We start from the raw sequence: 118,160 nt of genomic DNA, 5'->3' as shown, positions 1-118,160 counted from the left end.
GACACCCATACACTGATGTCCTACAGATCCATAGACAGATGGGACCATTACGGTCGAAGCCCCTGGCTTTGTTTGGCCTGAGCCGGTGATGAAATATTGATGGAAAAATAGAAATATTTTGTCTGCTGCTCAGTGTTGCCCATCTAAAAGGGTTAATGAGTGTGAAGACTTCCCTGGATCCTGTTACAACAAAATGTAGCTCAACTGCTCACCAGCATTGACTCCACCAGAATCTGCAGGCTCCTTTGGGCTAACAAGAATCGATAAACTTTTCAGTGCCGGATTAAGTTACCCGGTTATAAGTGCTCTCACAGCTGAATTTGTAGGTACGTCAAGTAGTAGGTTGCTAACTTCCTAGCATTTTCTGGAAATTATTGGAAACACCCAACATAAAGTTTGACATGTTGGAAATTATGCTTATTTGCTTTCATGCTGAGGCTTAAAAGAGAAGATTGATACCAGTTTTAATGTCTGTGTGGTACATATAAAGTTTTGTACCACTAGCCTGTTAGCTTAGCTTAACATAAATATAGAAAAAATACTGAATTGACTAGCCTGCTCGGTCCAAACATAACAAAATCAACCAACCCTAAAGCTCATGATTAAACAAGAAACTTTTAAAACAAGATTTAATATTATATTTAGCGAGTTGTCGATGTTTTGATTAGCTTATTTTGTTACTTTTGCAACAGCCATGCTGGCTGCTCCCCCTTTAATTTCCAGTTAAGCTAGGGTAGTTAGCTCCCGGCCCTAACTTTTTGCTGAAATGGAGGCGGTATACGTGTTATATTTCAAAAACTGTTACCAACAATAACAGCAAAAGTGCCTTTTTAACAACAATATGTAACACCAGTTCTGAAGCACTGAGCATATGTGGTAAGCTGTGTTGATTTCTACATAACACTACATGGTATTTGTAAGCAGCACCCTGAAAGATTTAGTATTAGTCATACTTAGTATTAAATCAAAGCATCTACTAGCTATTATCAAACAAAGATGAGTCCAGCTATGCTAGTGGGATTAACTCTACCAAGGCACTTAGGAGCTTTGTGCTAAATGCTAATGACATCATGCTAAATGCTCAAAAGGAGAAAAGTATAATGTTTAGAATTGTCACCATTTTAGTTTCATGTTTTAGCACGCTAACATTTGCGAGGCAGCCCTTAACACAAAGTACAGCAAAGGTTGATGGGAATGCTTTTAGCTCTGCAGGAATATTTTCCTAAACTAAAGTTTTGGAAGGATTCAAAATATGACCGCATGATGGAAATCCATGAAAATTGAATGGATTAGTCCTCTGGGGGCCGTGACTATAAGCACAAAACTTCATGGCTCTTCACCCAGGAGTTTGAGATGTTTCACTCTGGACCAAAATGGTGAAACGACCAACTTTCAGACTGAACTATGCCCTCAGCATACAAACCATCTTCCCCATCAAACCCTCCCCCACTTCCCAGACCCCCTGGGGCCGCTGCAGTAATGCAGCATGCTGATCTCAAATCAATAGATTTATCTCCTTCATTTGAAAGGGACTGCGCTCGTGCCTCTCCCCTTCCCCTCTCCTCCCGGGGGTCTACTGGTGGGGTTTGTTTGCTGGCACACACTCTTTGTGTTCTTCGATCTGTTGGCGTGCGAGGTGGTGAGTGGACGAGAGGCCTATCAGGTTCAAGGTGGCCGTCCTGGTGGCTCTGTCTGCTCCACTCTCACAGAATCCCTTGGACCATCTAAATGTTTAATGGCGCTGGTTATTTGGTTGATAAGGGGTGTGTTATGATGGATGATAATGCAGTGAAGGTTATTTCCTGAATTACACCACAGAGTATGCAGGCTGTTTGGGTGGGGTGTTTAACCAGTCTTATTAGGGAGCCTGTTCGGATGTCTCCAAAAGAGATCAAATCTAAAGGATTTTCTTTTTTGGGATCAAATTTTTATTGCTAATAATCAATCTGGCCTCTTCCCTAACCACAAAATGTCCCAAAAAGAGAGAGAAAAAAACTTGAAACTTGAAGGTTTCAATTGCACGGCTGCTGTAACAGTTTCTTTAGCAGCAGTTAAACCAGCAAAATCTTTCTATTTGCTACTGTTGTTTGGTTGATATTGAGAAGGAATAGAATCATTCAATTGAAAAATATGGGGCAAAAAGTTGCGTCAATATTAAATAAATGAGATAAAGTCGTGGATTTGTCTCTAAAACTGTGCAAAACCAGGACGAAAAATGCTAATCAAGCCTTTAAAAGCTCAAGGATTTTATGTTTCTGTAGCTATTTTAAAGCTCCTGTGAGGAACTTTTGGTTTGTGTTGATTTTGGCGCCCCCTGTGGACAAAGCCGTACCTCTTATCTCTTTGCTGATTTTGTTCTGTACATGTTTAAGTGGTGTTTTTTTAATATAAAAATCTCATCCTGCTTTCCTTAACAGTCATATGTATCACTCACGAAAGGTTAGCGAGCAGTTCATCGCGTGGTCTGACACCTACCCCTCCGCCAGCAGTTTCAGGCATTTAAAATAACTGTACAGAAATAATCGATCTTGTCGCTGATGGTCTGGTTTGCTTTTGTAGGTCATAAAGAGTAATCAGAATTAATTTCAGTCTGTTTCATAACCGGTGAAAAATTCCTCACAGGAGCTTTAAATCATTTTCGTACACATCCCTTTAATGTACCACACTGATTTAAGCTTTACATCCTCAACGCCACAACATATCAGTAAGTAAAGCTCGCCAAGTGTCTGTTAGACAGCACTACAAGATCTGTACTCCTTTTCTTGTGTGAAATAAAGAAGACATGTTTTTCTTCCAGGCACCAGTGGATGTTTTTTTTTGCCAGCTTAAAGCCGATCCAGCCGTACACTTTGGTTGAGCATTACTTGCCGCTTTGCACCTCAGTGAGTATGAGCGACACAGCAGTAGGTGAGGGTTTTATCTTGAAAGTAGATTCAACACCAGCAGAGTACATCAAAGATAGATTCCACTTTGAAAATGCCTCGGACCCCCATAAGCGCTGGGTTTAAAGTGCTGAAAAGAGTCACAACACTGCTTTTGCTTTGGATGAATAAAAAAAAAAACATTCTGTCCATCTCTGAGCCTCTGCCTGCTGATGTGCTTTTATTCCTGTCAGGCCTGGTGTTTGGATTTGAACAGCAACTGCTCGGTGGCTCGTCGTGCGGTCACAGCAGAAGAATTACCTGCAAAACACTCTTTGTGCACAGAGCTCACAAACAAGACCATTTAGCTATTATTTCCTCTCAGGCGCAGATACACACAGAAAAGTGAACGTTTATCAAGACAAATGGGCGACTGTGGGAGAGGAGGAAAATAGGACAGGTGGAGATAGAGGGCCAGGAGAGAGGGATGGAGGAGGAGGGGGTTGTTGGAGCCGGGGAGGGGTCATGGTGTCCCAGTGGAGAGAAATAGTGGAAAACATCCGTAATTTTCACCGCGGGATCCCGTGTAATTGAGTCATTTAAAATACAGATACAGAGCTGAATCAAAGCAAAGTGGCTTGTGGAGGAGGAGGGGGAGGTAAAAGTAAAATGGAGGAGAGGTAAAAACAAGGAGGTAAAAGTGTGTGTCTCACATTATTGCACAAAGCTGGTCTGTTTATCCTTTTCATCTGTCAATCTTCTCCTTTGAGACAGGATGTTACCTGTCTGAGATTTTTGTTTGTTTGTTTGTCCTTTATGTTACTCTGTCACCCCACATGACACCTCTTCTTCTCTTATTTTATTTTTTCCCTGCACGCACTTTTTTTTTTCTCTCACTTATTATATTTATTATATCAGTCTGGATTTTTTAACACTCGTGATAGATCTCTTATACAGTAATTCGCCTTTAACTGTACACTTTATTTATGTTTTAGGTAGATATATATATTTATTTTATTCCAGCAACTCAAACTGACTACATGTTTTAAAAAGAAATAAACTAACTTAACAAAACATAATTTATCTGCAGGGACAACAAAATATTGGAAAATAGTGCGGAAAATTTTACACGGTAAGAGAAAAAAAAAAGCTTGTTACAAGCTCAATTTGTGTGTTTGTGACAGAGAGAAGGAAGGTAAAACTGAGCAAGAAAGTGTCAATCCTTGTAATAACTTTGCACATCCATCAGTTCATCCATTTACTGTACTGCTTAAGTTTAGCGTTAACTTAATAACTTTATTTATTTACTTTATTTAGCACAGATTTACAGGTGCTTAAGTGCGAACTCATCCAATTACACATCAAAGTCTGTTACAATTCTTAAGGAGTTATTCTGTTGTTTAAATAAGTTGTAAAAAGCCATTTGTGGGTTCAGTGGGAGCTGCAGGATGCCCAATATATTGCTTCAGGTGATGTCACTTGAGTCATTGGCAATTGGAGCTAAACTTAGTTTGAAAATTAAGTTTGAGAGGAGTGGAGTTTTCAGACCTCTGTAGCCCTCCGCTGATCTCTGCGTGAGGCTAGCAGCTCGGCGCTATGTTAGCCGCTACTAGCATAACACAACCGAATCTTGACTGAACTGTTAGCTCTCAAGATGTGGGTGAAGAAGTCATTTCTTTATTCCTGAGCCATTCAAAAAGTTGTGACCACATATTTAAAAACAAATATACAAACAAAGACAATCTAGGCTAGCAGCTCAACGCTATGTTAGACGCTACTAGCATAAAGTAGCCATATGTCAGACTCAACTGTTAGCACTAAAGATGTTGGTAATAGAATCAAAAGGTTTTTACAGGGTAGAAAAATGTGTGGGGCAAAAGATATTTCTGTATTTGCTGCATCATTTAATTTACTTAATGTCCATTGTCAGTCCAGAGTGAATCATAAAATATGCTAATATTGTGAGACTCACGCATGAATTCAGAAATAAATCAGGAAATAAAGAAGTGAAACAAAAAAATCTAACCAAAACTGATAAACAGCATAGTTTAAATTTGACGTACTAATGTCTAAGACCTTTTTTATTCCCTCTGCATGAACAATGTGTTCCTGCATGAAAGCTGTGCGTGGAAACCTCAGAGGTCTCTGGATGAAACATTATACGTTTCTTGTGTCGTGCCTTTAGAAATTTAGCAGAACCGTCGCAATTATAAAGCAATTACAGTTTCAAATGGCCGCTTCTTTCTTTGGAGATTGAGGAGGAGAAAGGAGGAGGTAAAAGCTCGCTAGTGAAAAATACATAAGTGTGTCAATATTGGTGTTCCTTTTTTCCCAAATAATCTGCATGTATTCCACTTACCTGACCACAAAACTTCACACTGTCACTTTGTTGTAATAAAAGGAAAAATGGGTCAATTACTCAGCGCACATTGATGATTTCTCGGCCTTTTGCGACAGTGAACCCTGGGAACAGGAGTCCATTATCTGCAAAACAATAACAGGGAGGAAGCTGTGTTTGTGTGTGACACTTGATCAGCCGGCTATGGTAACCTCAGCTCCACACGCACACACACACTTGGTCTAACTCTATTGGCACTGCTTGATTGGCAGGACGCCACAGACCCACACCTGCTCTAACTTCCTTTGCTGTTTGACCAGATGTGTGATGAATTCATAATAACTATCTACACGTCTGTGCTCTTGAATGCGTCGTCTGGCTTTCTATGATGACCACCTGACTTACCCTTTGATACTAGAGCTCTAAAATCACTTCCCATGCAGCCACCTTGAATACATTGCAGCCACATGGTAGCAATATGTCAGGATCATACTTCAGTCATGCTAAATTGGAGGTCTTCATTTTAAAGGTGGTGTTCTGGGAACAGCCTTCAGCTTACATTTAATTTCGCTGCTTCTTTTTTGGAGGTGCGAACATGCCCGGGGGCGGACGCGGAAGGGAAATTGATATCTGCACGGATGTGTGTAAGGCGCAGCACCCCAATCTGTGAGTCTCAAATTCGAGGTCAATCATCCCTTTTGTAGCAGCTGCATGTTGCATTTAGGTAACCAAAGAGGGGAACAGATATTTATGAGTTAAGAAGCAGCACATATGTTATCAAATTTATTTTTAATTTTCAGGCTGGTTCACTTCATTTTATGCTGAGATCCCAAAGATTTTTGCCTTTAATATTACAAGGAATTAGGCCTGCTTGACATCATAAAATATTCATCAAACATCAAGAAAACAAACCCTAAAATGACTGGAAACTGTTTGTAACTCTGCTATAGGACCACACATCCATTATAGGTCCATGCAGTTCGACTTTTTGCTCATTGAGGTTTGGATACAATTTATGGAGCAGGAACTGTTTTGCATAAAATTTGCAGCAATTTGACTTTCTTCTGTCTGGCTGCTGGCATTTTCCAGATGTGCAACAATAGATGTTTCCACATGTGCAGCAAAAAGAGGAAGACCAATATTCCTCAGTGTTCATTTTGTTGTGTCAGAAGGGATTTTTTTTTATTCTGGCAAGACAGATTGCAATTGAAGGACTATAAATAGCATAGATTGTGTGGACCATCAGTCAATTCTGAAATAAATAAGTCTGAAGACTTAATCATGACCAGAACACATTATGACATCATAAACAAGGTGGAACAGTTCAGTCCACATGGCACCCTCTCTGCCGTAGACTACAAGAGCAAGGCTAGCTGGTCTGTATACAACCTCCTTACAGGAATGCAGATTTTAATGCTGGGGTCAGTATATGTATCACATCCTTTTAAAAAAGTTGGTGTGTAATTACAAGTTTGCAGATGTTGACATTTATTTTCTTTTATGCATTAAAAGTATTTCAGCAACTATATTTACATGCCACTGCGCCACGGCCCCCAGATAAGGGGAAGAAAATTTAATATTTTAATGCATGGAAAGTTTAGAAAAATATAGTGAAGCCCTTATTATATCAGAATCAGAATAAACCTTATTCACATATACAAAGTTACTGTTTGGGACCTAAGTCTATGTGCCCTTAGTTGTCACTAATTCAGCTGATGTGTTAGTTTGTCCTGTCTAACATTATACAGTTCTTCAACTTCTATTATGTGATAATTTGCTGCTTTTATTTGTTTTTTAAACATTGCAAATTTAATAGCCCTGGGTTTTGGACACTAAGACAAACAAAATGAAACATTTAAATCTATTACAGATGTTCTAGAAAACTCTGACAAGCATTTTTTTTTTTTTTACAATATTATTAATTGGTTGGAAAAAACAACAACAATTACACTGATTTTTGTTGTTTTGTTGCGATTGTAATGCATTATAGCCTTTTAATGTATCACCTCGGGCTTTGGCATTGTTGTATGAATTAATTGTTTGATATATAATTATATATGTAGGCCTATTAATTGTATTGTATTATACTATATCATTGCAGAGATTGATTTTATTTAACAGTTAAATATATTTAAATCAGACAGGATCATTTCCATAATTTTATATTTCTTCTGTTGTTTCTTACATGTTACAAAAATGTCCTCTTCTGACGTGGTAAAGGTGTCCTCTTGCTACATGCTATTTGTGGTCTTCTATCAACTCGCGAGATCATGTGGCTCGCGGAGCTTTGGCTTGGCACGTGTGCTGTTCCTTTTTTTTTTTTTTAAGAGTGGCTCTCAGCTGCCGAGGCGGATGATGATGATGGCGGAGCTGGTTCAGGGACAGGCCTCGGTGGCTCAGCCCGGAACGAAAGATGACTTCGCAGACACGATACGCCGGGTCCGACAGGTAAAATGCTCTTCAGCGAACACGAGTGTAGTGCTTTCGGACCACAAACAGCGTGTTTGAATGCGGAGCAGGGCTGGACTTTTGGTCGGGGCACCCCAGACCCCCCTACTACAAACACTCCTCATGTACCCAGCAAGCTAGCAGGCTAACGATAAGTAGCAGAGAGAGCTGAGAGGAGAGATTAGAGTTTACACTGGATGAAGAGGCGTTCACGTACACTGTTTTAACTGTCAAAACGACGAGGATAGTCGTGTCCAACGCAGAACGCGAAGGCCTCTGATAATGTCGAAGTTTGTGCAACTTTAGTAAGTTAAGCCGACACTCTGCAACCTGTTGTCAAGTCACAGAAGTTGCAGTTAGCTTAGCTAGCTAACTTACTATCACACATTTGGTACCTCGCAGCTCGACTCACAACGTGACTGAAGCTTATATTAAGTTTAGACCCGAAGCCTGGATAGCCTCGGTGTGTGACACGCTGTCAGAAAGTTAGCATGCTAGTTTTGAAGTTAGCTTAACTGCTCATTGCCCCAGTTAAAGAGACTAACTGAGACCTCAACAAGCAACCACATGCAACACTAGCGTTGAAACCTCCTTCCCCCGTCCTTAGCTTCATACTAAGCTTGGATATTTAACCTGTGGCGTATTTTGCTCGCGATAATACATGCGAGTAAGCTTGTAGAGCTGGTGCTAGCTAGCTAGCATGTATGGTACTATGTGTCCCAACAGGCAGCGTTGGAGTAAGGCCATGCCATGTAATGTAACGTCATCTGGTCAAACAAGCCCCCCTCCACTCCTCCTGTTGAGCACACTTGGATTTTTCCATTACTGCCCGGAAAATACCGGATAAATTATCACCTAAGAAAAACAACCTGCATCTACCTGCTCCCATGTTTAGAGCCTTTTTGCTTAGTTTAGATAGACTATAGTTTTAGATGGTCAGTGTAGTAAGGTTACCATTGAATTGGTCAAATGTAGAGCTGTCTTATTGCTGTGATAGATTAGTACACCAGTAACTGCCCTGAATAGTGTGTAAATTGGACTTTAGTCATACCAGTTGAGCTTTCCCCTATGTTGTTTATAGCCTTAGTATGAACTAATAGTGTGTCCCTGCATGTTTTGATACCTTAATTGGTATGAGATACAATCATATATTTGCATATACAGATACAAAGTTTAATACTAATTTTCAGTTAATTTGAAAACATAGGTACCCTTAGTCTAATTTGAATACTAACAGATAAAACATGGCATGTCAAGTACCATAAAACACCTCCATAAAACCCCTCCTTCCTCTACTTTCCTATATGTAAGGTCACACCTAGCCCACAACGTTCACTCTTAAACTGTTCACCGTAAGAGGTTTCACATTTTCCCTTCAGAACACAATATTTATTTAATCTTTATTTGTATAGGGACAAGTATAAAGCAAGCAAACTGATGCCACACACTGCAGCATTTATAGCCTTGACTAACTTGCAATGCCCGTCCCTAGATATCTAACAAGGGATTTGATAGTGGGTTATTAATTGTAAAAGGCAATATACAGTGATGTTATTGTGAAAGACAAACATCAGAATATATCACATATTAACTCTTATGAAACCCATTTTTGTATGCCACGTTGTGTGTGTGGCTGATGTGAAATCGTGTATTTGCGTGTTCCAGTGTGTAAACACGTGCCCCAGTGTGCTTCATAGAAAAGGGAAGTCGTATTGTTTTTTGCCGCGCTATCATATGACATATGTGACATTAGGCAGAGAGATAGGAAGTGGACGACTTGTTCTAATTCTTCTTTAGGCTGGGGGTGTGGGGGTGTGTGTGTGTGGTGTTAGTTCCCACAGTTGCAGTTATAGCGGTCACCTGCTTCTCCTCACTCAGAGAGCAGCAAGTGAAAAGGACTGACATTTAAATCTTTAAGCTGTGCATGAGCTTAAAATTACCTTTCAATTTTCTTCATATTAACGCCTGCTTTTTGTTTTTTTATTAAACAATTATCAGAGAAAACAAAGGTGTTAAAACTCTTACGCCTTAATCAACAGATGTTGACTTCTGCAGTAGGTTTCCCATTTAATAATTACTGTGCTCTGCCTCCTTTTGGCCTGTGTTGCAATTAGCGTCACTAAATACACACATCTTGATCCTAGAAATAACCACATTAACCCTATGTTAACGGATAAAAACAAACAATTCTTGTAGAATATGAACCTCACTGAGTTAAAGACGTGAATAGTTTCGATCATTGATGAAACAGTCTTGCCACAGAGCCCATTGAACAACGTGTTCTTGGACCTAAATATAAACTATGTTCTCATGTGATCACATGTCACATAGTTTCATTCTTATTTTTAAAATCAGACATTTAAGCACATTTTATAGACGTACCTTATTAAGCCTGACTGAGCCTGACTCGCTCTAGTAGTTTGCGTTCATGAAGTGAGTCCAGTACAGTCCATAGTTGTGTTTACCCAGAGGCCTCAGTGGACACCCAGGGGTTTCTTCTGTAGGATACACATTTTGTAGCCGAGACTTTGCCACAAAATCCAACAGGCAGCGTGATTGTGAACTACTGCAGGACATCTTTCGCAGCCAATTTATTTATATGCAAGCACATTCATCTGTAATCATATGTGGTGTGCTCATGTTAATCGGAAACTTAAAGTACATTCAGGTTTTTATACCTCTCTCAAGTGCTTTGATCCGTTTTAATTGGCATTTATATTCATACTTGGTGAAGTTTATGATGCATAACGCAAATATAACAACAAACACAATATGTCAAAACTGAATGTCTGTAGTGAAACAAAACTCAAAAAACCACTAATTTCACCCAAAGTTGAAGCATTCTCCTGAGTTTAGCCTTCAACTAAAACTCTTTTCAGACTGCTTTAAATGCGTAGCTGTAGTGCTGTCATGGAAAACAGCAACCCCACACCTGCTTCCTTCTCTGCCTGCTTATTTCCATCTCACCCCTCTCACTTCCACCAGTGGGCCTTGAAGTAGATAATCATACCCGAAGGTGATGGAAGACTCTAATTGCCGTCACTATTTTTCATATTGTGAAAAAATTCCAGTCAGGCACAGATGTCAATTTAGTGTAATTTTCTGAAATTCTATACTTTTGTGAGGAAGGAGAGGTGGCAGATTAACGGGGAGTGAAATACAGTTAGTGAAGACTTACTATCGATTGCTGCAGAACTCTAGCGTTAGGTCATAGGAGATTACAAAGCTGTAAAGCAAAAGAGTGCGATCTTTATGAAGGTGTATGTAGGGGCTGGAAACTTGACATCATTAAAGGGGAGATGAAGGGAAACGTCTTACTGGGTTGGCCAGTGATCGTTTCTAGGGCCCGTCATGTCTTGATTTTGCTCTGCAGAAGCAAACTCACTAATTAAATGTCAATACGTTTTTGTTACAGGGACTTTAAACTGTTAAATGGTCAAGTACCAAAAAATGGCTACAAATTTGTAAAACTTATTGATCTGAATTTTTTTTTTATTTGAATTACATTTTTGCCTCCTTTTAGACTTGAACAGCTGCTTCTGTGACAACATTTAAAGAGGGGTTATTATGCTGGTTTACATTTGAAGACATATATATATATAATGTTACAATGTTGAATGTCCATATTAAACGTGGATGAAGTTTCAAATCTGTAGGTAAAAGTATGTTGGAGTAATCCCCAGGCTTCTCGGCTCAGTCTGCAGGCTGCTGTGAATGCCAGGTTCCACACAGTTTTTTTTCTACACGCTGCACTTTGTGACATCACAAAGTGCAGCCTCATTAGGCTTCGGCGAGCTGGCCAATCAGAAGAAAGTGGGCTTATAGGGGTGTGGTATCTAGGAACAGAGCTGTAGGAGTTGTTTCAGGCAGAGGCTTTATGAGGGCCTGCACAGAGCACCAGTGTGAAAAAATTTTGAAACTGTAAATTATGCTAAGCTACTCCACAGGTATCAGAGTGAAATATGAAGCTTGGAATTAGCATAAACCACCCCGTTAATATTTGAGTCAGTTTGTAGAAAAAACATGTTTGTATTTTTCAAAGCGAGGCACTTAATGTAACCTTACACAGTATTGTATTGATCCTTGGGTCCGTATATATTGCATCATTGAACATCCCCCCACAAAAAAAAGAGAAAATCTACAGTGACACAAAAACATGACGTACAATAATACAATATAGTATAATATAAAACTGACAAACTACAGCTTTTTAAATTTAACAAGCACCACTTTGATATCGACCGACCACATCAGGACAATTAAAATGGTGTTAAGATCACTGTGACATTTTGAAACTGTGATGGAAAATGTATGATTTGGCCCTACGATATCTTTTATTTTTTGTCTACCTCCATGTGTCCTCTTGCTTCTCCAAACAGGATCGTCAGCCTGTATTTTAAGCTTGAAAAAGGAGCTGGATGTGTGTTCAGCTGGTAGTAGTTTTAGGTTGCTCTTACACCTGCCCGTAACTCCGAGGCAGCTCATCTACCGGCGGTCTGTTGAAGAATTGCCATGTGCCGTTAAAATCTGTCATTTGTCAGTGTAGCATAAAAAGAATTGGTGAGCTCAGCTGGCACATGATGGATGTTTCAAGGAAAGCACCAGCGTCAGTTGTCTAAACATGCTGTATCGCAATATTGCACAAAGTGCAGTTTTCTGCTGTCAAAAAGATAACACCCCCAGCAACAGATGTCCACGTCAAGGCCCAACTGCACGGGGAACTTGAAGCTTTTAGGAAAGCAAGAAGAAAAGTGTCTCGTACTTATCATGACGGGTTGTTTTTCAAAAGATATCTGTGCTCAAAGAGATTATTCCACATATCCACCTTCCACCTTTTATTCAATCTGTCTTAATGTTACGTGTCTCTAGATGGCAGCCAAGATGGGAGGAGACCCGATGCCCAACATGAACAGTTCCTCTCCGGTTCTTGACCCCTCCCTCTACGGCTTTGGAGGCCAAAAACGTTCATTAGACAACGGAGGTAAGCCTTCAACACACGCAATACTCTACATACCATTTCTGCACGACTGTTTTGATATATACTAATATACATTCACAACCGCTCTGTCTGAGGCTGAGGGCTGGTTTGCCACAGTTTTCGCAGTATGTTTATAGACTTTAGTGGGCATGAGTACTTGAGTGCTATTTTTGGACGTCATAATTCATTTTTGTTCAGGACTTAGTGATGCAACTTCTCTATGAACATCAGAAGAGATCCATAATGAAACTGCATCGTTGGCATCCATTTTTATTTATTTATTTTATGAGGGAAAAAAAGGTTGCACCACAACAATTATTTGCACTCGCACAAATGCTCCCAAATATATTTTAACGTCGCACAGGTTAAATTTCGGGCAACCAAAAATGGTCGCAATTTCCAGCCCTGGTGAGGCTGTACGGGCCATTTGCAGCACAAGTGGGAGCTACGCAAAGGCACAAAAAAAATGAAACTTTTTCACTGGGGAAACCAAAATAGCAATATAGTTGTTGCACAAGTGTGTCTGCTTCACCTGCTCAAGCTGGTGGAGCTGCAGGAGTTTAAAAGTACGAACATCAGCGTTTACTTATACAAGTCTGAAGAAACCGGGTTGTTTGTGGAAGGGTCACGGGGTCAAACTTTGTGGCTGTAGCAGACATGTAATTTTTGGTGGCCATAATCGGGTTAACACAGCTGAAAGACGACATGTGCACGGCCAAATCTTCTCTGGTAATACTCGAGCTCTACAACTTATTTTCCACAGATCGAGTTAGTAGAAATAAAAAGGCTACACTGGGTCACAGGGCGCAGATACCAAGGTGGTCCCATAGAATCTGAGCGTCCTGCACCGAATCATTCAGGAGAAATCACATGTACCATTACACCATTGTGCACATGCTCCTCAGTGTGCATGTGCACCCTCTTGGGCAGGCCTGAGATCAACCAAAACAGGGATTTCATTCATAAAACATTGCTCCATAGGGCTGCTATTAACAACAAGTTGACAATGTAGCTTTTTAAGCCTAAATGACCTGAAAAAATGTTGGTGTCAGCAGCTCTATTTCTCCACTATTGTAACATAAAGCAGCTTTATTAGTCAATGCAAATGTCACCATTTATAATTCTGTCGTCTGTGCACCACATGTGGAGCCATGTAGGCCAACCACTGTACTCTGAAGTGAGAGCCGGGGTGTTTTATTTCCATGTTTGCTCAGAGTATTAAATATCCGACACTGCAGTGTAGTGAAAAGTGTCACTCGATCTCGGCGTTTCCTGCACACATAACAAAGATTTGATCCATTTCATATCCATGAAGTGGAAACAGGAGTCATTTATCCCGTCCTCCTCTTATCTTGTCACAGTTGTTTGTATGATAGCTCAGCCCTGAATGCATGGATAGATAAATTGTATGCAATTCTGGATTAGGTTTGTTTGACGCGCTGTTATTGTTTGCAACAATTTGTCCTCAGATTTCCTCAGTCAAGGTTGTCCCACAGTATGGAGGGACAGAACGGGACCGGTATCTGTAGCTAACCGCTCTGAATGATCAGATATATACAAACAGACTTGAGGCATGCACATTTTATCCTGCAGCCTTGTCCTTGGATGAATTCGGTACACCTCCTGTTTTATATTCATAGCTGTTCCTTTCTCAGGCGTTAACCCCGGTGCATTTCCAGAAGAAGTGAAATCAGTGCAAACGACCATAAAATTGATTGAAGCTGCTAGATATCAACTCAGGTGTTCACGTCCATGGCAGCACATCCTCCGCTGACCCTGCAGGACCCTTTGCTCGGTGCTACCTGTCAAAATTCAATTCATGACCAGCAGCCACTGACCCGGCTGCTGCCTCTCGGCTCTGATTGAAACACTCACTCAAAACGCTCACAGGCCTGATTACCATGCCGGTGAAAGTCCCCCGCTGAGGGTCAGACACGAGCGGCGGAGGATTGGCAGGACCACATCCATCTGCTCCCGTCCCCTCCAGCTCTGACTCAGTCTTTCTCTTTTTGCTGCTTCGTCAGCTCTCACTTTAGATTTGAATTATTATTTATTTTTTAACCATGATGTCAGATTATCTCTCGCATGTTAATTGGGTTTCTCTCACTTCTCTCAGTAGGGAACCACCTCGGTGCAATGGTACATCAAAGGTGAGCAGAGCTTCGTCACACTTCTGATTTTATTCATTTTAATGTACTTCACTCTTTACTTTGTCTTTACTTTGTGCTTTTGAGATCGCTTTATTTTTTTAATTCGACCATAAAAGTTACTTTCAAAGATTCTCCATGTGATTAATGAGGCATCACATTTCTAGATGGGCATCAATTCTTTGCTAGATGCTGTTAGAGACTGCGGTTCTTAGTCCATTACACAATTATTTGTTCTATTAAATATCAGAAAAAATATTGACAATATTTTTTCCGGCTAAGATAACAAAGATACTCATGATTTTAAATGATTAAAAAAGGAAACAATACAGTTTTATTTCAGAAGCTTGAACCAGCAAATGTCGGCACTTTGCTTAAAAAATTCTTAAAAAAATACATCTATTATAAGAATTTCTGAAAAGCAACAATTTTAAGTACCTGTCAAATGTTTTAGTATTTTTTTCTTAAGCAAAAATGTTCTGGTTCCAGTTACTCAGATGTGAACGTTTGCAGGTTTTCTTTTATCTTTTACCATTCAAACCAAATATCTTTTGAGATTTAAAGTTATAATCTCAAAGGCACCTGTGGCAATAACCGGTAATTATAGGAGCACACTTCCCATAAATCCAGACAGTGTCACATGTGTGACGTCCACGGTTGGCTCTGGTTTCTTGTCGACAGTCGCTTTCCTTTTCAGACAGTTTGCCTTCATCTGAGCGCCAAATTTGAAGTTGAATCTGTAGTCATTGATCTTTTGTTTGTTTACAAGTGTTGTAAAGTAAACAGTAATCTACTATGGCTGAACAGAGACCGTAAAAGCAGCCGCTTAGCTCCGCCTACCCTCTCTGGCAGACCAACCACTGCTGGATGATGGAAAACGCGTCACTAACTGGGCGCTGCTTATTTGTTCCGACACCCAGTCTGTAATAATACTATATACTGCAAACGCAAAGACTTGCATCAGTGGGCCATAGGCTCAGTCACCATTGTGTTACCTCATTCGGCGATAGATAGTGACTTAACAGACATTAATTTACATTAAAATCTTGGAGATCATTACGTTAAATCATATTTTAAGCAAAATGTACTGGTTCCACTTTCTCAGATGTGAATATTTGCTTGTTTTCTTTTCTCTTTTATGACTCAAACTAAACATCATCGAGATTTAAAACGTTGAACAGACAAAAGAAGCGATCTGAAAATGAAATTTTAAAGAACAAAACTATTAATGAAATAATGACTATAATCGATAGCTGCCGTTAAAATCATTCTAACTCTATATTTGCATGTGCACAAGTTGGTTTAAAGAAAGGATGGTCCAGTTTTAAATGTGATTTTCTTGCCTTTGTGCAGAGTTATTGATCATGTGCTAATCTCTCCCAGGGCTCTTGCGACAGAAGACTTCAAAGTGCCTGATAAGATGGTGGGATTCAGTAAGTAGCGCTTTAGTTCATTATAGTCCGTATTAATGTTTGACATGTAATCATCAGTATTGATGTTCTACTCAGTTTTTGGGTCACTGCCCGAGGCTGCTGTCTAAAATCAAAGGGGCTTAAAACTGTCCCTTTCTCTGCCCCTCCTCCTCTGCAGTCATTGGAAAGGGAGGCGAGCAGATCTCAAGAATTCAGCTGGAATCAGGTTGTAAGATCCAGATCGCTTCAGGTAAGTTTGGAGTTTCTGACTTTCCCCTTTCAAAAGTAATATCAATTACATTTTAAGAAATGATTTGACCTACCAAATATCAGGTACAGGACAAGTAAAAGTACTAGCAACACCTACTTTAAGTCCCTGATATAGCAATAACAATGAATTAGGGATGCCAGATATTATCGGCACGTTATCGGTATCGACCCATATTGGCTTAAAAATGGCCAACACGCCGATATAATTAACCGATAAAATAATGGGCTGCTGCATACTTGATTAAATGCCCGACCTCGGTGCAATGTCCCCGGCGCGAAGAAGACCTGCGCGGCGCAGCGTGATGATGTCACGTGTGTCTACCTGCAGCATGAGAGAGTTAGAAGCCAAAATGTCCGTGGTGTGGAAGTTTTTCAAAGTGTCCGAAATAGAAAGCAAAAGTGCTATTTGCAATGACTGCTCAGCTTCGGTGATGCGAGGAGGAGCCAAGGCAAAGTCTTTCAACACTACAAACTTGATTCACCATCTCAAGACCCGTCACCCCGACCGTTGTAACAAATGTGATAAGAGTATCACCATTATACTGTACGCTAATTCCAATACAGAAGAGAGTTGATGATCTCTGCAATTAGGTGTGCGGGAAAAAAATATCGGTATCGGTAATCGGCTACATGAGTTGTAAAATATCAGCATGTCAGATATCGGCAAAAAATCCAATATCGTGCATCCTTACAATGAATATATTTGACTCTATGAAAACTGATTTTAGTTTTATCTCTTCCCACGTACTGCTTATCAGAAAGGATGTCTGGATCAAAAGTGCACTTTTTATGTCAAAGAAAGAACTTCTTTAGATATAAAACGAGACATTCCACCTTTTCGTCCTCCTGACTTTCACAGAAATACATGTACAATAAGGTCAAATGTTATACAACATTACTGCAGTTAATACAACTTTATGGAAAAGTACAGATTTTTGCACCTGGAACTCGGGCTGGGCAATTTTTTTGTCATTTTGACAAGGCTTTACGTTCTAAGGCGGAGAGCAGACTGCAGTGTTTGATAGAGATTAGCTAAAGAATTGAAGACAAGGAGAATTGTATTTTACTGCACAGAGAGCGGTCATCGCTTCAACGTGCCGCTTCAGAAAACACCGGTGGCAGCAAAGTGACGCCTGCACAGTAAGCACGAAAGTTTTCCCAATACGCCACACAGACGTTTATGGGCTTAATGAATGAACAAATCAATGAACTACCTTTTTTTTATAGCCTAAACTTCCCTGTTACAGCAGAGAATTACAAATATTACAAAATTACAAAAGATGCATTATAAATAGTAGGCAGTACTGTAGCTGTACTGTTTTTGCTGAAGCCTGTTGCTCTTACAGTGCAGAGTGCAGAGGGATCATCTGTCAACGTTGGGTCAGAATCATTAGGGGATCATTATTATCACAGGATCTTCTTTATTTCTCTTGCAGATTACCATCTAATGCTGGGCGATATGGAAAAAATGCTATATCACAATGTAGGAGTTTTCATATTTTGATAACGATGTATATCACGATATAGATAGTTCTCTGGTAATTTAACATAAGTCTATCGGAAATAACCACATGGTAAAGCCTATTTTTGGATAATCCTGTGTGAATTAAATACTTGACAAATTAAAGTATTTTCTCATTTTATTGAGTCGTGCGGGCTTTCCACTAACATATTGAGCCAAAGGGAAAAAGTAGCCAGAATATTAGAGTGTTTTCTTATTTTTTCGAGAACTTTAGTGCAAACTTAAATAATAAAATGCAGCCCTAGCCTTCGATATGGAAATGTAATGCATTAATCTCTGACGGCAATATTAGCATCTCTTTCTGTAGAGAATGTCAAAAGCATAGAAAGTAACACTTCCGGTGTGATTTTTCAAAGTAAAAGCTCGATCTACCTTTCTGTCTCCACTCGTTTGTTCAGTCCTTTTATTTTGAAGCGTTTCCAGGGCACCTCCTTTGTCTTATTTTTTTAAACTTTATTATTTACATTTCACAGGGCTACTCATTACGGTTCCTGTTTCTTTGAAATAAAACGTAGTCATAAGTGTCACGTAGCTCATAACTTACATTGTTAGTAAAAAAAAAAAGAATTAAATAACAACTCCATTGCGATCGCTCTCTCTCCCACCCTAGCTCTCTCTCTCTCTCTCTCCCTCTCGGCTCATACAGTTGTTTTCGCTGTGTGTTAATTAAGGTCCCATTTCTAATGTAAATCAGACCAACCCCCGAAACCTGTAAAACAAAGACCCGAAACTAGCCTGGACATGGCAACAGCCAGGTGAAGTGAAGGGAGTGATAAATGTAAATATTTTATTTATTTACGGTTGAGCAGATGCCTCTTCATTATTTCCTGTATATAATAAATCTTAATGAGTTTAATAAAGCCAACATATTCGAATTGTTAATGACCTTTAAGGTAAAACCCGTGTAGAAAGACGGGGCTGATCAGCCCAGCTGAAGCCACAGCAGCCAGTCGACATGTACCCAGCCGTCACGCTCAGTTGCAGCCGCTGGTTTTGCGACATCACGATGGAGACGAAATAGAAAAAAACGCATACGATAGACTTTTTCATATTGTTTTGACGATATACATCGTCATATCGCCCAGGACAGAGTGGGCTAAAACATACAGGCCTAATTCGCCTAATTCTGGCTACTTTTTCCCTTTGGCTCAATATGTTAGTGGAAAGCCCTGCATGACTTAATAAAATAAGAAAATACTTTTTATTTGACAAAGTATTGAATTCACACAGGATTATCCAAAAATAGGCTTTACCATGTGGTTATTTCATATAGACTACAATTACCAGGAAAAAGCTATATTGTGATATTTTTAGTTATCGAAAATCCTATAGGGTGATCTAGGACTTTGGCCACATCGCCCAGCCTGTCCCCATCTTTCCCCTCATTTCCTAAACTCATTGCAAAAAATATATCCAACACTTTTTTGGTAACATTACGACTCCTTAAATCAGTTTATACATCCCACCATTCTTGTGTATGTGAGAGTAGTATCTTTATTTGTTGTGCTTCCTTTGTTGCAGACAGTGGAGGCATGTTGGACAGGCCCTGCACGCTGACCGGGAGCCCGGAGAACATTGAGTAAGTGTCACCTCTCAACTTTGACAGATTTACTGAAACCGCACAGACCATTTGGAAAGTGTGCCCCATTGTTGCGACACAGAGGGCGCGAACTCGGATCTCCTTTCACATCTCCTCTTAATCAGTCACTGAATCACCTGAAAACCCTCTTTCACATTGGACAGAGAAAAATGCGACACAAACGCTTCGCTGTGGAGTCTGTAACTGTGGTGACGGATGTGTTTGTTGTTCCTCGCTCCGCCCCCTGCAGGCAGGCCAAGAGGCTGCTGAGTGAGATCGTGGAGCAGTGTCGGTACGGCCCCGGCTTCCACAGCGACATGGACGGCAACAGCTCGATCCAACAGATCCTCATCCCCGCCAACAAAGTCGGCCTGGTCATCGGCAAAGGAGGAGAGACCATCAAACAACTGCAGGTCTGCTGGTAGACCACACTGCATGTATACATACAGGAGAAGTGTTTGTAGAGAGTTGGACACGGATGTTAAGATCTGTTATTTAACACGAGTTTCACGCATTAAACACAGAACTATCCAGGGTCACATAGCTTGGAGTCATTAGTCAACGCATGTACAACCTGATGCACCTTCCTCCAGTGCCTTCAATCTGCTTTTAAAAAGATTTAAAGAAATCCGCTCTTAGACCCAAATCCTCCTGCAGCAGATTCCTAGTGGCAGGAGCAGCGTACCTAAACCCTCTTTTCCCCCCATTTCAAGACGCACATTGGGGACTGATAGCAAATATATACGTCTTGTGAATGGGTCACAAGTTAAGCTCTGGTCCTCAGTGTCTGTTATACTCCAATAGTCCTTAAGCCTCATGCACACTTTTGTGTCCAATTTCTAATAAGCAAATGCAGCAGAATAAGAATTTCGTGCTTAAATAATGTTAGCCACGAAACAATGAGACTACTCCCCGATAACCTGGTTCACAATTGGATCCGGTTAGAAAATAAGTAAGAGCATGATTCTTTTATCACTGAAAAAATCATGCTGTACTTAACAGATTATTCTTTTTGTCGTCCTGGTCCACAGCAAGAATAAAGGAGGCCCACACAGAAGAGGTGCTGCTAAGTTTAGCCCTTATATTAATTTTCTTTTAGCTTCTTTTTCACCTTAGTGAACACAGTATTCATTAGTGCTGTCAAAAATGCTGTTCGATTATTCCTTCTAGAAAAACACATTGGTTTTTGCGTAATATGTTTGTAAGAGGACGTACCAATACAACGAGAGACAAACTTGCCTGCAAAGATTTATTTATGTAAACATAAACATGACTTTTTATAAGATCAACATCGGCTTCCTACATTGCTAAACAAATAAAATAATTAGCTTACGGTAGAGTGGACATTCAGCGTTCTAAGCGAGTTGTGCTCTGACAGGTATGTTTATTTAATCATAAACATGTCTTTTTAAGATCTCCACAAACCCACACCGATCTGTTATGCTGGGGGTGACGATCTCTCTCTCCTCTGTCGGGTGTAGATTTGAATTCTTCGCCATCATTACCGCACAACACACGGTTGTTGTTTTAGCTCGTTTCAGCTACACTATTTGTAAATAATTAACTTTAAAGTGACGTGGTGTGTTTAATGATGCTCCGTAACCAAGAGAGTGCGCGCGAGGACACAGTGGACACATGAGAGCTCTCAAGACAGCCGCGGTAGAGATGAACCGAATATCTGTTTTTTACTACATATTTAGTATGTTCGTTGACAGCTCTTATGTCCATCTTTCCTTTGCTCTGCTGCCTGAAGCTCACTGCTGCCGCTCGCACAGCGCAAGAGTGTTTGTCTTTTGATCAACATAGTATTATAGAGTATTACGCATAATAACAAACAGACCTGAACCCCCTTTTATGACTTGCAATTTTTATTTTTCATTATGCAAAACAATCGATGTACAAATACACATTATATACTATACTGCGCCCTACCCACACCATGTAACCCCAAGAACAGGAGGGGTAAATAATACATCAACAATGTGACTTTTTAGAAACATAAAGAAAAATAACTCAAATAACAAATACATTATAAGTACAGGTGAAGCAACATATCCGCCTAAAAGTACCTGTGATTCAGTTGCTTCCACCATACTCTACTCTGGAGTATTTATCAAAGCATGTACCTTGTACCTTTTATGACGTTCTTTCCTATGCAGCAACCTTTCCCAACTCGGTCACCCGATCCTGAAAAGCCTGTGTTCCAGGTGTTTTCCGGTTCCTGAGAATATTTTGCTGCCCTGTCATTATCGCTGTCTGGGTTCCGTTTCTCCACACATCGATGGAGTACCGACGGAACGCCACCATCTCACAAACATAAAGTTTAAGGCAGAATGCAAAATGAGAACCTGTAACCTCTATAACATAGGTGTGAATCCTCTGGGGCATAACCACAGAGTCCCGAACCCTCTTATATAGCATAGGATCCCGACCAGTAAGGGTCCTGGAACCAGTGTCGAGGCATTGACTCTCGTATTAACTAGATAGACCGATACGTTTTTTTCAGGGCCGATACCGATACCGATTATTAGCAGTCAAGGAGGCCGATATTTGGAGCCGATGTTCATTTGCAGTAAAAGTGAAAATATTGGCGTCAAAATTTTGAATAATACAAACTCCAACACTTAACTTTGTTTAAATGCCTTTAAGCAAATGTTTATTAAACAAACAAACAAAAAGCGCAGAGAGTTCCCAGGGTCAGCAGCATCTCTTATAAAGTTAACTGAAAATTTAAATAAATAAATAACTTCCTGAAGTTTTCTAAAGTAAATAAAACAAAGTAAAATAAAATTTGCAAAGAAATGAACTTTTTCTCCTCTCCGCCGTGTGTGAGCACTCTGCACTCTTATCGGCCGTCGGATAAAAAAAAAATGGCCGATGCCGATATGCGTCAAAATGCCAAATATCGGCGCCTGATAATCGGCCCGGCTGATAATCGGTCGATCCCTAGTATTAACTGAGTATTATTTCACAAACAACATAAACTTTTAACATAGTATGCTTCATCGTCTCCTCTCCTGTAGTGAGTAATTACATAAGAAGTGTGTTGTATATTTCACCTATAATTATGAGCATCAGGGGCGCTGGTTTAGCTCAGCTGGTAGAGCAGGCACGGCGTGTACAGGGGCTACAGCCCTCGATGCACTGATCGCAGGCTTGACTCCCGGCCTGCCGAGAAAAGCCACAAAAATAATTTGAAAAATAATCTCTCAAATTTTGCTTTGAATATTCCTTTGATGATTAAGGATTTCTTTCTGTATCAAATAGAAGTGTTCATTTTCAATGATGCTGGATTTATTGTAGAATTTTCTTTCTGCTCAAGCTGCATTTCCAAAGACCTTTTTAAATAATATCAGGCTCCTTTATAAATAAGTGTTCACCTCCTGGTACAGTTTTGTCAACATCCCATCAGAAAATAAAACCTGCTCTTTGAGTCGTGGCACAATTTCTCCCCTTCAGAGTGGACCGTGTTTTCGGCCCCAGGTAACTCTCTGATGTGTGTTTTTGCTCCCGTGTGATTGTACCCCTGCAGGAGAGAACAGGAGTGCAGATGATAATGATTCAGGATGACCCCATGCCCACCGGAGCAGACAAGCCCCTGAGAATCACTGGGGATCCCCACAAAGTGCAGGTCGGTCTCTGAAGAGCTCAGTGTGTGACTCCATCTTTCCAGTTTACACTCAATTTTACACATTTTACGCCTTTAGTCTTCTACTCTTTTGTCAATATGTTTTCATAAAGAGCCTGGTGTGTTTTTTGACCTTGTTTATAGCAAGCCCGCGAACTCGTGGTGAAGCTCATCCGAGACAAAGACCAGGGAGACTTCAGGGTCGGCAGGGCAGAGTTTGGCTCCAAAATGGGGGGAAGCAGTTTGGATGTGAGAGCTTTTGGATGCTAAGATAATTAATTCAATTTAAATAAGATTATTTTTTTAAATGTATTTGTTTTAATTCTTTGCTTCGTAATCCTCGTCCAGGTGGTTGTGCCCAGATTTGCCGTCGGCATCATCATCGGCAGGAACGGAGAGATGATCAAGAAGATCCAGAACGATGCAGGAGTCAGGATCCAGTTCAAACAAGGTGAGAAGAAAGAAAGAGACCTGAGATTAACAGATGACTAAATCTGGTTTCATAACCACAAACTAAAGAAAACAAGAGCTACTGTAGGGAATAAAACAAGCAGCTCAATATGGCCTGTTTACATACGATAAATTCATCTTGTGTTGCTACGGTGATGTATGGGCACCTGATGGTTTAAGTGTAGCGTGAGGATCCAAAAGTTTTTCCTACTGATTCACCACACACTGTCTAATCACAAAGGTAAATATGTATGCATTTTTAGAGCAGCTAACACTTTGTATTTTTTGTGTCTGTCGTCCAGATGACGGAGTCAGTCCCGACAGAGTTGCTCAGGTGATGGGCCAGCCCGACCACTGCCACCACGCGGTCCACCTCATCAACGAACTGGTGCAAACTGCTCAGGTGCGTGCTCCCGCTTTGTCCCGTCTGATGACCTCTGTTAGAGAAAACAAAGCGGAATAAATGTTGCAATGACAAATAATCTTTCTTGCTTTTATTTAACTGTTTTTATACTGATGGTATATCTTTTATCTGGTTATTACTTAGGGCTACTCTTTATGTATCATGTTTTACAAGTCTGTTTTGTGCTGTCTATTGTGTGCGTGTAAAAGGAGACAGATTCACTCACTGCAAACCAAATCTACCTACAGATACAGATACAGATACAGATACAGTTACCCAGGGGTCTCCAACCCTGCTCCTGGAGAGCTACCTTCCTGCATGTTTTAGGTTTCTCCGTACTCTAACACACCTGATTCGAATGATCTGCTTGTTATCAACCAACTGAGACGCTTCAGTTGGTTGAAAGGTAAAACATGCAGGAAGGTAGCTCTCCAGGGGCAGGGATGGAGACCCCTGCAGTAACCTAACCTAATAGCCTGCAAAGTAATAGTAACACTATAGAGAAGATGTTGCAGCCCAACATAGCAATTACTTTGAGAAATAAAACTGAATGTGCACAAATTTCTTAACATGTAAATATCTCTAAATGAGAAATTGGGAGCAATTCAGAACGTAAATACCACTTCCGGCTAAATTAAAAGATGTTAAAACCTCTTGTGTTTTATGTAAACATGTAATTAGATGTTTTCTTTCCTCCTGGTTTCCTTGCTGTAGGAGCGAGATGGTTTCGGAGGTATGATGGGACGTCGGGGGCGAAGTGACTGCAACATGGGAGGACCTGGAGGCCTGCAGGAGGTGACGTACGCAGTACCTGCTGACAAGTGTGGACTGGTGATTGGCAAAGGTAAGGATCAGGCTTTGAGTTTTTAATTGACCAGTAGAACTTGTTTAGTCGTGTTTTGTGTGTGTAACTAAGAAGTGTCTGTTTAAAAGTTGCAGGGTAATGTGTGTGCGTCTGGATAAATCAGCTTTTTTGCCCTTAAATTGTCCCCAAGTTTTAGTCCCCTTGTTTCCTTAAAAGATCAACAGAGATCATCAATATGAGCAGTTTTATTAAGAGTATATCGCACTCAGCAGATTGCCTTTTCCCCCTTTAATAACTGAATGCCGTGTGGTTTGCTGCCTCTGCGTGAAACTTATGAGAAGAGGGGGTGAGTGACCACCCTCCTATTCTCCCTCCGGGGCTCATGTATACAGCACAAGTGGCATTCATTGGCTTCACTAAGGGCTTAATGACGGGGATAATGCGTGTAATGTGACATTAATTGTTAAAGGTGCATAATAACAGCCCTCAATCATGTGGAAGGCTGCCTGGCATCTAATGAGGGTCTTTCAGCCCAATAGAGTGCAGCGAGGGAATGAATAGGAGGAATTAGCTTATTGGCTATTCATGCCCACTCTATTGCCAGCTATTTAAAAGTCATTGACCATTGCATTGGAAGGAGCCGTGAGTGTGTGTGTGTGTAGTGTGTGTGCATGCATGTGGCCTTGGTGTGTGTGTGTGTGTGTGCGTGCAGCGGTGGGCGGGGTCGGAGGGGGCCTCTTTACCTAAGATAAAAACATGGCAATAGAAATGTCAAGTGGCTTTTGTGCATGTAGTGGGCCGAGGGAAACAAATAAACCTGGGCGTAGCGTCCCCCTCTCTCCGCATTAGCATATGAAGTGGGCCAATATGGTGGAGATGGCGGTGGGTCTGGGTGCTGTCAGCCGTCCCTTAAAGGGTGCGGTGATTAATATCTTTACGATGCCATATGCAGCCCATTGCCCCTCTGTTTTGACCCCCTACACACACACTCACACACACACACACACACACACACACACACACTACTTGATGAATCAAGCCACCCACAAACCTGCTCTCTGCAAGAGCCGATATAAGCATCTCACAACTTTACTCACTATATTTTTAACCTATAAAGTTCAAACTTAAAGGTCAACTTAGAAGGTTTTTAGAGCTTTCAGTCGCTTGTAGTTTGCACTGTTGAAAGTTTAAAATGTGTGTTTGAAAGATCTGGAAAGTTCTAGTAAGAGATTCTTGAGTTAGGATTTCTTTGTCAAAGTGCTTCTCAGGTTAAGACTGAACTTTCCCTGTTTCATGATGATTCAAATGACTTAAAATGGCCTTAAATCTAACTAACGTATGCTTAACTTTGATAAAAATGTGTTTTTTTTAATATGTAGATTAGTGCTTTTATGCAAATGGAAACAAAGTAAAACTTAAGGAAGAGGCAAATTGTGAAGTGCTTAGATTCAGTCGCTTTATACGTTATGCTTTTTAAGTAGGGATGTGTGATATTAAATATTTCACACCCTGTATGCTGATATTTTAATTTAGTCTCTTTGTCGATGTTCATGCCGCTATATGTCTACGGTTTTGTCACCTAACTGCAGAGACCACCAAGTCTCTCCTCCAGTCCTCTCCTGCCTGCTCCCATTGTGATGACTCACAGGCTGATGCAGTTTTAAAATAGCCTCCTTTATAAAATGAACACAAAATAAAACCTCTTTAACTTAGTTTACAACATAATTTTTATGTAACATATGGAAGGCGCATAGGGTTGGGTTTAACCCACCCAGTGTAGTGGATGAATCATCTGAATAGTGATGGGCAGATGTGAGCATGATGACAGCATCTTATCGGCCATCATTTCAGTGCATCAGAAATCCTCATTTTGATTGCCGATAAAGGCTTTAAATCTTTTTTCAAATAGTAATTTAGTGCCAATAATAATAAGCAGTACAGCAGAGTAGCTATGCAACATATTGTCTTTTTTAGAATATATCACCTTTTTTTTTTTTTGTATAAAATGTCTCGACAATTTCTCAATCCCAACGTAAAATCATGTCTTTTTTCTTCTGTCCAAGAAGCCAAACATCCCAAAATATTCAGTTTAAAATCTTGAATGTAGAAATGAATCTCATTTCATCTCTTGAGCAAACTTATAAGAATTATCACAATGAAAATAAATCAAACACAAACAGCTTCAGTCAATTTTCCTTCCAGTCTGTTAGCGAGAGTAACTCTTAGATTGGAGCAGAATAAAAGAGAACCAAAATTGTCTTTGAGGGCAAATTTATTTAGATTAATTCACATAATTAAAACACTGTTTCAACATAATATTTCTATAAATCTGCTGTCAGTGTTTCACATTCTGTTGGTGCTCTTTCCCCCTGAGGCCTGAGAGTTTGTCCCCACCAGCAGCTAACCAGTCCCCCGGCTTCGCCTTGAATGCCGGCACCAGTTGCACTTTTGTGTCCCCTCCTTTTCTCCAGCTCACTAAACCAGTCTCATTAATAAGGCCCGTATTATCTGTCCTCACTACAGCCCAGTCCATGAAATGAATGGTCAGGGTCTTCATTGCTCTCTGCTGTCTGACTAGAAGAGCTCATAATGGCTTCATTAAGGCAGAAGTTTCATTTGGTTGACAATGGGTTAATGGCCCATGTGCAGTCTGTTGGCAGCGAGGAATAGGCCGCGGGAGGGGAGAGGTTTTTGATGAGCGTTTTCATTCGGGGGTCAGCCAGGGTCATCCGAGTGTCAGCCACAAGTGAACAAATGTGTAATTGATGTTGGGACAGCCCCGGTGTCCCCCCGGGAAGCACCCTCAGCCTTTTTCGTTCAGATGGGCATTGTGGAGGGAGGAGGGGGGGGATAGCGGCTATGTGCCCCCCCCTCCTCCCTGGTTCACTCCCTCCTCTCATCACAGAGGACAACACAGAGTCAAGAATGAAAAGGGTAAAAGAGACAAACGATATCCCAGAAGGAGGATACGCTTCAATTTTGGCCCCTTTCTCCTGCCAGCTATGTTTCATTTCTCCCCGCTGGTGTAATTGCTCTCCCCACACGTCGGGAAGCTGGCATCTGATGCCGGGGAGGGGGGGAGGTGTGCAGGAGATGTCTCCTTTTGTTTCCTGATTTGCATGGATGTTAGAACAGAATGGCAGATAAGTGGTGAGACACATGCCAGAGTCTTCGTAAGGTAGCACGATCACACCACTTCAGTCAGGAACAATCGTCCCCGTCTCTCCAGCAGGCTCTGTGTGATTACAGGCGAGGTGAAGGGCCAAGAAACTGTCTGTTAATTACATTTAATAACAGACTTCGGCTGACGTCAGGCGTCCGTGTTGCTTAGTTATCAGGTGTTTTAGTTTTGAGATATCAGAGTAGCTTTTGATCAGCATTTGTCTCATCTTTATGGCACTCATGGGGATGCGATCTTTAGGACAGAAGCTATTTGGTAAAGTTAGCTTTATAAAGAAACCCCTGCTTTCTATCTTACTTGCACCCCAGGTCGGCACGTTAGTTTTAAAAGGTGAACGCATAGTTTGAAGCGGCCTCACAGAAAGGTTTTAAAGGGGTTTTAAAATGCAGTTAACTGACATGCATCTCGCCTGCAAAGATCAGCCTGGGACTGTATTATTTACACCTTAAACTATTGACGCTGATCCATTAAAGCTGATTAATCTGTTTGAAGCTCAACAGAAAAAGAGGTTGCAATTATTTTGATGACTGTCTAATTATCGAGGCCATTTTCAACAAACATTTCCTGCAGATTTTAACCAAATATCTTTTATGAAAGCAGGTCAACAAAAACAATAAATTTGAGGTCATTAGCTCGGGCTGCAGGATTGCTCTTTATTTGCTCGATTTAAAAGTTTCATCCTAAAATTGTCTGAATAATAATCAGCTTAATCGTAACAGAAGTTGCCGACTCGCAGCCTGAGTTAAATGTTCCCTGTCGCTGTTTTTCCAGGTGGAGAAACCATCAAGAACATCAAAGAGCAGTCTCGTGCCCACGTGGAGCTCCAGAGAAACCCGCCGCCCAACACCGACCCCAACGTGCGCATCTTCTCCATCCGAGGCACCCCTCAGCAGTTGGAAAAGGCCCGCCAGCTGATCGATGAGAGAATTGGGGTAGGTGGTCTGGCCGCAGCCCTCCCTTACACTCTATTGTCTGGCCTGATATTCATGAGCGCACATGTCAATGCGGGGAGCTGCTGGGGTGCGGCTGGTTGCTGTGGTCCTGGTGGCCGGCAGGATGTCACCAGAGGTTAAACATGAAGAATCCATCAAATGGACTTAATGGAGTGCATCAGCGGCCGGCCCTGACCTTCGACCTTGCCTGTTGGCTCGCTTTAAACACAAGTGTGGTCTCTCACTCGCCTCCTCTTCTCTTTCTCCGCTCTAGGGCCCGGGGATGGGGGGCAACAGCAGCTTTGGTATGAATCCCTACAACCAAGGACCAACCACTCCTCCTCAGCAGTAAGGCTCAACTTCTCTCTGACTCTCTGATGACTCCATGTCATCAAACCTGAGCTGATAAAGTGCAACAAACATGAATATTACATTATGAAGGTTTTCACGTTGAATTGTGTTCATTTTACATAAGTGGGCCTCAGACGTTCATGACTGGAGGAGGTGGTGGAGGAGGAGGAGGAGGAGGAGGAGGAGGAGGATGGGGTACGACCTTTCAGATATGGCAGCCTCAAGGCCAACAGGACCACAGTGAGTAAAACATATACGTTTATTTAACAACTTGGGTTGAGTATCTTTGAATGGGTCATATCCTTTAAATCTTAACGACCTAGTCTAGAAGGTTTGTCTTCATCACAGGCAGTTTATTTTCAGGGTTTAAGCTACCTGAATAATCCCCAGCTAGATAATTCACTCAGGTTCTGACACAATGAGAGGATGGTGTTCTCTGTAATCAATAGAAGCAATAATATTTGAAATTGGCGCCATAGCTGTGGAGAAACTCGTACAAACAGCTCGTGGTTTTACCCATTCTACATTCCTACAACACCCAGCGTGCATTGCGCCCCTCCCTCTGAAAGGAACGGCCCAGCGGGAGACGCTGCAGACATTTTCGCTGTAGGTAATGGCTCAGAGCGGTACAGAATCCGAAATACGATGAGAATATACCGGTGGATCTTCTGCAGTCTACATTTCAAACCTGACAATTTTGAACGAGACATCGGAGGCGGGCGTCATAGATTGAGGAAGTGTAGTTTAGCGAGCTCCCTGGCCTCCGCCAGATGTCGCGTTTTGAAAATCAGTGAACTGGCCCTTTAACTTTCCTCCTCTGAATTCATTGTCGCCCCATAAATGTGTCCCTGAACGCACAGCCAGGCGAGTTCATGCAGAACTCTTCTGCAGGCTGGGGTGAGTTGGTTGCGCCTCCCTCCCTGTGGCTAACCGCCTCCTTCCTGCTCGGACAGATTTAAAATTTGCTGTCGATGGGAATCATTATAAAGCAGATTTGCAGATGAGAGCAGAAGGTGAAAAGGGGAACAGGAAAGCCCACTCTCAGTAACTCTGGTGGTGTGTTATCTGTGTCTGGTTTCAGGTCACAATGGATCCCAGACGAGCCAGATGGACTGGGAGCAGTATTATAAAAAGCTAGGCAAGTGTCACTCAGAGAGAAAGAGATCATCTCAGCGCCCGCTTTAGTTTACGTTCAAGATCCAAGTCTCAAACGTGCTCTTTAAAACTGTCATAGAGACAAAAGCTGTAACTTCTTCTGATAGGAGCTGTGTAAACGGTCATGTGTCTGTTTGTTCACAGGTCAGCAAAACCAAGCCCAGAGCACTGCTCCTGAATACAACAAAGCTTGGGGTGAGTTCATGTCAAAGTATTTAATTTTTTAGAACGACAAACACACAGCAGGATGAATTAGAGCTGTCATACATGTCTCATCTTTCTTCCACACTTTGTCTTCTCAGGTCAGTCAGCTGGTCCTGGATCTCAGCAGACCTCTAATCCGGACTACAGCGCCTGGGTGGCTGACTTCTACAGACAGCCGATGGCCTACTTCAACCAGGGCGCACAGCAGACACAAGCCCCGGGCCTTCAGGTGAGAGCCGCAGTACAGAGCTGACACGAGGGGGCTGCGTGTGTTTGTTTCTTATTGTCAACAAACCACTTTAAAAAACAAACAAAATAAAACATTCTTACTTCAGCAGCCTGGCTGACAGCCCCGAGCCCACTGCAACTACTTCCTCATTTTTAAAGCTAAAACTGCAGCCGCTCTGTCGGTCAGTGCCTGAAGTGTGAGGATTTGTTGCTTTTCTTTGTCTTTAATCAGTTTTCATTGGTTTTTAAATTGTGTCATGATACATTGTAGTAGACTTTCTAAAGACAAAACCACAATAGGAAATAGTCAAAAATGAATGAAAACAATGGTTAGTTTCAGTTCATTGGACGATTTTCACCCGTTTTGGTCCATTAAAATATCATCTAAATCAGCTGGTCTGGCCTCAGTAACAGTCTTGCGAAATGACCAAGTGGCAGCGCATCAGAGGAACATATTCCCTCTACAAGTCATTACATTAACCGCCTTTTGTCAACAGAAATAGTGCAACATAAATGCAACTACATCAGGGCTCATCAAGTCTCAAGAATGTAACTGTAGCTGAGATTATTAATGAATACCTGCAGTGTGAATAAACTACACTACTACTGCACGCACGCCATGTCCTTCAAAATAAAAGCGCAGCACAGGCTTTTTGCCACAACTTTCTTTTTTTCACGCACAAATCTGCGCCCCAGTGAAAACAGCTGCGCGACCCACCAGTTGAAAACCACGGATCTAAACCAGTCTTGTCATGTCACCCGAAACGTATTCCTAAGCGTATCTAAATATGACTAAAATCTGGATTTATACCAGTAATGTAAACGGCATTTTCGGTTTTGATTTTGTTAATTAAGATAAGCTAAATAAACAGGAATATTAATTTAATAAACCATAGTATAATGGTAAAAAGGTTGTCCTCGCTGCTGCTGCTGCCAAATGTTGCACAGTGCTGCTCATGGTGGTTTCATGTTGGGTCTCTCTAAATAATATTGTAAAGTGTCTTCAGATAACTTTGGTTATGATTTGGAGCTTTACAAATAAAATTTGATCGATTTGAAAAACAAGGTTATTTTGTGCGTGTTAACACAGTCATTGATGATTTAATGGATCTCTACTGCACGGTATCTATGGGTTGGTTTTGTTAAAATTAAATCAGGGTTCCCACGCATCCTTGAAAACCTGGAAAATCTGGAAATTTAGAGACTAGTTTTCCAGTCCTGGAAACACCTGGAAGTTGATTAAAATGACCAAATATCCTGGAAATAAATTTACGTTATCCTGGAATATTTCAATTTAATTTAGCCCCACGCTCAGCACAAGTTAGCCGCTTCAACTCCAGTCAGAGATACCCAGAGCTGTCGCATTCAAAATCGAGTCCTGCGAGTGATGTAAGATCGCCGCCTTTAGACGCTTTCTAACCAACTGAAAGACGATAGAAAAGTAAGACACTTGAATTTTATAATCTTTTGTTTTTTCAATCCATTGCTATGACCTTTCAGGTGTAACTTGGATAGATGTAGGCTTAATGAACGACTTCGCTCCATCATTGCGCCTCCGTGCGTTGTACACAGAAGACAGAACATGACAGGTGTAGGGATAGACCGATTATTGGCTGGGCCGATTATCGGCGCCAATATTGACGCATATTGACACATATCGGCATCAGCCTTTTTTTTTTTTTTTTTTTTTTATAAATCTGACGGCCGATAAGAGTTCATTTCTTTGCAAATTTTATTTAACTTTGTTTTATTTACTTTATAAAACTTCAGGAAGTTATTTATTCATTTATTTAAATTTTCAGTTAACTTTGTAAGAGATGCTGCTGACCCTGGGAACTCCCTGCGCCTTTTGTTTGTTTGTTTAATAAACATATGCTTAAAGGCATTTAAACAAAGTTAAGTGTTGGAGTTTGTATTATTCAAAGTTTTGACGCCAATATTTTCACTTTTACTGCAAATGAATATCAGCTCCAAATATCGGTTATCGGCCTCCTTGACTACTAATAATCAATATCGGCCCTGAAAAAACCATATCAGTCTATCTCTAGACAGGTGTAATAATCCCGCCTTGAACTGGCAGTGTAAAAGGGGCTTGAGACACTTCATTGTGAACCCTGCATCATCAAAATAAGGAGGAATAAAACTGGGGTTAAATGTGTCAGTACTAGGCCTACCGGTAAATGATATATTTGAGAGCAAGTGCTGCCCCGAAAACTCCTGGAAAATGATTTCTTAAAAAGAGTGGGAACCCTGGTTGAATTCAAAGAAACAACTTAACGTCATGTGATTTTAAAATGTGAGGCGCCCCTGTGACCTGCTGTGTTTTGTGTAAATGTAAAGTGATTAACAGACTGTTTTTTTCTTTCTCTACAGGATCATTAGAGAAGCCGCCTGGTGAAAGACTTGAATCACTGAGAGGATGAAGACAACCCTTTTTTAACAGAGGGGGAGTTCTAGATTTGCAACGCCTTGAAGACTTTTTTTCTTAGTGAGAAACACTAGCTGTAGAATGACTTATATGATAAAGTAATATTTCTAAAATCAGGAACATTTATTTGTTACTAAATGCTTGTGTACACTGTTATTTTGGATAGACAGTATCTGGGATCCCTTTTTGGACTTGAGAGAGCTGTTTCGTTTTTGCTATATTTTCCTGTCTCTGACTCCGATTGTACCGCCAAAATGAACCCAAAAGTTGTAACATTTCAAACGGCAATATGATCTATTTTTTCTAGTTTTGTTGAGATGAAACCATGGTTATGTGCTTAGCAGTCTTGAATACCCCTTTTGTCACATTGTCATGAGATGTTTAAAAAGAGTGTGTTAAAATGTTTTCCTTTTACATAATTCAGTGAAATGAAACTGTGATGTTTTGTTACAGGAAATGTATTTTTGTTACAAAGCTTAAAAACTTAAGGATTAATGTCCGCCAGTGGCAATAGTTCTAATTTAATTCCTGTTGTGCATTGTATGCTGTTTTTCATTGTCATTTTATTGTACTCTGGTTTAAAAACAAGAAGGTGCAATATCTTATTTCACTTTTTGAAACAAAGATGGGTTCTCTAATATTTTGACAGACTTTTAACTTGTAGTTTTAAGATGTTTTGTTTTTTTTCAAATGGAAATGTCACGGATAATTTATTACAATTATCTGATATGATAGGATTTAGGGGGATGTTGCAAATAGCTTTTTTGCCTTTGCTACCTTGTAAAACTATGTATATATGCTCATATATTTGACTGTTAATTTAAAATATATATGTTTCATATATATATACTTATATAAAAATTATTGTTTTCCTGTCATCAGTGTTGCAGGAAACTTGTCCCTCTTTTTTCTGTTCTGTTTTCATACTGAAAATGTTCAAAGATTGTGAATGTGTGATTTTTGGAAATTTGATGTTGCATCTTGTTATGAAGAAAAATACGAAGTGGTAGATTTTTGTGTATGTTCTGCACCTGAGTTATTCAAGACTGCTAAGCCTCTGTAGTTCTACCTGTGTAATAATAAATGTAGTATTTTTATGTTTTAAGTATTATGATCAAAAACTGTCTTATTTGGTACCTCCCAGTTCGCCAGCGGCCCGCTCAGTCCTGCCCGTGGACTCGGCGGGCCGCTGGACTCAGTCCAATGCTAATAACTTTTTAATTTTTTATTTCTTCGTGTGTTCTAATATAAATGGTATAAATGATGCATCATTATGGAAAAATGATTATGGTATTAACGTCATTTCTTAATGAAAAGGGATATAATTTGAAAATGTCTAATTATGGTGTTTGTTTTTTTCCTTACGTGTACAGTTAACCATGTATTAAAAACATCCAGACTACCTTATGGTGTACTTGTTTAGCTGATTCTCTGTTGGATGTCTTCTCCTGTGACAGCTCTGTTGTGTAAATACTAATAGGTAGAGTACACGTGTAGGCCGACTGTATGTTTCCATGTTTTATAAGCAGAAAATCTCTATTTTCTATAGTCTGCTGCCAGTTCTCAAATCCAAATAAATTGTCCGCAAGCCTCTCTTGTGGTTGAGTAATAATATCGCAACAAGTTCTTAATGTTAACTGATTCCACTGCTGCACTTACAGATGATGCAAATCTTTGTCCTTAATATTTAAAACAAATGGCTCATTATTGTTCCTGCATTTCACATATAAGACAATGTAAGGGTGTAAAAATATCCTCCTTTAATTATGGGCAACGTTTGAATTTGTTATTTGCAATATTCTAACCATGTTGTAATTTGTCCCCTGCTATGTGCAGTAAAATGCACTTAAAAAATTTCCCTAAATAACATTCTTATTTCTGACGCCTGACTTTTGAGCTCAATAATTGATGTGTTTATATCCCAGACTTCTACATGTGTTTGCTGTCAGAACATCTGTTTCTTTACAGCCTTTTAACAGTGTTGAAACACTCTCAGGTGTCACCGTCAAAAGGTAAAGTTGCCTCTTTCTTTTCTCCAAAAAACAAGTGTTTTATGTGTTAATTGCAGCAGCATTTGTTTGGCTTCTCAGAATCTTAACATATAAAAATGTCTGCTGCCATCTAACCTCTCCCTCCCTGCTTATGTCGACTGTCCAGCAGCATCCCTCAGGCTCCTCTCCGCTGAGATCTTCCCCTCCACCCCCTTCCTCCACAGCCGCTCCAGCTTTGTCACTGCACATCTTTGCTCTCAGCAGGGGGGAGACTCCTGCCACACCGGCCCCTGCATTGATGCGCTGCAGCTGTTTCCAAATCCAGCCCTTGATTTTGATCCTCTTCCTTTTTTTTAAGGCCCACGTCCCCGTGGACGGTCCTGACCCGGTGGTCCCTTTGTGGCCCGACTAATAATTTAGTTGTTGCAGGATTGTTGGCAGAGTGAGGATGAGAGGTACGACTTAAAGGTGACTCTCAGACACCTTTTTCTCCTTCAGGGTTATTTTATGCTGCAACTTTCAAACCTTAAACCTTATTCACAGGCAGGACAAAGTGTGTGAGACAGTGCACCTTACAATACAATCACAATGCATGCCGTCTGAAATAACCAAACATATGAAACAAACAAGGAAAATAATCCACTGCAGGCTAAAAACACCCTTTTTTATTTGTCAAACTCTTTTAAATTGGTTAAAATCTTTCTTGTCAGCTGTAGTGGCTTAGAAATACATGTGATCAGCTTATATTACACGAGTCACTATTATAGATGAAACTGCAGTAAAAAGGATGTAGATAAAATCAGCTTCAACATGACACAACACATGCTTTAAAGCACCACCAACAAGAAAAGGATATAAAAAACGATGGAAGGAGCCATCAGCACGACGAGTGCTTTTCCTTTGGCACTATTTTCTTACTGAGTACTTCCTCCAGCGCTGAGGCCCGCTGACTGAGTTACTCCTCTGTACAGCAATGAATGTGTCTCTCACTGATCTGCTGTGACTGTCGTTCATTACTAAATGTACTTGCGTAAAAGCAAAGTAAGAAAGTGAAACATCTCGTTATCAGTGAGGAAATGAGAAAGAAGCTTTATTATAAGGTAAAAGTTACATTCAAAACCTCACTAAAAAAATGTACGACTCTTATCTGCAAATTTTCCTTGAAGTATTAAAAGGAAAAGTCTCAATGCTGCAGTGATACGGTCCCTGACTGTCTTACTCTGTATCTATAAGCATCTTGCATAGCATTGCTGTCCTGTGAGAATCCTGGCCTTTTTTCTTTCTCCTAAAAAGGACCGTTTTACGTTTTTCAAGCCACAAAGAAAAACTTTTTCATCTGCAAAAATCTGAATCCAGACCAGATCAGTGGTTTTCACTGGACATGGATTTGAGGTCAATTTAATATCCTGAAAAGTCGCTTCATGAGTCAAATATTGAGGAGTAAATGTATAAAGTTGTTCTACACATGACAGTACAAGAACCTATGAGCTGGAGTACTTAATCCCTGCAGCCCAGCGCTCATGAATCAGAAGGCCCCATTTCAGAATCCTGTTCTAAATTATATCATTCAGTTTAAAGTTGCAGTGGGGTCAAAGTGGGGCAAATTAGCTTTTACTGTTTAAGTTGATCAATCTTCTATTAATAATTTCAACTGGCAAAGTAACTAAATCTGTCACACTGATGCACAGTGGAAGCTTAGAGCAGCACAGAGTGAGTAAAACACAACACCCCTTACACACCCAACCCTAACGCTGCTGTACATTTAACACAGGATGGATTTCTAACTGAACACTAATTTTTTACACCTCCCCCTATTATTATTTTTTTTAGATAAAAGCAAAGACACACACTTCTAAGCAGGTGTCCTCCTCCTCCTCCTCCTGTCCCGGCTCTGTCTAGGAGAGAGAGGAGGAGGAAGGGGAGTGCACCTCTCTCACCTTTGCAGCACGTGAGCTGATCCTCATCCTCCTCCTCACCGAGGCTTCTACCTTAATCTGGTTTTAATGACCCTGCGGAGGATCCCTGGAGACCCCGTGCTTCCTCACAGCTGCTGGGGACGGGAGCACTTTGTGCACGTGCGTGTGTGTGAGAGAGAGAGAGTGTGTGTTTCCCTGCAGCAGGCCTGAAATCATTTGGGAATTGTGTTTTAATAGTATTTTATTGTTTTATTGTTCATTTTTAAGGACTTTTACGCATCAAAATACTCGAGAAAAATACAGCTTTTCCTACGAAGTTTAAAACTCGCCGTTTTCTTGATATTTCGCACTAAAGTTTAAATGTTCCCTTGTGTTATTTTATCCGGTCTATTCTCCCTCAGGCTATCGGTTTCTCTCCTGCTAAGCGTAAACTCCGCTATTTATCCCCAAACAAACGCTTTTCTTTGATAGCTTTCCCAGCAGCCCTTTGAAATAAAACAATTACCGCACTCTTTGTGCAATAATTGTCAATCATCCACATGAAATTGATAAGCTTTAAATGGACAGAATAATAGCTTAAATGGTTTTACAATGGCACAGCTAAGCGGGATGATTTGCCATTGGTGACATGCCCGCGGCTTTACCAGCTCCGCATAAAGCCACAGGTTAATGCATAAATAAGCAAATCAAATCCATGCGTTACCCCAATTCAATTCATTTAATTCCTCTTTAATAAAGAAGCGGCCCCACCCCCCGGTCCCCCCCTGCCATTTACCTCGGATTTGTGCGATGAATGCTATAAATGTAAATCAATCTAGATGAGAAAGAATCCCTCTGAAAGAGCAGCGAAATTTCATCTGGGAAAAGGAGACAAATGTAGGAGGGGCGCGCTCATAAAAAGCAGCTGTTTCACAGTAATCTTTTTTCGTGCCCTGTCACTCACCTTGCCTTTTCACTATCTCTGGAAAAAAAAACCCTCCGCCATTGTATTTAGTTGCCATATCTTCTTTTTTCCCATTACATAGTCCATATTCGTCCAGAGAGAAGAAGAGAAAGCACAACTTGCCCATTTTTTTTTTTTCGGACAATCCCCTTGTAGTTGTTGCGCTGAAAAGACGAGTGCATGGATGTCAAATTGCCCTCAAAACACCATGAAAGATTGATTTGCAGCACTTTTCAGGGCCCTGACATTACTTGGAGGGGAGCTGAATAGGAAACCTGTGAGCCGGGGATGGAATAAAGATGTCCTCTCTGCTGGAAAAGAAGGAAAAACTGCCCATTTAGCCGCAGTCCATCAAGCCCGAAAAATAGGCGAAGAGAGGAAAAAACACTATAGAGAAGGAAAAAAAGAAGGAGAGGAGGAGGGGGGGGGGGGCGTATATACTCATCTAAACGTTGTCACAATACCGAGGAGGGGGCTCCGAACATCCATGAATATTAAACCGCTTATACCTCAACAAGGGCTTGAAAAAGTGAAAACCACGTCAAAGCAGCTTTGCATTTTTTGCATGCGAACAATGCTGTAAGAAAAAAAAGCTTGTTTTTTTTTTCATTCTTGTTATTCCCGCGCTAACTCCGCACAAAAACACACGTTACAATTATTACCAGCGCATGAATACCAAATGCATGAGAAAAAAATGGGCGAGCGACTCCCAGACTCAATGACCCACTTCTCCAGAAAGTTCGACTAAAAAAATGTTTGTTTATGACGTGTTATTTATTTCTTTTAAAATTAAATCCTCTTCAAAATGCTGCTTTTGCGCTAGGATCTATTTCCTGCAACTTTTACAGGTTTTTAAGCACTTTAAACTTTACATTTCCGCACGTTCTTGACCCTTAAAAATGCTAGCTAGCGCTCAAGTCGCGCTTTTAGCTTTGCATAAAAATGTTGCATGAATTTAAAGTGCATATAATTACTTTCATAAAGTTTTAGCTACTCTTCTTCTTCTTCTTCTCTCGGCTGGTGTTGCGGTGGTGCAGCAGCAGCAGGCAGGTCCACACGGTGAGGGGTGTGTCATTAATAAGTAATTAGACAGGGGTCACAGCAGCCACTTATATAAAGAGACCCTCACAGGCAGGCAGGGCGCAGAGTTTGGTGCAGCAGCGCAGACTGAGGAGCAGCTCCCCTCTTCTTCTTCTACTCCTTATATTCTTGCAGCTGCGCCGCTGTGTGTTTTTTTAAATCATTATTATCATTTCAGCGTTTTTCTCGTCTTGCAAACATGGGCTCCGTGCTCCCCGCAGACGCTCTGGCGCTCAAGTCTGGATTTAAGTGTCCGAGCCGCGCGCTGTCGGACGTGATCACCTCGGACATCCTGCACAGCTTCCTGTACGGCAGGTGGAGGAACGTGCTGGGAGAACACCTGGCGGAGGAGCGGCACAGCGGCAGCCCCAAGACCGCCTTCACCGCGGAGGTGCTGGCTCAGTCGTTCGTCGGAGGTAGGCATGAAGATGTGCTTTATTACGGGACTATTTTATTTTATTTGAGCGCTTAACTTTTAAACAGAATGTTGCGCATGTTTTTAAGCATTTTATTGCTGAATTTGAGCCACATTTTAGTGATTTTTACGCGTAATTTTTGCGCAAAAAACGTTTAAATTAAATACTTTTTTATGCAGAATTAAATTGCATGCAACCTTCAAATATGTATCACTTAAATACAAATTTAAATTTGTCCACTAACAGCTGGATTTGAGCATTTTGTCCCAGTTAATATCACGACATCAAATTTCCAAAACATCCCACATCCTTCCCCAAAAACTCAGAAAACTTTTACCCTCTTTCTCAAACATTTGTTGTCACTAACGTGTCCATTTTTCTGCATATTCCCCTCATTTTTCTGCTTTAATTTCGTCCCATTTAACGCATTAACCCTTTCAGAGCGCTGGGACCTCGCGTTTAGAGGCTTGTTAGGCGTGTAACTGCCGCTGATTGAAAGACGCAGGGCATTAAATTCATTTGGTTAACTTTGTGCTTGACCTGGGAAAGTTTCCACTTAAACCTCGCGGCAGAGAAAGGTTCCCTTTCTTTGAGATGTCCCGGGTTTTTATCCCGCATTCATCAATCTCCGGACAGTCTCTTTTCCTCTCTTGGCAGCTATGGGGCTCCGCAGCTTTTCTCTTTCTCTCTCCTTAAAAGATTTGCTGTTCCTCGCATAATGCGCCGTGAAGGCTAAATCTAATGCTATTCATTGCATGTCAACCATCTAATCGCCTTTCCATTTTTTTGTCGCAGAAATTCCTGAGCCTTTTAAACAAGTCCTCGTCTCATTCAGCGCAAATTTATTGCTACAAAGTTCTTAAAAGGATAATGAATTTGGAATTAGCCGTTTCTTTTCCAGTAAACTTTAATGAATATCACATCTGAAGCATGACAAATTGCTGGACCCTGGGCAATAGAGGACCATTTAACCCCTATTCGGCCGGCCTTTTTACGCAGACTCATAGAAAAAAAAATCTTTGATTTTGACATTAAAGAAGCGCAAGATTTTTTTTCTTCTTTTTCCCCCTCTCTGGTGCGGATGAAAATGCTTTCCGAGGGGGTTTCTCTGCGCAACAAAAACCTTCAATTCAAGCAGATAATCGAATTAAACGGAGGATAAAGTGTAGCTTAATATTTCGTGACTGAAATAAGATCCAGTCCATTTGCTGCTTGCAGGACTTCCCCGGCTCAACAACTCTTAGACAACCAGCTTTAAAACAGTTCTTTTTGCGCTTTTACTGCTGCGCAATTTAAGAAATCTTTTTAAATAATTGATGCACAGTCTCAAACTTTGCATGCTCACGTGTCTTCTCTCTCTGTCTGCAGAGGTGCAGAAGCTCTCCAGCCTCGTGCTGCCCTCAGAGGTGATCATCGCGCAGAGCTCCATCCCTGGAGAAGGCCTGGGCATCTTCTCCAAGACTTGGATCAAAGCTGGGACCGAGATGGGCCCTTTCACGGGGAGGGTCCTGTCCCCCGAGCACGTGGACCTGCTCAAGAACAACAACCTCATGTGGGAGGTGAGCTCAGCGTCTAGATTTCATTCATTCAGCCTGTAAAAGATTCAGGATGAGCCAAATCCCATGTTATATATAGCCTAATATATTTCCTCGTTCTGCGCGCTCAGGTGTTCAATGAAGACGGAACTGTGCGGTACTTCATCGACGCCAGCCAGGAGGATCAGCGCAGCTGGATGACCTACATCAAGTGCGCGCGGAACGAGCAGGAGCAGAACCTGGAGGTGGTGCAGATCGGCAGCAGCATCTTCTACAAGGCGGTGGAGGTGAGAAAATACACTGTGGAATAACACTGTGGGCCTGAATGCACGGGCCGGGCCTTCATGGGATTTTACTGACGACCACCAAGAATGTAAATGTCCTTTAGAAGAGCGCCGCCTGCTGGCCAAAAGAAGAGTTGAATAAGTTGTTTCCTCTAATTCGGCTGAGTTGACTGACAGGTTGCAAGCAAGTTGTAATCACATATTGATTAGCTGACCTTTGACCTTTTTTTTCCCCTCCCTCAGACAATCCCACCGGACCAGGAGCTTCTTGTCTGGTATGGAAACACCCACAACACATTCCTGGGAATCCCTGGAGTTCCGGGAGTAGATGAGGAGCAGCAGAAGAAGAGCAGGAGTGGTGAGTACAGATCAATATCAGAGCTGTTGCTGTCTGAAGAACATGTAGGTTTATATTTAAACTTCTGAACTCCTCTTTAACTCCGCTTTGCTTCCTCTCCCAGATGACTCCCACTCCTGCGAGGGCCCTTCCTCCTGCTCTCCCTCCTCCTCTTCCTCCTCCTCCTCCATCACCACCACAGCCGGCCGCATGCGCTGCGTCATCTGCCACCGCGGCTTCAACTCCCGCAGCAACCTGCGCTCGCACATGCGCATTCACACTCTGGACAAGCCGTTCGTCTGCCGCTTCTGCAACCGCCGCTTCAGCCAGTCGTCCACGCTTCGGAACCACGTGCGCCTGCACACAGGAGAGCGACCCTACAAGTGTCACGTGTGTCAGAGCGCCTACTCGCAGCTCGCGGGCCTAAGGGCGCATCAGAAGAGCGCGCGGCACAAACCGGTTACGCACGGCTCCGACGTGCAATCACAAGTGTCACCACCTCCTCCTCCACCACCTCAGATGACCATGACCCACCAGCACCAGATGCCCCTCGTGCACCACATCCCCACGATGGTGCTATGATGACGTAAACACGGAGGGACAGTCACGCAGAACAACGTTGCACTTTAGATTACAGCTGTGATAGTAAAGCATCTCACAAAGACATTTAAATATGTTGCCTTATTTGTATTTCCTGTTTCTTTGGCAGTCACGTGATCCAAATTCCAGCAGAGGGACGTTTGAATGTGCAGAAACATGACGAAAAACAAACTGTAATTTGATAGCAATGTATGCTTTAACACTACAGACAAGAGCCCTTTTCTACCTGGTTACACGTTGCGTCACGTCCTCGCCAGCTCAGGTGCAAAGTTCTTTCACAAAAGGGAGCAGAAACTAAACGGGACACGTCGAGTCAGCTGCGTCATTCCACACTGTAAACTGAGATTGTCACTTTAACCTTGCACAGACTGTAAACTCTACTAATGTGTAATTGTAAAATTGTATTGTATGCTACTGTACATGTGAATGTAAATACATTTGTGCTTTCTTCTATTCTAAATAAATATGATATGATATTACATAATGAGGCTGATCATTGTGTCGCCCATCAGAGCACCCTTTGCTGCTTTACAGGCGACCAGCTGGTGTGTCAAACCTGTCACTGACAGAGGAGAGTAACATGTTTAATGTGCTGCCCAGTGCTGCCTCTGGTCGCTCTGGTTTCCGGTCACACTCTGAAGGCAGCAGGTGCTCTGCAGAGGCTGGTGGAGGTCTGTGTTGGCATCTAACTAAGTTCATTTACTGGTGTACTATACTTTAGTAGATAATTAAGGTACTTGTTCTTAAAGTGGGTATTGTTTTTTTTTCATGCCACCTTATCCATTACAAGTCAGAGGGAAGTATTGTAGCCTACTTTTACATCCCCATAGCTTGAGTCACTTTCAAAGTCTTAATTTAACAAAAACATAAAGAGCTCATATATATATATGTATACATATATAAATATGTTTGCTTATAGATTAACCTTAAAGTTTATACAAATACAGCTCTGATATGTACGGAAGCCCTTAGCGGACCTGCATCCATACATTTTATGTAACCCGTTTTCCCATGATAAGTTATTTCTGGTCGTTTTCTCGAGATCTCGACTTATTTATCTCGTTAACAAAGCTTGTTTCCCCATTATAACGCATTCATTTGGCCCGTTATCTCGAGACAACAAAGCTTGTTTTCTCGTGATAACGGGATGATTTTTTTTCAGAGATCTAGAAAACAAAACAACACTCTGGTCACTGTGATATTACAGACCAGGACATGCCATGCTGACACTGCCCACACGGATGAGGTAAGATCAGCCTGTTTCTATGTTTGTTTCGTGCTTTTACAACTCTGGCGATAAGAGTTATGATCATGTGACGTTATGGTGGTGCCGCGTCGTTATCTCGTGATAACGGGATAAATAAGTTGAGATCTCGAGAAAACGACCAGAAATAACTCGTTATCACGGGAAAACGGAGTAAATATAGTGTATGGATGCATGTCCGCTAAGGGCTTCCGTAGAATCACTTATCGTCAAGTCAATTTAGAATAGTTAAGGTAGGCTAGGCAAGTTTATCCATAAAGCACCATTCATATATAGAGCAATTCAAAGTGCTTTACACAGTTAAAAACAGAGGCATTAAATAAACATGACATTAAGCAAAAATAAGACATTAAAATACAAAATATCTTCACATCAGGTAACAATACAACAGTATATGCTGAAGCTTCAGGTGAGGGTTTTGCTTCATTTCAATTTTTAGATTTGTTTGTATCACTATCAGCGTTATTGTGTGTTATGATATAAAAATGAACTGCTAGACGGGACAAGATACATTTGCACCTTTGATGACAACAAATTCTTATTTTATTTCATTATATTGCATCTTAATTTAAATCATTTTGATGTACGTAAAAGTAGCTATTAATAACGAATAAATAACGTAACGTAAAAGCATTGTATTATTAAACTAAATGTATGTATTATTATGTATTATTGAGATACCTATTTTTGCTGTTATGGATAAGAAACAGTTAAGCAGTTCTCAGAAGTTATAATTAATGGTGTTTTGCAGTTATCTATTCTTCCACACGGTGGCGCCACACACTCAGGAAAAGAGAGCCTCGTGAGAGGGACGAAGGCCTCTCCTGGACAAACACTGATAAATTACACAGACAATGACATTTACAAAGCATTTATTAAATTTAATGCATTATTAGGGTATGCTGACCTTATTGCATCTCTATCATATCAACTATTGGAGCATACAGTCGTTTTTAAGCCTCTTCTGAGCTGCTGCTGCACTTGTCAGCTGTCAGACATCATCCTACTTCCTAATGAGGAGTTTTCGGACAAGTCGTCATTATAACAAGCGCAGAGCAGACGCAGATGCCTGTACATAAACCTCAGAGACTCCTCTGCGCAGTCTGCTGGGAGGGATTATGTTGGAATTTGACTTTTGGACGTTTCATCACTGGAGACCGTCCACACGTTCTTCCCTGCACAGTGAGGAAAAGAAGACGGTTAAGACATCAGAGCTATACGTAGATATGGCTGCAATACTGTCACGAAAAGAGGCACCTTTACTCTGGTACAGTCATCCTGTCCTGTCCTTCTTTGAGCAGCAGCCACAGCAGGAAGCTATCCACTCAGCGCAGTTGCGCAGAGCTAAAGACAGACAGACAGATCTGTGACTGACTGTAGTATCTGCCACAGGTTGTTTTCCACTGAGGTGTTGTGACAGGTAACCTGATCGCACCCCTATCAGGTTTAACACGCTCAATTTTGCACTCACTCTTCTCTAGGCTACTATCTTCATGTCTTTAGCCTGTGCCTGATTAAAATGTTTGAAATTAAGCAGTCTATAGGGAAAACTACTTTATTATACACACGTGTTGAGCAAAATGTTCATAGTGTTTCATACACTATGAACATTTTGCTCATAAAACCTGTTTGCAACAAAATTGTCTGCTTAAAAACTGGCTGTTAAATTTTTCACACAAGGTTTAAACACTTACCAGAGAAGAGAAGTCACAGCATTGTTGCACGTCCTTAGTCCAGCTGCTCACCTGTTCCCAGCTGGTCAGTGTCAGGGTGTGTTGTGCCCTGACGCTGTAAGGTAATGAATGACACAGCGTTTCCCGGTCACTGACTGATGCCACCTTCAGCTCACTGGGATGTCAGTGAACTGAAGGACACCACACAATTACAGGAAGTAAAGTGTTGCCCTTATGCGTGTCTTTCATTATTTATGAGAGAGATGACACAGCAGTGGGGTCATTTTCTCATATGCTTCTATACAATTTGACTCTCAGCTGCCCCCTCCTGGCCAGTGGAAAGAATACATGTTTTAGGATCTCTACATCCAATAGTGTGTATGCTTCTCTTTACATCAGCTTCACTTTCCAGAGTCACAGGCTACATTTACATCATAAATATATGTATATACATAGTATATAAATAGTGTAGTTAGGTTTAACAAACAGTCTGAACTTAGCCGCATTATTCAACAAATAGGCCTCTGCAAAACTACTTTTTAATTATCCTCTTCCTGTCGTCATTGTGGTTAATAAGCCATATCAATTCATGAATCTTCTCCTCAGCTATAAGATATTAAACAGATTAAATTCTGTTTTATATGGATGTAGTTTAAATAATGTTTAATGGCTTCTCTCAGCGTCACAATTTAAATGTGGGCTAATATGACTGTGACTATTATTCTTGGATATAAAAGATACAAAATAATATAGAGTAACCTCTCCTTAAATAAAAGAAAAGTAAACGTTAAAGGCCACAAAATTACATATTAGAGGCTTACGTTATATTACACTTAACAATTTTTGATCGCCATCACCATGAAATGATTTACAAATAATTAATAACAAAGATTATCTTACACCAGCTGTAAGAGTTAATATGGGGTATATTGATATATACAGACATTGGTATCGCTGGATCGATGATGCAGCTATCTTTCAGTAGAGTCTGTCGATTCACCGCTGCTGGAGGATTGTTGTCATTCTTTTGGTGGCTAGCCGTCAGAGCTAGCTAGCCGCTTGATTTTCTCTACAACATACTTTGATCCAGCAGGTGGGTCACAGTTTTTGTCAACAACTTTACACTGCACCCCTGATTACGTCTCACAACGAAAGCACTTGTGTATGAAAGTGACCGGCGGCTATGCGAGAGAAATGTCGTTAAATGTAACGCTGGTTAAAGTTGAAAACAAATGTCAGCTAACAGCTAGCTGGCTGGGTAACAAGTTAGCTAGCTTAACGTTAGCTTGATAGACATATCTTGCTAGCAGCAAAGCTGTAAACCAACCACTTTTCTAATTTTGCTTAGCAAACATAGCGTTACACAAACCCCTGCTAGTTATTAATTCTTGAGCTGGTTCATGTTTCTCAGGTCAGTGGGAATGCTATAGATAGCCTGCTTTAAGTGTAAACAAGGTAACTTGTTGTGAGTTTTACGCACAGGGACAAAAATGTCCATGTTAGGTCATCTTCACACGACGGGTTCTTGTGGAAAAAGCTGCCCTCATTCACTCAGTTAGATTATAGTACTGCTTGATTTTTATTAAGATTAGTTCTGATGAAATTCCTCATTTGATACGGTGCTGTAAGCTTGTTACTGGGGATATGCCACGCTAACAGGTCTCTGCTCCTGCAGCGACGATGCCTGAGTGAATATATCATGCATCCCTCTGAAGCAAAGCCCTTTTCTGTGACGACTCTATAAAAAACTGTAGAGTTCAGTGTCCATAATGTGGTACTGTGCACTGACGTGTCAAACATGATGATGGTATCTTTAATTTAGTGCTCTGACAGCAGGAGACCTGAACGCAGCACCGTGCTAGCTGTGCACAGTAACGCACACCAGTGTGAGGCTCTCAGCTGTCAGGCTGAAATTAGTCCCAGTTAAGGTGGGGCCTCACGTTATTTATGGTTGAACAGGACAAGATAAAATACAGATGTTAAATATATTAGTCAATTACAGTGTGAGTATAAAAACACTAAACATCCCAGTTGTTATGTTTGAGAGCATTTGCTCATTTACTTTGTCATTTATGTGAGTGCAGATTTCACTATTATTTTGTAGTTTGAGTTGAACATCTGGACTAAAAGAAAATATTTCAAACATACCCAAGGTAAATAATATAAAAACACTCCTTAATGTAAACTTAAATGAATTTATTTCAAGCTACATTTCCAAAAAAGTAAGCTTAGTGTGAAGTTATCAAATTAACGGATTTAATTTCCTGAGTCAGATTTCAATTCCGGTCTTGCAGTCTGTGTTTCCAACTTTGTATTTCCCAGAGCTGAAATAATGAATCGACCAACAAAGTAATGACTTTTAACACAATCTCTAAATTGTGTGTGAGTTTTGGACATTTGATCTTTCACAATCTTATTATATTTTACAGCCCAAACAATGAAAATGTCTGTACGTGATGTTTCAAACTGTGGTGAAAATGTCTTTATCCATTACTAAATGGTGGCATGTCATTTGGCTTGTTGCTGAAAAGTTAACCCACAGAACTGCAATTAATATCTTAGTACAGATCCCCAGATTTTTTAAAAGTATCACATACACCAAGCGACCGAAAAAGAACAAGATGCAACCAGATTAATGTAATAACTCAAAGCTACGTAAGGCTAAACAAAGAATGAAAACTGTATGTTGAAGTTGAACATCACACCTGTCCGTGTGGTACACAGGATGTTAGTATGGAGTGTGTCGCAGTTCTGCCGGACAGCCTGGTGTTGGAGATCTTCCTGCGACTGCCCCATGATGCCGTGCTGAGAGCTGGTCTGACCTGCCGACAGTGGCTGGCTGTGTCCAGAGATGAGTTCCTCTGGAGGGAGCTGTTTTACAGCTACTACCGCATTCCACGCTCTGTACCCCGACACCCAGGTAGATGATTGTATGTGTAAAAATGGATATTAATGTTGTGTGTGGATGTTAGTTTAATAACCTCTGATCTGCCTTTGTACAGCGGCGGTGTCGTGGTACAGAGAGTTCAGACGTCTGTTCGACTGCATCCCCTGTGTGGAGGTTCAGACGCTGAGAGAGCACAGTGACCAAGTCCTCCACCTGGCTTTCTCTCACAGGGGTCACCGGTTCTCCTCCTGCTCTAAGGACTGCACTGTGAAGGTAGGGAAGGGCTGGATCTTATTTTCTATTCTCTTTACCAGCTGGGATAATTATTGTGTTCGGCTTTTAGTTACCTCTCATACTGTAGGGCTTTTCTTTTCTCCCTTTGACTTGTAGTCCTGCATTACAATATCAAACAGCTAGTGGTCCAGGCCTCTTTTTAGTGCATTATATTTCCTGATCCCCTTAATGTACGACCAACACTGGCTGTCATCTCCCTTATCGTACGCTCACTTTTTCCCAACCCCGTACTCTCCCTTCTTGCGTGCAGCTTTGGGACACTGAAAGGCAAGATGGCAACATCTCGCTGGTGCACAGCTCCAGCATGCGCCAGTTTAACTGGGGCTACACCCAGTTCTCCCAGTTCAACGCCGACGACACCCTGCTGCTCGTGTCCGGAGTGTACCTGGGCCCACACCACTCCTCTTCTGGAGAAATCGCTGTCATCAGTCTGGGTAAGAACCAGAAACATCCTGCGCAACGGTTGTGTGTCATCATCTCCTGTTTGTGTTTATTTGATCTTTTGTGGGAGTTTTTTTTCACAAGTAAAGGTGTTGTCATTTTGTGGTCAGACCATAGAAATAACGGTAATAGAGGTGTTTCAACGAGCTCAACATAAACGTTATAACCTTTCTGAAGAGAGTATGGGAAGCAGTTGTGTCCCACCAAATTTAGAAATGTTAAAGCCTAATTTCTGTCAATGAATTTTTTTGCTTTAAAATTATGTATCTGAATGTTTGCCTCTGAATTCTACTCTAACTAATTCAGCTAAATTTCCATAATACATTCTCAAATTCAGATCACAAAATACGAGTTAAATCAAGTTACGCTCCGTTTGTCATGTGATGAAGATTTGTCACTCCCTTGTACACAAACAAGGAAATAAACACCCCGATTACTTCGCTGCTTTATCTCACTAATCAATCGGTGTCTTTTCAGACATTGTAAGAAACGCAGTTTGCTTGGACAATAATTTTTGTGTTGACAACATTAAACGACAATAGTTTACCCTGCACTCGCCGTATTGCAGATGGCTACAAACGTGTCGTCTCTGCTTGTGTTTTCTTAAAATAACTGGGACATCTAATCGATAAACGCCTCACAATAATTAAAACTCAATACATCTCAAACATGAGTCAACTGCAGTGTAAAAGAAAAACATCAGCTGGTCAGATGGAGTTTGAAGCTACAAGCTGACAAGCTACATAACCAGCTGCGTGACAAGTTACGTAACCAGCTGCGTGACAAGCTACGTAACCAGCTGCGTGACAAGCTACGTAACCAGCTGCGTGACAAGCTAGGTGACCAGCTATGCGACCAGCTAGGTGATAAGCTAGGTGACCAGCTATGCGACCAGCTAGGTGATAAGCTACGCGACCAGCTACGCGACCAGCTACGCGCCCAGCTTGGTGATAAGCTAGGTGACCAGCTATGCGACCAGCTGGGTGACCAGCTAGGTGACCAGCTAGGTGATAAGCTAGGTGACCAGCTATGCGACCAGCTAGGTGATAAGCTAGGTGACCAGCTGCGTGACAAGCTACGTAACCAGCTGCGTGACAAGCTAGGTGACCAGCTATGCGACCAGCTAGGTGATAAGCTAGGTGACCAGCTATGCGACCAGCTAGGTAATAAGCTAGGTGACCAGCTATGCGACCAGCTAGGTGATAAGCTAGGTGACCAGCTACGCGACCAGCTAGGTGATAAGCTAGGTGATAAGCTAGGTGACCAGCTAGGTGACCAGCTAGGTGACCAGCTACGCGACCAGCTACGCGCCCAGCTAGGTGATAAGCTAGGTGACCAGCTACGCGACCAGCTAGGTGATAAGCTAGGTGATAAGCTAGGTGATAAGCTAGGTGACCAGCTAGGTGATAAGCTAGGTGACCAGCTATGCGACCAGCTAGGTGATAAGCTAGGTGACCAGCTGCGTGACAAGCTACGTAACCAGCTGCGTGACAAGCTAGGTGACCAGCTATGCGACCAGCTAGGTGATAAGCTAGGTGACCAGCTATGCGACCAGCTAGGTAATAAGCTAGGTGACCAGCTATGCGACCAGCTAGGTGATAAGCTAGGTGACCAGCTACGCGACCAGCTAGATGACCAGCTAGATGACCAGCTAGGTGACCAGCTAGGTGACCAGCTACGCGCCCAGCTAGGTGATAAGCTAGGTGACCAGCTATGCGACCAGCTAGGTGATAAGCTAGGTGACCAGCTACGCGACCAGCTAGATGACCAGCTAGATGACCAGCTAGGTGACCAGCTAGGTGACCAGCTACGCGCCCAGCTAGGTGATAAGCTAGGTGACCAGCTACGCGATCAGCTACATGATAATGTGACCAGGTCATGTATGACTTTTTATAACTTTCATAACAGTGTGCTCATATCAAGTCGGACCCCACCACTGAAACTTTGAAGATTGGAACTTTACATTTTCTAAATCTGGTGAGGCAGATTTGCTTCCATAAGAGATGTTTAATTTCATGACTCTTGTATTATTGCTTAGTATACCTAATTATCTGACTGTATTGCACATGATTCACAAGTAAAAACTGCTGTAGACTGCCCAAAAACAGTCATTTAAAATATAATAAAGGGTTGATACGCCTTTCTCTCCTACTAACTTTAAATCTGTAAGTTATGAAAATATAAAATAAGAGCTTTTAACTGTGCCTTTACACCTTACAGAAAATTACACACTGTTGTCACGTGTGCGTAACAAGCCGTACGATGTGTTTGGCTGCTGGCTGAATGAGACCCACTTGATCTCTGGGAACCTGCACTGGATCGGAAACATGACGTCCTGCTCTGTGCTCTGGCTTAACAAAGCCTTCCAGGTGAGACGCTACAGACACGTCAGTCAACATCTTTGAAATACTAAAAGAATGAACACATAAAAGCACTACAAAGATTTGGGTCCGTATCTTTTCTCCGACAGGATGTTGAGTCAGAGAACGTCAACGTCGTCAAACGCCTTTTCAAAATCCAGAACATAAACGCCAGCACCATCCGCACGGTGATGGTGGCCCACTGCCGCCGCCACGACAACCCCGACCTGCTGCTGGACTACGAGGCTCAGTCTCAGGCTCGCAGGCAGAAAGGGCAGCAGCAGCAGAACCACCAGCCCCTCCTCTTCGACCTGGGAACCTCCGGCAGCGAGGAAGAAGACGAGGAAGATGATGACGAGGAGCGCCAGAAAGAAGCGAGGGGTCGCGGCCTCTCCACCACCCGCATTACTCAGCCTACCATCTCTGGCTTGGAGCACGTCATACAGGTGAGCGAGGTGTCAGACTGAGGCATTTTGAGCCATTATTTAAAGCAATATTGTTCTTAATTCTGCCTGATTTTTTCTTTTATGTTAGAGCTGCAAAAGCGTAGGCTCCAGGGAGCTGGAGATCGAGACCCAGGTGGCTCAGATGATGGGCAGAGCGTACACAAAGGCGCCAGCCTCCAACCTGATAGAGCCGTCTGAGCCCGGGGAGGGAGAGGACAAAACGTACTTACTCTTCACCACCGGCAGCCTTACTTACTCCCCTCACCAGATAGGTGAGAGTGCTTTCACGGTGCAGCATCCACATACTTAGAAGGAATACGCACAATGCTGATTAAATGTCTCTTTTTCAGGTATTAAGCGGATCAAACCCGACCAGATGACCACGTCTGGTCCTGTACTCGGGGAGGAGCGGAGTTCGGATGAGTTTTTCGATTCCCTGGACCATGTCATTGATATTCACGGGCACATCATTGGAATGGGCCTTTCTCCAGACCACAGGTGAGTGAAGTATTTATCGATTCAGTTTGCTGGAATCGACGGTACGTACACTCTCCAGCAGCTCTTTAATAGGAAACGATCTTCATCCGGAGAAGCGTTTTAGCACCATTTGAAATCTGTTACACACCTGTAGTCTTTGAGTTGTTGTATCGCTCCAGGACGGGTCTCTAAGAAGCAGAAACAAACAAGTGACACGTAAGAAATGAACCGTGACATTTTGCATTCAGTTGATTTTAATCAGAAGGCTTAGGTGCTTTACCTGGTTTACATATCTGTTTGCTTGGAGAGTCCCTTGTATTAATGGTTGTGACTGATCCTGAAACCACCAAAACCATTATACAGATGATCTGGTTGTATTGGCACGTCTAGAAAAAAAATTAATGTGAATTAGTCACTTCTTCGGCAGAATTTTGACACTAATTGAACAATATTTTCCATGTTTTTCAGTTTGACGATTTGTACACTCTTCTACACTTTCATCTTAAAACACCTTTTAAAAGGAAAAACAATCTCCGCCCACGCGTTTCAGTACCATTTAAAAACTAACCTCAGTCCATGCTTACATGCCCGGAAACACATACATCTTATATGGTGATAAGATATAATAAGATAATCCTTTATTGATCCCCAGAGGAGAAATTCAGGTGTCGCAGCACAAAGACAAATAGCAATTAGTAAACACAATATAGAAATAAGAATAGATATGATCAATAAATAAATGAATAAGAGGTATATACAACAAGTTATAATGTAGTATACAGTAAAATTCATAAACACTCAGTGTGTGTGCTGGTGTAAATGTGTACACTCAAAACAGGCGCTTGTTCTTGCACCGAAACAGTGGCTCTCCATGTAGGGCTAATAACGCTGCTCAATACCAGAACCGCTCCATATTTTCCTCCTGTGCACGTGGGCAGCAGTAGTACCGATATAAAATGCTGAATTTAATTGCATCTAACAGCTGCTGGCACAGACAACAAGGTCAACAGCACCTACTAGTAAAGGCTAGTAAAGGCTAAAGGGTCACATGATAAAGGCATGACGACTCAGGGAAGGACGCATCCAAAAGTCTCAGTTTCTACCCGTTCACACTCGAACACAACCTGGAAGTTTTCTTCCTAAACCGTGTCAGCGACTTTTCCAAAAGTCTCCAGAGAAGTGTGGATGGCTCGGTGTAAACGTTGCAAAATCTATTGGTTGTAAGAAGAACGTAGCGGTGTGGATGTAGCCTAAGCTTGAAGGTGTTGTCTACTTATTTAGTGTACTTCTGGTGAGAAGCTGTTTTTCATGGTTTTGAGCCTTCATTTCTAAGTAAAGCAGGTCTTATTGCTGAAATGTGCATTGATGGACTCTCACCTCCAGCACCTTTGAGCCGTTGTGGCTGAGCGCAGAGGATCCAAAATGTTTTCCTTGAAGAGTTGAGGCTGTTATTGCTGCTTATTACACAGCTGTGTTAAATTTGACAATGTTACAATTTCATTTAGCAGACGCTTTTGTCCAAAGCGACGTACATCTGAGAGTCTGAGACAACACAAGCAACGATCAAGACAGGAGGGAACGAAGTCAGTAAGTGCCAAAGAACAGCTTCAAGTGTGATCGGACACTGGTGCTGACAGGCAGTGTATAGGGCGTTTTTATTTATAATAATAATAATCATCATCAGCAACATCAACAAGATCAGTATAGTCATCATCATCATCATGAACATCCTAGTCAGCATAAACTACATCCTCGATGTCATCATCATCAGTAGCATCAATATAATTAAGGTCAGAGGTGTTCATAAAGAGCTGGGTCTTTAGCTTCTTCTTAAAGTTGAAAGGGACCGAATGGAGTTTGGTAGCTCGTTCCACCACCGGGGGGCTACAGAGGAGAAGAGTCTAGTTAGAGACTTAGGGCCCTGTTGTGATGGGAGTGCCAGGCAGCTTTCATTGGCAGAGCGTAGTGGGCGGGACGGAATGAATGTGCATGCAGGAAGGCCTGCCAGTAGGGAGTTGCAGTAATCAATGCGTAATATCACGAGAGCCTGTACCAGCAGTTGTGTTGCATGCTCTGACAGGTAGGGTCTGATCTACCTGATGTTGTACAGAGCAAATCGACATGACTGAGCAATCGAGGCCACATGAACCTTAAAGGTTAGCTTGTTGTCAAGATTAGACTTAGTGTCCAAGCTGGATATTGACCTGTGGTTGCATGGAGTGACTGGCTGGGATGACAAGGAGCTGTTGGTTAGGTTGAGCTGAAGGTGGCGTTCTTTCAACCATTTAGGGATATCGGAAAGGCATGACGAGATACTTGCCGAGACTGAAGTGTCGTCTGGTTGGAATGACAGGATAAATACTTGATTCTGATTGGTTAGTTACGGCACACGAGGTCTGTTATTTCTCCATAACAGACCGTTGTTAAGAAAGACAGTCCGTTGGCAGCGATGCGGCTCTAATCACACAATCAGGAGGACTAACTGTAATCATATCAGTCCGCCAAAAGAAGTCCCGTGAATTTGATGTTGGTCTGTTTAGGGTCCTCACCTGTCGGGGATCTATTCCGCGATAACAACCTGCTTACTATACATTATCCCTTACATATCAATGCCTATGGGCGTGGACAAATAGTCACCTTTCACATATGGATCTGATGTTTAAATGTTCACCTATTTTGGTCATGTGATGCTTGATTCTCACTCTATATGCGAAGCCTAAACATGCAGCACAACTGCGTCTGTGTTCCCTCCTCTCATTGATCAGGTACCTTTACGTGAACAGCCGGGCGTGGCCAGCCGGGTGCGTGATCTCCGACCCCATGGCCCCTCCTCCCATCGCCGAGGAAATAGACCTGCATGTGATCGACCTGAAGAGCTTGAGGGAGGAGAGGAGGAGTCTGCGCGCCCACCGAGCCTTCACGCCCAACGACGAGTGCTTCTTTATCTTCCTTGACGTCAGCAGGGACTTTGTTGCCAGGTGGGTTGAAACCGAAGATAAGATGCGCTTTCACACACGCCCTTACATTCGTTTTCCTGCGTTTCGGCAACAAGCGGTCCTGTAAGAAAAGAGAAATGATACAGCACTGGTGGAAAAGGAACATCTCAGTTTCCATACGGGCTCATCACAAAGCCTCTGTGACGCCTTTTATTTTTAGTGACAGAGTTCCACCTGATACCTGTTTCAGAATAGGGGTTAACCACAAAGAGGAGCTTGTGTGTGGGTGAAACTCACCCACCACAGATACGTGTATTTACCTTGTGGGTGGTTGTGATTACAGCGAGGATTTCAAAAGCTTTTGAGTGAGACAGAAGAAAAACACACCTCATGAATCAGAAGGGTTCATTATTTATGACGTAGGAATCCAAAGAATCTGTAGCCCTTTGTAATGACAAACCCTGTACTGTGCTATTACGAAATGAAAAGGTACTCTACTGAGCACATGATTCCAGCTCTTTATGCTCTACTTCCAATGTAAGGGAACACGTCAGTGTGTTTTCATGTACATATAAACAATTAACAATCACCTCTGCTCCGTGAATGGTCATGTGGCCACAGCGTTAAACAGCGCCGGGGCGAGGTTCCGCTAATAACGGCGACACTGAAAAGCAGAGTCGCGTTAATGCGTGTCTGACTCAGTCATCCCGCTGACATTATATACGAGGGCTGTAAGTGTCGCACACACACACAAGGAAAGCGTCAGGTCTCTCTACGGAAGAGATGCACTCTGTGATATCAGACGGACTTGTACGACATGTATGAAAACCGAAACGTTTGTGTTTATCACGGTGTTGTTGGTGTTGCAAAAGCTTGTAGGGATGGACGGTGTAAAACCGGTATACCGCCCATCCCTACAAGCTAGTATTTGTTTTATCATTATGACTCGTGATTATGACTAGCTCAAATGTACGCAGAAAAAGGACTCTAAATGTGATATTTAAATACTTTTTCAATAGAACAGGAAGTCCCTCGAGGGCTAAATCTCTAAAATGCTCTTTTTAAATCAACTTTGTATCTGAAACTTTTAAAAATTCACTTTTTCCAGCTACAAATATAAAGATTTGCTTCATTCTATGTCTTCTTTTTGTATTTTTTTGGCCATTTTATGGCTTTCATTGAGATACATAGGACAGTGGATAGTGTGGGAGATCGACAAGGAGAGAGTGTGGAGGGTGGGAGTCGAACCCGGGGCTGCTGAGTACTGTAGGTTTTATTTATGGGATGCGTGATTTACCACTGAGCTAAACCAGCGCCCCTTCTATGTCTTATATGATAGTAAATGTCATTTCAGACTGTTGGTCAGATTAAAAAAGAAATTTTGAAGTCGCAACTTGGGCTTCTGGGAACTTGAGTTTTGAATTTATAAGCGTTTCACACATATTACAATATATATATATATAAGTTTTTACTATTAATTGAGTAAAGAATCTGCAGACGTATCTCTTATTAAAATAATAATTTGTTGGAGCTTTGGATAAACGGATGACTTCATCTGGTCTTATTGTACAAATTGAAGCCAGAATAGCCCCCTGTGATAGGTGCTGCCATCCTGCGATGGTGACGTCATTTGGAGCCAGAGCTGCGCAGTAGAGATCAGCAGGTGGAGCCGCCATAGCCACTTCAGCTAACCAGAACACACTTAAGTTACCGAAAAAACAGCAAAGATCCCGCAGGCCGGCGTATTTAACTGCAGAACAGCTTCTTGTGTTGATCTGAAGCAGACGTTCACAGATATGAAACTTCAATGACTGTACTGATTGTGTTAGTTACGTGTCCTCTCGCCGTTCCTCCTCTACTCTGCTTATCAGGAACTGATCGGCTGCAGGAGCCGGATTTGTCAACAGAGCTGTCAATCATCCTTTTTACAGCATCAAATAACTAATTAAAACCAAACTTGTCAGAAAAATTAACACTTGGACGTAAAATCAGGATAAGAACTAACTATAATGAGTTTTTATAACATAGTTTGACTCATGTCCCATCTGTTAACATGGAGGAGGCGGGCTTTATGAGCTATACTGCAGCCAGTCAGCGGGGGGCGCTCCAAATGTTTTGGCTTCACATTTAGGGAGCTGTCATGATGGGCGTCTCTTTATGCAGTCCATGGTATTAACACTGATAGAAATGCTTTGACAGTTATTGCGAATGCTTCACTGACTCTCTTCTCCTCCTCCCTGTAGTGGAGCGGAGGACAAGCACGGCTACATCTGGGACCGACACTACAACATCTGCCTGGCACGTCTGGCACACGAGGACGTGGTGAACTCGGTGGCGTTCAGCCCCGCTGACCAGGAGCTGCTGCTGTCCGCCAGCGACGACTCCACCATTAAGGTGTGGCGTTCGCCGCGCATGGTCCGCCTGGCGCAGACCTCGGCCCGGCCGCCGAGGCCCCGCAGCCTCCTGTCGTCCTGGCTGAGCCGAAGCAAGAACTCGACGTCTGCCGGCAGTGTGAACGGAAAACCATGAGTCAGGTTAGGAAAGGAAAAACCATGAGTCAGTGGGAGGGAGCGGGGAGGGGGAAAGTTTGATCTCTTTCCTCGGTGGTGTGAATATATGTATACACTCCATGTATATGTACAGTGTGGGTGGTTTTGCTTGGGCTCACGTTGTTGTGGCACACAGCAGTGCTCGATGTCTTCAGCTGACAGGAGACGGGGTGTGATGTGACTCAGGGTTTGACACAAGAGGGCTCCAGAGCACCAGCACATGGACTGAACGTAGCACAGACTCTGCTGTGCTGTCCACAGGAATGATGTGAATTTTTACCACGGGTAGAGATAGAGTAGAGCTGACACCTAAACGCACAAGACAGACGTCCAAACACGTTCCCCTGAGAGATGATTCATGTCTGTTTTTTCCTGTAACGTCGCGTCTGAACAGGTGGGACACAGGGCGCCTGAACCTGAGCTGTAAATGTGTGTAAATGTTCCGCAGAGATGTCGTGCTCATCACAGGCAAAGTGCTGTAACTGAGGATTATTACAGAAATGTCTTTTCCTATTTATGGATATATCCAGTTGATGTCTTGAGTGTAAACACCTCATGAACCCTGAGAATTAAAAACAAAACAAAAGGGAAGACGGCATTAAGCTGCATGTTCTGCAGCCTGCCTTGCTTTTTAAAGGCGTCCCATCCCCTTTGTTTACGTGCCCCAGAAAGATCGACCACCTAGAATTACTGAGTCATTTTATCTAGAAGAGATGTTGAACAGTTAGCGTGAAGCATGACTGTTGTTTGTGTAGCTGATTGTTATTTGGACCTATATAACATAGACTTTTTATTTAAACGCATTAAGTGATTAGTAGCAAAAATAAGCTGCACCCTTTCATTTTGACGGGATCAGATTTTTTCCTCACCATTATATGTCACAGAAGGCCCACTTTAACTATAAAGACATATTATTTTAAAGGCCAGTTATCCAATTGGTGCTGTCGGGGAAAAAAAGAAGAATCACCACCTCGTCATCCTCTTAGACGGAAGGCCTTAGCGGACATGTATCCGTGCATTTGATTTACTCTGTTTCCCGTAATAAGGATTTATTCCTGGTCGTTTTCTCAAGATGTCGACTTGTTTATCAGGAGGTAACAACGCTGCACCACTACAACGTCAGATGATCATAATCCCCAGACAAACAGAGACAGGCTTAACTCACCTCATCAGTGTGGGCAATGGCAGCATGGAAAATGATCCCATTATCAGAAGAAAACCAGCTTTGTTATCTCGAGATAACGAGATAAATTAATCCGTCATAAATAGTAAAAAAAAAAGTTGAGATCTCGAGAACTGAAATTATCTCGTTATCACAGGAGTAAATCAAATGTATGGATGCATGTCCGCTAAGGGCTTCCGTACTGTTTCCCTATATTAGTTATTTTCTATTACATTACTGTTGAACATGTTACATTATATTATGTACTTAATGTGCCCTTCAGGATCAGTGTGACGGGGTTAAAAAGGCCACAATTGTTAAATTCACCAATTTAAAGATGAAAGGATTTCATTCATGAATTGCCGATGTTATTAGTTGTAATTCTGTTGAATTAACAGCTTGTACACCACTTAAAGCAGTATGTATTTAGAGCAAGAACTATAAAGAAAAACATCAGTTTTACAGCCACACAAATAACACAAAATACTTTAATTAAGACTCAATAAATATGTGTCCGACAAATTAAAAGTACTCTCGGCTGAAATTTGATTAATTAGAAATATCAACCAACAATGCAAAATAGTTTAAAACACTCGTACACATCAATATGAAGTCATAAATAAAAAGCGATCAATGAGATCGACAGAAAGAAGTGGAGAAACCTTAAAACTCCTGATCACCAAATCTGTCTTTGTTTTCTTCTTTGGGTCCTTTCAGTCGTTGGGGGATTAGCCCCTTTACTTCCCATCATACCTGTTGTCATCTTCAGTGTGAAAACAAACAAACAACAAAACCAAAACAAAAAGTGACACGTCAGAAATGAATGACACTTCGTAATCAGTTTAACCAGGACAAGTTGAAGGTACTTTACATGCTTTACATAGTTATCTGTGTCTCATTGGAGATTCCCTGCCGAACAATTACCTATAAATGATTTGGTTGTATTTGCATGTCCGTTTGTAAGACAGACCAGTGAGGATGGGTCACTTCTTTCCACAGACTGAACAACATGTTCCCTGTTTTTTCCAAATGTGTGATAGGTCATGAACTCTCTCCTCGGTTCCTGTTATCTGTTATTTTTACTGTAGCTCCGTCTTTTTAATCATGTTTCCTATCCTCTAATATTTTCGTACACCCCTGAAATAAAAAAAAGCATGTCCTGAAAGGCCAGAAGTCTACAAAAGTGTCAGATTTGTACTTATTTTCTACTGTTTCAAAGGTTTTGGTTTGAGAGCTCGACACTGAGAGGAGCTCGAAGCTTAGAGGAGCTCTCTCGTTGGTATGAAACGCTCACACAGGGTTACTTTTGGCCTCTTACAGCGAGTGAATTTAATAGTAATGCTGTTGTAGATATCAGTTATGTTCTAATATGTTCATTACAGCTCAGCCTCACACTTTGGTTGCAGCCACGCTAACATCTCTGTGAGGCTGCTCTGCGACACAGCTGCTCTTTGAGCTACATCAGCATGCTAACATGCTCAAAAATACAATGCTAACATACTGATGTTTAGCAGGTACACGTTTGATATTCAACAACCTAATTTAATAATCGAATATGCCAGCCTTTGCTTAAAAGAACAGCTGATTGATGATGGGAATATCATTACTGTTGTTCCAAAGGGTCTGGTCTTACAGCAAAGTAGGGCTGTAACTATATTTTGCTTAATCGAATGGTATATTAAATACCTGAAATCTGTGAAAAATGTTCTCTTGAAGATGTCTTCAAATCTCATATTTTGTCTGACAAACACTCCTCAATCTTGGATCCTATCCCAGCTGTCATTGGGCAAGAGGCGGGGTTACACCCTGGACTGACAGCCAGTCAATCACAGGGCTGACACACAGAGACAGACAACCTTTCACACTCACATTCACACCAATGAGTCACCAATGAACCTAACGAGCATGTCTTTGGACTGTGAGGGGAAGCCGGAGTACCCGGAGGGAACCCACGCATGCACAGAGAGAACATGCAAACTCCACACAGAAAGGCCCACTTCATCCCAACCGGGGTTCGGACCAGGAACCTTCTAAGCTATAAGGCAACAGTGCTAACCACTTACCACCTCAGTCCAAACATATTCAGTTGAATGTCACACAAAAAGAGATCCGCAGAATATTCTTTAGAAATAAGAAGCTGGAATCAGGAAATGTTGGCAAACCCAACAACAATTCTAAACCAAAGGATTTGGCAAATTTAAAATTTAATCTGGTGCTGAATGGATTGTCAGAGGAAGTCTGCTGAATTCATCCTCTGGGGTCCGTACAGAGTTGAATCACAGTCAACCCAAATTTGTTGAGCTATTTTGGACAGAACCAGAGTGGCTGATCAGCAGCCATATTACCATCCATAGAGCCATTAACTCAAGGTCCATTTAGCATCTATTTCCAGAGTTGTCATCAGTATTTCCTGGTCTTCCTCAGCGACAGACCATCTTAGAACCTACTGAATCTCCCACTATATTCACTGTGTACCTCCCTCAATCATGTAATGTTTAATCAAAGTACAAATATGAAGCTGAGGAGCACCACAAGAGTTTCTCAAAGCTTTCAAAGCAACAGTAAGGTGTCCATGAGGACATCTTTCAATGGGTTTATTCGGAACAAGATTATCATCAGACTTTACTCATGCTAACGTTTACCTTTGAGCTCCAACATACAGCTAAGGTCATTGTGCGATTTTGTACCAATGGCATAAAGACATACATTTTCATTTCTGCCTCGCAGCAGGGAGATGGGTGCAGTTAATAGTTAAGATGTCTTTGAATGAATCGTATGTAAAGAAGGCGTCAAACGAAAACACTGTCACTCCGTCGCAGCATTTTTATAATGAGTCATTATCTGGTTTCATGAAGGTTTTTAGTTTCACGTCCTCCGGTTCTATGTAGTGTGAGACTTTCACATTTCTCCTGTTTGTGAAGCACTTCAAATTGTTTCAAAAGACTACCGTGTAAAGGTATGCTAGCACAATAGCATGGCAACATGTGGCCAAACCAGATTCACCAGGTGACTTTCTAAGTTGATCATATAAGCATGCTAACATTAGCTTATTAGCGCCAACATACAGCTGAGGTTGTTGGGAATGTCATTACTTTCCAGGTTATTGGTCCAAATCACAATGTTGGAAAAAAGTTTGACCTTGATGATGATAAAAAGTTGTTTGAATTCATCCTGAGGGGGACCCCGCCTCTTACCCAATGACACCTGGGATAGGGTTCAGCCCCCCCCCCCCCCCCCCGCGCGACCCCTATGCGGTATGACGTATGACAGATGACGGATGGATGGATCCTGAGGGGGACATGAAAGGCTGTTCGGTTTATAAGGAAATCCATCGTCCTATTGTCAGCTTCATCTTGGTGCTAGAGGAAGTCAGATCGTCATCAAAGTCGTTAGGATTCATCCTAAGGGGACCATAAACGTTCGATCCAAATTTTGTCCCAATTCATCAAGTAGATGTTGCTATATTTTTCGGGTAAGTGTAATCTCTATTTACAGATTCTACATAGAAATGTATAATCTGTAGGCAGGGACGTGCAAGTGTTTGAACTACGCTTGTAGTCCGAGTAATATTGACCAATCATGTATCAGCACGCTGCAGAGTATGCAGGAGAAACAGTTCGTGAGGAGAGCAAAAGCAGGCAGAACTTAACACGCTGTAATGACATCCCGGCTCCCATCAGTGTCATCTGACGACGATTTAGCTTCTTATTAATCCCTATAAACAGACATCTGCACGCTAACAGCTAACAATCTGCTCTACATCTAAAATTTAACTTGAGATGAATTCCCTTGACGCTGTGTCACAAAAGCCGTTCAGCGCTCAGATTTCCCGACTTCCTTGAATGCATCAGATCGATCCGACCTCCGTTCAACAAACGAGCATTTTAAAAGTTTTCTTCTCCTCTTTTTCTTCCTACAAATCTGCATCATGATGTTGAAATTTCGGCAAAGGTGAGACCCGTTAAAGTAAATCACGAGAAAAAAGGTTTTCTCTCTCTGTAACAATGCAGCACGTGGAAAAGGAAGTCTTGACAGGAAGTCGATTATCTCTTACCGCCCTGCACGTTAACCAGTGTCCCCAGAGGCTATAACGTCTCAGACTTTAGCAGATGGGATCCGAGATTGGGGTAAGTGAAATGTTTGACTAAATTACTTCAGTCTGGATTGACCTGGCGAACAAACAGACAGATAATCCGTCTGTAAACTCACGCGTTGGATTATAACCAAAAACTAATTAGCTAAAGTTAGCATGCTAACATGTTAAACATTATGGATTTTAAAGTAATAATCTCGAAGATTTTGATGTAAATAAATGTCTGTTAAGTCACTATCTTTCACTGAATGAGGTAACACAATGGTGATTGAGCCTACGGCCCGCTGACGAAAGCCTTTGCATTTGCAGTATGTAGTGTTTTTACGGACTGGGTGTCTGTGACGACTTTCACAGAAAATATCACAAGCGGCGCCCAGTTAGTGACGCGTTTTCCATCTGGTTGGTCTGCCAGAGAGGGTAGGCGGAGCTAAGCGGCTGCTTTTCCGCTCTCTGCAAGTGTTGTGAGTAAACAGTAATCTACTATGGCTGAACAAACAAAGAAAAGATCGATGACTACAGATACAACTTCAAAAATAAGTGAAAATCCAAAGAAAAAGAAACAAATTCGACGCTCAGATGAAGGCAAACAGTCTAAAAAGGAAAGCAACCGTCAGCGAGGAAAATCAAGAGTTCACACAGGCAACACTGTCTGGATATCTGGGAAGTGTGTACCATTTATCACCATTAGGTGCCGCCAAAGAGAACAAATCAGATATCTTTGAGATGCTTGAACATAAGCTCAATTAATCATCATGCAGAGTTCTGTGTGGGAGAATGTTTTCCTAATGTGTGCAAACTTTTAATATATTTTCCGGCAATCGACAGGAGGATTTAGGATTGACAGCAGTAGCACTTCCTGCTCTTACTTGTTATAATGAGAACTTGACACCATCTAGTGCATGTGAAAGTGACATGTTTAGACACGTTCTGCACATGTGCAACCAAATGCATGTTCTTTTTGATGACACGTGGGTTTGGTGTGGGGTTGTGTTTTCCTGCCATTCGCAGGTGTGGGTGATGTTGCAAGCAGGTGATGATCTGTTCAGACACAGCCGAGGTGACAGAGTGGAAAGCACTGTGCACGTAGATGCTGATACAAAGGCGTACGGTGGCCCACAGGGGAAAGTTGTCACATTTAAATGTGACATCATGAGCTAAATATCAGCAGCTTTTCTGGGGTATTTTTGACCTCAGCTATTTTGATCCTGACCTGATAACGTATCAATGTGTAGTGTAGATAATATGTCATATAATAGTTGTTTTATATTTACAGTAAAGATCATCTAAGTGCAGTTTTTGCTGCTGGCTATCTGTAGATGAAAGGCCTTGTTAAATGTTTCAGGATATTTTTCCTCTAGCAGGCCTGAAGCAAATACTTTATTCTATGTATTAATGTATTCTATTATTAATGTCAGAATAAGTGCTGCACGGTGGTGCAGTGGTTAGCGCTGTCGCCTCACAGATAGAAGGTTCCTGGTTTGAATCCCGGTTTGGACAAAGTGGGCCTTTCTGTGTGGAGTTTGCATGTGTCGGTTCCCTCCGAGTTCTCCGGCTTCATCCCACAGTCCAAAGACATGCTCGTTAGGTTCAGTGGTGACTCTGCCCGTAGGTGTGAATGTGAGTGAGAAAGGTTGTCTGTCTCTGTGTGTCAGCCCTGTGATTGACTGGCGATCAGTCCAGGGTGTACCCCGCCTCTCGCCCAGTGACAGCTGGGATAGGCTCCAGCCTTCTGCGACCCTGAACAGGATAAGCAGTATAGATAATGGATGGAATTGTCAGCATCAATAACAAAAATATCTTGTTTTTTGATTGTCTGTTCTCTTTCACATAAGACAAAATGAAGCTGCAAATTCTCACAACTAAGAAGCCTAGACTCGGAAATGTGTTATATTTAAACTTAAACGTTAAATCAAAAATCAAGTATCCGTTAAAGATACAATCTCGAAGATTTTCATGTAAATAAATGTCTGTTAAGTCACTATCTATCGCTGAATGAGGTAACACAATGGTGATTGAGCCTATGGCCCACTGATGAAAGCCTTTGCATTTGCAGTATATAGTATTATTGTAGACTGGGAGTCAGAGGTGAAATAAGCACAAGCTGCGCCCAGTAAGTGTTGCGTTTCCCATCACCCAGCAGTGGTTGGTCTGCCAGAGAGGGTAGGCGGAGCTAAGCGGCTGCTTTTCTTGTCTCTGCAAGTGTTGAGAGTAAACAGTAATCTACTATGGCTGAACAAACAAAGAAAAGATCGATGACTACAGATACAACTTCTCATATCCTTTGCATTGGTATGCACTACCAGTCAAACGTTTGCACACATTTTCTCATACAAGTGAATGGGAAAGTGTGTCCAAACTTTTGACTGGTAGTGTATTTATACCTTTATAATGTTCATATTGTGTGCTGCTAAATGGCTAATGCTAGCTTCCACTCGCTGAATAAAAACCTTTTAGACAAAAGCAAGAATGGATGTACAATTCGTAAAGTATGCTGCAATCCTTTATTATGATGACAAAGAAATGCACAAAATTGACCCTTGTTTTGATTTAAAGTAAAGAAATTAATTTTTGTTAAACATAGTAAAAATGAAACTCTTAATAAGACATATTGAAATAGGTACAGGTAGGTCGATAGAATTAAAGTTAATATAAGGAAGGAGGTTTTCTAGTAAACAGAGTTACACACCTAACATTAAGTTAAAAGCTTATTTTTTCACAGTGTGACCGTGCTAATATTTACCATAAAGTAAAACTACAGTTGTACACAGCATTTGCAGTCTATGTAAGACAGTTTTTTCTGCTCTGTTCAATATTTCTTTGGTTTCTGGGGGTTTTTTTGGTCTTTTTTAAGAGGGAGGGGAAACATGGGGAGTAGAGAGTGGAGGCTGACATGAACCAAATGGATCGGCAGACCGAGAGTCGAGCCTGCTCTACCGACTGAGCTAAACCAGCGCCCCTAAATGCGTGTCTTTACATAGATTTATAACATAAACACGTGAAGCTATGATGTAAAACAAGAAGAGGAAACTTCCACTTCTGTGAGGGGGCCAAACATTTTTGTTGGAAGGCGGGATCTGAGGACGATTTCAGGCTAACGCTGGTTTGTCCTGTTTGGATGTTAATAACCATAAAACAAAATAATCCAGAGTATTATTAGTAGTCGTAACTATAATATGTTTATATATGTAATATAAACAAGGTATTTCATACATATACTTGTTATACTTTATAATATTGCGTTTAAATGCAGAGAGAGTCACATGAGGAGGATGTCAGACCTCTTTTATCATAAGAGCGATGTTTAACTAAGCAGCTACTACATGTTATTAAAGCTCTTTTTAACGCCTGTTGGCAGCTGTATAAGTGAGTATATGTGATCTAGGTGCGTCCTTAAGTATTTCATATACAAGACACTAACAAAATAACAGAACTGGTTAAACCTATATAAAGCACTTGTATTAATTTATCCACTAAATATGGATGCCCGTAACCATGTTGTTATTTTTGACACCTTGTGTATCTGTCCTGATGTGACTCTCCCAGTAACATCCTTAATGTCTAGTGTAGATATCTTATAATGACTTATATTATCATGTATATTATTATTATCTATTATTAGGTATTCGCTGATGACTGATTACTGTTTTCCTTTCAACATGTTTTGGTGTAGCTTCCACAGTACACACACTATAACCCGGTGAGGTCCACGATGGCTTTGATGAATATTGTATCATCCCTCAGGTAGGCGCTCTTTCCCGCTAGCTTGGCCAGCGGGCAGAAGAGCGGGCAGCCGCTGGCGATGTTCATCTCGCTGATCGGCCGCTGGAAGGAGGTGGAGGTGACGTCGGGGCGGAAAGCGTCGATTATGTGCTCCCTGTTGTTCTGGTCCAAGAGCATGAGAGTCACCTGGAGGAGGAGGAGAGGAGTTTAATTGTGTGCTACAAGACATCAGGGACAACAGCAGTCATCTCCATGGCTGGGCCTGTCTGCTTTTAAACTGCAGTGTACCAAGGACAGGCTGAACAACACGTTTTCAGATTGGCAGGTATGTGATGTCACAAACCGAAGGAGCCAATCCCGTTAATGGACGGCGTGACGCTATGCATATCATTATGTGTCACCTATGGCAACCACTTTGGCGATGTGGGAGCCAGCTGTAACTGTCATTGTAATTTTTCCAAACTCACTACTGACTACTAATGATAACTTTACTACTACTAATTACTACGTTTCAAGCTAGCTCAGTTTCAACAAGCTGCTACTAAAGGATGGTCAGAGACGTGTCTTGTTTTAGTGGCGGAGGTTGGGTGGGCGGGGCCTATGCAGATTCAGGAGTTTTTAATGAGGGAGAAGGAGGAGATGCCTTAGGAGGATTTACAAAGTAATTAAACATATCAGACACAATTTATTATTTCACGCAGAGCATTTTATACGTCTTGAAACATGACCTGAGCTGGTCTTTAAAAGTCGTCTCACCTTCTGGCTGAACGGCCATTTGAGCAGCGCGTCGCACTTTCCCCTCATGACCACAAAGAACAGAGAGAGGTGAGTCCCTCGGCCCGTCCCGTCCCCGTTCAGATACAGTCTCAGGCACATTTTGTATCCGTATTTGCTGGAGTAAAACGCTGCAGGAGAGAAAGAGAAGAATCCAGAATGTAATCGGAGACTGAAAATAAGTTGTCATGTGAAACACACTCCCTTTGGGTCAACAAGGGCGTAGAGAGGAGGAATTCCCCTTGACGGCATGCCAAGAGTTAAGATCATGCAAAACCCGTGACCATGGCTCACTCTAACTCAGAAATAACTTACATCTCCTCTGGAGCCAAGGGGGACGCCCAAGACAGCTGCCCGGATTTATATAATATCTAATTCTTTTATCTAATTCTACTTTTCTCTCAAGTTTTATTTTGACCCAATTTAATTAATTGAAATTCTTTGGGTTTTGTTGGATATTCTTTTTCTTAACCTTCTCACTGTATAAGAACCACGTGTACAGAAGACATTCAAAAATGCATGATGGGTAATGACTATATCCTCCATCTCACCTGGAGAGAACATCGCAGGCGCCCGTCCGGCCACAGCGTCCTGCCTGCGGCGCGAGAAGTCTGTGATTTTCCACACAAATATCCCGTCGTAGGTGCAGAGCTGGAGATCTCGCACCATCTGCTCCCTCTCAGACAGCTGCAGGTCTCTCATCTGCACCGTCCGCTCTAACTGATTCACTCTATTCGAGAGGTTTTCGATTTTTTCTTGATCTAAACGATGTTGATGAGAGAAGGCCTCTAATGTCACCAAACTGCGCTCCACTTCCCGGTTCAGGACGCACACTATGTTTTCTAAAGCGTTGACCTGTGGGAACACAGAAACAAATACATTCAGATCCTCATTCAGAAACAGAAATAGCAAAACAAAAACGTCCGATCAGTTAAGACTAACCTTTTTGTCCAAGCCCACAGGCTGCACGGAGGCTGCGGCTCCGACGCCCATAGTGACTCCCTCCTCAGGAGACCGGTACAGGCCCAGACCAGAGTCCTCCTGCCACTCCCCGGCGCCGGCGTCGGCCCGCGTCCGAGCCATGGTCAGCACCATGGGCAGCAGCAGACGCAAGTGCTCCATGGTGCTGCTGTTCTCATGGTCGCTGAGCTTCCCGTTCTCTATCTGAGAGACACAACAGAGCTGATTATAAGGGTGAGAGTGAAAACGGGGTGATAAAGACGTATGCATCCTTTGTCTATTATATGAAAATACTTAAATAAGATCCTAAAAATGAACTTAAACTTACAAATGAGAAAATAAAAGATATCTGTGATACGTTATAAATGCCAACTGTCTCAAGTGACGTGTAATAACTGAGTCTAAAGTTACAAAACCATGTCTGCAACGGACCCGTGTGGGTGCAGTTTCCAACACGCCTAACTACATGAACAAAAACAACCTCGTTGGATTCAAACAACCCGTTTTCAAAAGGAAGCCCCGCCCACTTAATACCAGCCATAAATCTGTCATGACAACAAACAGCAGGGTAATTATGTGTTGATCTACAGCCAGAGAGGTCATGAGTCTGATCGAGAGAACACTCAGTGTCTTTACATGTGTCTATCAATGATTTGGAACAGATGTATTCTGAATGGGAGATTTTACAGGTAGAAATAAATGTGTCGGTGCCCTCTGGTGATGCAACTGTGTTAGCCTAAATAGACTGATAATAATGGCCATGCAGATGTGTTGGTCGGCCCCTTCTGAGAAGCAGAAGTCATTTTAACACAGATTTTTAATAGCTCTAAATTTGACCTAACCACTCACATGTTTTTACACTAAATATGAGGCTTATATCAGAGGGCATATAGGTTAGCTTAGCATAAAGACTGGAAGCAGAGGGAAACTGCTAGCCTAGTTAGTCTGATACAAATATACATATTATGTAATGGATTTTTGGCAATGGTGAAAAAAATTGTAATGACCAGCTCTTTACTTAGGCCCCGTGTCCACACGGTGCGTTTTTCTGAGCGCCAGTGGACAGAGCGTATGCGGTGAGAGAAAAAGTGCAGCACCCAGCGTCTTTTTTCTGAGCGCTCTTGTGCGGCCGCTCTGAGCGCTTCCAGTTGAAAATCTCTATACTTTTCAGAAAGGAGCTGGTGTCGTTACCACCGCTTTTTTCAGACAACCAGTCAAGTGGGGTGCCACTCGTTACCCTGGTTACCACCAAACATGGATGCATGCATTTCTGTACAAACAGTATCACAATAGAGACCGAAAAGCCCACTTGTGGGAGCAGATCGGCCGCAACACTAAATGTTGCTGGTAAGTGTCGTGCTTTTATCGTGCTACGCATCATATGCTTGTTGTTAGCTGTGTAGTAAGTTAAACTTATTGTTGTCATAGAAACAAAACCGCATGCAGCTTTCTTTCTCTCACGGCACAAGCGCTTCACCCCGGCGCTCCCCAGCGCCCTGACAGCGCTTGTCTGCCATAAAAGGGCCCCATGTGGACATCTTTATCTGTCTTTATCTGTACATATATGAGGGCATTATCAATCCTGTAACAGAACTCTTGACAATGTTTTACTTGACCCACTTCAATAAACAAATCCACAATGAAAGCTTTATATACGATAAGTTGTATTGTACATACCAAAAATTTACAGCCCACTTCATTGAATGGACAGGCACTCTTTGACTTGGCGCAGGACTTGCTGTGGTCATTGAACTGAAGACAAAACAGAAAGTTCAGATCGTTATTGGATCAACTCCCAACCGTCCATAAACTCAAACAGAAAAGTGAAAGCGTGCAGGATCTCTAGTCAGAAAGAAACTTAGTAGTCATAAACAGAATTCCTGGTCGATACACCCATTAACCAAACCGTCAAACCTCAGACAATCCTGTTGTGAAATGAACATGCGCTTGCTTAATGAATGACTCATCTGTCCTTTCTATGTCTATACATGAGGATCAGCACAAACCTTCTCTCGTGGGATCTTCTTCTTTCCACAGTCTTTGCATTGAAGGGGAAACTTCACACAGATCTCATCATGGGCCTGAAAGTACACCATGAAAAGTGAAGGTTATATTATCATGGATTGTTTTATGAAATCCAGATACTGCTTTTCACTATCTCAGCTCCGTCTCTCACCTTGATGTCTTTAAAGTGGAAGGTCATTTTGCAGTATTTGCAGTTGAGCGTCCTGGCCTCACACTCCCTCTCATTGTGTCTGTCCTTCTCCGTACGAAGGATCAAGGCTTGGCAGGCCTCGCACGGTATCCGCTCAAATTCACAGCGACCTTCATGCTGCGCCTAAAAATGGAGGACAAATCTTGTATTTATTTGTTTTGTTTTAAGATTACTTTTTGGCTTTCTTAGATAGGACAGCTGAAAAGAGACAGGAAACATGGGGAGTAGAGAGTGGGAGACGACATACAATGCGATCAGGACTGCAGCCTGCTCCACCAACTGAGCTAAACCAGCGCCCCCACAGATCTTTTATGAACAGTCTTACTTCCTGCCTCTCCTACATGTGTAGGTGTTTAGTGTGTGCTTTTCAAAGGAATATCAAAAAAAGATGGCCTTTGCTGTGGTTTTGACATTCTAGATCATTGAAAAGTGTCTTAGAAAAGCACCCGACCTTTTGTCAGGTGTATATGGCACACCCATGTTTACCATCATATAATAAACCACTCTGCACAAATTCAATGGAAGTTTGAAGCAGACACACCTGAATATTTAAAGCAGGTGTGGCTGGTGGTGACAGTTGAAATGTGGAAATACAGGCTGTTCGTTTTTACACAACCGTTCATCATTGAGAAAGCGATTGTGTAATTATGGATTAAGTTTTTTCCCCTGAAGGACTTACAATCAAATTATTTGTACTTAACAACTGTTGGAACCATAGAGTGCATAAAAAGATGGACGACATGACAGCTCTCTGAAAGTGAAGGCAAAACATCTCTATCGCCCCCTGCTGACTGGCTGCAGTATAGGTCATAAAGCCCGCCTCCTCCATGTTAACAGGTGGGACATGAGTCAAACTATAAAATCAAAATACACGTCAAATAAATGTTTCTCAAACATGGTTTCTGTCATTAGAGTTAGCTCTTATCATGCTGATTTATGTCCAAGTGTTTATTTTTCTGACAAGTTTAGTTTTAATTAGTTATAAAATGCCTCCGCAGCCGATCTGTTCCGGATTAGCAGAGTTGAGCAGGAACAGTGAGAGGAAATGTAACTAAATCAACAGTCAATGAAGTTTCCATATCTGTGAATGTTAACCACAGACCAACACAAGAAGCTGTTCTGCTTTTCTGCTGAGTCTTTGCTGTTTCTTCGGTAATTTAATTGTGTGTTTTGGTTAGCGGAAGTGGCTACGGCCGCTTCACCTGTCGATCTCTACTGCGCGGTCTCTGGCTCCAAATGATGTCACCATCGCAAGATGGCAGCTCCCATCAAGGGGCTATTCTGGCATTAATTCCAACAGTGAGAGCAGATGGAGACGCATCGTCCATCTGTATGTCATTGGTTGGAACACAAACAATGTACTAAAAGAATTTTTAAAAAAACATTTGACCGAAGAAAAATTTAAAAAAAGAAGAGAATCTGGTCAAAAACGAAAATCAAAAAGTCAAGCTAATATGAGGAACTGTGTAAAATACACAGGCACAGAAATAAAATAGTGGAAGTAAAAAAATTAATTACTTGAGAAAAGGTAGTTTTATATTTAAAGCTGTTAAGTGTTAAATAAAGTTACTGAAAAACCCCAAATAAGGATCATTTTTTGAAAAATGCCGGGAACTGAGTTCAGTAAGGGGCGGAGCCACTGACCAGGAAGCTGGTCTCTCCCACGAGGACTATCAACACTACACTGAAGCCACAGAGCCAGAGGTAGGTTACTGTTTTTTCGCTTTCCCTGCTCAATTTTCTGATACTCTACTGTGCCGAATCTCAAACGAAAAAAAAACAATCAGCATGTGAATCATCTTTTACCAGTAAACCAGGTTATACACCCGCCACATCCTGTTCAGCCTGTTTTTCCCAGCTTTGTTGGCGCTAGCTTAGCGGCTAGCTTAGCGGCTAGCTAATAAAGAATTCATTCAGCCCAGAGGTGACAGAGACCGAAGCTGGTTAGTGCTCACACAAGCATGTGGGTGTGTCAAACAGCAAAGTAATCATAAACTGCGAGCCGCAATAACACCAGAGCGGACTGTTCCGTGTCGTAGTCGAGTATGTGTTTCTACCAAGAAGTAAAGAACCACGCTTCTCGTTTTCCGAACACCTCTTTGAGATTTCGCTGAAACTCGTCTACTTCTGTGTAATCAGAATGGTTTAACCACGACATGCATCCTCATCCTTTGCACTTCACGTTGGGCTGACTCTTTATAACACAAATTAACCCGCCCCACACGCAAATATTCGAAGCCCAAACAAAACAAGTGTAGACTCATCCAAACACAAGAACACAAACATGCTTTTAAGCTTCGTGTGGGGGCATTTACACGCTCATCAAACTACAGTCTGTGTGAAGGCAAGGATGAGGGTTCATTGTCTAAACAGCCTGTGTAAATTATTCTCCTGTAATGGTCAGCACACACTCAAGCAGTCAAGCCGATCTGCAGTCAAATGGCGTTTTTATATGTGGTACTTTCCCGCTTGTGTTTAGTTGGTATCGTGGGGACTTTCCAGGCAGTGTTAAGTTTCACTTCCTGTTTCCCGGCTCTTCATGCTACTCTGCATGCTACCCTGCACGCAGTGCGATCGCTGCCATTATGTGGGCGATGCCTTGAGAGCACAGAGACATGTGGCTGAGAATGCAGAGTATGTAATGTATAACTCTGAGGAATTAGAAACATAAATAAGTTCTGGCAGTAGGGGTTTGGGTGGGGAATACTTGACTCTTGCCCAAGAAAGACGAACAGAAAGCAGAAGAAAGACAGAAAGGTGACAAAGCAAAAGCAGAACTAAATACTTTACCTCATACTCTTTTATGGAGCCGGTCCAGGTGCAGCCCTGGTTCAAACACCTGGCAGGCAGACTGGCTATCTCTCTACCTGCGGCATTGTCTGGAAACGCCTGGTGGGCCGACAAAGAACAGACTTCAGTGAACTCATTTGCTTATAATAGCAGCAGCAGACATTACAAGAGTAGTCGTCAGAGTCTGCGGTGAAGAAAAAATTCCGTCACACAGAGGTCACACTTGTTTCATCGAGACCGAGTGGGAGTTAGGAGAGAGATCACAAGATAATGTCTCACAGCACTGCAATGCCTGCTTCATAACTCACCTCACTACTGTTAAGAATGGACACAGGCTCCTCGTATATTTCCTCTTGGCGGCAAGCCTCGCATGGTTTTGGCCCAGAACTGATAAACAAAACAGGATTGTGACTTTTAAATGGGAAAAAAAACAGCTGGTATTTCCTGCTGACTACTTCAGACAACAGTGCCAGTTCATGAATCATTGTTGAATACAAGAGGAAGCTTGTGTGGAAAAAGCAGAAAAAGATTGAGGACAATCAATAAGAAGAAAAAAACTACATGGGGAAATTCCAACATAAAGGCAGCTTTGGTTTTGTAAACAGGCCATGTGAATCCCCTTATAAAGCATGTGCAGGAAAGGAAAAGGCACAGTTCATATTTTCAAAGGGAAGTTGTTAAACACCACAGATTCATTTGTCTGTGTATGTGTGAATGTGGACACAAAACATCGTACGTAATAAAGCTTTAGTTTCACTTGGCTCGTAAGGAATAATGTCCAACAAGACGTCCATTATCAGGAATTTATAGATTATATGGAGTCCAGAACCGTCCATTAGTTCCTGATAATGGACACCTCGAAAGGCATTATTCTGCGTATATAATATTTACTTGTTGTAATACGTCTATAGCGTTTTGTTTTCATGCGCTTCTTTAAAGGGTGGATCATCTAAAAAATCTTCGGGTCTGCAGTCTACATTTCAAACCTGACGATTTTGAACGAGACACCGGAGGCGGGCGTCCTGGAATGAGGAAGTGTAGTTTAGCGAGCTCTCTAGCCTCCACCAGATGACGTGTTTTACGTAGTCCGGGGGAGGTTTTCCAGGGCTCATTGGAGAAGCGGATAGCGTCCTCCAAAGGCACAGAGCGAAATTGCATTTTTTTCTACCATAATGGCATTAGCTCCGCATAACAGCATGATAGGACTGAGGTTGAAAATCAGCGAACTGGCCCTTTCAGGTGAAAGGAGCTTGTGTGTTACATGCGCCATCTTATGGTGTACAGAGGTTCTGAAGGGTTGCACTCAAGTGTTGTAAATAACAAAGCTTGATCTCTCTTCACTTCACGGTTTCTCTTTCTTTAACTGCATCCCAGTCATAGGTCAAAAGAAATGTCGCGAGAAAAGCTGCTCATTGTTGCCACTGCCTGTTAGCCTGTAAACAAGCTGCATTAATTGTAAACCTTGACTACGTCCATGCTGCTATAATAACTCATGATAGGTGCTGGTATGTAGAAGGCGGATCAATTTAAAGCGCTTAACAGACAATTTCAGAACCACTTCAAAGGTGTCGAATTATCAGGAAATAATGAACACCCTGCAGCCAATCACAAACGAGTATACCATGGTATAAAAAGGTTTAAATGCCTGTGTTGTCACCTTATTATCAGCGATACTATCTAAGTATAATTAAACATAAGGTGATAAATACGTGTGATAAATACGTGGGATAAAAAACAAGCAGGAAGAGGAAGAAGAAAAGGAAAAGGAAAGGATGGACACCTTTAGAATGAGTCAGCAGGGTGACATCCTTGTGATTCACTGACTCCAGTTGCCAGTCATGGGAGGGATGACTTTGCATAGAGTGAATGATCTCGGGAGAAATCCCCAAAGGCGAGCAGGGACAAGAACACAGGATGTGCTGAACTGAAGCATTAGGGTGCAGGGTGGGGGGAGGGGTTTGCATTTCACACGGTTGTAGGTGGTCTGAGGACCTCCAGTGTACCTGGTGAGCTGCCTGAAGCAGTGTACACAGAAGCGGTGGCCGCACTGAGCCTGGACAGGCTTCCTCAGGACCTGGAGACACTGCTGACATTTGTATTTATTCTCCATGGGCACCGACAGCACACTGAGGGGGATCCCTGGTAAAGAGTTGGAGCAGTCCATCGAGATTCGAGCCATTCTTCTCCATCAATCTGCTGCTATAACCTGTGAATGAAAACCACACAGATCAGCTGTTAATGGCCACACAAGACTTGTGAAAGTACAGAAAGCACGTTTGCTGTCCCTGACTATGCAGAGTTCAGCATATTTAAGTGTCAGCAGTTCACTGGCTCTACAGGAAGCAACATGAGCAGCGTTTTAGCCATAAAGCGAATAATTGTGTGTGAAAATATAGGACTGACTCATTGTGAAACTTTACCTCTACCTTTGGGCTGCTGTAGCCTACACCTGCTTTACAAGTTCAAGGAAATGATGGGGCCATGTGCAAATAACTTTGAATACATTTCAATTAGAGGGCCACAATGGAGCCTGTGTGCAACTAAAAACAAGGTCACAAGACTTCTACAGAAAATGTGCCTGACCCACAGAGCCCTTCTGAGATGCGTGCAAACTCTTGTATTCAGCATCTTAAATCAAGGAAAAGAAGATGCTAATCTTGCAGAGAGACAAACTGGTGACAGGTGCATCTGATAAGTTGCACGAGAATGTAAACATGTAAGCACTATCTGTCACTGCAGAGGAAAACGTTTAGATCGTCTATCTTTTGTTCGTCTGACACTTTCCTGTTGGTTAAAAAGTCAAAAATCAGCACTCTTACCACTGACAAGTATAGATACAAATGGATAAAAAACCATGCTAACTATGACAAATGCAACAGAGCACCATGGCCGCCGTTTGCTGTGGTTCAGGAGACGATCGCAAAAAACAAGAAGCCGCTGGTTCAGCAGGGCGCCGTGTGTGCAAAGGACAGAGACTTCCACTCAGGACACAGTGGTAGCAATCTATGAGTCATGACAGGCTAATAGTATAAAGGTACATTTGCACCCACTTTTGTGTTTTTTACTACTGAAAAGGTAGCTTTTGCTAAAGAGCCACTACACAATGCTAAAAATCGTGCTGGTGCTGCCACCTGGTGGTTACTGTATGCTCTGCTCTGCCCACAATACATGAAGTACAACACAATGGCTCAAATGTGGCTGTAACCACAGTATCATTTTGTGGTATTTGTGCTTCACATGAGCAAACTTTAATAATTTGAATATTCTTTCTTTTGGTGCCCTCTAGTGGCAGAATGACAGAATGAAGGCGGCGAGGAGTCGCTGATGTTCTTTACATGTTGGGAGCGTGGTTTGCACAGATCATATGAGGCCCCAGGAGTCTGCAGGTATTGTTTTTGATCAAATACAGAGAACCTTGGTATTGGTAAGTCTTTAATGGTAGTTTTAAGGGTTACACACAGTTTTTCGAGCGCTACTACACGCTGAAGGGAACGCGAGTTTAGTTTAAGTGAATGTGTATGGACATTTCTATGGAAAGTGTTGGAATCTTGCCATTCACGGAGAAATACATTTCACCACACGCACAGGAGAGTTACAACGGTGAGTGCGTCAATTACTAACTTAGCCTGTCTATGTAGCCCCTCTGTGGCTTAATGTGGCTTAATGAGTTGTATGTCTCCGCCAACCAGTCTAGATGCAGTTTTCGTAAAAAGTACGTCCTCACAAATAGAAGCCCTCGAATCGCTTCATCTCTCCTATTTGCGGACATCTTTGCTACCCTTGTCTTGTAAATGATTCTTCCTCTTCAACCGTGAGTGTTTCTAATCATCCTGTTACGTGTATTGTTGCTATTCTGGTTTTGCAGCGGTCGCAGTCAGAATGCAGTCAGAATGTTTCAGACTATTACTTGCTGCCGTCACATGTCGGCTCATAGGCGGCAGTCTAGTCTGGGTGAAAATTCTGCGTTCACACATTCAGCCCGCTCGGAGTGCAGTGCATGTGTGAAAGTGGCTTGTGAACTTTGCGCTGTTAACAGTCCCGTCTCTTTCGCACTTCTGCAACACATTGCTCACTTCTCACAAAAACCTAACTCTGTCTCTGTTTCTCTGCAGAGCTTGTGATTCTCAGAAGACCGTCATCGGGACACCAGGACCAACAGCGGACCAAAGAGCTGGGAAAAGTATCCACTAATCGATCGTGGAAGGTGTCGCTCTCTCGGATGGTTTAAAAAGAATACATAAGCTAAATTCAGTCATTCTGAATTTCGATTTAATTCTCGTAATATTATGACTTTATTCTCGAAATCTTAGATAATACTCCGTCGCACTAAACTTAACTAAATATTGCGTATACAAGAGATGGACTGACAAAGAGAAGAACACCCCGGATAATAAAGCATCCGAGCATAGCTATCTCAAGCACGAGGGCATAAAACGTTGGCCGACCTCTATGGTTAGAATACCACTAAAACTTTCCCAACTGGTGCAAAGGTTTACTGTGTTGCACTAAGAGCCACAAAGATTAGTTAACATTTAGCAATGCAAAAATTGCTAACAAAAGCAGAACTTGTCCACCAGCTGTAAATACAATATCATCTAAACTACTGGCCAGTGTTTGTCCAAATCAGCAAGTTGGGTAACTGCTGCATTAACCGCAGTACCCAGCATGTGGTAGAACTACTTCCACCCTTACCTAGAACTATCTGCTGTCTATGAATGTGTGATCTTAGGCATCAGCAGGCAACAGGATGTCTTACTGAAAAATCCCTAATGGAAGATGATTAGGGAGTGCTTTTCCCATTAACCAGCAGATGTCATCATGTATCGACTTTCTGTAAATACTCCTTTAACAAATATGTTCACAGCTGTTTGATGACTGCAACCCTGCCACAGCTGCAGGAAACGACTATACTGCTATTCTTGTGCATGCAAGCGAGGCTGTCAACTCACTCGCATGCACACGTGTCAAGACTTTTCAGCTTTGCGTGTCATTACATGAATATATAATCTTTGAGATCTTACTTCTCGTCTGTTATAGGCTGAAGCGTGATAATAAGTAGTTATCTGGATGAACTTTGAAAAGCACAAAAGCCAAATAGCAGAGCAATTCTGTCTGCGCCTGTTTACTTGCTGAGTCAAAGCTAACATTAAGAGAACACGTCAACCTTTTATCTCCAGACTACCTGCTTACCCATGTTATTTTTTCAACCCACATGGTATTGTTTGGTTTCAAAACACACTACTTATCCTGCGCCAATCTACTGAGGAAATGTCATGGGTTTTTTACAGCACTAAAGCTCTGAAAACATGAACCGACTCATGCAGGTTTACTCATTGTGCCATAAAGGACTTTTTGCTGACATGTCTAAAAAGAAGGCAACATCTGAATCATCTTTAACTACACTTTTAATTGACGTAAGCTCTTTCTCTGATAGCAGGAGGGGCTTATAATTGGCTTAACAAAATTTAAAGCTCCTGTGAGGAACTTGCAGTTTGTGTTGACTTTGGCGCCCCCTGTGGACAAAGCCGTACCTCGCGTCTCTTTGCTGATTTTGTCCGGCACATGCTTAAGTGGTGAATGAATTTTGACAAAAAAAAATCTCACCCTGCTTTCTTTAACAGTCATATGTATCGCTCACTTCAAACTTTTGCCCTGAAAAATGTAAACAAAGGCAGCGTGCAGTTGATCGCTTCGTCTGACCCCCCGCCAGCAGTTTCAGGCATTAAAAGTAACTACAGAATGAATCAATCTTGTAGATGATAGTCTGGTTTTCTTTCGCAGGTCATATAGAGCAATCGGAATTAATTTCAGTCTGATTCATAAGCAGCGAAAAACTCCTCACAGGAGGTAAACTAAAGGTTAATTGTGTCCCACATAATTATGTCAGTAAGAAGGCAGAAACACACAAAGCAGAGCATCTTAACTACATCTTAATTTCAATAGTAGCTTTCACAGAATTAGCTATAATAGAACTCTCTAACAGCTATAGCGCTAATACAACCTCTAATGCTTATCATGGGACAAGTGAACATATGACCAGCAGTGTATTACAGGTCAATTGTAACAATAGTAAACATTCAGGCTACAAATATAATCCTACAATAAAAGTAACATTATTATCTTTTTCAATTTTTATTTAACTTAATGAAAATCTAAATATAAGATCAATTTAGTTTAATCCTAACTTTAATTATCATATTAAAAAGCATTTAACTTTGTTTTAATGTCGTTTTATAGCAAACTCTCTTCGAACTAGACCAAACAAAGTTAAGGCATCATTTTTTTGTACGATATATAAATATTCATCACATTGTCTACATTTTAAATTTAAACTAATCTAATCTAATCTCAAACTTCCTGCCTATCACAAAGGAGAGTAAGTGAAACAGCCATACTGGTTATCGTACTTCTTTTTTCTAGAGTTGTGACAAATAATTACTCAGTATTTCTTGTAACACCCAGAATTTCTTCATGTCAAGAACCCCGTTTAAGGCGGGAAAGTTTCATATTTCATATTCATAAATGTGACAAAGTCATTCATAATGTAATTCTCAGAAGCTCTATCTGAGACGTCTGCCCACATAATGACGTTGATGAGTAATTACTGATCACTGTTGACACATACTACACTGAGCTATTTCACAATGACTTGGGTTATGTCCAAATACATCCACAAGAAACAATGACTAAAAAAGCAAAACTAGTACTAACAAGCTAGTCCCCTACCCTCCCAGGGAACAATGAGCCGGAACAAGCAAGGCTGTTGTTTAGCTAGTATCTATAGAAACCTAAGAGGGTTGAGTTTAAAAACACAGTAAAAACAATCATTAAACCAGGCAATATCCTGTGGTGTTTGTCTTTGTCATTCACCACAATCCACCATCCTGAAAAAACACTATTCAAACAGAGCTGGATCTTTGATCACTGGGGCTGAAAATGTTAGAAACGAGACCTTAAGTAACATTAAGTCAGCATTACACTACATGCAAACATAAATCAACACAATTAAAGTACAACCAAACTATGCCTTCAGTCTCCACAGCCAGAACAGTGAACCATAACTATCTGTCCATGTCTGCTTTTTAAAGCAAGCAGCAGCCAGTCTTTGGTCATAAATACACTCTCTGCTCTTCCTGCTGTCTGCATGCTCGCCATTTTCCTGCTCAGTAATAGTCTGTTAGACTAGTCAGACTCCAAACGCAGTCTGAACTGTCTTGTTTCTAGACTCTGAATCCGTCTCACTGTGCTCGTACTAACGTAACTGAAATCTTTACTCACCAAGCTTGCAAAACTGCCAGTTGAACTTGTACTCAGGATACTGCACCTAACCCGAGTATTCATAGTTACTCCCACTACACGTCAGCAGATAACTTAACCAGGGGGGGGTGACCAATTTAATCATTGTGAGTATAGTCACCTTACAATTAACATCATGTTCCGGCTGCTTACTGGTGTGTTTATGCTAAAGATTAATTCTGAATTTGCCATGTTTACTTCTTTTTTGTTTCAAAACACAAATCATTGATGTACCATTGACGCACTTAAACTGCACTTCTTATTGTTTTATATTAGTAGTTAGCTAACACAACTTTAGGTAGCTAGTTAAAGCAGTTAGGCAGCGTTTGACTAACCTTTTAATATCAAATTAAGTATCAAGTTAGCGACATAATACGGTTAAAAACAGCTCAGCAAACTGACCTTGCAGTCTTTAAAGTTTCTCTGTCGATAAAACAAAATTGAAACAGTAGTCCGCTATCGTACGGGAAGGGCAGTTCAACCTTTAGCTGTGTTTACTATTTTGTTGGTGTAGGCGCTTAAAAACATCGTAACGACAGTCCGGTTTCCCCTTATCTACATTCTGCAGTGCACTCAGTCAAACTGACCAAACCCCGCCCCCCCTTACCAGGCTGCCCCGGAGTGAAATCCTCGTGAATGGTATACGCATGCGTACTAGCGTCCACAATGTGGCTGAACGTAGGCGCACATCTCCAAAGGTTGTATCAACTACAATGCGGTTTGATCTCCAAAGGTATGAGTTAAAGTGTGCGTTCAACGTAATTTGAAGACGCGAGAAGCTAACGCCACGTTTTACATAATTGTAGCTATGCGTGGTTAGCTGTTTAAATGTAGACATTTTTGGCTGGTGAAGCCAGCATAACCTCCTAGAAAAGGCACCAACAGTACGCACTCCATAGAAACGTAGCTAGCTTAGTGAGCTAGCAGCATGGTGATTATCAACGATAAGCTACTCTTATATTCACGTCATTCCACGACTAGCAATGGAAAAATATATATTGATTTAATCAAGAAAATGGACCTGGAAGGGTATGTGGATGTAGCGTGCACAACGTTGCGTATGTCTTTTAAAAAGTCACTCTAAATACAAGTGACATGACATTTGGTACGTTATAAAACATATCACCGGTTACTGCTTTAATTCACGTAATTACCAGAACAATTTGTGTTGTAATCATGCATGAGGAACCACAGATTTTGTAAAAGGTGTACATTTTACCCCATTTATGTCTCTGCAGTGTGTATCCGCCAGCTTCACAGTAGTAGCATCAAGTTTACAGACAGCTGTTATGATGGGTTGTACCCTGGACATATCCACACGACACCTATGCAGAAAGCCCTACTGGCTGTTGGGTCAGGTGTTGCTGCCCTCCAGAATCCCTACAGACATGGTGAGACTCCAACACATCGGCATGGGGCTTCATTCTGTTTGTGCAGTGTTTATTGGGGAAAAAACCTTCCCATGGGTTGTCTTGTGAGGATTCATACCAAATAACTGCAACACCCTGGTTTGACTCCTGCTTGGGAACTTTTTCGCGCTACATACAAACAAACAAATTAACCCATTACTCTTCAATTCCTGCCTTTATCTCCACCAGCCAAAATAGGCAAAATGCCCAAAATTACAGTCCGGTTATAGTTAGATCTAGATCAGAGAGCTATCTCCATATTTGGTTATATATAACCGAGCACTCTGGATGTTGGTCCAGCAGAAATCTACCAGTGATCCAATAATAACAAATTCTTCTTTAAAATAAATCATTCTTGTTTCTGAGGACAATCTTTCACAAATAACAATGATGAAACCAACCACTGTGATGTAATAAAAAACAGTTGAATTCATGACAGCTTTCATTTATTCTATCGCTTCTAGAAGGAAAAAAAAGGTCTTATCACAATGTTCACTTTTTTCCTAAGCTTTCAGCCTCACTAGCAGATAGACTTTAGTCATAAAGGTCACAAAGTGTTACTAATGTGATGAGAATGTTTGGTCGAAGTGTTATTTCCAAGGTCAGGTATGAAACTTGAAGGTTGAAAAGTGATTGTGGCTCTGGTGATTGCTTGTTTTGCCTTTATGTCTCAAAAACAAAACTTGAGATTTGGTCGTCTTATTGCTGTTTCAGCTGCTATTGATGATCTATATGAGTTGTGTAACACAAACATTTTATCATAGAGTTTTTTTTTTTTTATCCCTTATTCAAATAAGAAGCCTGGGACATTCTTGTCATGTTGCTACTTTACACCTTCATCTCCTCCTACAACAAGTATGTATGATTAAGCCTGAGTCATTCAGTTTGTCACTCATGCATAAGCAAGTCTTTATCTTTGTCATTTCAGGTCATGGGAACTTGAAAGAACATTTCATTTTTACATTAAAATGATACAAACAAGGACTCAAGTGAACTGTGAAGGGACTGTGAAGTTTCTTTCTCATGTACTAGTCAAGTAGACTTACTCATTCTCAGGCTTCTACACTGTTGAGAAATTAAACAGAATTCAGAACAAAGCCCAGACAGTTTCAGGGGTAGAGACACCTGCTGCAGGTTTTTCCAGCTACCAAGAACTCTAAGAATGTAGTATCAATCTTTGTTCATGTGAGCCTTCTTAAAAGATAAACACTAACTGTGACGTTGGCTTTTAGTTACAAACTAGGCTTTAAACTCAAACTGAGATAACTCTGATGACGTCACCAGACTTGACATTTTCAGACAGATGCTTTCTCAGCTTCACAAAAGACATTGAATGTTGTATGTACAGGTTTATGATTTTCTGTGATACTTAATTAAACCTCCATTTTTGAAAATATAACATTTGATCAAAAGATAAACAAAAGACATTTAACGGCTGTTTGCACCGGCTGCCTCATGTTCTCAGGTGTGATGAATAAAGTAAGTGTTAAAGTGCCTGAATTCCAGGACAAAACTGCGCTAATTTGATAAGACATCAAATGTGTATGATCTATGTAGCAAATTTGATCATTTTAAAGCAATTGTATTAGACTGCAGTTTTAGCAGGTTGTGCATTTGATATTGTTACATTTCATGAAACTCTCCCTCAAGATATGGTCGCTGTACTCGGGGAGACGACCGGACACATAGCGTTGATAAATCTCAGGGACAGGATGAGAAGCGATCCTGAAGGATACGCTGTCCTTACGTAAGTGTCTTAATTCTTTTCGAGCTTCAAATAACGCTTTGTCTTCGGTTTTTAAAAACTATGAATTAATTAAGTCTTACTGGTTATTGCAGAGAAAGGCCCAGGATCAGGCTGTCGACACTGGATCTAAACAAGATGGCTTCTCTGCCTGACGGCTCTTTCGGGAGAGAATATGTCCGTTTCCTGGAGGACAATGTCAGTGTCTTCAGATAAATTTGATACGTGTTTTACCTTTCTTGGCATTGATGTCATATGGGTAAACACATGTTCTTGGAATTCCCTCCTTTTAAGTTTCTTTTTCATCCTAACTCATGAATTCACTTTCCTTATGTCAGCGTGTGACCCCTGACTCCAGGGCGGACGTGAAGTTTGTAGACAATGAGGAGCTGGCATACGTCATGCAGAGATATAGAGAGGTCCACGATCTGTTGCACACTTTACTGGGCATGCCGACCAACATGATGGGTGAGTCGGGATTAAGCAACTGTATAAGTGCTACCCAGATAAGATAGTAGTAATTACACTTCAGACCAACACTGAGATGAGATGGGTTTTCCGGTCAGATGAAACTAAACTTAGTTAACCCTGAGTTGAGGGAAACCCAAGATTCAATTCCTGTAACAGATATAAATTTAACCCTAAGGCAGTTCCTGCTGTTCAGCTAACCTGCTTCACAGCATGTGAAGTTCTGTTTATCTTCTCCTGTTCCAAACTAACTGTCTCACTAAATCTCTGTTAGATATTCCTTAACCCTCCTGTGGTGTTCAGGTCAAGTCTGACCGATTTACAATTTTCATCAATCATAAATATTGGGTTTTACATTTGATTGCCTAAAGGTCTTATGATATCCTCCATACTAGGGATTTGAACATATAAAACTGCTGATCACCACTTTCCTTGAATTTTGAATTGTTTAGTCAACTTTGTCAGGGGGGAGAAACGATCACGACAGGAGGGTTAGGCAAGGACTATGTTTAAATTATCAAGCTGGAGATTTTGTGAATATTTTTGAGTGAGGATGATTATGATGCAGCTTAGGACTTAACTAAAGTTGGAAGGTGTTTTTCTTCTAATATAGTTTCTTCTAATAATAAAAAACACTCTCTCTCAAAATGAAAAAAATAATAATAATTTACTTATCAAAATGACCAAAAAACCTTTCAAAATGAACAAAAATACTTTCAAAATGAACAAAAATACTTTCAAAATGAATAAAAATACTCTCAAAATGAACAAAAATACTTTCAAAATGTACCAAAATACTTCTTAAAATGTACCAAAATACTTCTCAAAATGTACCAAAATACTTTTCAAAATGTACCAAAATATTTATCAATATGTACAAAAATACTTTCAAAATGTACCAAAATACTTCTCAAAATGAACACAAATACTTTCAAAATGTACCGAAATACTTATCAAAATGAACAAAAATACCTTCAATATGTACCAAAATACTTTCAAAATGTACCAAAATACTTTCAAAATGTACCAAAATACTTCTCAAAATGAACAAAAATACTTTCAAAATGTACCAAAATACTTCTCAAAATGAATAAAAATACTTTCAAAATGTGCCAAAATACTTTCAAAATGTACCAAAATACTTCTCAAAATGAACAAAAATACTTTCAAAATGTACCAAAATACTTCTCAAAATGAACAAAAATACTTTCTAAATGTACCAAAATACTTTCAAAATGTACCAAAATACTTATCAATATGTACAAAAATACCTTCAATATGTACCAAAATACTTTCAAAATGTACCAAAATACTTATCAAAATGAACAAAAATACCTTCAATATGTACCAAAATACTTATCAAAATGTACCAAAATACTTATCAAAATGAACAAAAATACTTTCAAAATGAATAAAAATACTTTCAAAATGTACCAAAATACATCTCAAAATGAATAAAAATACTTTCAAAATGTACCAAAATACTTCTCAAAATGAACAAAAATACTTTCAAAATGTACCAAAATATTTATCAATATGTACAAAAATACCTTCAATATGTACCAAAATACTTTCAAAATGTACCAAAATACTTATCAAAATGAACAAAAATACCTTCAATATGTACCAAAATACTTATCAAAATGTACCAAAATACTTATCAAAATGAACAAAAATACTTTCAAAATGAATAAAAATACTTTCAAAATGTACCAAAATACATCTCAAAATGAATAAAAATACTTTCAAAATGTACCAAAATACTTCTCAAAATGAACAAAAATACTTTCAAAATGTACCAAAATATTTATCAATATGTACAAAAATACCTTCAATATGTACCAAAATACTTTCAAAATGAACAAAAATACCTTCAATATGTACCAAAATACTTTCAAAATGTACCAAAATACTTATCAAAATGAACAAAAATACCTTCAATATGTACCAAAATACTTTCAAAATGAACAAAAATACCTTCAATATGTACCAAAATACTTTCTAAATGTACCAAAATACTTTCAAAATGTACCAAAATACTTATCAATATGTACAAAAATACCTTCAATATGTACCAAAATACTTTCAAAATGTACCAAAATACTTATCAAAATGAACAAAAATACCTTCAATATGTACCAAAATACTTATCAAAATGTACCAAAATACTTATCAAAATGAACAAAAATACTTTCAAAATGAATAAAAATACTTTCAAAATGTACCAAAATACATCTCAAAATGAATAAAAATACTTTCAAAATGTACCAAAATACTTCTCAAAATGAACAAAAATACTTTCAAAATGTACCAAAATATTTATCAATATGTACAAAAATACCTTCAATATGTACCAAAATACTTTCAAAATGAACAAAAATACCTTCAATATGTACCAAAATACTTTCAAAATGTACCAAAATACTTATCAAAATGAACAAAAATACCTTCAATATGTACCAAAATACTTATCAAAATGAACAAAAATACCTTCAATATGTACCAAAATACTTATCAAAATGTACCAAAATACTTATCAAAATGAACAAAAATACCTTCAATATGTACCAAAATACTTTCAAAATGTACCAAAATACTTCTCAAAATGAACAAAAATACTTTCAAAATGTACCAAAATACATCTCAAAATGAATAAAAATACTTTCAAATGTACCAAAATACTTCTCAAAATGTACAAAAATACTTTCAAAATGTACCAAAATACATCTCAAAATGAATAAAAATACTTTCAAAATGTACCAAAATACTTCTCAAAATGTACAAAAATACCTCTCAAAATGAACAAAAATACTTTCAAAATGTACCAAAATACTTCTCAAAATGTACAAAAATACCTCTCAAAATGAACAAAAATACTTTCAAAATGAATAAAAATACTCTCAAAATGAACAAAAATACTTTCAAAATGTACAAAAATACCTTCAATATGTACCAAAATACTTTCAAAATGTACCAAAATACTTCTCAAAATGAACAAAAATACTTTCAAAATGAATAAAAATACTTTCAAAATGTACCAAAATACATCTCAAAATGAATAAAAATACTTTCAAAATGTACCAAAATACTTCTCAAAATGTACAAAAATACCTCTCAAAATGAACAAAAATACTTTCAAAATGTACCAAAATACTTTCAAAATGTACCAAAATACTTCTCAAAATGTACAAAAATACCTCTCAAAATGAACAAAAATACTTTCAAAATGAATAAAAATACTCTCAAAATGAACAAAAATACTTTCAAAATGTACAAAAATACTTCTCAAAATGAACAAAAATAATTTCAAAATGAATAAAAAATACTCTCAAAATGAAAAAAAAAACTTTCAAAATGAATAAAAATACTCTCAAAATGTACAAAAATGATCTTAAATGTACAATAAAATACTTATCCTTCCTTTACTAATAAAAATGTACACACAAAATGAACATTTGAACCTGTTTGGCTTTTAAACTGTAAATTGCAAAATCATTGTAACAGGTTAACTTGGTTTCCAGTTAGCCTTCTTCATCATCCATGAAGGACATTCCAGTCTGGTACCGCTGGATGAGTGAACTCATATTGGGAACTTATTGACTCCTTTCTCTATTCTAGTTTTAAAGTAAATGGTAAATGGACTGTACTTATGTAGTGCTTTTCTAGTCTTTGCAACCACTCAAAGCTGCTTTTACACCCATTCACACACACATTCATACACTGATAGCAGAGGCTGCTACGTTACGTGCCCAACTGTCAATCAGTTATCACTTTCATACCCGTTGGGTATGAATCCACCAGGAGCAATTTGGGGTTCAGTGTCTTGCCCAAGGACACTTTGACATGTAGACTGAGGGAGCTGGGGATCGAACCTCCGACCTTCCAATTGAAAGACTACCTACTCTACCACTGAGTTCTTCTTCTAGTTTCTGTTCTCCTTTCGTATTAAATACTCTGGATTTTTTCCCCCGTCTCCATTCATTCCCGCTGTTTCCAGGTGAAGTGGCGGTGAAATGGTTTGAAGCTGCTCAGACTGGGCTCCCCATGTGCGCCCTCGGAGCCGTGTTGGGGCCTCTTCGGCTCAATGCAAGGTACAATACCAGGGTTTAAACTACAGCTCAGTACTGGACCAACGTTAAGACTCACTGAAATCCCAACTGCCTGTGTGTACTCATAGGGGTAGAGCTGCAACTAGCAGATAAAGAATTTTCAAAACCGAAATTTGTCATGTTCAGATAAGAGGGTTTTTTGGGGCTCATATACAATTTTTCACTTTGATCTTTTCATCACAAATAGAAATTTAAAAAAGCCCTGAGTCAACTGTGAAACAATGTGGCCTGATTTTTCTTTAACAGTCCAATTGTAAACCGTTGAGGCCGTTGCGCCAAACAATCCATTTCCTTAACTGTAAATCATTCATCCTTCCTTTTTAATACCTGAGAACTTCCCTGTTCTTTCTGAGAAGCGGGCTGTTGCACGCGTCATCAGAGATATAATATAATCTCTTCATTGTTGTATCATCTGTTCCAAAATTTCCTTCCTTCTTTCTCCTTCCTCCCAGCCGTTTACAGTCACTGTTCACCTCCCTGGGACCGTGGGCTCTGCAGAACGGCCGGCGGTCCCGCTGCATCCTCAGCATCTTCTACGAGAGGCGGTGGGAGCAGGACCTGGACGACCTCCGACAAGAGCTAAACATAGAGCCGCCTCCTGTCACACTCGGGGCTACCAACAGGAGTAGCACTTGAAGACGATAAAATCACAGCATATTGGAGGAAAAAACAGAAATACTTGTTTAACAGTGGAGTTTTTTTTAACGAGAAGGATGTTGGGGAAGTTTCACAGTTGGCAAACTTTGGTTTGTCCCTTCCTACAAAAGTGTCTTTATGTTAAACCAAGTTTTACTTTGAAATGTGAAACATTTGGAGAGCAATTATTTCAGCTTATTTCTCACTCGATGCAATTGTTGTTAATATGAAAGAAAGTGTGTTTTTTATAAAGGATAAAAAATGATTTAAAAAAAGTGTGTTCTTAAATACTTTGATTTCTGGTCTAATATTGTGATTTAATTCCAATGTTAGCAAGTTATGAGATACTTCAAAATATATTTTAAAGGTAGTAATGAACATAGTTTTGTGACCATTATTTGTATGTGATAGAGCTGTCAACTAGGACCTGTAGGTGTTTGAACACGTGTGGGAGAAAAGCAGGTGGTAGACCACCTAACACCTCAGTGCAGCTGCTATATTCTGACTCGTGTTTACTTTACTCTGAGTAATTTATAAGCCACGTTTACCGTTATAAAGGCATTGACAGGAAGAGTGTACGAGCGTCAGAAAATAACCTGAAATATTTTTGGGGTTTATTTGTGAAGACCAGTTCCAGTTATCATGTGGTTATTTCTTTTTAGCGTAGTTAATTTAACAGCTCAAAAAACAAAGTAAACAAACTATCATGTTGGCAGCTGTGCTTAATGTTGTTAGCTTGATTCCCCAGTTTTGGTGCTTTCCTGGACCACTTTCCTAATGTAAAAAATGAATAGTTAAGAGAGCGGATACCAGAGATGCTGTTGCAACTTTTTTAGGTGATATAAATAACACTTACAATTTCTTGGACACGTGATGAACTTCACACAGAAACTCTACTGTGGCTTTAAAGAGTTCAGGAGACAAACACACGGATCAAACTGATCCTAAATGGCTTTTATAGTGAGTTGTTTCAACAGTGTCCCTGTTGAAATGTTGTGTATGTATATTAAATTAAAGAAGCCAAACTTTGATTTGCCACAAAAACAAGAATTAATTTATTAAATTAAAAGAAGAAACCCACGAAAGACCCCTTCCCAAAACAAACTCTGTAATCTGGACACTAGTGTTATTCTGCATGGCTGCAGTGTACTGAGTGGTTTATGGTCATTAAAGTACAAACAATACCATATTTGGTCGTAAAGAATCCCTGATGATGAGAACTGTATTTATAGTTGTTTATATTTATAGTTTTCCCCTTTGCCTCAGCGTTATCTCGCTGCTACTCAGAGGAGGAATGTACTGAAGGATATTTAGTCGAGTCTCACGTTCTGAAGTACAAATGTAAGGTATTTTCCTTTCCTGCCACTTTCTACTTCCACTTAAGTTCAGCGGGAAATCTTGTACTTTTTACTTTTCTTCAAAGGACAACTATCTGACAGCTTAAGCTACTCAAGGAATTACATTTTTTTGCATGCAAATGATGCAAAGAACTTATGAAATATGTTTGTTTTAGATTAAACTAACAAACAGCAGCTTATATACAAGCAGGAGTTGATGAATCACAAAATTAATTGCCATTATTTTGATGAATGTTTTAGCCTTTTATATGTAAAGGAAATTTATGATTGCAGCTTCACAAATATAGAGACTTTTAATATAAATGTATATTTATTTATGTATTATTGAGGTCTTTTGGTCGGATGACACAAGTTCTGTGAAGGTGTAACTTTGGGATCTTGATGCCATTTTCACTATGTATGTTGTTTTTAAAATGAACTCTATTAATGGAGAAAATAGCATATTAACAAATATCAACATTTGCATATTGACATATAAATCCATATTGAAATGATAATTGGTTCCACGAAAAAGTTTAAAATAAGCTCTGTGTTTATTTAAATTCATAATGCTTAATAATAGTGTAATAAAAATGAATAAATCTATATTTTATATAATAATCAAAGTTATGGACAAAGCCGTACCTCTTATCTCTTTGCTGATTTCGTCCTGTACGTGCTTAAGTGGTGTTTTTTAACAAAACATCTCATCCTGCTTTCTTTAACAGTCATATGCATCACTCACTTTAAAATTTCCCCTGGAAAATGTAAACGAAGGCAGCGTGCAGCTAATCGCTTCATCTCACACCTACCCCCCCCGCCCCCCCGCCAGCAGTTTCAGGCATTAAAAATAACTATATAGAAATAATCAATATGTCTCTGGTTTGTTTTTGTAGCTCATATATAGTGATCAGAATGATTCTGTTTCATAACCAGCAAAAAACTCCTCACAGGAGCTTTAAACATAATTTCTGGGTGATGCTATGAAGTGAGGTTAAGCTGCTACGTCTATTATACTGTGACTCATCATTGAGGTATTAATATGCAGGGCAATAGGGAGGGCAATATGTGCAACATCAAAGTGTGGGAGGGGATCAGCAGGGGGGGTTTCCCTTCTTTGGATCTATGAATGGCAACAGTTCATTATCTTTATTTATTTTATGTTCCCATTATTGTGCTTTATGTTTCCTCAAATGTGCACTATGCAACGATGGCAAGATGTATGATTTCTTCATGTTCTGTCTGTCTGTCTACCAGAGTATTTCTACAGTGTGGTATTTTTACTTCCTTCCTGCACAGGTCATGTCAGAGGAACACAGTGATCCAAGTCCCTTTGTACTTCTTACTTTTAGTTCCCTAAAACTTGAAGGAAACATTTTCTGTCAGCAGTCTGTGATTATATAAAGTCACACACATTTATTCATCAGTTACAGTGTGTGCCAATTTCAATTACTGTCCGATTGTCGTCAGCACCTGTAGCTGTCCACGGTCCTGGAGTAATTTCAGATGAATTAAAAATTTTTCACATGACATTGCATGAATCAACCAGTTTCACACTGGATGACTCATGTTGGTGATGTTTGTTGTGACAGTTTGACTTGACTCTACTGCCCTCTGGTGGTGAATTTCACAAGCAGCGTCGAGTCCCTGAGCAGCAGAGGTAACACCGCGGTTGCGCTTCATGTTGTTACCTTGATTCCACAATTTTGGTGCTTTGTTGGATTTGGGCAAAGATTCACTTTTCCCTAATGTAATAAAAGATAAATAATAAACAGAGCGGATGTTGCAACTTATTTAAGAGACATAAATCACATTTACAATTTTTTTGGACACATTGTGAACGTCACATCGCAGAGTTTTGGCAAAAGTTTGACTTTAAGGGGACAAACATTCGGATCAAACTGATGATCATATAAAAATCTTAAAAACACACTTTTATAAAAAACAAAACAATCATTGTCAGTCATAAATACTGTTTTAGCACGACTGTATCTTATGATCAACAGGTAAAGACATTGAAACATTAACAGTTATAAAAGAATCAGCAGCTACTTGTAGAATAGCTAACAGAATAAATAGTAATTGACGCCTTCCTGATTGCACAGATGGAGGATCTTTAGCTTTACGTTAGAGACAGTCGTCTCTCTCTCTATTTCTTCACATGTTTAAGGTCATTCAGTGTTTTGTTGTGTGCGCTCTGTCAGTGCAGTATGGTGATGCTCTTGTCGGTCACAGCAAACGCCGGCAGCAGCGCTCCACTGAACTGATGTGTGACAGAGTACAGCACAGCAAAGGAGTCCGGCTCGTAAAACAGCAGCGTCTGACTCGTCCAGTCCAGCAGCAGGCCGATCCTCTGGGGCCTCCTCACCAGCTGCAGGGGCAACTTCTTCCCCGCGTGGCAGACGGAGTAGTCCCCGTCGTAGCGGGAGAGCACCCAGGACTGACTGTTGTGGCCCAGCCGCGCCTCGTTCCCAGAGCCTTTACGCTCCAGAGAAGCGTAGCAGACCCCGACCTTAAAGGCGCCGCTCTGGCCGACGTCCACCACCCAGCTGTGGGTGCCGGAGGACATGGACAGCGAGCCCAGAGCGTTGGGCCAACAGTCGAACCGTGCGGGGTCGTAGGGCGGGGACAGTCGAGGTTTTTTGTGGAGGAAGGTCAGAGTGCAGAAGTCGTCAGAGAGCGACAGGAGCGGGCTCACGGTGCGCTCGTCAAACTTTAAATAAGATGATCCGTAAGCTGTGAAAAGGAAAAGGAAAGAATGGATTAAATGTCACAGAAAGCTGCATTTTGAGAACTCTTTGGTGTCATTAAACCTTTGAAAGAGCTCATTTATAAAGCAGAGGAAAGTCAGGATCTGTTATCATGCACAGCTGCAGTTCACTTACTCATTTTACTATTATCAATACATTATTAGTAAGTAAATCCCTTTATTTCCTCATGCATATTTGCTTGTAGTGCACTATTTTTACATTGCTGTACTGATTCTGTACCTAAGTAAAAGCACAAATAACACAATGTAAAAATAATAATAATAATAATAATGTAAAAGTACTCAGTGCTGCCATGTCCCACTCTTCTGTTTAAGTTTCTTTGTTTCCAATAATTTCTTGTTTCTTGAGTTACTGACGTCTCGTTTCAGATTCCCTCTGCTGCCCTCGTGTGTCTACCAGTTGTATCAACATCCACCCAACCCTTTTGTGTCAGTGTCTTGATCCCAGGTGTGTCTAACCTTCCATCACCCCAGCTGTCTTCTCTTAAATAAAAATAATAATACATTTTATTTATTTATATAGCGCTTTAAAAGGTACTGTTGGAGCCTATTCATATTTTTTCATATTTATGAATTTTTTGGAAAATGGTAAATCAAAATAATGCTGGTAATAATGTTGATTAATTATTGAAAGTGGTAGATTTATTGCAGATAAATGATAATTTATTCTGATTGTTTTCTGCTGCTCACGGCCCTCCTCCTCCTATGATTAGGGATAGATAGAGGACAGCTGGGTTCTCCTCTGTCGGCTTTTTGTGTTGAAGGAGTGAGGAGTGAGACAGTTTATCTACCGCTAAATTAACTTTTTGTTTTGTTTATTGTACGAAGTCAACCACGGAGATTATTTTTGTTTATGTAAATACATTCAGAACCTTTTTTGAACCTGGAAAGACCTCCGTGAGTGCTTATTATTTAGCGAGTCATAGACCTCCTCCTCTGAAGACTACTCTGCTGTTTTTACACTTACATCTACGCAAGAGTAGCCAGAACAGGTACTCAAAGACACTTTACCTGTTAAAGTTAAAGCAATACACAGTATAAAACAGTCTTGTCTTGATTACATTTAGTCTCCGTGTCTCAGTACCTTTGTGTGAGAAGCATTCCAGCATATTATTTCCTAGTGAAAAACTGTCTTGTGTATGACCCTTTTGTCTGTTTTTGGATTCTGTTTTTTGCCCAGTGATTTTTGTACCTTTGCCTGATCTTTGACTGGTAAACTTTCTTTTGAACTCTAAGTCTTGAGTTTTGCATTTTTGTCCACCGTTTGTGCCAAGCCTGACAGTTGCAAAGAAATGCCTCCTGTGAACGTCTATAATTCAGCTCCAGAAAAAATTAAGAGACCACTCCAAATTTTCCATAAATCAGCATCTCTCATTTCATGTCATGGCCGGCCCAATCCACACCTGAACCCCATTGAAAACCTCCTGAATGTGGTCAAGAGGAAGAAAGGTGGTCACAAGCCATCGAACAAAGCCGAGCAGCTTGAATTTATGTGCTAAGAGTGGCCTAACGTCACCCAACAGCAATGTGAAAGATGGTGGAGAGCATGCCAAGGCACATGAACGCTGTAATTAAAAAACAGATTATCCCACCAAATATTGATTTCTGAACTCTTCCTGAAACTTTCGGTCTAAAAATGAACATGAACTTTTCTTTGCATTATTCTGAAAAACATATTTTCTGCATCTTTTGGTGATCTTAACCAGTTGTCATTTTCTGCAAACAAAAGACCTAAACGAGAATATTTTATTTGTTTACAATAAAACTTAAGTTGACTCAAACACAAACCTACACATAGAACCAGATAAAAACATTTTCTTGCAGTTGTCTCTTATTTTTTTCTGGAGCTGTAAATCTAATAATATATTATACATACTGTTTATTTAATATCATTAAATTGTATATGATTAGATTGTTCATGTTATGATGTTTAAGTAGCTTTTTACTGTTACTTAATTACTGGAGAATTTTATGAGACTATTTAAGACAGCAAGTAATGATTATTTTATGTTTTAATCTGCCCAACATTTTCTTAATAAATTCATTTATTCTATAAAACTCAAACATCTCAGAAGCTTAAACAATGAAAAGATGATTTATCAAAACAAATGTATAATTCCATCCACTAATTGATTACGTGACTAATAAATGATGCTCAAATTTAAGGTTTTTTTTAATAACCTTTCTTTGTGGTGGTCAAATCTTGATTCATAAAGTTACTATGGCTGTTGTATAAATGTATGCTGATATTCAGTTGAATGAAAACTGTACTAACCGTTTGGCCCCAGCAGCACTGCAGAGGCCCACAGCCCTCTGACCAGCTTGCTGTCGTTGCAGCTGGAGTTCAGGTTGAGCTGCTCTGTGTCACAAGGCTCCCCGACACCCTCGGCCGCCTCCACCCTGACACAAAAACAGCAGGAAGAGAAGACATTTCACCTCTCTGGTATGTCCTGAGCAAGAGAAATAACTTTTACAAGCATGTCATGTGATAGAAGCTTACCTATCAGCTATCTGCTGGACCTGAGTCTGAAAAACAAGACAGGAAGTAAGTGGTTAACGATCAGGATCGTGTTATTGGAGCACAAGATCCTCTATTCTTCCCCTTCCTGCCAATCATTTGCCCGCCTCTCACCGCGAGCTGTGCGTCCGGAGTGTGCGTCAGCGTGTGCACCAGGCCGGAGCGTGTTTGCGACAGATTGGACAGAGCCTGGCTCCAGTGGGCTCTCTGAGTGAGGAGACACTGCTCCACCCGCTCCTCTTCTCTCTGCACCTCCTCCAGCAGACGCTGCTCCTCCTCCTCCAGGGCTTCACGGGCCGCGCTGACCTGAGCAAGCACCTGCTCCCTCGCTTTGCTGGCTGCTGCCTGAATGAGGAGACAGGAGGGGAGAAGAAACAGAAGGTGATTTGTGGTGTTTGAGAAGAATTATACGGTTAATATGGTCGTTCAACTGGTTTATTGTACGTTTAAAGTTTCTTACTGTGATTTTTCTTTACTTTGAAAGTTTTTGACGAGAATTTTTGAGCAGATTTGCTTTAAATCCAGAAACATGTTTGTCTCTGGCACCTTTTCAATCTCTGGAAATTCTGATTTGCAGACATGACAATTTATTTGAATATGTTAGCCTTCGACTGTTTCTATTTTTAATAATTTTTCTCTGGCCTTTTCTGCCTTTATTGACAGAGAGGAGAGTGGATAGTGTCGGAGGCAGGGGAAGACATAGTGGGGACGACAAGCGGCAGGAGGCCGAGGGTGGGAGTCAAGCCCCGGGGCCGCATCATCGATGACTGAGCCTCTGTACCTGGGACGCGCAATTTAACCGCTGAGCTAAATCGACGCCCCACCTTAATCTGTTTCTCAACTTATTTTCCAGAGAATTTACAATCAATTTTTATTTACTTTATTTTAATTAAACAGACCTAAACCAGTGAATAGTTTGCATTTTTGTTTTTAAAATGACATAAAGGCAGAAAGAGCAGGATTATCCAGTTGAACACAGCAAAGGGCAATGCCACATTCTGCTAATGGATCATGCATTTGAGTCAATTCAAACACTCCACATGAATGTTGCTCTGCTACTGTTTGGTAACAACTTAACTACAAGCACAGCAACTTTAAAAGATGATCTTTATGTGAATGCTGCGTTCACAACTTGTTTCTGCTCCCCTCGAGCGAATGAAAAACAGTCATTGCAGGTTTAACAAGATTTCTACCGAAGTAAAGAACGGCTGTGCTCGCAGTTTTTTTCATCTCGACATCACAGCTTAATTTTGTTGTTATTGAGATAAAAAAGCTGTTTTTCTTGGGTTAAGTCAACCTCTTTATCTCCCGAAAACAGAAGGTTGATTTCTCAAGATAACAAGATAATTTATCCCCCCCAAAAAAACAACTATATAATTTAAGAGTCAGTCAAGGCGTAAATGTTAAGTTTTGTTTGATGCAGTTAAATCATTGGAGCAGAAACAGACCTTTTGTTTTGTGATGATAACAGGTTGTTTATCTTGTTCCCGTATATCGAGATAACAGATCTTGTTTTGTTGAGATTACAAGATAATGAACTCAAGATAGCAGCTTAAAAAATTCATGTCGTTATTAGCCCCTTTAGATTTCCAACTCGAGAAAAAGCAGCCATATTTTCTCAAGCTGCAGATTTTTAGCAAAGCATCAACTCAAACATTTGTCTGTTTCTGTTCCGCTGATAAGAAGCAATAAAAAACATGGAAAGTGGGCTTCCCTGTGAGCAGAGAGGCTGTTCATAACATTTCACACGAATGACTTCCCAAATCTCTCCATAAGTAAACACATCAACAGCTGGAGAGATAATAAAACTGTAAATATACAGACACATATATTAGTTTGAGGATTTCATTCTACGTTAGATAAGGCATCTATGTATTTGTGTTTCCTGCCTTTGTTGTTTGCTCGAGGTTTAATGTGCTTCTTGTAACTTGATACTCAGAGAACTGCACATGCATGACTGTACTGAGATAAATGGATTGATTCAGCACAGAAAAATCTTAATTTCAAGGTATACTATTGAAAAAATATATATTTAGCACCTCATTCTACATTTGTTTAGAATGATAAAATCTGAACTATTGCTAACTTTACAACAAACTTAATTGTGGAAAAAAACCTAATATTCAAAATATATACGAAGCATGCTTATCATACTGGTACTCGTACCGTTGCCTCCTTATAAGGCATTCATGTTTATATATTTTACATTCGAAACCATGAACTCTTTGTGCTCTGGTATGTAATTTATTCAGGTATTGTCTTGTCTTTTATTTGGACCTTGAGTCTGCAATAAGTTTTGAATTGAATTGCATATTGGGGCTGCACGGTCACCTCACAGCTAGAAGAATCCAGGTTCCCACATAGTTTGCATGTTCTCCCCGTGCATGCTTGGGTTCTCTCTGTGTGTGAGTGTGAGCGTGAAAGGTTGTCTGTGTCTATGTGTCAGCCCGGTGATTGACTGGTGATAAGTCCAGGGTGTACCCCACCTCTCACCCAATGACAGCTGGGACAGGCTCCAGCCCCCATGACTCTATACAGGATAAGCGATGTAGATAATGGATGGAAGGATTAATTGCATATTTAATACTGTCATTTTAAATCGGTTTTTTTTAATTGTTTTTTTTAACATTGCAAACTGAATTTATATTTGAGACCACTGTTTGGAGAGTGTTCTCATGTAAAGACTTATTTAGAAATATTTGACAGATTAAATGATAACGAATGTATGAGCAAATCCTACACAAGCCTACACAAACCCAACACATGTGTGCAAAGGGACTGTTTTCATTAAGGCGAGCCAGCCAAAGCCATAACTCTGCACTTGTGAAACAGTGTCGGCTCTTTTGAGCTCCGTGTGTCAGTATTAGAGTTGGCAGCGTGTATGTGTGTGTGTGTGTTTGTGGTCGCGTGGGTGGGGATCAGCGGCATTTCTCACCTGAAGCTTTTGCTCTTTAGCTGTCAGTGTCTGGTCGATAAACCTCTCAATCCTCAGTGCCTGCAGCTGTATTTTCTCACACACGTCCACCAGTTGGTTCTGGTAAACACAAACGCACACACACACAGAAACACACACAGTGGTTTTTGAATAAGCTCATCACAACACTTGAACATCATCAGCTGGAGACTCAACAAGAAATTCCTGTCTTTTCAAATACCATGCAGAGGAATCAGGGTGGAAAAAATCGTGCAAACTGTGTCACACCCAAGACAAAATTGTAAAGTCAACATATTACATACAGTCAACGTAAAGTACATGAACATAGTTTCCACATATTTTCAACCAGTCAGTGGGTTCATTACAACTATCATACTCTACAAAGTGACTGGCTGAAATAAGAAAAATTCATACCTTTAAATATACTTAAAATACTTGAAAATATAAGTTGAAGATAGTTAAAGTATATGAGTTTAAATGAATCAAAATAAAGCTGTCTAATACGATAGTATATGGCGAATAACAAGTTAGAAGTGAAATTCACCTTCCTGTGCTATTTTTAACCCTGTAGGTCTTCTAAAAATGTTCATCTTGCACATTTTAGTAGCTTAAAACAACCAATTTCACGCCACAGCTCGGTGAATACATTAAAAAAGAAGCTAACAGCTGCACGTGGCTACATACTAGGCTACGTTAACTGCTCCCACACTCACCCTGACTGCTGTTACCCTGGTAACCAAAGGGGTCACCGTGTGTCCGTGGCAGGGGCCCACTATCGCACAGTGAGAGCAGATAAGTTTCTGCTCGGTGCCGCAGAACCAGTCCAGCTCGGCCTCATGCTCGACACACAGCTCACATTCACCGGAGAAGATCCCGGACTCGGTGTCGGTGGTGGAGGTCGTGGCCGGTGAGGTTGTATCCCCACCGCTGCTACAGGAGCTTTTATCCCCCGCCTGCTGTTGCTCCTTCACCCCGCCGCTCAACACGGAGAAAATAGGCTGCTCAAAATCCATATCCTCGATTTTCGACTTGGCGTCGACGGGTGAAGTCGGGCATGTTAGCTCGCACGTTATGAGCTCCTCGGTCATGGCACAATAACGCAACAGGTGCACCGGCAGAGCTGGAGTCGCACCTACACAGCGCAGTAATACAGGTGTAACAGGTGAGCGGAACACGGAAGTCACGCGGACTTCAGAGGTCAGAGCTGACAGAGAGAAAAAAAAGGTTTCTGCTCTGCTGGTTTTCACCTGTTTGATTTGGGCGTCAGCTTATAACCGCCTTTAAAGTTTGACATCATGTTGTCATCTTTTACAAGCAGGTGCATTCTCGTATTTCAGGGCATTATAAAAAGCTAATATGCCAAGTTGTAAATTATATCTTTTATTCCTTTAATTAATTTCCTGTTTGTCCTGTTTGTGTATTTTTGGTCCCTTAAACGTCTCAAATGTAAGTGAAGCTGTTCAAATAAGACTGTCAGGGCTTTTATTTTGAAACAGAGATATATGGTTTATATGGACCACATAACTTTTCCGATACTGACGTGTGCAAGGAGTCAAGTGTCACATCAGACAAAACCCCTCACATAACATCAAAAATAAAGATGTAATGTCATATTTGGTTGGTTTATGATCACAAGTCATTTAGCTTTTGTCTACAATGATATTGATATTAATTACAGTACAACTCTACTGAAAGTTGATTAACAATTATATAAATGTATCCATCTAGACATACTGTCAAAGGGACTATTTTCTGAATGTGGACTTTTTAATTTGTTTGCTATGATACCCGACTCATACGCTTACTAATGTTGTGAGAAAACTGAGGTTGAGTATAATTACAGTTTCCAGGGTGGATAGGTGGGATAGACACAGTTTCATCACATCACTGTTCCCGGGGATCAGAGGTGTAGCCGCACCTCAGAGATGATCTGTTTAGTAATACTGAGAAACGCCCACCCTTTCCATCCTATCACAAGCTTAACTGAACAACTTTTTGTTACTTCTGCAGGAAACTTTTTGGGGGAAACAGATCATATCTCAAGAAATCCAAACCAGCACGAGAAACGACACACCTCCCACTCCTCCCAGCTCCATGTGTGTGTGTGAGTAACTGGATAGGAGTGATTGACAGAAGAGAGTCCTGCCCTGTGGCTAACACAAGGTGGGTTTACACACATTTACCTTTGAAAAAAGAACAGCAGAGGTACAGGGGTGCCATTGTTTCCAGCACAAGAAGCTGATTTGTGATGGGTAAAACATGGTAAACACGATATGTACGGGTGTTCACAATATACAGTGAAAAAAAGAACAAAGCTGCACAAAGTATGTTGTGGAAAAAGAGCTGGTCACAAACAACAATAACTAAAAAATGTGGCCTTTACTAAAAATAACAACACTCCTCTTTCTCTATTAATGCATGATTTTTTTTTAAATCTTCCTGTCTGACTTTAAGTACAAGTTAACATGATAATAAAACATTCTTTTATAGGGTCATGACTTCAGCAGAATATGCAATCACTTACAAATTATTATTTAAATGAAACAATACCTACTGTTCTTGAAGGATACACTGACACAATTTACCATTTATATGCACTTAACTGGATTAAAACACATTCACATTTTTAATAATAATAATAATAATAATTTTCTTAAGTTCTCCCACAAATCCTTCAAAATAAAAGTTTCCCTTGTGTGTCTGTAATATGGGTCCTGATCTCCAGAGGGTGCTCACAAGCTTTACAAACTGAACTGATTTCATAGACAGATGTGATGGAATGAAGACAAACTGGAGACACATCATTGTGAACATGTGAACACTTTGCAAATGAAATCAGGTCCTTAAGATTACTTACACTAATGAATGCACATGAAAGCTTTCTTTATAATTAATCATCCATAATGAATCGAAGTTATAATTCTACTCTGTATTTCTTTCTTTGCATATTCCAATTTCATGCACTGCTGCTACTTGGGGTGCAAAAGTGGTACGCTGTGTTTTGTCCTTTTTGGGTTGAATTTACTCCTCAATATCCTGGTATACAGGTGTTGAGCTTGCTAAACTACTTTGAGGTTAAAACATATTTTATTATATTAATAATCATTACCAGAGTAATTTAACTCTGCTAGTAGCAGTTTTACAAATATTAGGCCTTGTCGTAAAGCACAAGCAGAACAGTTGCACATCATTAATCCCTAAATGGCTTCAACACATCCTTACAGTGTGCTACCATGTAAGCATTAGAGTGTGTGGGTATGAAAGGCTGGAGGAAGTGAGGACATGCATCCCTCTACCTCCTCACCCCCCTGCTTCACCTCTGGGTGATTTCTGCCAGAGTCCTGCTAGCGCCAAAAACTCCAGCCAAGACCAACGCCGAGCTCTCCCTCATGCACACTCTCTCTATTACACACACAATACATTTATTATCTGCCTCAAACATCGAGAATCCTGCCCACAAATATAAATCCTGCCTTTCCAGTGTGCATGTCACATTACCATACACTCAGTTGCTAGTTTATCAGGTACAGTTAGCTTAACAGTCCTACAATAAACCTTACTGCAGACTCCAAAACGAGCACACAGTTGGATCAAAGCCTTCCTCAAAATTATTTGAAAACAAACTAATAATTTACATGAAGGGATGGCATTTTGGATTACTGCATTAGGCTGCATTAGATTTAGCTAGGTGTTAGCAAAAAAAAGTGTACTGTGTGTTTATTTAACTGTAGTTTACACCACTAGCCTAAACGAGCCTCCAATCTCTATAGCACACTCGGGTCTATCTGTTTATTAATAATATCCATGTTTAACAACCAATAATACAACTATGTGTGTGTGTGTGTGTGTATAGTTGAACTCCATCATTCAGATATTATATCACAATGTCTGACTGTTAAGTGCATCTTTTTGTCAACATTGCCAATTTACTATCAATCCATGGTAAAGGGGATACTGTCACCAAGACAACATTTTCTATATAAAATTATATATATAAAAATTAGTTACTCAACTAATATATGCCTACCAATAGGCAATATAGATGAACAGAAAAAACAACACAACTTACTTATTTTTGTAAAAAAGAAAATAAATTGTTTGTGGTGTATTTTTGTCTTATAATATTCCTCAATTTATTTCTTCAAAGCTTACAAACTAGATTTAAGTCAAACAAAGTTACATTTGTGAATGAAAACAATGAATGAAAAGAGTAATTATTAATCAATCACATTATATTTTTTGCAAACATTTACCTCTCATCTCATCAAACATTTCGCGCGAAAATGGCTGGAAGTAGTCACGAGAGTGTGATGACGTTATACCTAAAAAGGCGGACTTTAGAAATAGTCGTTTCCTATTGGGTAGTATGCTGGGACGCCTCGTATTAGAAAACATAACGTGATGTTTGATTGGACGATGTGACTGGTGCTTGTCCCGCCCCACCCCGCCCCCAACAGCTCGCTCGGCTTTCCTGCGCCAGCAGCGGTGTGTCACCGAGGTTGGGCTGCTGCCGGAGAGACCCGGAGTCAGGGCAAACCTCAACCAGTTAACCCAAACTGGCATCGCAGCGGGGCTGAGGGGCTGCCCCTGCGACGTTTAAACCTGAATACCGTTTAGGTTGGATCCTGCGCCTCTCTCTGTCACCACCGCCCGTCCTCCTGATGTCGGATTTCAAGCTCGGGATCGTGCGGCTCGGCCGTGTGGCCGGGAAGGTGAGCTGGATCCCAGGGCTGCCATGTGCGGCCGGGGAAGGGCCCGCGGGGACCAGAAAAAGCGATGGAAAATATAGGTTTCGCTATGATGAGTCGGTGCTAGTCAACTGCTGTGATGGTTGTCAAGCAGTTAGCAATGCTAGAGTCGCTCAGCTTTACCGATTTCAGCCGCATTTGAACGGATTAGAGAAGCCGGCCGCTCCGAGCCAGACTGGTTTTCGTTCCTCTGCCGCCACCACAGTCTGCTATGAGGCTAAAGCTAACTAGCATGTAGCGGGTTACGTTAGCTCTGTGCTCACGTTAAACGGTGGGATAGAGCCACAAAGGTAAACACGGGGGATCTTATTTAGCCGTTACTGGTGACAGCTCGTGTTTAAAAAGAGAAGACAGCTGTTTTTCTTTTTGGCGGTTGGTTTTAACATTTTCACGGTCGGTGGTTTAGCTAGCAGTGCCACGCTAGCTGTGTTATTTGGATTACACGGAGAAGTGTCTGCTAATGAGGAAGCCATTGCCACGCTCCATCAACTGAGTCTTTTGTGCAACGTGACAAAGCACCGGCAGCTCAGCCCACTACTCAACAGCTGTGGCCGAAAAGTTGCTTCGTTTTTTGCCATAAGTTGCACAAGTATCTTTCCACTCTGGTGCGACGTTAAATTATGGCTGAATGTCGGTCAAGAAATGCCTCCTGGCTGCTCCTCTCACGAGACACTGACACTCGGGATATACGTTGGAGTCCGTTTTGATTGAGCTGTGACGAATCAGCTGCGCACCTGCTGAGTGACAGGGCTGGTGGGCTCCAATCAACAGTCATATAACTAATTTACATGATGTCAGTCGTGTTAAGATCTACACAATGGTCTGGCGGTGGAGACAAAGTGTCACATTGCATGTTTGGACCTTTTGGTATGTGGAAAACCCGTGTTGTGTTGTACCAAGCTCAGCGTAGTGTGGGGCTACCGTGTTGGTATCTTGTCACGTGCACGTCCCATCTGCTAACAGAGAGCTCAGGTAGCTCTTAAACAACTTTCTGCTCTTTTAGTTTACTGTCAAAAGACATGTATTGGTTTTAAAGGGATTATTTTCCACTTGATGATACAAATGTTATCATGCCTAAAATACTTCCGTTGTTTATGTCTGCTGCAGCTGTCACGTGCAGGGCAAATTCCCAAGTAGGAGTTTGACCATGCCCTCAACTGCTTATCTGGGTCTGTTGTGGCCTCTTCAAACATGCTGCTTTTGTTACATAGTGTTTTATGAACAGCTAAATATCGCAAGAATATCTTCTGAAGCATTCTGACCAGATGTTGATTTTTCATATGAGAAACTGTCGAGTTAAAATAAGTTGTCTTGCTGCTTTGTAAATTGAAAGTTCTGAATAGCCATTGCTAAATAATAGGTGTTTCTGCAATAGATAACCATCCTTCACTGGAAGGAATGATTAACCAACCAGTGTGCATATCAAGTAACTCTTGAATTGTTACTAATGTTGGTCTTAGATTTTAATCATCTACTAGTTGTTGTCGTTATTTAATATCTAACTATTTGAGTAAGAATATCAAATACATTTGTGCTGAGGTTCCCTCTAAGTGTTCCTACAACTGTTCTTTTGAGCTTGTTGGTGTCTTGCTAAGGTGTGACATGAAAAGATAGCTGGAGTTGTTGTTCTGGTTTTATGTGTTAACATGAAAATCTCTTGGTTCTCCTGTTACAGACAAAATACACACTCATCGATGAGCAGGACATACCACTGGTGGAAAACTATGCGTTTGAGGTAAAATTCAACATCTGCAAATGATCTTTATTGCAAATATCACATTTGAAACTTTTCTGATTGTGCCGATGTTAATCAAATGCTGTATGCATTCCCAGGCACGCATGGAGGTAGACGCAGATGGCAATGGAGCTAAGATCTTTGCCTACGCTTTTGACATCGGCAAAGGCCGCTGGGCAGGAAGGCCGTTGCATGAACTTCTCTGGTAAGTAATGTGTTCATTGTCTGAGGGTTGGGGGTCCTCTGAACAGAATAAACAGAAATGTTCTGAGGAGGATCGATCTTGTTTCAACTGTCTGATCAAACAACTGTTAAGTTTAAAGATGAAGCCCAATCAATATGTCAGTCAGTTGATATTTGCCTTTTGCGTATGTATTTGTATTGGCGTATTTTTTCCAATGTGCACTGATGCTAGAATTGTTAGTTATTTAGTTAAGCTCTATGCAAATCTTACAATACTCCCAAGAACTGTCTGCAGCGCCTCTGCAGACAGTTCACAGCTGTGCAGAAGGTTGCCCGCACTCACTGTTTGACAATGTAAAACACTGTTAAATGTGTTTCAATAGAGTCATTTATGTCAACAAGAAGCATGCGGAGTACCTTGTGAACAGTCACATAGAAAAGGTCTTTGTTAATTCCAGCTATAAAGTCTACTAAATATTTCTGCCATCTAGATGCCATCCACAGCAGGCTGGTGCTCTTTATTCTACGCTCAGGAAATGGTTTTCCTGCTGTTATCTGTAAAGCTTCACATCAGTTTGCTCTTTGAAAGAAGGAAATCTTGCTCTTACTTTCTTACTTAGTACAAGGCATCATTAAGGAAAACTATTGTGACCTACAAATCACTGTGTAAACAAACGGAAGCATATGAGCTCTGCTTGAGTTCTGAAATAAACAAGAAAGACAACAAGGCCCTGCAGTCTCGCAAGATCATCTACTAAAGTGAATTATGCCCTCGTCTTAATGAGGTGTCATTATTTTGTATCTGGTAACTGACTTAAGATCTGTGTACATGTCTTGACCCAGGGAGAAGCACAGAGGAGGCATCGCCCCCAGTTTTCAAGTCATCCACATCAACTCTGTGACTGTGGACAACCGGCTAGACAACCTGCGACTGGTGCCTGTGGGCTGGAGCCCCAAACCGGAGGAGATATCCAGCAAGCAGAGGTAGGCCTGCGCTAGTGTGTAATACAATATGGCTTTACCAGAGTACTGCACGAGCTGCATGTTTTGTCTGTTTAAATCATCCTGGCCTTAAGTCAGCCTGGACCTGATCTGGATAGTTTGTCAGGAAAGAAATGCGAAGCTTGTAATATATCCTGACATTTACACATGACGCAAATATTATGAGTTCATTTTTAATGAGTGGAATATATATTGTGGATTTTTGGTTTGCTAACCTTTAACCATGTTAAGAGTAATAAGAGAGTAATAGATGAATGCAGCACATGACTGATAAATCTATTATCAGCTGATATCTGCCTGTTGCGTATATATATCGGTGTCAGTATATACCGTAAAGGGGTATAAGGGTATACCAGAGGGAAAAGGGTTCTTTATCAATAAAATTGTGTAAACACGTTTATTAAAACGCTATTTTAATATCATTTGAAACACATTCAAAACGCACACAAATTATAACCTACCATCTGTTCTCGCGATGTTGAGTTTGTAATCCTGCTATTGGTGCGGTAGTTGAGCTCAGCTTACAGTAACGTTGATAGCTGTGAGGGTGGGGGCTGCACTGCTGATCCTGACGTGACGTGTAAAATACTGTAACACAATAAAATACCTCTCTGCATTTTATACTGGTATGTTGGTCACAATGGTATATAGGACACAGCCCTGTTTTCAGGTGGAAAAAAATTTATTGAGGGGCATCTTGCACACCAAATTGTATTGTACGTATTTCCTGAAATGCAAAAATATGAAAACCCTTTTCACGGAAAAGATGCTGCACAAAACAATGCTCACAAGCTGAAAACTTTGCATAGTCTACTTGGTTTGAATTCCAGCCCGAAAAATTCACCAAATCAGCCATTTAACATGTGAATTTTTCCCTCCTAATCTGGTCTTGGTTTTACAAATCCTTTGTTGGTGGGATTTTTGTTAAGTTGATAACTGGCTCCTTGTTTCTAAGAGAATTAGTAAAAATAGACCTTGTAATATGCTTGTAATACATGTACCTAATATGTCCTCCCATGTTTTCTTACTTGTCCAGAGAGCAGTCGCTGTACTGGCTGGCCATCCAGCAGGTACCAGCCGACCCTGTGGAAGAGCAGTATTTGGAGCTGAGCCGCACACGTTACTACAACGCTAACGGGGAGCTGGTGGAGGAAGAGGAGTGCTCCTGCACTTACTACGAGTGTCATTATCCTCCCTGTTCACTCATCGAGAGGAGGGTACGGACTGTAACTGATTCAATCTGTTCAATGTGTAGTTTAATCAGAGAACTTATTATTTCTGTAACTGGTAGATTACAGTACCTAATCATTCGATGACCCAGAGCTAAACAGGATCTTGTTCTCCGTCTTTCCGCAGCTCCGGGAGTTCAACATCTGCGGTCGCTGCCAGGTGGCGCGCTACTGCGGCTCCCAGTGCCAGCAGAGGGACTGGCCCGCCCACAAGAAGCAGTGTCGCGAGCGGAAGCGGGTGCTGGCCCTGGAGTCGGAGCCCGAACGATGATCTGCCCTCATCCTCGCCTGGGAGAGAGGAGGGAGAACGGAGGGGGGGAGGGAGAAGGGTTAGACTTTGTGGGAGGGGAGCGGGGATGAAGCGCGAACTGGGGGAAATTGCTGACAAGAGACTAACGACAGAGGACAATGTTGGTTGCTTGATGGATTCTGGGGGTAAAAAGACGGAGGAGAGGAAGAAAGCAAAAAGACATCTGCCACTTCCCAGAACTGGTATTTCTCCATAGCTCGCTTTTCATGTGGATGACGGGGAAAGTTTTGTTTTTGTTTATTTTTCTCGAGGACGGAGACCCTCGAGCTCTACTTGCTGCTATGGTTTTGTATGTGAGGGGGGGGAAAAGGAGGTCTTGTTGATGAACTGGACAAGCCTCTTTGGACCACGATACGGACGGTCGTCGTCGTCATCCACTTTTGTTCCTCCACCCGGCCGCTGGGTGTGATGACGTCTGTGCAAACCGGGAGGGTGGGAAGGGGACCCCTAGGGGCTGCAGTACCCGTTGTTCAGCTGGTACAATGGGACACGGACCTTTTCACTGTATCGCTCCCTTTCTGACCTCTCTGCTGCACACGGCTGCTGTCTTCATGGTCATCGACACCTTAGCCGCCTCCTGTCTGTCTGTCTGTCGTACCCCGACTAACCCCGCCCCCCTACCCTCACGCAGCCAACCACGACACACGTCAGATTTAACTGATTGAATCACACTACCAGTATTGAGTGTGAGAGTGTGTATGTATGTGTATGTGTTGCCAATATGTACTGAAGGACATTGACTTGGTCAACATGGGTTTATGGGCAGGGTTCTTGTACGTCTTTTCTCTTCTTAAAGGGGCCATATGACATCGTTTTAAATTAAATATTTAATCAGAAATTGGTGGGTTTAAATATTTTCACTGTTCTATAATAAAGTAGCTGCCAAATAAAGGCTTTATTTTTTTGTCTTTTTGACGCATTAATTATAATTTTTATTTAAGTTTTTTCTATCAATTTGATCAGACTTGTTTCGTTGTTTAAGCGTAGGTACAAACACCTAAAGTAACTGGATTTATTCCATTTCAAAGAACAAACCTTTCAGAATGTTCCAGTTATTAAGAAGCCGTTATTGTTTTTATTGGTACTTAAACGAGACTTTTTCACAGTCCCATAGAAACAGAGCTTGTTACGTTTATTAAAATAATTTAATGTTCTCCAAACACAAAGTATCTGATCTACCAAAGTCTGCTATGACCTGTAGTTTGGCACTCCTGTATCAACTGGTTTCAATCCCTCCAGTCAGTCTATAGTTCGCCGGTTTTTAACAGACACCTGTCTTTACAACTGTATTTGCATCTGCAGGGTTATGGTATGTGTGTGTGTCGGGGTCGGGTCAGGGTGGGCCGTGCTCAGCTTCCTGTGTGAGAGTTTGCTCTTAAGGTTATTTTTTTGAAGAAATTCTATCAATGGAGCTATATTTATTTAAAACATTTGATTGTGAAACCTGTTTTTTTTTTTTTTTTTTTTTGTCCTGGTGATATTTGAAGGCAAGCGTTAAAAAATGTGGACAATGTGGGACCTTACTATGTCACATCTTTTGGGGCATGAACGGGGGGGCTGAACATTTCAACCCTGATTGCTCTTTTTTTTTTCTTCTGATCCTGAATGCGTGAGTGAGTCCTCCTTTGTGTCGCCCTTCCAAAATTTTCCACGAGAACACTGCACACCATCTTGTCACTAAAAAAAATCTTCCATGTGAGAGACGTCTGGGAGTGTAAAACTTGAATCCCCCCTTTTTACACTTTTATTTTGGAGGGTGGTTTAATGAACTCAACCACTTCCTGTCGACTTTCTCCTCAATCGCCTGCCTTCCTTGTATTACCTACAACGCACACCTGCTTAATGTGTCCTCTTGTGTCTTAGGTGCGGAGTCCAGACACTTAGTAAGCATGTAATCCACAGACGTACATGCGACTTGTTGATTGTTCATTTTGTATGTGTGTGTGCGTGTGCGCGTGTGTGTGTGAGAACAGGTTTTCAACACTGCACTAAAACTTGGCTCCCCGTGTTAGCGTATTTGTCATAGATGGGTCGAAGGGAGGGGGTGTGATTTGCAATTTGGAGTGTACAGATTGTGTCTGAAATCTTTTTGTTTTGTAAGAATATAAACATTAATCACCATAGAAATAAAGAGCTACAATATGTGAATGGAAGAACAGTTGGGAATAACTGACAGTTGCTTTTCCAATGTTAAATGATAATAAATAAAATGAACCTCATTTGTTGGAGTGTTGATAATACTCTTTAATGTGGGGGGCGGAGTGTTCTCCTGAGTCTTTAAACTATGTTGTTTTGGAGGAAATGAATGGAAGACAAGAGCTTTGCTTTCTGGCATAGAAATGTGTTTGTGCGTGCTGAACGTTTAAATTATAAGCATCATAAAACATTAGCTAAATGTTTCATAATTAAGGGATACTACCTACTTACTTAAGGGAATAGTGAGTTTTTACATCTTTTAACCTTTTATTCCTTTCTCTCCGTTATTTTGTCTCTTCTTTTTTTCCCCTCTGTAAACATCAAATTTACCGGACTTCTTTCGGTGTATTGATATGATTACAGTTAGTCCTCAGGATGGTGTGATTAGAGCTGCATCCCTAGCAACGGTCTGTTCTTCATAACAACAGACCGTTGCTTATTGAGAAATAACAGACCTCGGAATGCTGAAATTAACCAATCAGAATCGAGTATTTAACACAGCCGTGTATTAACACAACATAATGTAGCTTTATGCACCTATTATGACATTTTAAGAGTTACTTAATGTAGAGTGTCTCTCTTATCTTGATAAATATTGTTTTACTATTTAAACACCAGCCTCCTCTTATTGATGTTAATATACAGGATGTATTGGCAAGAATGTGGCAATGTGATGCATATAATACAGGGTTTACAGTCCAATATATTACTGTGATATACTGTGATATAAGCAAGATGCTATATTACACCCGTAATGTCTTTCCTTGTTCCATTGGCCTGTAGTTCTTTTTGTTTCCATTGCTGATATGTGCCTAATTCTTTGTGTAACATTTTGTGTTACGTTGAAGTAGACGAGTAAAAAAGCTGATATTGCATCACTGGTACTCAAAATTTAAATTTAACTGCCACGATTCTTAGCATGTACTCCATAAATTAAAAAATGGACACAGTATCACTATACGTAATATTGCGACACTCTAGTCTGTTGGAATTTTCTTACACCCCTATAACCTAATACTGTATATCCCTTGGGCCCCGAACTTCTTACATACAGTCTGTTATAAATATTTCACTTCAACAGTTTGAAAATTAAACATAAATCTTAGGTCTGTTAGTAGATTTATTATTAAGTTGTTTTTTAGCTGAATTATTTTAAGTATTTCTAAGTTTTTTGTAAAAAAAAAAAAAAAGTGCTCCACTGATTTAAGCTTCATTACTTAAATTCTTTATCTATTGTTTTTTTTACAATATTCCTGCATTTTATTTCATTTAACATCCCTTAACGGTTGTTTTTTGCTTTTTTAGGATTTGACTGAAAGATGTAGCGAGGTCAAAAGGTCATCTACATGATATCTGCTGTAGGAACCTTGATATTTCTTTAACAGTATTTTCCGTCTTCTTTCTCCCCTCTGCTGTCTAACTAGTAACAGATGCACAGCTGCTCGGCTGTTGCTGCTGGTAACTTAAGCCTCTCCGTGTTGTTACTTTTATCTCAGCAGCAGGAGTTGTTTTTTTGTCCATCTGCCTCTTCTTCTTCTTCCCGCTGATCTCCAGCATTAAGCAGAACCCTGAGGTCACCGTGGTGTCAAAGTTCAACAGAGGGGTCACAGGTCAGAGGTCAGCAGGCTGTGCTGTGGCGGCAGGCCTGAGGTCACATGGCTTGTAACAGACACAAAGACAGGTTTCAATGATGACTTTATTAAAGCACCAACTTTCATGTGTTTATCCCTTTTACTTGGCCATACTTTGGTATTTTTCCTTCAGTAACATTTTGAATGCAGGATTTTATTGCTAACAGAATATTTTCTCTTTATATAATCTTGCCTATCTAGCACAGTTTGTCCATTCATTTATAATATTTGTGTATTTTGCTGCCTAAACACAAAAAATCATAACGTTTCAAGGCCGAGAAGCTGCAGTACCACCTCCTCGTCGTTAGGTGTCGCCAGTGCGTTAAGCAAACAGCTTTTCCTCTCTCTTACTGTGCTCCTTGATTTGCAGCACGGAAGTTTGGTAACAGAGTGTTATGTACACAGTGGTGGTCTCAGCATGAGAATATCTTAGTTTTAATTTAACTTCTAGCTTCACATAAGCAACAAAATGGTGAATATCGGTCTCACTAAAGTGGACGATGCACTGGCGGCAAAACACCCGGTGAGTTTACGTTATTACGTTGATTCTCCCTTTAACCCTGCAGCCTGTGGATCTCTGGAGGACACTTTGTGAAATGAATTAGATGCTGTACACACTGAAAGCATTGCAATGTTCTTAAATATGTAATATGTCTGTTTTAACATGTTTAGTAATGTAGTAAAGAGCTATTGTATTTTTTCTGACCTTTTAGGGTTTAGGGAGTTACGCTGCATGTCAGTCTCATGCCTTCATGAAGGGGACTGGGACATTTATACTTGGTGAGTGGTGTGTACATTTTCTTATGCATTATAGTCACAAAATTATCAACATTAGGTACATTATATTCGATTATTTTACACTCTTTTAGTATTTCTAAATTCGTCCCTGAACTAACAAATCTCCACTAATTACACTGCACTAAATGCCTACATGCCTGTAGACAAACACGTAGTTTTATATTAGAAGAGCAATTAAATACAGACAACACAGAATTATGATGTTTGCCACAGGAGGGAGCTATGTTCTTCTAATGCTTTTGGTTACAGTAATGCTGTTTTAATTGAACCACAGAGTGACGATGGTTGTATAATCATAACAGCGGTATGAAAATATACGATTTGATAAACTACAAGAATACATGACACTGCCTGCTCAAAATTATGTAACTGACTTTTCTTACAACAAAGTCTAACATGATGAACTTAAGGCAGCGGTCAGCAAAATCATTATTGTAAACAGGTATTGATGCGTGCAGTATGTAAACATTGGAAAAAGGTAGACACTGACATTGCTGTCAAAGTAATCTCTCTTTTTTTTTCTGAAATAAAGAGTTTTTGAGAGTTCTTAAAAAATGTACAACAATTTTCCACATACAAATCTATCTCCAAAAATGTTTCTCTGCCTCTGTAATTAATAATCAGCAAAGATTGAAACAGCAATGACTCCAGACTAACTCAGAATCACTAAAGGCAATAAAAAGCTGGTTTCTTCCCCCCTCAAACACCCTGCCTCTGATGGCCACACAATTGGCAGGAAGAATGCAGTAATGAACCTCCCTGATTGGTCCAACATAGACTTCATAATCACTCTGTACTTCCTTTTGAACTTTAAATGCAGTAGAAAAACATGCCACAAAGTGGTTGTGGTTTTTGTAGACATGAAAATGAATGTTATGAATGTTTCAAGAGCCACAGAAAGTCTGAATGTTCATCATGGCTGCCAAATGAGCAATATTAACATGTCTTCTGTGTTTCTCTTACAGGTGCTGGTAGTTTATTTGCCATTCAGAAGGCTCTCCAGAGGAAGCTCCCTTATCCTCTTCAGTGGAATCTACTTATTTCAATAGGTGAGAAATAAAATGTAGGATTTAAGATGAGGACTTATATAATAGTGTAAAAGAGACATACAGTTCAGTGCAACTTGGTATAACATAAAAACAAACATAACAAAAGCATGGACAAAAAGTAAGAGCCCTAAAAGGCACAATGACGATAAAACGTGATGCTGTATAAATGTTTTAAAGGCTAAAAAATGAATATAAAGTAAAAGTAAGATTCCACAACACATCCTAAATTATTTACCCTCTAGCCACCCATACTTCCCCTTGGCTCACCTCTCTCTCTCCTCTCTCAGTGGCGTCATCTGTAGGAAGTTACGCAGTGACTCGCTGGGAAACGCAGAAATGCTCGGACCTTTGGATACTGCTAGAGACAGGAAAAGTCCCGGACAGATCACCTCCGCAGGGTGAGTTCACGCTGTCTTGGCATCCTTCGTGTCTCATGCAATTTCAACTCTGTCAATGGAATACGCAGAGTTTAATACTTTGCGTTTATCTTTGTCTGTGTTGGTGTTTCAGCGCCTAAGCCAGAGGAACCAAAAGGATCTGAGAAGACAAAATATGGTGACGTGATGGAATAAATATAGTTTGAAACAAACGTGTGTATCTGCTGTACATAAATACTCCATCCCAGTGTTGTTTTAATTTATACCTGCCTTACTCCACATGAATGAAGTATGTTTTTTCGGTTACAGAGTTTGCGGAGCGTTTGAATTTCATAACAGCATCACTGTGTGGATAAACAGATGAGTTTCCAGAGCCAGAGGTCAGGCATTAGTTTAGGTAAGAGGATGTTAAGCTCGTGATCCCGTATTATGATGTGGACGTGTTTGTCTGACATGCAACTGAATCACCTCCCAAAACCAGCCACATTTAACGATCAGTATCTGTTTAATCATATGACCTACATTTGATCATTTTACTCTTCTAAGCTCTCGTGATTATTCCTTTTAACCAGACGTACATTCTTATCTCAGGGCAGCAGTGTAATCCACATGAAATCATTGACTGTCTCTGCTTTGAGTCCACTGCATGTTCATTCACCCGTCTTCAGTTCAGTGATGCCGCAGTGAACGCTGCGACCCCTCAGGATGAATAAATATTAATCCTGTTTGGACTTAAACCAACTGTGCGTCAGTGCAAAAACACAAATTCCATGAGGTTAGGTGCTAATTTGGCATGACAGGGTGAGCATTTTGTTTGGTAGACGGTAGAGAAAAATTAAAAGTGTTGCAAATCCAGAGTACTGAGTTGGCACTGGATTTGGGTAAAATGAAGGAGCTAAGATTAGAAGAGGCATTTTTTTTACATTTTGAACTCTTTTATTTTAGATCTACCTCCATCCTGCCAATAGCTGCCTTTTGTATATCAGTTGTCTTTATTCAGGTGTCAAAATGTTGCAAATACTTTCTGTTTTTAGCATTAAAAGTCGTTATTAAAACTACAATACAATAAAAACTGAAAAAAACCCTACTCAGCTGGATGCACTTGTTGACCTATTGTGAGCTACTTTGGACATCATGCCAACGTATGGATTACTGAAACACTGCATTGATCCATCCTCCACTCATCCATAGACACCCACATGGTCATGTTCTTACCATTACATAGAGGAGAAAATGGAACATTATATCATGCCATCAACACCTTGAACCCAAGACTTAATAAACATAATAAATGCAGTAAATATTCTTTGAAATTGGGAAGATTTATTGCATTTATAAAATGTATTTTCAAAGTTCAAATTACATTTGTCACTACTGAAAAGTGACCTGTCATTTGGTACACTATATACCTTCTCTGGCTACATTGCTTTAATAGGGGCATCAGATTCTTTATTAGTGCATTAAGTTGTAAAAACTATAAAACACTCTTCTAAAATGTCCTTATAAAATAACAACTCCTATAATGTGCATGGTTAGTAAAGCATTGTATATACTGTATATTGTCTAATACGTCAAAATGCAAAGAGAGGTTTTGAAATGACTGTACAGCTCTAATACAGCTGATCCTGCCTTGGCATTAGGGGTGGGAATCGCAGGGTAACTAATAGGGATGCACGATATTATCTGCACGTTATCGGCCGATATTGGCTTAAAAATGAACGGCCAACACGCCAATATCCGCCGATATAATTAACCGATAACATAAAGGGCTGCTGCATACTTGATTAAATGCCCGACCTCGGCGCAATGTCCCCGGTGAGAAGAAGACCTGCGCTGCGCAGCGTGATGACGTCACGTGTGTCTACCTGCAGCATGAGAGAGTTAGAAGCCCAAATGTCCGTGGTGTGGAAGTTTTTCAAAGTGTCCGAAATAGAAAGCAAAACTGCTGTTTGCAATGACTGCTCAGCTTCGGTGATGCGAGGAGGAGCCAAGGCAAAGTCTTTCAACACTACAAACTTGATTAACCATCTCAAGACCCGTCACCCCGACCGTTGTAACAAATGTGATAAGAGTATCACCATTATACTGCACGATAATTCCAATACAGAAGAGAGTTGATGATCTCTGCAATTAGGTGTGCGGGAAAAAAATATTGGTATCAGTAATCGGCTAAATGAGTTGTAAAATATCGGCATATCGGATATCGGCAAAAAATCCAATATCGTGCATCCCTAGTAACTAACAATATATATAACGATAATATCGCGATTCTGCAATGATGTATTTCATGACAATCATATAATGATACATCACTTTACCCTTATTCATGTCATAAGCGCCACCATGAGGAGTCATATAGTAGTAATGCGATGAGTTGAGGGAAATCTAGCCTAGCTATAAATGTATTGCACGAGTCAGGGCGACGATGTATTCCTGTATCGATATTTTGTCCCACCCTACTTGGAAAGCATCCAGATTTAAAGGGATGACCATTTTTTATTTAAAAAACATAAAGTACATAAAATATGAGCTTCTCCAGGTGCAACATCTGCCCCAGCGTTAGTTCAATGTCTCTGTCTTGATCCTGAAGAGCTGTGTACATAATCTGTGCCACAAATGTCAAAATCTTTCATTTTAAAATTTGGACTAAATATGTGCAGACGTCTGATGATATTTTGATACAGATTATTTTATGTTGCTTAAAATGTCCATAAATGAAAAACAGAGTTATATTTAGCCACATTCCAAACCGTTACTTCAGTTTATTTGCACAGCTGATCTAGTTTGTGCAATACGGCATTACAGAAAGATTTAGCACACCGTGCAGAGCACGCTGTTTAAACAATAGAGCCTTTCATTCATGCTTTAACACCTCGAGTGATGAAGCGGCCAAAGTCCAGGTATGGAGATCAAGCAGCAGAAAATCCAATAATTCCGAGAGCTAAAACACAAGCTCACATGGGATCGCATTTTTACACTGCTCTTTAAAGAAAAACGCCTGGATTGGTGACGCTCATAGTAAAGAAAATTTGAATAAGAGATTTTGGCTTCGGTTTAAAGCTCTTTTCTTCTGTCTCCATTTTTGTGCAACCTGAATCCACCCCCTCGCTTGCTTCCTGTCGCTCTCGTCCTCCCACTGTAATTCTAATCTGATTTTACACCTCGAAGATTTAAAGGTTTTGAATTCTCTCCCGTCCAGAGAAGAAAAAAAGCTTCATGAATCGAATAAGCTCTCAAATCCTTTGTCACATGCACACTGATGCTGCTGAAGGCAAAGACTTGGAGGAACAAACAGGAGATAATGAGGGATGAGACAGTGTGTGGGTGTGGGTGACATGAGAGGACAGACTGAGGATCTGTACATGTCCAGTAACTAAAAAAAAAAAGTGGTGTGGCTTGGCATCCACTGGCATGCTTTACACACTGTGTGTGTGTGTGTGTGTGTGTGTGTGTGTGTGTGTGCGTGTGTTTGTGCAGTGCATGTGCGTGACAACATGAGAAAAGCGAGATGAACAGAGCAGGAATGAGCGCTCGTTTGTCTGACCCTGTGAGTCGAGCGAGCTGAGCTGCAACTGGACAATGCGCGTCTCTTTCTCCTCTTTCTTTCACTTCCTATTTTTCTTCAGTTATATAACAATCAAGCCTGAATCTCAAGTCAGAAAAAGGCCCCAAAAATGCAATTTACAGCATTTTCATATCAGCTCTACACTGGAAAAAGATCTAAATCTATTCCTGTATATATCACGTTTATTGTGTATTTGAACAGCTGATCTAATTCAGCCTGGAGTCATAATCAATTCCCACAAATTACTGTGTTAACAAGGACAACTGGTGTGTGATTGACTGTCAGAGGGAGGGGGAGTGCATATGTTTGTTGTGAGGGGATTTATTGATTATGTGTCCTACCTTTCAGCCTCAGCAAAGAATAATCTAGAGTATATTTTGTACACATAATAAGGAAAATATGTGATTCAGTGTCTGGTCTGACAAGGGAAATAACAGCACGCATTAGGTAATGTCTAAATTACTGGCAGTCCTTTGTGACAGTGTGACAGTATCTTCAACACAAATCACTACACAAGCGTTTGGGATAACAGTTCAAGTCTGGGCAGGTCAGAGATAAACATGGGTCTGTGCAAGGGCGGAGAGTTTCTCTAAGTGAATCATCGCTGGAGAAAAGAGAGACAGAAGAAGTGTCCCTGAAATGGTCGTGATGT

The 118,160-nt window shown here is 40.8% G+C and overlaps 8 protein-coding genes and 1 long non-coding RNA gene across 15 annotated transcripts; 6 read left to right on the top strand and 3 right to left on the bottom strand.

Annotated features, from left to right (window-relative positions):
- Positions 1-7,538: 7,538 nt before the first annotated feature.
- fubp3 (far upstream element (FUSE) binding protein 3) lies at positions 7,539-34,425 on the top strand. 3 transcript variants are annotated; one of them, XM_069673558.1, is made up of 19 exons: positions 7,539-7,647; positions 12,517-12,628; positions 14,745-14,775; positions 16,156-16,205; positions 16,363-16,434; positions 19,498-19,555; positions 19,806-19,968; positions 23,088-23,186; positions 23,328-23,432; positions 23,532-23,634; positions 23,936-24,036; positions 24,751-24,880; positions 28,794-28,954; positions 29,229-29,302; positions 29,430-29,545; positions 30,387-30,443; positions 30,605-30,655; positions 30,763-30,893; positions 33,266-34,425. In XM_069673558.1, the coding sequence occupies exons 1-19, from the start codon at positions 7,552-7,554 to the stop codon at positions 33,272-33,274; spliced, it is 1,719 nt and encodes a 572-aa protein (XP_069529659.1). In that variant the 5' UTR covers positions 7,539-7,551; the 3' UTR covers positions 33,275-34,425. The 3 variants fall into 3 exon arrangements, with proteins under 3 accessions (XP_069529659.1, XP_069529658.1, XP_069529660.1); XM_069673557.1 differs by having other exon boundaries at positions 14,742-14,775; XM_069673559.1 differs by lacking the exon at positions 30,387-30,443 and having other exon boundaries at positions 14,742-14,775.
- Positions 34,426-39,449: 5,024 nt separating this feature from the next.
- Positions 39,450-42,404, top strand: LOC138602365 (PR domain zinc finger protein 12-like). Its single transcript, XM_069673845.1, has 5 exons — positions 39,450-39,666; positions 41,035-41,225; positions 41,333-41,488; positions 41,729-41,843; positions 41,947-42,404. The coding sequence occupies exons 1-5, from the start codon at positions 39,450-39,452 to the stop codon at positions 42,402-42,404; spliced, it is 1,137 nt and encodes a 378-aa protein (XP_069529946.1).
- A 2,137-nt stretch (positions 42,405-44,541) lies between these two features.
- LOC138602359 (uncharacterized) lies at positions 44,542-45,574 on the bottom strand. Its single transcript, XR_011309187.1, has 3 exons — positions 45,381-45,574; positions 44,944-45,030; positions 44,542-44,861 (listed from the first exon to the last, which is right to left on the bottom strand). It is a non-coding gene; the product is annotated as an uncharacterized lncRNA (long non-coding RNA).
- Positions 45,575-46,371: 797 nt separating this feature from the next.
- On the top strand, positions 46,372-60,075 carry fbxw5 (F-box and WD repeat domain containing 5). Its single transcript, XM_069672899.1, has 10 exons — positions 46,372-46,452; positions 48,084-48,279; positions 48,362-48,519; positions 48,791-48,974; positions 51,202-51,350; positions 51,452-51,787; positions 51,876-52,059; positions 52,138-52,285; positions 55,030-55,242; positions 57,444-60,075. The coding sequence occupies exons 2-10, from the start codon at positions 48,093-48,095 to the stop codon at positions 57,727-57,729; spliced, it is 1,845 nt and encodes a 614-aa protein (XP_069529000.1). The 5' UTR covers positions 46,372-46,452; positions 48,084-48,092; the 3' UTR covers positions 57,730-60,075.
- A 5,416-nt stretch (positions 60,076-65,491) lies between these two features.
- Positions 65,492-81,310, bottom strand: traf2b (Tnf receptor-associated factor 2b). 2 transcript variants are annotated; one of them, XM_069673807.1, is made up of 11 exons: positions 81,162-81,310; positions 75,467-75,669; positions 73,772-73,850; positions 73,464-73,562; positions 70,635-70,796; positions 70,465-70,539; positions 70,136-70,210; positions 68,441-68,662; positions 68,050-68,353; positions 67,481-67,629; positions 65,492-66,910 (listed from the first exon to the last, which is right to left on the bottom strand). In XM_069673807.1, exons 2-11 carry the CDS (start codon positions 75,640-75,642, stop codon positions 66,692-66,694), a joined length of 1,560 nt encoding a protein of 519 aa, XP_069529908.1. In that variant the 5' UTR covers positions 75,643-75,669; positions 81,162-81,310; the 3' UTR covers positions 65,492-66,691. The 2 variants fall into 2 exon arrangements, with proteins under 2 accessions (XP_069529908.1, XP_069529907.1); XM_069673806.1 differs by lacking the exon at positions 81,162-81,310 and adding an exon at positions 80,742-80,795.
- On the top strand, positions 80,628-91,297 carry coq4 (coenzyme Q4 homolog (S. cerevisiae)). 4 transcript variants are annotated; one of them, XM_069673811.1, is made up of 7 exons: positions 80,628-80,914; positions 81,998-82,150; positions 83,819-83,915; positions 84,008-84,110; positions 84,251-84,380; positions 88,378-88,471; positions 88,942-91,297. In XM_069673811.1, the coding sequence occupies exons 1-7, from the start codon at positions 80,896-80,898 to the stop codon at positions 89,123-89,125; spliced, it is 780 nt and encodes a 259-aa protein (XP_069529912.1). In that variant the 5' UTR covers positions 80,628-80,895; the 3' UTR covers positions 89,126-91,297. The 4 variants fall into 4 exon arrangements, with proteins under 4 accessions (XP_069529912.1, XP_069529911.1, XP_069529910.1 ...); XM_069673810.1 differs by lacking the exon at positions 80,628-80,914 and adding an exon at positions 80,992-81,492; XM_069673809.1 differs by lacking the exon at positions 80,628-80,914 and adding an exon at positions 80,999-81,506.
- A 973-nt stretch (positions 91,298-92,270) lies between these two features.
- Positions 92,271-99,797, bottom strand: bspry (B-box and SPRY domain containing). Its single transcript, XM_069673749.1, has 6 exons — positions 99,399-99,797; positions 98,686-98,784; positions 95,865-96,095; positions 95,733-95,758; positions 95,508-95,632; positions 92,271-93,198 (listed from the first exon to the last, which is right to left on the bottom strand). Exons 1-6 carry the CDS (start codon positions 99,771-99,773, stop codon positions 92,663-92,665), a joined length of 1,392 nt encoding a protein of 463 aa, XP_069529850.1. The 5' UTR covers positions 99,774-99,797; the 3' UTR covers positions 92,271-92,662.
- A 3,383-nt stretch (positions 99,798-103,180) lies between these two features.
- Positions 103,181-107,871, top strand: zmynd19 (zinc finger, MYND-type containing 19). Its single transcript, XM_069673792.1, has 6 exons — positions 103,181-103,397; positions 105,109-105,168; positions 105,267-105,373; positions 106,195-106,335; positions 107,390-107,570; positions 107,710-107,871. Exons 1-6 carry the CDS (start codon positions 103,347-103,349, stop codon positions 107,851-107,853), a joined length of 684 nt encoding a protein of 227 aa, XP_069529893.1. The 5' UTR covers positions 103,181-103,346; the 3' UTR covers positions 107,854-107,871.
- A 4,226-nt stretch (positions 107,872-112,097) lies between these two features.
- Positions 112,098-115,030, top strand: tmem141 (transmembrane protein 141). The gene is made up of 5 exons (XM_069673720.1): positions 112,098-112,242; positions 112,433-112,499; positions 113,483-113,566; positions 113,854-113,964; positions 114,077-115,030. The coding sequence occupies exons 1-5, from the start codon at positions 112,189-112,191 to the stop codon at positions 114,136-114,138; spliced, it is 378 nt and encodes a 125-aa protein (XP_069529821.1). The 5' UTR covers positions 112,098-112,188; the 3' UTR covers positions 114,139-115,030.
- Positions 115,031-118,160: the final 3,130 nt, after the last annotated feature.

This window comes from Semicossyphus pulcher, unplaced genomic scaffold, assembly GCF_022749685.1.
Source record: "Semicossyphus pulcher isolate SPU_LCO1_2020_fin unplaced genomic scaffold, fSemPul1.0.p SCAF_22, whole genome shotgun sequence".
Lineage (NCBI taxonomy): Eukaryota > Metazoa > Chordata > Actinopteri > Labriformes > Labridae > Semicossyphus > Semicossyphus pulcher.
This window is presented reverse-complemented; position numbering and strand designations above follow the sequence as displayed.

Bases quoted from the DNA above. Each gene is read 5' to 3' on its own strand.
- fubp3 (XM_069673557.1), top strand. From the start codon at position 7,552: ATGATGATGATGGCGGAGCTGGTTCAGGGACAGGCCTCGGTGGCTCAG. The intron at 12,629-14,741 runs GTAAGCCTTCAA...CACTTCTCTCAG, and splicing joins ACGTTCATTAGACAACGGAG to TAGGGAACCACCTCGGTGCA. The intron at 29,546-30,386 runs GTGAGTAAAACA...GTCTGGTTTCAG, and splicing joins TCAAGGCCAACAGGACCACA to GTCACAATGGATCCCAGACG.
- LOC138602365 (XM_069673845.1), top strand. From the start codon at position 39,450: ATGGGCTCCGTGCTCCCCGCAGACGCTCTGGCGCTCAAGTCTGGATTT. The intron at 39,667-41,034 runs GTAGGCATGAAG...CTCTGTCTGCAG, and splicing joins GGCTCAGTCGTTCGTCGGAG to AGGTGCAGAAGCTCTCCAGC. The intron at 41,489-41,728 runs GTGAGAAAATAC...CCCCTCCCTCAG, and splicing joins TCTTCTACAAGGCGGTGGAG to ACAATCCCACCGGACCAGGA.
- fbxw5 (XM_069672899.1), top strand. From the start codon at position 48,093: ATGGAGTGTGTCGCAGTTCTGCCGGACAGCCTGGTGTTGGAGATCTTC. The intron at 51,351-51,451 runs GTGAGACGCTAC...TTTCTCCGACAG, and splicing joins GGCTTAACAAAGCCTTCCAG to GATGTTGAGTCAGAGAACGT. The intron at 51,788-51,875 runs GTGAGCGAGGTG...CTTTTATGTTAG, and splicing joins GCTTGGAGCACGTCATACAG to AGCTGCAAAAGCGTAGGCTC.
- traf2b (XM_069673807.1), bottom strand. From the start codon at position 75,642: ATGGCTCGAATCTCGATGGACTGCTCCAACTCTTTACCAGGGATCCCC. The intron at 68,663-70,135 runs GTATGTACAATA...TGTGTCTCTCAG, and splicing joins AAGTGGGCTGTAAATTTTTG to ATAGAGAACGGGAAGCTCAG. The intron at 66,911-67,480 runs GTGAGACGACTT...CTCCTCCTCCAG, and splicing joins AATGGCCGTTCAGCCAGAAG to GTGACTCTCATGCTCTTGGA.
- coq4 (XM_069673809.1), top strand. From the start codon at position 81,407: ATGCGTACTAGCGTCCACAATGTGGCTGAACGTAGGCGCACATCTCCA. The intron at 83,916-84,007 runs GTAAGTGTCTTA...TGGTTATTGCAG, and splicing joins GAAGGATACGCTGTCCTTAC to AGAAAGGCCCAGGATCAGGC. The intron at 84,111-84,250 runs GTCAGTGTCTTC...TCCTTATGTCAG, and splicing joins TCCGTTTCCTGGAGGACAAT to CGTGTGACCCCTGACTCCAG.
- bspry (XM_069673749.1), bottom strand. From the start codon at position 99,773: ATGACCGAGGAGCTCATAACGTGCGAGCTAACATGCCCGACTTCACCC. The intron at 98,785-99,398 runs GTGAGTGTGGGA...TGTGTTTACCAG, and splicing joins CCAGGGTAACAGCAGTCAGG to AACCAACTGGTGGACGTGTG. The intron at 95,759-95,864 runs GTGAGAGGCGGG...CTTGTTTTTCAG, and splicing joins CTCCGGACGCACAGCTCGCG to ACTCAGGTCCAGCAGATAGC.
- zmynd19 (XM_069673792.1), top strand. From the start codon at position 103,347: ATGTCGGATTTCAAGCTCGGGATCGTGCGGCTCGGCCGTGTGGCCGGG. The intron at 103,398-105,108 runs GTGAGCTGGATC...CTCCTGTTACAG, and splicing joins TCGGCCGTGTGGCCGGGAAG to ACAAAATACACACTCATCGA. The intron at 105,374-106,194 runs GTAAGTAATGTG...GTCTTGACCCAG, and splicing joins CCGTTGCATGAACTTCTCTG to GGAGAAGCACAGAGGAGGCA.
- tmem141 (XM_069673720.1), top strand. From the start codon at position 112,189: ATGGTGAATATCGGTCTCACTAAAGTGGACGATGCACTGGCGGCAAAA. The intron at 113,567-113,853 runs GTGAGAAATAAA...CTCCTCTCTCAG, and splicing joins GAATCTACTTATTTCAATAG to TGGCGTCATCTGTAGGAAGT. The intron at 113,965-114,076 runs GTGAGTTCACGC...TTGGTGTTTCAG, and splicing joins GGACAGATCACCTCCGCAGG to CGCCTAAGCCAGAGGAACCA.